General features: G+C 40.8%; 3 protein-coding genes across 7 annotated transcripts; all 3 read left to right on the top strand.

The window, feature by feature from the left end:
- Positions 1-42764: 42764 nt before the first annotated feature.
- MGAT1 (alpha-1,3-mannosyl-glycoprotein 2-beta-N-acetylglucosaminyltransferase) lies at positions 42765-60738 on the top strand. 5 transcript variants are annotated; one of them, XM_070465201.1, is made up of 2 exons: positions 42765-42852; positions 58202-60738. In XM_070465201.1, the coding sequence occupies exon 2, from the start codon at positions 58326-58328 to the stop codon at positions 59667-59669; it is 1344 nt and encodes a 447-aa protein (XP_070321302.1). In that variant the 5' UTR covers positions 42765-42852; positions 58202-58325; the 3' UTR covers positions 59670-60738. The 5 variants fall into 5 exon arrangements, with proteins under 5 accessions (XP_070321302.1, XP_070321304.1, XP_070321303.1 ...); XM_070465203.1 differs by lacking the exon at positions 42765-42852 and adding an exon at positions 44951-44975; XM_070465202.1 differs by lacking the exon at positions 42765-42852 and adding an exon at positions 47279-47408.
- LOC139034369 (olfactory receptor 7A17-like) lies at positions 42767-125718 on the top strand. Its single transcript, XM_070465209.1, has 3 exons — positions 42767-42852; positions 112727-112902; positions 124737-125718. Exon 3 carries the CDS (start codon positions 124753-124755, stop codon positions 125623-125625), a length of 873 nt encoding a protein of 290 aa, XP_070321310.1. The 5' UTR covers positions 42767-42852; positions 112727-112902; positions 124737-124752; the 3' UTR covers positions 125626-125718.
- On the top strand, positions 94196-95134 carry LOC110146149 (olfactory receptor 2Y1). The gene has a single exon (XM_020906834.2). The coding sequence runs from the start codon at positions 94196-94198 to the stop codon at positions 95132-95134; it is 939 nt and encodes a 312-aa protein (XP_020762493.1).
- Positions 125719-144179: the final 18461 nt, after the last annotated feature.

Below are 144179 nucleotides of genomic sequence, written 5' to 3'. Positions count from 1 at the left end.
TCGAAGTATTAGGGTGAAGGTTTTGGTTACTCTCATTAATATTGTGAAATCTAGAGGAATCATAAAAATAGAACATACAAATTTGATACTAATAGAAAAAATGTTTAATTAAAAATGTAAGTTAAAAAAAAAGAGGGGTGAGACCAAAAAAAAAGAAATAAAGATGGTAAATCTTAAGCCAAAAAAAACCCCCACAATATTTAGGCATAATTTAATTTCACTAAATGACAAAGATTGTCAGGTAGTGTCTTTGGGCTGCTACAGCAAAACACCACATGCTAGGTGGCTTATACATAACAAAAAATGTATTAAAATGTCTTAATTCTGGAGGCTGGAGGTCCAGAGTGATTGGAGATCAGCATAGTTGGGTGTAGGCTTTCTTCAGGGTTATAGACTTCTTATATCCTCACATGGCAGAAGGGATTAGAGAATCTTGTGGGGTGTCTTTTATAAGAGCACCAATCCTACTCATGAGGGCCCAACCCTGATGACCTAATCACCTTCAAAGGCCCCCACCTCCTAACATCATTACATTGGGTATTAGGATTCCAACCTGCAAATTCTTAGCACACAGGGCAAAAGTACAAAACCCCACTGCATTACTACTTAAAAGAGACTCAAATATAAGGACACTAAGTTTGAAAGTAAAAGAATGGAAAGAAGTTCTATGAAGCCAACATAAAACTGATGTAGCTCTACTAATATTAGATAGAGCAGGGACTTCAAGGCACAAACCATTCTTAGAGATAAAGGGAGTTGTTACATTAAAGACAAAACATTCAGGAAAGAAAAACACTGAAAAGATAGAACAGTTCTAAGTATCTACCTAAAAAGTATTCAGAACACAAAAAAACATAACATCCACAGTTATTTCTTTAACCTCTCTAATTAATTAATAGGACAAGCAGACTAAAAATTGGTAAAGATACAGATTTAAACAATAAGATTAAAAGCATTTTAATATATATGTATGGGACACTGCACCAGTGTTTCAAGGATGCATATATTTTGTCAAGAACACATGAAATATTTTCAAAAATACCTACACAATGTTATGTGTCAATTATACTTCAGTAAAGCTGGGGTGGGGGGCTTGACAAATATGCTGGACCAGAAAGTAAATCTGAACAAAATTTACATAACTGAAATTAGAAATTAATTTTAAAAATGTATAAAGCATGTCTATTCAGAAATTTGCATAAACATTTTAAAATCACAGTTCAAAGAAGAAAGTATTTTCTTTCTTTTTTTTTTTTTAAGAAAGTATTTTCAACTGAATGATAATGAAAATACTACATATCAAAACTGCAGAGATATTGCTTAGTGCTTAGAAATTTATAGCTTAAAAGATATTTCAGAAAATCAGAAAACCTGGTAATTAATCACCTAAGCAACACTTCAAAAAGAAAATCATATCCTAATGGAAGTTACAACAAGGAAGTAATAAACAGCAGAAACTAACAAAACAGAAAAACATAGAGACCAGAGCCAAATGTCTGTGTTTTGGAAGGGATTAATAAAACTGACAAACTTCTGGTGAGACTGAACAAGAAAAAAAAAGAGCCTGAATAACCAAAGTCAGGGATAAAAAGGGAGAATACAGAGAACTGTAAATTTTTCTTCTCTGAACATACACTGACCTCCTTGCTCTCTGCTATTCTGAGAGAATAGCTCACTCCTAAACTCCTGACTCAACAATTCTGAGAACAGGAATGTAACAGTCACGATGAGCCAAATCAGAAAGAAGCACAACTCATTTCTGTAAGACTGCAATAACTAAAAAAAAAAAAAAAAAAATTGCAATACCTACCAAAACTGCAGTATTCAGTGCTGCTTCTGTTTCTTTCCCCTGTAAAACCTCTCATTCCTCATGTTTGGAGAGACATTCCCTTTAAATCTTTCCCTGTTACAACAGTTTGAATAAATTCCCTTGAAGTCTCAGCAGATTTCTTAAGTTTTGTGTTACAAATGCTACAGACATTAAAAAAATAAGATATTATATCACAGTTTTGTGCCAATAAATTAGAAATTTTATTTGAACTGAGAAAATTCCTAGGGGGAAAGAAACAAGACCTACTAAAGGTCACACAGTTGGGAGGAGTATGGGAAAGATTCTGAAGTGAGTTCAGTCCTTATGGATCTCACAGGAGGAGTGAGTGGAGGGAGAAGCAATAGAGAGGGAAGGGAAAACCTTGATAAACAGTAAGTTTGAAAAAGCTTTCCATAGGAGCGCACTCTATTTCTAGTGAATCTGTCTGAAAGCAAAAGCCTGAAAAATGATTTCATCAGGGTTTATGTACAGAGACACTATGGGTAAAAAGTTCTGAATATCAGTCATGAAATGCAAGGGAACTTTTCCCTCATGAGATTAAAAAATGAGACATGGTCACCTAAGGATCAGCTAGCTGAGGACAGACAGTTGGGACCTGAAGTCTGTCTGCATCAGGACCTTAAGGTTTCCTAGGGAATTCTCTGGCCTGGGAAGTCTCTCCATGCCTCTTCCCCAACCTCAGCTGAGGGCCTTGACTGGAGGCATGCAGAAGGAAGTCAGAATATTTAACTCGATTTTTCTTTCCATTGAGTGTTCCCATTTAGACCTGGCAGTTCTTCTCAGGCTGTGAATAGTATCAGTTATGCTCAGGAAGGAGTTTGTGTGAATCCCACGCAGAGAGGCAACACAGTGTAGTAGCCAAGAGCAGTCTCCGCCATGAAGCTGGGGTTCAAGCAAGGACTCTCACTTATTCCCGGATGACTAAGCAAGTAACTAAACCTTCTGCTTTTTTTGCTCATGTGTCCTCATCTACCTCTTGTTGGGATAATAATGGTGACAACCTCAGAGGTTGTAATGAGGGTTGGGGAGGTTACTGTTATTAGAGCCCTTAGAAATGTGCTTGGAATGAGAAGCATTTGTAGAAGGGTGTGGGAAGTAAGTCTGACAGTGTGATGGCCCCTGTCCAAGGATTCATACATCTAGACGGACACTCAGGCAATGGAATACAGCCCCATCTTCAAGCCAAGAAAATCCTCCAAGGACTACCCCACACAAGGTTTGAGAAGAAATTTTTTTTTGGATATGTTTACCCTGTGGTATTTGCTTCTAAGCAAGCAATCCATTGTTTCTAAGCAAATATGCTTTTCTTTTTTTTTTTTTTTTTCTGGAAAAGGGGTCAACAAGAAGAGCCTCCAGCTCTAGTCCAGTGACCCAGAGTGTTGAGTTGATCAAGGGCTGCTTCACACTTGCTCCTCTGGCTAGGCAGCCTGCCCACTCATGCTGTACACAGTTTTCTCCCCACTCCCTCCCCATCCCTCTGTTTTCTTGGTAATAGGCATACTGGAGACTACTGAAGGAAGGATTGGTGAGAGCCAAGCTTCCACCATCTTAACCATGGCTGTTGTGGGTAAGTGTTCCTGAAGACCTCAGAGAATAAAAGGAGGCCCTGGAATGGGAGAAGTTCCTCTGGTCTGGGGTCAGTATTCTGGTGAATGTGATAATTATCTATAATTTCCCCATTTGTAAAAATGAAGGAAAAGATCCAACTCACAAGGTTGATTTGAGGATTAATGAGAAAGCACTTTGTATTTTATAAAAGTTCACATAAACATTATTGTTAAGTTGATTAATGATCTGTCTTATTTTTAAAAGTTAAAGGAGATAAAGAAGATGAGAGTAAAAAGCAATGAAACTGTAACACAACAGGATCAAAAGTCAAGGTTGGTACTTTGAAAAGAGAATTAAAATTCTCTTCTGGTAGACTTCTGGGACAATAAGAAAGAACAAAGCACAGATAATTATAACAGATACCCTAGGTTATTTGGAAGTGTATTTTTAAACTTTGAAACATACAGGAAATTCCTAGTTATAATTTTGTTATTGCATTTTGGTTAGAAATCATACTGTATATGGTTGCTATCCTTTTATGTTTGTAGAGATTTGTTTATGGCCCAGTGTGTGTTTGACCTTAATGAAGATTCCACAAGCATTGGAAAAGAACATGTGTTCTGCAGACTCTGGGTGCAGTCACCTAAAGACATTAGATCAATTTTGTAATGTATTGTTCAAATCATCTCCTTATGAATTTTTATCCACTTGTTCTATCAATTAATGAGATAATTGTTGAGTTATCCATTTCTACTTACAGTTATGTGGGTTTTGCATAATATATTTGAGGCCATGTCATTAGGTACATGCAATTACACACTCGCTACATCTTCCTTACTTAAAGAAGTAAAACTCTGTAGTAATGCCTTTGGCTTATTTTTTTTCTGGTATTAGTAACAGCAGCTTTTTTTTCATTATTGTTGTCCAGCATAACTCTTCTCATCCTTTCACTTTCAACCTTTTCTGCATCCTTGGGTATTTTCTTTGTTTTGGGGGGGGGGTTATGGCCACTCTGTGCCACTTGTGGGATGGGACTGAATCCCCGGCCGTGACAGTGAAAGGGCTGAGTCCAGTGGACTTTCACTGGACTGCCAGGGAATTCCCTCTGTATCCTTGGTTTAAATGTGCTTCTTGAAATAGCATGTAGTTGTTTTAAATCAGTTTGATAACTTTTTTATCATGGGTATTAGGTCTTTAATATATAAGTTCCAATATGTTTGGGTTAGTTTAATTCACTGCTTATTATCTTTTAAATAGTTTTATTTATTTTATTTTTGGCTGTGTTGGGTCTTTGTTGCTGTGTGGGCTTTTCTCTAGTTGCGGTGACAGAGGCTACTCTTCATTGCAGTGCACAGGCTTCTGCTTATAGTGACTTTTTGTGTTGCGGTGCATGGGCTCTAGAGTGTGTGGGCTTCAGTAGTTGCAACTTCTGGACTCTGGAGCGCAGGTTCAATAGTTGTGGCACATGGACTTAGTTGCGCCGTGGCATGTGGAATTTTTCCAAATCAGGGATCGTACCCGTCTCCTGTTTGGCAGGTGGATTCTTTACTACTGAGCCACCAGGGAAGCCCCACAATGCTTATTATTTATCCCACATGATTTAAATTGTTATCTCTTTTCTTTCTTTCAGATTAGATTAGAATTATTCTATTTCCCTCTTTTGATTTGGAAGTTTGTGCTTTTCTTTTAATGGGCAAGGAAATAAACGATCCATCCCTGACTTATGAAAACCTAGTTTTATCTTCATCCTAGATAATGAAAGGATCTTAAATACTTTAACTATTTATCTCCTGCCTTATATGCTATTTTGTGAATATTAATTATGTATATGTAAATGTATATAAATATGTCATAAAAATCATTATTATTTCTACATCAAATGTTTATTTACACTTATCCACATATTTACTATTTTACTTTCATATTGCTCTTCATTCTTCTCTCCCTCCCTCACTTTCCTTGTGAGGTCATTTTCCTTGTGTTTGAAAAACGTCATTTAAAACATTCTGTCCTGTTATTCTACCTTCATTCTTCCTTTCCCTTAAACTTTTTATTTTGTATCGGAGTATTGGGCTTCCCTAGTAGCTCAGACAGTAAAAAAAACCTGCCTGAAATAGGGGAGACCCAGGCTTGATCCTTGGGTTGGGAAGATCTCCTGAAGAAGGGAATGGCAACCCACACCCAGTATTCTTGCCTGGAGAATTCCATGGACAGGGGAGCCTGGCGGACTACAGTCCAAGGGGTCACAAGGAGTAAGACATGACTGAGCAATAAATATGTATATATAGCTGATTTATGATGTGATATTTTCAGTTTCCACCTTCATTTTTAAGAAACATTTTTTTCTAGAAATCGAATTCTAGGTTGAGCATGATATTCTGTTGTCACCCTGGAGGCACCAAACCACCAGTTTCTGACTTGGTGAGAAGTCAGCTGGTGAGCAGTCAACTGTTCATCTGTCCGTTTAATATATTCTTTTGTTAATGGCTTAAGATTTTTTTTCTCTGTCTTTGGTTTATCCCAGTTTTACTATGATATGTATAGATATGGACTTTTCTTTCTTTAATAAGTAATCCTCCTTGGGATTCTTTGGGCTGTTAAATTGGTAGATATGTATCTTCCTTTAGTTTTGGTAAATTTTCAGCCATTGTGTGCTATTATAGTGCATATTAGTACTATACCATTCTCTTTGTAATTTCCTTCTGGGACTCCAACCAAAGGTATGTTAGACCTTCTCATTGTATCACTTATGCCTCTTAATCTCTTGTTCCCATCCCTTTGTTCCTTTACTTCGTACCTGGCTTCATTCTGGATATAACACCTTCCAATTCACTGTGTAATCTGCTTTTATGTGTATATTCTATTTTTCAGTTATAGAATTTCCATCTGCCTCCTTTTTTATAACATGCCAAATTCTCAAATTTGTCTTTTATGTCCTTGAGCATTGTTATTTTAAAAGCTGTATCTGTACCAGTTTTCTCTGATGCAGATCACTGAGTATGTCACCAGTCCCTTGCATTAGATTCCCTCCATCCAAATACTTAGAGTGGATTATATGTTCCTGACTAACCTGACTGTTACACTGCAAAAGGGAAGTTGGTTCAAGACCTACAGAAGTTGTGGTCTAAAGTCAGGTAACTCATCGCATATGTTATACTATAATTTATTTAACCAGTCACCTAATGATAAACATCACCGACTCAATGGACATGAGTTTGAGTAAACTCAGGGAGTTGGTGATGGACAGGGAGGCCTGGCGTGCTGCGATTCATGGGGTCGCAAAGAGTTGGACACAACTGAGCGACTGAACTGAACTGAATGATAAACACTTCAGTTGTTTCCAGTCTTTTTCTAGTATAAATATATTACCTTATACATTTGCAATAAAATGTATTTCTTTACCCTCAGCACAATTTCTGAGACAAATTTTGCTTTTAAGTTTTTGATAGATATTATAAAATTGCCCTCCCCAAATATTACAACATATAATTCCAACAATGGTGTGTGAAACTGTTTTCCTATACCTTCGCCACATTTTTCACGCTTGCCAAGCTGATATTTGAAAAATGGTATCATGCTGGGTTTTTTTTCCCCAAAAACTTCTAAAAATCTTGAAATAGCCTCAAAGAAAAATGGAAACTAGAGTTTAAAACTTCCCCCCTTGAATCACTTGAGAATTCACAAATTCACAAGTTACTAGTGAAGTGAAGTTACAAGTGAAGCACCTCATTATATCTGCATATTTTTAGTGTATATTTCCTAAAAGCCACGACCACCTACATCACCACCCCACAACCATCAAAATCAGAAAATTAATACTGATGGATTACTACGAATTCTCTGACTCCATCCAGATTTCTTTAATTGTTCCAATAATGTCCTTTGGAACAAAAAGATCCAGCTTATAATCATGCCTTGCTAATTCATTTTTGCTTTCTAGTTTCTTTCAATCTAGAATAGTCCCTTAGTCCTAGAATAGTGGTTCTCAAACTTGAGCAAAAGTGTCTCAAACTGAACACAGCCTGCTGGGCCCCAGGGGGCTTGTTAAACACAGACTGCTAGATCCCAGATTCTGTGATTTAGTAAGGCTGAGATGGCTGAGGATTTCCATTTCTACAAGTTCTTAGGCAGATTATGTTGGTCTGGGGATCCCATTTTGAGAACTGCTGTTCTGGAACCTCTCCATGTTAATGTCCTCCAGCCCTGACTAATCCCTGAGAGTTCATAAGACAGTCAATAGGCTTCTGCAAAAAGTGGACAGTCAACACATAGTTTTGTCTTCTTAAATTTTAACATAATGCTTCATACCACTAATAAGTAATTTTTTAAAAAAGGAATTACCACATGTGGTTTGTATTAGTTTCTGTTTGCTGCAGAAATCACCATAATTTGGTGGTTTAAAACAATATAAACATATTATCTTAGAGTTCTGGAGATCAAGAATCTGAAATGAATCTCATTGGGCTAAAATCAAGGTGTCAGCAGGAGTTGCATTTTTTCTGGAGGCTTTAGAGAAGAACCACTCTTTTTTTTTCCCCTAGCTTCTACAGGGTGCCCAAATTTCTTAGTTCATGGTTCCCTTCCATCTTCAAAGTCAACAGTGGCTATGCTAGTCTTTCTATGCTGTATCCCTCTGATACTGACTGACTCTCCTGCCTCCCTTTCAAGTATAATGCCCCAGGGGAACAATGCAGAATAACTACCTCATTTCAAGATCCTAAATATCTTCAAAATCCCTTTTACCACATGAGGTAACATATTCACAGGTTCTAAAGATTAGGATGTGGACATCTTTGGGGTCCATTTTTCTGCCAAGCACAGTGGTGAAAACCACTAGCTGTCTACCAAACTCTGTTCTCTCCTGTGAGCACACAGCTAGAATAACATCTTCTAGTCCTTTTTACAGTTGGTTGACAGCACATGATCAATGTCCCTCCAAAGGGATGTGAGCAGAAATGTGTGTGTTCCTTCCATGCCAGATCTGTGACAACCTCCTTTGCATGCGCTGCATGTTCCTCCCATTTTCTCTAGACCCTAGAGAATGGCAGAGCCTGTGTCCCTAAATGATCACCAAGGAAGGGAACTGCCCCCTGATCCGAACACCAAGGGTGGGTGCAAGAAATAAATTTCTATGGCCTAGAGACTATGCTGTAGAGCCATTGCATTTTGAGTCTACCTGTTACAGTTCTTAGTCCTAACTAATACTGCCCTAACAAATGAGAATATATCTTGATTTTATTCCCAATGCCCATTTTTCATAAGACCTAACTTCCTATTTCCCTAAGAAGACTAAGGTCATCTGAAATAGCCAACCACAGTTTTTCACCTCTCTCCTCTAAATGTCTAACAGTTACAGAGGAGGTACACTACTAAAACCTGTGATGCCTGCTTTTTGTTGTTGCTACTGTCTCTTTGAGCATACTTCCCTTCCTTTCTTGTTGCCTTTTCTGAGCCAGATCCCCTTCTTCAGCTCTGCTGCCCTCCTCACCTTCTCAAGTGCTCTTGCCACTGGCTCCTCAGCTCCCCCTTTTAAACATGCTGGCTTTCACCCCAGTTTGTCAGTTTTCCTTTACTCTGTTGTACCCTGGAGCTTCCCTGGTGGCTCAGATGGTAAAGAATCTGTCTGCAGTGCAGGAGACCCAGGTTCAATCCCTGGGCCAGGAAGATCCCCTGGAGAAGGGAGTAGTTACGCACTCCAGTATTCCTCCCTGGAAAATTCCATGGACAGAGGCGTTTGGGGGGCTATAGTCTGGCTGGGGGGTCCCAAAGAGTTGGACACGAATGAGTGACTAACACTTTCACTTCACTTTTTTACCCTGAAGCTACTTCTCTTTTTGTCTGCCTTCTTTTACTTCCGTTCTAGAAATCTGGAGGTAGAAGGGAGTGGAGACTGACCTGGTTTGGAAGTTCAAAGAAAGATAAAATGAAGAGGCAGTGTTCAAGCTGACAGCTGAGGGCTGAGGCCTGAGGCTCAGTGGGCATTAGCCAAGCAAAGGAGCAGGAAGACATTTACAGGGAGACAAACAACTGGAAAAAGACTGAATTTGGAAGGCACACACATGATAACTGGGGTCAAGGACTTGTGTAAAACAGAGGAGAATGCTCTGGGGATGGGGTGCAAGGTGGGAGTTAGGAGCTAGAGGTGGGGTAGGGAGAGGAGTTGTTAGGGAGCAAGGTGAGGCGTGGAGGATGGGTGTGTGGACGGTGTCTCCAAGGTCCTAGCTCAGACCCCAGTCCTTGCCACGGCTCTGGAGTTGCCAGAAGTGTGACCTGGACCACCCTGCTCCCTGCTCTATGGCTCTAGGAAGCAGGGGGACTCAGATTTTGACTAAAGGCCTATTGTAACTTATAAAAACATGAAAGAAACCAAAAAGTTGGATGACAACTGTGGCTCCTCTTCTCCTGGCTTATTTTGCAATGGTTTTCTCACCCTGGCCACCCTGTCTCCTGCAGAGGCAAGGGCCTGTGTGTGCAGGGCTGCTAGCCAGAAAGTCCTGGATCTGATTCGTTCTCCTGTGGTCCTAAGGGCCAAGCTATCCTAGGCTGCCTCACAAAGATCCCAGATACTGGAGTGGGGTGGACTGTGAGCACTGAAGAGAGCTCTTGGCAAAAAAACAACTCCACCCATGTCCTGCATTTAGAGATGTAAACAAACACTAGCATAGTTTTTAACAGCTGAAGGCCATGTCCCCTAGGATGACTACTCCAGCCCGCTGAAGTTCCTGCCTGGGAAAACTCAAAGGAATGTTCTGTTTGTTCCAGCCAACATTTGAAGATAGGATCCGTCTCCCAGTCTCTGTAGGAGGATAGGAGCCTTGCTTCTATAAATGTCAGTGAGCAAATCCCAATGGCTCAATCACATTTTTTAATTTCTCTTTCCCCGACTCTGCTCCCATTCCTCATTTCCTCCTACCTACTCCCTCATTCTCCCTTTAAAAGGCTCAGGTTATACAAATTGAATTAGAGTTCAGTTCACACTGGACCCTCTTCCGTATTGCAAGTTATCGAATAAAATCTGTTCTAATTAAAGCAGTAGTTTTGATTAGTGTCTAGCTTTATCTTTGACAGCTGGAAAGTAGTATCCACCCACTCCCACATCACCACCAATTAGGATGATGATTGATGCTTTATGTGAGACCCTCAGCGAAGGTAGCTTAGACAAGATGAAAGTCGGCAACAGTAGCCCAAGGATGCCATGGTGGCTCTGCAATCATCAGGGACTCAGGCTCCCATTATCTTGTTACTCAGCCTTCTCTTGTGCTGCTTCCTTCCCACGGGCCAAGGAGGCTTCCCTAGATCCAGCCATCTGATCTGCGTTCCAGTCAACAGGAGCTTCTTGAAGGAGCATGATGTGACAGGCACACTTGGCTCAAGATACATACCACTGATCAGAACTTGACTTGAGGAAAGTCTGGAAACTGGGGTGGGGACAGCCATGTTTTGTCAGGTAGACCTGACAAATACCATCTTCATGCCAGACAAGGAGGCCAAATATTGGGATAACTAGCTCCCACTCCCTTCCCACCTCACCTAGTACCTTCAAGAACTCTGGGTGAAAGGAGACTTTGGTGGTGATTACTGGAGGAGAGTGAAGAGGTAGCACAATCATTGTGAAGAAATTTCGTGAGGAAATCTAGTAACTGCACTCAAAGCAAAATGGAATTTTTCAACCTTGGGATTCTTACTTTCTCCTGAGATTGAGAACTATTAGGTATGAGTGTGGAAGAGGGGCTTGGTGGGAGGAGGATGGGAAGGCAGATGAGCTTCTTACATGAGGAGGCCTGGCTCTGGACAGTACCACCGCCCCTCACCTCGGGCTCCCCTTGTACCAGAATGGCCATGGCTAGGGGTTCAGGTATGACTCCAAGGTGTAACAAGTGCTTTTGACTGAGTCACCTCACTGATTTGAGCTTCTCTTTTTAAGCAGAAAAACTTATTTCTCAGAAATCTAGATGGAAACCTCAAATAAGGTGGAAAGTGGAGCTTCTCAGGTAGAGAATGGAAAATTGGGGTGTTGCCCGCTGGATCAGACTGTCATGAGGGATTTGAATCACCTCCAAAGAACTAGCTAGGGCAGAGACTACGAGCTATTCAGAGGATCCAGTCTTGCCTTCTTCCATTTAGTAATCAGACCCCTCCCAACAGGTTTTGGCAGGGCATGTGCCCAGCTTCCCTGCGAGCAGAAGTAAAGCAGAAACTTTCAGGTGATGTCCTTAAAAAAAACACCAGCTCTTGCTCCTCTGCTTCTTCTGCCCCTCCCACCTGGCTTGGAAAGGGGACAACTGGAGTGGCAATAAAGTGACTTCTTGGATTCATGAGTGGATACCTTGTTTTGATGATGACAATGCCAACCTTCCAGCCTTGGCACCCAATGACCTGTGGAGCAGTTCAACTACTGCTCTGTACCGTCTACCTGCCCACCTCTGTGCTGTTATCTAAAAGAGAAATAGAGGCCTATTTTGTTAAAGCCAATGCATTTGGGATCTTTTTGTACAGTGACTTAAGACAGTTGCCTAACTAGAAAACCAAGTCTTAAAGAAGCACTGTTTGATAACCTCTGCATTACCTGCTTCAAGCCGTCGGCAGCATGCACTTATGGAAGACCATTTTGCTTATGACACATCCCCATATGGTTTTTGCCTGCTTTTAAAGCTTTCCCATCCCAATGGACGAATCTGTAGCCTGGCTGGCTGAGAGTATTCAGAAAAGCTGGTTTGTCCAGTCAGTCAGATGCGAATTTCTGAACTGACACAAGAACATAAAGCAAATTAGTAGAAAATATGATTTCTGTTTCTTTTCCTCCTCCCATCATTTCCTGCTAGCTTTCACCTTTTCTTTATTCTCATTACTCTTTCTCACTTCTCTTTCTCCTTGGTTTTTCTCTGGAGTGCCTAAGTAAGTTGTTCAAACATGTGCCATTCCATGGGTTATCACTGATGGCTCATGGAAAAGTAGGAAGGCAAGCATCCAAGACACAGCTGACTTCTGGCAACTCAAGCACCAGGAAATGGTGAAGCCACATGAGAACTATACACTGTAGTAGGACATTTTCTTCTTGTTGAAGGATAATGAAAAGGGTGGAGAGTCACCTGCATAAAAAGCATCAGTAAGGGACTTCCCCGGCAGCTCAGTGGTTGTGTGTGTATGTTAGTTGCTCAGTCGTGTCTGACTCTTCACGACCCCATGGACTGGAACCCTCCAGGCTCCTCTGTCCATGGGATTCTCCAGGCAACAATACTGGAGTGGGTTGCCATTTCTCCACAGTTCAGTGGTTGGTACTCCACAATCTCAATGCAGGGGGCAGGGGTTTGAACCCTGATTGAGGAACTAAGATCCCACATGCTACCTGGCATGGCCAAGAAAATAAAAAAGCATCAGTAAAAATACTGATATATAGTGTTCAGTGAACCTTTTTTTCAAGTTGAAAACTGAATAATTGCCACCATTTGTCAGGCATAAGTCTAGGTGTCTCAATATATGGTCTCTTAATTTTTACAGAATCACTCAAGATAACCATTCTTACTCCCATTTTACAAATTAGAAAACTTGAGTTCAGACTGGTGGGATTTGAACCCAGCTTTAAAGGAAATAAGTCCTGAATATTCATTAGAAGGACTGATGCTGAAGCTGAAGCTCCAATTCTTTGGCCACTTGATGTGAAGATCTGACTCATTAGAAAAGACCCTGGTGCTGGGAAAGACTGAAGGCAGGAGATGGCATCACCAACTCGATGGACAGGAGTTTGAGCAAGCTGCAGGATCTGAGGATGGACAGGGAAGCCTGGTGTGCTGCAGTCCATGGGGTCCCAAAGAGTTGGACACAACTGAACGACTGACCTGAAGGGAACTGAACTTGACTATTTTTCCTCTCGTGTCACTCTGCCTCCCACTTTAGACAAGAAATATAAAGTGTTAAAAACTGGCCTTGGAAGATGTGTTTAATTTCATGTGTCAGCTTGGTTGAGCCATGGTTCCCAGATATTTGGTTAAACGTTATTTTGGATATTTCTGTTAGTCTTTTTGGATGAGGTTTACATTTAAATGGATTGACTTTGAGTAAAGCACATTGCCCTCCATAATATGGGTGGTCTTGTCCAATCAGTTGAAGGCCTACAGAGAACAGAAAGACTGACCTCCTCTGAGCTAGAAGGAATTGTGCCAGTTATGAGCCTTTGGACTTGAACTGCAACTTTTCTCTGCAGCTCTACAGCCTGCTGGCCCACCCTGCAGATTTTGGTCTGGCCAACCTCCAAAACTGCATGAGCCAATTCCTGAAAAATCAATCTCTCTCTCCCTTTCCTTTTCTCCTCTTCCCTCCTCTTCTTCCTCCTCCCACTACCCCCCCCCCCTTCTTCTTCCCCTTACTGTTCTCCTTTCTCCTCCTTTTCTTCTTCTTCTCTCTCTCTAAGAAGATAGGTAGACACACAGACAGACACATCTTCTTTATTCTGTCTCTCTGGAGAAGCCCAACTAATATGAGGAGGAGAGAGAATTATAAAATGGAGGGAAGAAAACAGTGTTCTCAGAAATGAATGGTAGTAGATTGCAGCTGAAAAGAACCAGAGAAGAGAGTAAAGGAAGCTGATTTACTGCTGTATGCTGCTCTGAACTGCTTTCCTGCCATCTTCAGGGATTAGTCTGAGGAAGGCAACATACATTAGTCTCTTTCTTATTTTCGCTCATTGTTACTTCCTCCAAGCCTTAGCACAATGCTTGGCACAGAGAAGACACTCAGTAGATACTTGTTGAATGAACAGATAGTGTACTAAGTAACTATGGTTCTGAGATGCCTAACAGATAGGCAAAAATCCAGCAGTGTAAATGACATATGTGTAAAAGTCCAGAGGTAGGACTGGAAGGACAGCTGTGCCATCTGCCTCTGGGCTTGGTGACTGCCTGCAATCCCACCATGCCCTCCAGGTGATGGGCAGAGGGAATACAGGGCATGCCTAATCCTTACAAGGGCAAGGCCTGAAGGTTGTACACATTGCTCCCCCTCACATCCCATTGGCCAGGATTTAGTTGCAAGGATGCACCAAGCTGCAAAGAAGACTGAGGTCAATTGAATTATCTGCCTGCAGCTCTTCCTCTTCTCCCTGCCCTTGGCAAGGTTCACCAGGATGGAGAGTACTTCCCTATCCCATTGATTTGGGGCTTCAACCAGGGGCATATGTGGCAGAATTGACAGTATGTTAGCTCCAAGCCAAGGCCATGTGTTTCTGCTCATCCTGCCAACACAGCTGCCACCCTACACAGAGAAGAGCCCACCCAAGGAGCCACTGGTCCAGAGAACAGGAGACGAGTGGAGCAGACCTGACCCAGTGCACAGCCTGAAGCAGAGCTGCCTTGCCTCGCCTGAAAGGAAGATAAATAGCTTTTTTTGGAGATTTCTGGTCACTTGCTATGCAGCATTAATGCAGCAGAAACCTAATGCAATGGCTATGGACTCAGCCTTAACTGAGGGGTTCTGCTGTTCACTAGGGAAAAATGCACATTAGTATACTACAAGCATTGTGTGGGTATAAGCAGGGCCCCTCCCTGGATGGAGCAGAGATAACCCAACCTGTAGGGGACTCCTTTATGAGTCCAGAGCATTGTCGAGCCAGTTTAATTAGCATGAATATAATATAAGGGTGCATGCCTTCCTGGGACTGTCTCGCGTGGAAGCACTGAAGATCAGCTGACCTGGAGCCAGTCACCTTGATGACAGCAGAAGGGGGTATGGGAGAAACAACTGTGTTTGGAATGGAGGCATCTTGGGAATAAAGTGCAAGCTGTGGGTTAGAGGAATGATAATATAGAAAGCTATCTGAAAACCAATTAAAATAGTTACATTACAACAGCAACGAAAAGCTTGAAAAGTTTTCACCATGAGTCAAGAAGTAGTTTTAATAATAGAAGCCTGAAATTACTGTATATTACCATATTAAAAAGTTGATTAGTGTCTACCTGTTGTCAATACAGCTGTAGAGAATGAAGCCATTCCTATCTGAATCCTATACAAGATTTGCAATGCATGGGAAATATAACTAATGCCTTGACCAGATCAGTCAAAATTTACTTATAAAAAACATTTTCTCCATGGTGCCTCAGTACCTGAATACTCACAGTCTGCACACCAAAAAGATTTTCAAAGGAAGTGACTCTGTGCTACTTGCTGGTTATTTTGTCAACAAGAATTTAGGTGTACAGCAATGGTATCAAATTTTTTCTACATGGGAAATTGCTAGAGACCTGCAAGAGGTAAATAACTTTTGAAATCATAGCAATTTGGGAGTGACCACACATTTTGAAGGGCTTCCCTGATAGCTCAATTGGTAAAGAATCTGCCTTAAATGCAGGAGACCCTGGTTCGATTCCTGGATTGGGAAGATCCCTGAAGAAAGGATAGGCTACCCACTCCAGTATTCTTGGGCTTCCCTTGTGGGTCAGCTTCCCACTGTGGCTCCGCCTGCAATGTGGAGACCTGGGTTTGAATCCTGGGTTAGGAAGATCCCCTGGAGAAGGGAAAGGCTACCCACTCCAGAATTCTGGCCTGGAGAATTCCATGGACTGTATAGTTCATGGGGTTGCAAAGAGTTGGACATGACTGAGCTACTTTCACATACATTTTGAGGTAAGTGAATTAACCCCTGATAAAGTACTGACTGCCTTTTGGAGACCAATTGAGGAAAATAAAAACAGTTTAAAACATTTCTTCAAGTATGAATGTATCCTAAATTTTACCTAGATTTTTTTCTGACAATTTAAAAACACTTTAAGTTTTATTGTGAAAATTTTAAAACACTTTACGGTGAAAGAACCATGAAGGCCTTCCCTCTAAACAGAATGGTTAATATTTTACATTTGCTCTCTCTCTTCCCTGCCCCCACCACACATACACTGACATACATAAATTTTGAAACTAAGTTGTCAATATGACATCAAGATCCTTAAATATTTCAGCATGAATCTCTTAAGAATAAAGACAATTACCTATATAAACACAATGCCACTATCACACCTAAGAAAAGTAATAATCATTCTACAATCACAACTAATATCCAAGCCACATTTAAATTTTTTAATTGTCCCCTGAAGATTTCTATGCAGTTTTCCCCACAATCTAATCAAGGTTTGTGAAGTTTTTCTGTAGATTAACCTGGAAAATCTCCCCCATCTTAACTTCTGTTTGGTTTTGACTTACAACATCAACTTTTGAAGAGTCCAGGCCAGGGGATTTATACAGTTGTACATTCTCAATTTGTCTGCTTTCTTCCTGATGGTGTTCTTTTTTACTTCTAAGCCTAGAAAAGAAAGTGAAGTTGCTCAGTTGTGTCCGACTCTTTGTGACCCCATGGACTGTAGCCTACCAGGGTCCTCTGTCCATGGGATTTTCCAGGCAAGAATACTGGAGTGGGTTGCCATCTCCTTCTCCAGGGGATCATCCCAACCCAGGGATCAAACCCAGGTCTCCCACATTGCGGGCAGACTCTTTACCATCTGAGCCACCAGGGAAGCCTATGTTGCCCTTAAAATGGAAATTAGGTCTGGAAGCTTGATTAGTTTGGGGTTAAACACTGTTTGCAAGAATGCTTCAAAGCATTCTGAAGAGTTCCACCTCATAAATGTTCATCTTCATTCATCTTATGAAGAGGTCCATATGTTAGGTTTTTCCACTACTGGTGACGCTAATGGTGACTGGGTGGAGATAGTGGCTGCCATGCCTCCATGGAGAAGCACCTGCCTGGGAACAAAGACTGAGGCAAAGTTTAATGCTAGATACATGCAAAGTTACATGCTACATGCACACATAAACATACATGTTTTATGATGAGTACAATCTCATGGGAGCAAAAAAAAGCAGGGAGGGAAGAATTGAGGCAGAAAAGGAGGGAAACAAATAAAAAGTGATTTATTGCTGAGCTGGCAATGACTTCACAAGTGGCCTGCTTGTCACTTTGTCATGTGGGACATCTTTGGAGTTGCTGCATGACACCTTCACATCCTGGAAGACTCCTCCGGGGAATCAACACTCCTATGGCGTGTTGATGCATCTGTACTTCTGGACTGTTACCAGGTGCCTCTGGGCAGCTACTGGAAAAACCAGGGCTTCCATGGGTCCCACTGCTTTGGACCCAGGCATGGGAGCTGCTGCAGCTTTGACTCTGGTAGGTGTAATGACAGTCATGTCAAAGCAGGGACATCTGTTATAGGAGGTGAGGTGACAAGGTGGAGGCTGGAGCTTTACAACTGTCACTGGGCCACTCTACCCAGCAGTCTGGGCAAGTGGGTCCCCAGGGACAGGCAAGGCCAAATGCATATGTGGGGGTGGGCATACACTGCATTGGGTATCAAAGGAACAACTTTCCCTTTGAAATTAGTAATGATCTGTGGAGTGGTACTCCCCCCCTGTGTGAATAACCTATTGCCCAACTACCTTTCCTGTAGTGATTGTAGTACCATTTGATTATCCTTGCTGTGGCAGTTATTTTATTAGGAAATGCAAAATAAGGGGACTAGCTAGGCTCATTGCCACTAGAATATAATTTTTAGGATCTTTCAGGAACACAGCTATTTCATATGTATATGTATGGAGAGCAAGGAGGTAGAATATGAATTATATGAGCTTATATTGCTATTGGTATTTAATATTTAACAGTTTTTCTTAAATTCTCCTTTATTTTTCCCCTCTTACACTGGAAATTCCTGGTTCCCAATAAAATGTATGTGCAGTCAGAATAAGAGTGTTTAGTTTATCCCAAATAAGCTTCTTTTTTCATTGTTGGTTGAATGACCAATTTTATATAGAGTTGGACCATATGTTTCTTCTAAGTCCCAACTTTAGGGCATTTTCTTTTTATGATTTAATCTTATTTCTGAATATATAAACTTTATGGTTCAAAAATCAACACTGTAAAAACACATTTAGTCAGAGAAGTCTCACTCCCATGAACATTATCTCCACTCTGTTCCAATCCACCCCTTATAGGTAATCATCTTTATCCGTTTCTGGTTTCTCTTTTCCTATACTTTTTGGGGGAGGGGGCAAAAATAAGCAAATACATATGTACATCTTCATTTCCCCTTCTTTCCTACACAAAATGTGACACGGTATATACTCTGTCTTCTTTTTACTCTTAATATATATCAAAGGACTCATTCTATACTTTAAGGTTCATAGATACCTTAAATGCTAAAATTTACTGTTTTCTATCTGTATCTAAGCTTCTATATCCAAGTATCTATAGCTACCTACATTTAAGAAAAATACACTTAATATCTCAAATGCATTGGTTACAGTGTTTGCATGCCTGCTAAGTCACTTCAGTCACTTCAGTTGGAAGAGTCACTTCCGACTCTTTGTGACCCTATGGATTGTAGTTTGCCAGGCTCCTCTAGCCATGGGATTCTCCAGGCAAGAATACTGGAATGGGTGCCATGTCCTCCTCTAGGAGATCTTCCCGACCCAGGGATCAGACCCGAGTCTCTTACGTCCTTCTACATTGACATGCAGGTTCTTTACCACTAGTACCACCTGAGAAGCCCACAGGTCAGAGTTGGCTAGTCAATACTGTAGTAACAAACTTCAAAATCTTAATGGCCTTAAAGAATAAAACGTGAAAGTAAAAGAATCACTCAGTCATATCTGACTCTTTGTGACCCCATTAACTGTACAGTGTATGGAATTTGGAATTCTCTAGGCTAGAATACTGGCCTAGGTAGCTGTTCCCTTCTCCAGGGGATCTTCCCAACCCAGGGATCAAATCTAGGTCTCCCTCATTGCAGGCAGACTCTTTACCGTCTGACCACCAGGGAAGCCCGAGAATACTGGGATGGGTAGCCTACGCCTTCTCCAGGGGGTCTTCCCGACCCAGGAGTCAAACCAGGGTCTTCTGCACTGCAGGCAGATTCTTTTCCAGCTGAGCTACCAGGGAAGAAAGAATCAAAGGTTGATTTCTTGCTTACACAGTCTTAGGTGAATTGAGCAGTCTTCGTCTTTCAGCCACACGACCTAAAACATATGTGCTCTATGGGAGCCAGGTTAGGTAGCCAGGCCTAGAGATAGCCCACACCACAACCCAGTCACACAGCCCCAAACTAACTAAAGGGAGGTTGAAAATGTACTGTCAAGTTCATAAAGAGGAAACAGAAATGGACTTTGGTGAATATATAGCAGGCCAGTCTTTATTCTCTCATATAAACTCCACAGGAGCTCTTCCAGTTAGGTACTTTCCCCCTCATCTTACATTTAAGGATGTTGAGGCTCTAAAGCGTTATGTGCCTTTCAAATTCATAGTGTGGTGTGTGTCACAGTGTGCTGTGTGTCAGAATTAGTTTCATATCCTGGTGTATCTGCCTCCAAACCCTGTACATTCCATGGCCAAACAGTATCTCCCCACTGAAAAAGCATGGCAAATCCACTTCATTCACATATAAATGCAAAATTTGAAGAAAGAGGTTGGAGCAATTGGCACAAGACAATAAGTATTTAGACTTAATATTAATAAGCTATTTCCAACAAAGTGAAAGATAAAAATTAAGTCTCTAAGAACAATAAAAACTAAAACATCACAGGACAAAATGTTTCAGTAACACTGGATGATGAAATAGCTTCATTTATAATTTCTGAATCAAGAGCTATTTGTTATAGGAATTTTTTTAAAATTCAAAATACAACTGCAAACATTTCTTCTTCCTCTTTCTAAGTAAAAGCATCATATATTCTTTGCATGAGAGAAATTATGACTCTGTCAAAACCATTTAGGGTAGCTTTGGGGAATTATCCCAAGTAATCTCCATGGATTTTTCAGTGAAAAACCTTGCCTTTAGAGGAAATAAAACAAATGTTAAAAACCACTATGGTTTTCTGTAAAGCAATTATCCTTCAATAAAAAATAAATTAATTAAAAAAAAAACCCACTATGGCCATTTGGAAAATGCCTTTAGTCCCACATTATAACTTATTAATGCCTAAGACCAGGTGCAACAATGTTCAATTCCAGTGTATGCTTTTAATAAGTTATTACAGTACAGTAAACAAAATGAACAAACCTGGGAACTTTAAATGATTTAAATTAAGCATTGGCCATTTATATGCAGGGACTGAAGATTCCATGAAAAGATAAGATGGTTCTGGAGGGTGATTTTTCCAGAACAAGGCAAGGCTTACCCTAACCCATGGGTGAAACCAACTCATCCTGGCTGTTGATCCAATAGTTTTCACAATAATGCCCTGCAAGCCTCAACATCATCATTAGTGTCTTTCAAACATTTTGGACCCTGACTACAGTAAGAAATATCATTAGCCATGTGCACACACAATGACTCAGAGACACAGGATTTTTTTGAGATAAAATGCAGGCAGTAGAGAAGCAAATGGCAACCCATTCCAATATTCTTGCCAGGGAAATCCCATGGACAGAGGAGTGTGGCAGGCTATAGTCCACTGGGTCACTGAGTCAGACACGACTCAGCAACTAAATGACAAACAACTGTGTGCATGCCAGTGGTGAGTGTAAGGTAGGTAGTAATCTGATTTTACTCTTTCAGGAAAGAGGAATAGCTGTCCTTTGGCTGTTTCTTACCACACATGCTCCCAGTACGTTGTTTATAAAAAGAATTGTGCAAAAGTATAAAATCACACATAGGAAACCTTCGGTAGTCATGGATTATTACATAGAATTTACAAAGATAATGAATGTTAAATGTTCATTGAAATTCTGTGGAACTGTCTAATGAAAAAAATCAGTTTATATTTTGTATTAATACTCTGCTTCTAGAGACAGTTAAGTAATAGAATTACAGATTGAAGATTGTCTTTTCTTTGTAAAATTATCATTTTTAAAATCTAGCAAACATTTTGTTTTCTTTCTCTACTTCAGGTCGAATCTCAGCCAGTTACTGATTTCTCCCGCTTTATCTTTTTAAAAACCTGCTTACAAAAGCCTGTTTCATATAGATATGAAATCGTTCTAAGAGGGTTAGGCTTTGTGAAGGATGGAAAATAGATGTGGATGTGATGCATGAGTTTTTCTTTCCCTATTGTGTCCTGGAAGCCTTTAATGTAGTCTTTCAACCTCTATGTTCCTGAGGTACGTAAGTGAGAGAACTAAAACCCATCCCAGGCAGTGACAAGGTCTAGCTCTGGCCATGGGAAGCTATAGCTGACTGTGTGGGCTTGTGGGCATAGTCTCCCCATTGCCTATCATGGGAATTCCATGGGCCAAGTGAAGGTCAACATTGTGAACGTTTAACAGTTCCTGTGTCTGATGAGATTGAGTGTGAAAAAGGAAAGAAGGAACACACTGGCTCAGAACTGTTAGTGGATTGTGTAGAAGTGACAGAATCGTTAGTGGACTCAGCTTCCTTCATTAATGTGTGTCCTAGACTTTCTCTTGTGTCTCCATCCCTGCTTTATAAGAAAAAGTCTGCCCTCTGTTCTGTTTTGTTTTTGTTTGTTTAGTTCTTTTAACTCTAACACATTTATTCTGTATGTAATTGTCATACTTTGGGGGGAAAATCAGAAACAATCTTTACGAAGCTCAAAGAATTTTTAGTGAGTAGATGAACAGTAATGAGATATTTGAGATACCTTGCCAAAAAGGCTTGAGAATGTTGCCAGATTAATAATCATATATTTTAGAATGTAGGTTACCCAAAGGAGTAGGGTGAACATGAATAGCTTTATTACTCTTGAGAATACTTGGAGAAAGATATCCTTTGCTCATGTCAAGGTTGGTGTGGTTGAGCCGTGGGGTCACTGCGAAGCTGTGTCCCACAGGCCTGTGCTCATCAAAGGTTAAATACCTGAGAGAGAAAGTTCTATACACTTGGTTCATGGCAGACAGTGTGGGCAGGAGACACACACCTTAAGAATTCACCTCTGCTGAGGTGATGTCCTGTCATGTCTACTGTATTCTTGGGCTTCACCTGTATTAACAAGTTTTGTACTGATAAAACCTTCTAAAAGCCTCAGTCAATGAGCTTGTACCATCTTGCATATGTACAGGAAACCCATCCTTTCTCCTAATGTGATTACTCATGTACAATATCATTGTGTAAAACTGATTAAAAAGGGAGAGCAGTTGAAAAAAAAATACAGGCAGTACACTCTGATCCCCTTCCCTAATCCACCCTATCCCCTACTCAAAATGCTGGCATGACCTAGGTTCACAAGCTGCAGGAGTTGTGGCCCACAGTTTGAAACCCCTGAGTTACTGTCGGTTGCTTTGGCTGGCCCATCAAATCAGCCTGTATAGTATATTTCTTTTTTCTTGTCTCTCACAGCTCCCAGAGGGAAGAGGAGCCAAGTGCTTGGAAAGGGAACTGTCACCTGGGAGTCAGTAACCAAATCCCAGAGCCTGGAGAACTCAGCACCACTTCTGGAAGTTCCCACAACTGCCCAGACATGACAAGACCCTACTACTTTAATACCATCCTCAAAAATGTTGAGGTTCACTTAGCATGTTGTCCTGTTACTAGAAATACCAGATTTAGCAAAACAATTAAAAAAAAATCAGGACAGCCAGTAAAATTTGAATTCCAGATAAACAAGGAACAGTCTTTTTTTAGTGTTAAGTATGTCTCATGCAATAACAATTATTCCTTGTTTGTCTGAAGTTCAAATTTAATTGGGTGTCCTGTGTTTTATCTGGCAACTCAACTGGCTGTACACCCTGTCTCTTTACTTTGAAGGTCCTAAATCTGATGGATGCATGTAGGCTGGACAGGATGTGGGCATCGTTGCTGGGAAGAAGGGGGAATATCTGGCTCAGCCTCCTTCCACGCCCCTCAGTTTTCGTTGCTGGCCACACAGCCCATAGGCCCTTGATGGACCTCATCGGGAGAGCACCCTCTCAGACAGGGCAGTAGATTGGCAAGGTGGCACAAACCCTGTTCCTGCTCTGTCCCCTTGACCTCGGGGTCCTCCCGCACCTTGGCATGCCAGGCCTCCGGGATGCACGCTGCACTGCCACTCTAGCTCTGTGGCAAAGGGACAGTCACCAGCCCATCCAGCTTTTCAATGGAACCCCCGTCTCTCCTTCTTATAGTCACTCCAGTCTGTGCTAGTGATCTGCTCGGGGAGGGAGAGCCCCGCTGGGACAGAACTCACTTCCTACTTCCCTCCCCCAGAGCCTACACCCCCAACCTCCCTCTTGCATCCCCTTGCCTCCAATTCTAGATATCCCAGAGAAAAGTCTTGCCTTTCCATCAAAGCATACTCTCTGACCCATGTAGGCCAAGTCTGTTCATCCCCTCAGAATTAAGACCACTGGACTTGGTTTTTCTTCTCATTTTCCCTCTCCCACTGCCCCAGCAGGAAATCGGTAAATTTGAAATGGCTCACAAATGGATGGTTTACTGAAGTGATTTGATCCTTCCTGTGTCCTTGCTGTTTCAACAGTTCCCTTACATTTGGTTAATAGGAAGGACAAATATCACCTTCTGGTCAAAGCTTCAGGTCAAGTTCTGAGCTCTGGGGCCCAGCAGGGCCTTCTTCCATGGCCTGGGTTGTGTTGTGAGGCTGCTGACCTGTTTCTTCAATGGGCTGTGAGCAGCCTGAGAACAGGTTTTCCCAACATCTGTGGAAAAACACACGAAGAGGAGTCTGCCGTAGCTGGACAGAGGGGCAGTTGAAAAGTATGGGCCATGGTCCTTGTTATACCTTCTGTTTGCTTTCATAAAACTTTTCAGTAAACACATCTTGTTTCCTCTGACTACCAAGACCCAGCAAGATCTGCTGCCTCAGCCACATTTCCTTCTGGGGTTTTCTCTCCCTTTGTTAACACTTACTTATCCAGACCTTTCTGCCAGGGCCATCTGGGTCTCCCAAGATGGCATTAAAAAAGAAAGAAAGAAAGAAGCTGGGACTTCCCTGGTGGTCCAGTGGCTTGGCTAAGACTCCATGCTCCCAATGCAGGCACCCTGGGTTTGAGCCCTGGTCTAGGAACTAGATCCTACATGCCACAACTGAGTTCGCATGCCACAAGGAAGACTGAAGATCCTAAGTGCCACAACTAACACCTGGTGCAGCCAAATAAATAAATAACTGAAAAAGAAAGAAAGAAAGAAACTTATCATTGCTAATGTGTAAATGATTGTCATTGGGATACACTTAAATTTTGCATTTTAAAGGAACTAACAGGTATTATTAAGCTCTGATATATGTGCCTCACACTGTTAATATTGCATAAGGTTAAGATAGAACTTCCTTCATGCAAGAGTCATACTGGAACACAAGATTTAAATACATGAAGTCATTTAAAAATGACCTAAAGAGACTGGCAGATAATAAAATGCAATTCAAATGGCTTATAAAGGTCACATAATGACATTGTGTTTCATCATTTGTGAAAGATTTGATAAGGTTATTCCTAAAGTTTATTTATTCCAAACAAATCACCAAGGAGAACTTTCAAATTTTACGTGTAATAAAATAACATGGTACTCACTATGTACCAGGCACCATTGCTGGCAACTCCTCCAGTCTTTACAAGAATACCATGAGGTGGCCATTAATCATTTCCCATTTGTCAGGTGGGGGAACTTATGCGTCGAGAGGTTAAAGAATTGCCTCAGAACTTTGTGGCAGAGCTGGCAGCTGAACTCAAGGCATGAGGATCTTGAGTGTGCACATAATGATATGCCATGGCGTCTCTGAACACAGACCTAAACTTGCACTTTTCCATACTTTTCAGATTGTGCTTCCTTACTTTTTAAATGGGAAAACAATGTATTATTCTTGGAGTGCCTATTTTATTTTCCATTACCCCACACTTGGCCCTCTTGGTTCAATCTTGTAAAATCTACAATCAAGTTTCTAACATTTTCTTGGCTCTCTCTCTTCTCTAGGGATCTGTTTGAGTGGACTCTGTAAACTTCACTCAGATTTGAGCCCAAAGTTCTGCCTTATCCACTATATCATGTTTCTTTCTTCTTTTGCTCAAAATTTATCAGGTTAAATCTTCAACATTTTACATTTTTTTCTACCTTTCTTAATTTCGATTCCACAGCCTGCCTGGGTTTCCACATAGGATTTCACTGAGACTTCGATTTCCTCTGTGGCCGCTCACATCTACTGCATCCAGCAGCTGTTCATACTCCACTGGGGTCTCTCAGGATACTGCTGGGGGTGAGGTGGAACTGAGAGATGAGCAAAGGAGTAACACTAGGGACAGCCGTACAGTGAATTCCAAGGCAAAGACGAACGAACCAGTGCTGACAATGACTCAGGTTTCAAGGAGGAAGAGGCATTTGAGCTGGTAATAAAAGACTTCTGCAGACTTTGGTGGGTTGATAAGGAAGACGGGGCACCCCAAGCTGAGGGCAGGGAAGTGAATCTGGAGTCTCTGTGTTCCTCAGACCAACCATCTGTGATCTCTTCCTTGGGACAAATTGCCTCTGGTTTCCAGGTATTGACAAAGCCCAGAAAAATGCAAATCAAATGTTTTTCTTGAAACACTGGCCTCACTCTGGGTTGTAGCTGAGTAACAGGATCCATTTCATACATCAACTCAACTCTGTACAGAAATTCCAATTATTTTTCACCCACTCAAGACGGCATGTGAGAATGCAAGCTTGATATTCCCCCAGACATGACCTCAAATGGATCTGATTTATTTAGAAGCACCAATCATCTGAAAAGGTCAGTCCTTTAACAGTTACCAAGAATGAAATCAGTGCATGATACAATGCAGAGGTGATTGTCATACAGCAGTGAAATAACTGGAAGGCAGCAGGCAAAATGGATTATTAACTCCAAGAAGCTCATGGTCCCTTAAAAAATTTTGTTTTTTGCCTTGAACAGTTTCCAGGTGATACCTGATGAGTGTTTGCTGGGAGTGTAGGGTTGCCTTTAACTTCTGTTCTTCCACTATTCTAGAGGAGTCTAGTATTGGTTTGGGGGGCATGGGGGTGAGGAACATGTGTACCACACCTTTGTCACAAAATAAGGTGGAAAACAGCAACTCACATACTGAGCAAAAGATCAGAAATGATACTTTCAAACAGACTAATGTATGTGTTTCTCTTTTCATGATTAGTAAAGACTATTACTGACAATTATTTAAAATATTTCTAAAATTAGAAATAGTTGTTCTGGTTTAAAACCCATTTCAAAAGAGATAAAGGAATTATGATGAGGTTATAGTTTTGATTTGGAGGTATTAGTTTTCAATTGTTTTCCCCAAAGTACTTCTTAACTGCTCCTACATGAGGAGGAGATGCTTTAAAGGGTTTGACTGGGGTGTGTGAAACCTGGTAACGGCAATCAGGATCAGCATACAAACTGCTGGCACCGGGCCCAGTATAGATGATAAAGATTAGAAATATTCCTATTTGAGCTTGGTTCTGCTTCAAGTAGAGAAGGATATATGACCCCTAAATCAGGGGTTCCTTTCTCCTGGTTCCCTTCAAAACCTACCTTCAGGAAATACTCCATATTAATTTTACATACTTCTTGTACTTCTGCATTGTCCTCAGTGTTTTACTTGTAAATTTTTTTGTTCTTGAGAACCAGTCTCCTCTCTCCTGTGACCTGATATATCCTAAAGGCAAAAGACACTTCTATTTCAGACTGTTCTCCCTTGACTGCCCTTCTCCCTCTCCTCCCCTCTCTGCACCACTCCCCACTAGTGGAGGCCCTACAGGAAAACCTCAGCTTCCTGGCATCAGTATTTGAAGTTTCAAATATTCACTAGGTAACTGGACAACCCTTTCTGATGGAGCTGGTCTAAAGGAATATTGACCTAAGAATGCTGCTGGTTTAAATGCAAATTCACAGATTTGAAAACCAACCAATCGATCTAGTAACAATCAGAACTTCTAATATGGTTAAAGAAAGGTGTTTAAAAGCAGACTGGATTTCTGTATGACATGATCACACTCTGAGAGTCCTGAAAAAGAGAGAGGCCAGGTGGAAAATGGGAGCAGCTTCCTAAGGGAGGGGATACTCAGGGCTTTCTCTGTTCTCAGATGGAAAGGGCATTGAGGGGTCCTCCCCTGAAAGTTCAAAAAGACTAGCACCCTGGCATACTGATTGCTATCTGGAAACTTCTAAATACCACAGATATTTACATAGCTCTTTTCAGTTCTAAAAGGGTTCCCACAGCCTTGGTTTCATTTGATCCTCATGAATGCCTTGCCAAGAATGAAGGACAGATTTCACAACCTGAGCCTTGGAAAAGGAAACCAAATCTCCCAAGTCCACAGAAATCAGAGGAGCCAGAATCTGAGCTAGCAGGTAAATGTTCATTGCATTGAACAAATTCAGAAACAGATGAGTATTATGAGGTAAACAGGGTCTCTTCTTGTAAGAAGCTCATAATCTAGTTGGGGAGAAATGCTCCAAATGAATATAATTAAAATAATACTAGGATTAAATAAGGAAAGACCAGACACAAGGCAGTAAGTGCATCCTTCATTGTGAAACAAAGCAAGGCAGTGCTATGACTTTAAGTGTACTTAAACAGCTTTCATCCCATGGTTAAACTGAAATTCCCAAGTGTCCTCCATCTTTCACCCCACCTTCATCCTAAGTTTCTGCTTAATATTCTGGGTTTCACTCGAATTCCCTATGGCACACTACACAGTCTTCTACACCTCAGCTACGGAGATGTCTGGGCTAGTCACATCCTCTTTAGTCCCATATTTGCAGTGTAACTCCAGGCCCCCACACCCAATTTTTAGTTATTTATTTTTAGCCAAAAGGGACATAAAAAAGGGAGTGGGGGTTATCTGTCTTCAGTGCTCTGGAAAAGTTCACCCTCACCTCCTGGAAGTGCTAATGGGAGCAGATTTTAGAAAATGGTATAATGATTAAGAAATCACACATGAAGAGAGACTTATAGTTGGAGGGTACTTCAGGAATGTATACTAACCAGGCCAAGGACAGAGTGAGTGAGAAGACAGGAGAAAGTCAGAACATGCCCATGGTCAGGACTGTCTCCATCTGACACAGAAGATACATGGTGTGATGATTATGTGCATACCAAGAACAGGGTTAACAGATCATTTAAAATTGGGATTTCCCCAAATCTAGGGGGGCCCTGGTCCACATCCACTGTTCTCCAGAAAATACAAATTTCTCCCAAATACCTTTCTTCATCTGAGGATTCTGTAGGCTTTTATGTGGACGCTGCAGTCCAGTCTCCTTATATTCATTCCTTATATTACACTGGCAAAAACAGATACTATAGAGTGGAAACAACTTAATATCTACCAACTGATGAACGAAAACACAACATATATACAGTGAAAAGTTATTCAGCCACAAAAAGGAATGAAACGCTAATACATACTATAACAAGGATGAAATCTTAAAAACTATGCTAAGAGGCAGACACATGTCTGATGCTATTCACATGAAATGTTCAGAAAAGGCTGATGGGGATGTACAGTAAATCAATGGTTCACAGGGGCGAGGGAGGCAGGAAAGGAGAGAGACTGCTAACGGACATGTGGTTTCTTTCCAGGGTGATCAAAGTGTTTGGATAAGTGGTTATGGTTGTATAACTGTATCAAGTATACTGAAAACCACTAAATCATACATTTTGGAAGGATGAAAAAAAAAAAACAAGTATGCATTGTTAGAATTTTATTTTAAATTTAAGGAAAACATGGAGGAACTTAACTGTATTAACCTGATATTTTCCTGGGAACATCAGAAACATCAAAAATAAAATAAGTATAACGAAAAAACTAGGGGCTTCCCAGGCAGCTCGGTGGTAAGGAATCCTCTTGCCAATGCAGGAGATGCTGGTTCAAACTCTGGGTCAGGAAGATTCCCTAGAGGAAGAAATGGTAACCGACTCTAGTATTCTTGCCTGGAAAATTCCTTAGACAGAGGAGCTTGGTGGGCTACAGTCCACATGACTGCAAAGAGCTGGACACAACTGAGCAATCATGCATGCATGCACAAAAAAACTATTCAAAAAACATGAAAAATGGCAAAGAAACAAGGACCAAAAAATGAGGGAGGTGGAGGATAGTCAAATGAGTCCCAACATATACAAAACTGGTATTCCTAAGATGGGAATAGAACAAATGAAACAAACAAAAAGTACTAGACTGAAACTTTTCATAATTAATCATAAGAATAGTAACCAACATTTACTGAGCACTTACTTATATATATTGCACATAGTTTGAGCATCAACTCATGTCAGAAGGCCAAAAGGTTGAGCAAGGCCCACAAATCTTGAGCAAGTGTTCTCCAAGACTTTTTTCCTTTAAATAGAAAAGCTGAAACTATTTTCATTTGTGCTCAAGGTTTGCTACCTGACAGAAACCTTATCCTAGGTCAGTAAATTCCAGGAAGGAACTGGCTGGCCAAGCCTGAGTCCTTTGTGACCCATTCCTATGGCTAGGGTATGAGCTGTAATGACTGGCCCAGGTTGAGAAGAGATAAAGAGAAGCACAGCATGAAGTAATTGGGAGATGATGAACCTTGAGGAGTGTGTTGATTGATTAGAGGTGGAAACTTTGTGAAGGACTTGAAATTCTGGCACAAGTATTTCATGGGATGATGGAGCTACTCACTGAGAAGGGGAATGCTGGGAGAGGAGCTGGGAGGAATACTGTGAGTCAGTTTTGGACACTTGCATTAGACCTGTCTGTGAGGGGCCCCAGTTGAGATGTCCAAGCATGTAGCTGGATATACGGGCCTGGAGGATGGAGGAGAAGGGGCCTGGGGGCTTATTCGTGGAGTTGGTGATGGAAGCCAAGTGACTCATACTGGGGTTGAAAGCAGCTTCTGGCAGGAAAGAACTCTCCTGGGAGGTTCTTTTTGTCTTGACATTGATAGCTTATGGTGAACAATGTAGGATTCGGGATATCTGAAGATGATTTAGCTTTGGGACCAGGGACCAGGCTTGATCACTTAAGAGCTTCTGTGTAGCAGTTTTATTAAAGTGAAAAAGAGACAGCGAAAGCTTCTGACATAGACATCAGAAGGGGGAATGGAGAGAGTCCCCCTTGCTAGTCTTAACAAGGGAGCTATATACTTTTTCTTTTTTTTTACTTTTTCAATTGGTTATCAGTTCAGTCAGTTCAGTTCAGTTGCTCAGTAATGTCCACTCTTTGCGACCCCATGAATTGCAGCACGCCAGGCCTCCCTGTCCATCACCAACTCCCTGAGTTGATTCAAACTCATGCCCATTGAGTTGGGGATGCCATCCAGCCATCCCATCCTCTGTAGTCCCCTCCTCCTCCTGCCCCCAATCCCTCCCAGCATCAGGGTCTTTTCCAATGAGTCAACTCTTCACATGAGGTGGCCAAAGTACTGGAGTTTCAGCTTCAGCATCAGTCCTTCCAATGAACACCCAGGACTGATCTCCTTTAGGATGGACTGGTTGGATCTCCTTGCAGTCCAAGGGACTCTCAAGAGTCTTCTCCAATACCACAGTTCAAAAGCATCAATTCTTTGGCGCTCAGCTTTCTTCACAGTCCAACTCTCACATCCATACATGACCACTGGAAAAATCATAGCTTTGACTAGACGGACCTTTGTTGGCAAAGGAATGTCTCTGATTTTTAATATGCTGTCTAGGTTGGTCATAACTCTTCTTCCAATGAGTAAGCGTCTTTTAATTTCATGGCTGCAATCACCATCTACAGTGATTTTGGAGCCCAAAAAAATAAAGTCTGACACTATTTCCACTGTTTCCCCATCTATTTCCCACAAGGTGATGGGACCAGATGCCATGATCTTAGTTTTCTGAATGTTAAGTTTTAAGCCAACTTTTTCACTCTCCTCTTTCATCAAGAGGCTTTTTAGTTCCTCTTCACTCTCTGCCATAAGGGTGGTGTCATCTGCATATCTGAGGTTATTGATATTTTTTCCGGCAATCTTGATTCCAGTTTGTGCTTCTTCCAGCCCAGCGTTTGTCATGATGTACTCTGCATATAAGTTAAATAAGCAGGGTGACAATATACAGCCTTGACATAATCCTTTTCCTATCTGGAACCAGTCTGTTGTTCCATGTTTAGTTTGAACTGTTGCTTCCTGACCTGCATACAGGTTTCTCAAGAGGCAGGTCAGGTGGTCTGGTATGCCCATCTCTTTCAGAATTTTCCACAGTTTATTGTGATCCACATAGTCGAAGGCTTTGGCATAGTCAATAAAGCAGAAACAGATGTTTTTCTGGAATTCTCTTGCTTTATCGATGATCCAGCAGATATTGGCAATTTGATCTCTGGTTCCTCTGCCTTTTCTAAAACCAGCTTGAACATCTGGAAGTTCTTGGTTCACGTATTGCTGAAGCCTGGCTTGGAGAATTTTGAACACTACTTTACTAGCGTGAGAGATGAGTGCAATTGTGCGGTAGTTTGAGCATTCTTTGGGATTGCCTTTCTTTAGAGATTGGAATGAAAACTGACCTTTTCCAGTCCTGTGGCCACTGCTGAGTTCTCCAAATTTGCTGGCATATTGAGTGCAGCACTTCCACAGCATCATCTTTCAGGATTTGAAATAGCTCAACTGGGATTCCATCACATCCACTAGCTTTGTTCGTAGTGATGTTTTCCAAGGCCCACTTGACTTCACATTCCAGGATATCTGGCTCTAGGTCAGTGATCACACCATTGCGATTATCTGGGTCCTAAAGATCTTTTTTGTACAGTTCTTCTGTGTATTCTTGCCACCTCTTCTTAATATCTTTTGCTTCTGTTAGGTCCATACCATTTCTGTCCTTTATTGAGCCCATCTTTGCCTGAAATGTTCCCTTGGTATCTCTAATTTTCTTGAAGAGATCTCTACTCTTTCCCATTCTGTCGTTTTCTTCTATTTCTCTGCACTGATTGCTGAGGAAGGCTTTCTTATGTCTTCTGGCTATTCTTTGGAACTCTGCATTCAAATGGGAATATCCTTCCTTTTCTCCTTTGCTTTTTGCTTCTCTTCTTCTCACAGCTATTTGTAAGGCCGCCTCAGACAACCATTTTTGCCTTTTTGCATTTCTTTTCCATGGGGATGGTCTTGATCCCTGTCTCCTGTACAATGTCATGAACCTCTGTCCATAGTTCATCAGGCTCTCTGTCTATCAGATCTAGTCCCTTAAATCTATTTCTCACTTCCACTGTATAGTCATAAGGGATTTGATTTAGGTCATACCTGAATGGTCTAGTGGTTTTCCCTACTTTCTTCAGTGTAAGTCCGAATTTGGCAATAAGGAGTTCATGATCTGAGCCACAGTCAGCTCCTGGTCTTGTTTTTGCTGACTATATAGAGCTTCTCTATCTTTGGCTGAAAAGAATATAATCAATCTGATTTCAGTGTTGACCATCTGGTGACGTCCATGTGTAGAGTCTTCTCTTGTGTTGTTGGAAGAGGGTGTTTGCTATGACCAGTGAGTTCTCGTGGCAAAACTCTATTAGCCTTTGCCCTGCTTCATTCCGTACTCCAAGGCCAAATTTGCCTGTTACTCCAGGTGTTTCTTGACTTCCTACTTTTGCATTCCAGTCTTCTATAATGAAGAGGACATCTTTTTTGGGTGTTAGTTCTAAAAGGTCTTGTAGGTCTTCATAGAACCGTTCAACTTCAACTTCTTCAGCATTACTGGTTGGGGCATAGGCTTGGATTACCATGATATTGAATGGCTTGCCTTGGAAACGAACAGAGATCATTCTGTCGTTTTTGAGATTGCATCCAACTACTCTATTTCGGACTCTTTTGTTGACCATGATGACTACCCCATTTCTTCTAAGGGATTCCTGCCCACAGTAATAGATATAATGGTCATCTGAGTTAAATTTACCCACTACCGACCTGGGGAGTTCCTCTTTCAGTATCCTATCATTTTGCCTTTTCATACTGTTCATGGGGTTCTCAAGGCAAGAATACTGAAGTGGTTTGCCATTCCCTTCTTCAGTGGACCACATTCTGTCAGATCTCTCCACCATGACCTGATCGTCTTGGTTATCACAGTAAATCAAAAGAATGTCTCAAGGTTGTAAAGGTCTTACCAGACCCACTCCCCTAATTTACGTCTTAAGATGACAGGATTCAGTTTGGTTCAGTTCAGTCATTCAGTCGTGTCCAACTCTTTGCAACCCCATGGACTGCAGCATGCCAAGTTTTCCCGTCCATCACCAACTCCCAAAGTTTGCTCAAACCCATGTCCATTGAGTCGGTGATGCCATCCAACCATCTCATCCTCTGTCATCCCCTTCTCCTCCTGTCTTCAACCTTTCCCAGCATCAGGGTCTTTTCCAGTGAGTCAGTTCTTTGCATCAGGTGGCCAAAATATTAGCATTTCAGCTTTAGCATCAGTCTTTCCAATGAATATTCAGGACTGATTTCCTTTAGGACTGACTGGTTGGATCTTCTTGCAGTCCAAGGGACTCTCAAGAGTCTTCTCTAACACCACAGTTCAAAAGCATCAATTCTTTGGCTCTCAGCTTTCTTTATATTGGGAACTGGAACAACTTTGTGCCCCTATTTCAATGATCAACTGAGATTACTTCCTTTTTTCCCCTTTACAAACTATCATGGCCGAGCAGAATCTTCAGCGATAGCTTTGCAGGGAAACTGAATTCACTGTCTCCTCAGACTGCCGGCACTCTGATTAAAAGCAACTTTCCTTTTACAAACATTTGTCTCTTTCTCGAGTAATGATTTTTGGGCAATGAGGATCCAGATCTGAGTTTGGTAACAGCATTACATAAACAGAAAGTGTTGGGCACAGAATAAAAGGGAAGAGGAAGAAGCTGGTTAGGAAGGTTGAGGAGTGGTCAGAGAGGGAGGAGGGTACCCAGGAGAGTGTGGTGGCAAGGGAATTAAGGGGGAATAGTGCTGGGAGAAGAGGTGCACAGTCCAGTGTCTTAGAAGCTGCTAAGAGGTAAAATAAGAGCAGAAAACGAATATGGCTGTTTCCTTATGGGTCAGAGTTTTAAAATATATTCCAGAATAAAAGAACATGTCACAAATAGAAAATATACAAACTGACTTTGGTACCTATAGGACTTTGGACTAAAATCAATACAAAGAATACTTGATAAGATAAGGAGGAGTCCATTAAATTGTAAAAGAGGATCTAGTTTCTAAAATGAATCCCAAATAATTATCATCTGAAAAATATATGTTGGAAAATATTTAAGAAAACATCGAAAAACAAGGTAATGTGGAAGACTTAAGATGGTGTTGGCACAATGTGAAGAAAAGGATCCTTCTGCCTGCTGGAGTGAAAGCAGTGACACCATTTTGGTAGCTCTGCTGACAACATCATCAAAATCCTTCAACAGTGAGCACAACCTTTTAATAACTGTTCCAGGGGTTTATCCTGAGGAAATAATTAGGGATGTGCACAGAGATTCATCTACAAGTAATTCTACAAAAATGAAAAGCTGGAAACAAACCAAATGTACAAAATCAGGTAAAATAATTATGGTACATTTATACAGTGGGAGACTACACAGTCGTTAAAAATGCCACAGAAGTGTATTTTCTGATATGAAAAAATGTTTGCAATATATAAAGCAATAAAAGCTAATTAAAATATGATCTCAAATATGCATATATATGAACAGAACAAATTGATTATTTCTGGCTGCTGGCTTTACAAACGGTTTTTATTTTGCTTATTTGTGATTTATTATTTTAAGATGCTTACTCCCTGGAAGAATAGCTATAACAAACCTAGACAGTGTATTAAAAAGCAGAGAATCGCTTGGTCGACAAAAATCCGTATAGTCAAAACTATGGTTTTTCCAGGACTCATGTATGGATGTGAGAGTTGGACCATAAAGAAGGTTGAGTGCTAGAGAAGTGACACTTTCGAACTGTGGTGTTGGAGAAAACTCTTGAGAGTCCCTTGGACTGCAAGGAGATCAAACCAGTCAATCCTAAAGGAAATCAACCATGAATATTCACTGAAGGACTGATGCTGAAAACTGAAGCTCCAGTACTTTGACCACCAGATGCGAAGAGCTGACTCACTGGGGAAGACCCTGATGCTAGGAAAAACTGAGGGGAAGAGAAGGGGGCAACAGAGGAGATGGCATCACTGACTCAATGGACCTTAGTTTGAGCAAATTCAAAGAGATGGCGAAAGACAGAGAAGCCTGGTGTGCTGCAGTTCATGGGGTCTCAAAGAGTTGGACAGCTGTTGTTAGCAGCTGAACAACAACAAAATTTTTCTGTAATGAATACATATTCTTTTATAATAACTTTAAAAAACTTGGTAATTATATAAAGGTGAAAGGAGAAAAGAACAAGTTCACTAGAATTAAACCATACTATGCTGTGCTTAGTCGCTCAGTCGGGTCCGACTCTTTGCAACCCCATGGACTGTAGTCTGCTAGGCTCCTCTGTCCATGGGGATTCTCCAGGCAAGAATACTGGAGTGGGTTGCCACACCCTCCTTCAGGGGATCTTGCCAACCCAGGGATCGAACCCAGGTCTTCCACACTGCAGGCGGATTAAGCCTGAATTAAACCGTAACTGATCATTAATACATAAGCTAATCATGAAGTGTGAACATTTATCCTCAGTTAACTATACTTAATTTTTCTGCTATCAGAGGGAATGAGGCCTAAAATAGAAACCGGCCTGTGTTACAGAAAATAAAGTTACATACTTGTCTTTGAACTGTGAAATCTGTACATATTACATATTTATATACATGTACAGAGAAAATATTTCGAAAGGTATCCACTAAATTTGAAAGTGGTTCCTTTCAGCAGGGTAAGATAAATGGAGGTGGGAAATAATTAACTTTTCCTTTGAACAACTCTATTGTCTGAAAAATAATAACAAGCATGCATAAAGTTTAAGTACATTTAAAAAGAAAAAGTGGTTGTAATTTTGAAAATCTTTAGAAACATGATAGTATTTATGGTATGATGACAAAAATATCATATACAAAATATGCTTAGTATGCTTACCACTATGTTCATGTATCTGCAGGTAAGAAAGGCCTAGACAACAATACTCCATCATGAAAATAACTGTTCAAGTTCATTCATTCATTCATTTCACAAATGTTTGCTGAGCACCTACTAAGTGCCGAGCACACCCTTGTTCCAGGCACTTGGGAACCAAACAGCCAAACATGCCTCCCCTCAGGGAACTGACATTCAAGCAGGCAGGGGCAGACAGGAAGTAGTAAAGCATAATAAATGTGGAAGGGGTTGATAAGTTAAGTGCTACTGAAAAAATGGAGCAGAGTAAGGGAGAATAACTGTAGTTTTGGGAGAAGGCTCTTAAGAATCCCTTGGACTGCAAGGAGACCAAACCAGTCAATCCTAAAGGAAATCAATCCTGAATATTCATTTGGATGGACTGATGTTGAAGCAGAAGCTCCAATACTTTGGCCACCTGATTCGAAGTGCCAACTCACTGGAAAAGACCCTGATGCTGGGAAAGATTGAAGGCAGGAGAAGAGGATGACAGAGGATGAGATGGTTGGATGGCATCACTGACTCAATGGACATGAGTTTGAGCAAGCTCCGGGAGATGGTGAAGGACAGGGAAGCCTGACAGGCTGCAGTTGATGGGCTGCAAAGAGTCAGACATGACTGAGCAACTGAACAACAAAGGGATACTGGCAATGCTGTGGTAAGGGCCAGGGTTTAATTAGGTTGGTCAGGGAAGGCTTCACTGAGAAGGTGACATTTGAGGAAATATTTGAGAGTAATTAAAATATCCAGAATATGAGCTTTATAAGCGGAGAGATCAAACTGCAACATGTTGGATCATATAAAAAGCGAGAGTTCCAGAAAAACATCTACTTCTGCATTATTGACTACACCAAAGCCTTTTGTGTGGATCACAACAAACTATGGAAAATTCTTCAAGAGATGGGAATACCTGACCACCTTACCTACCTCCTGAGAAATCTGTATGCAGGTCAAGAAGCAACAGTTAGAACTGGACATGGAACAACAGACTGGTTCCAAATAAGAAAAGGAGTATGTCAAGGCTGTATACTGTCACCCTGCTTATTTAACTTCCACGCAGAGTACATCATGCAAAATTCTGGGCTGGATGAAGCACAAGCAGGAATCAAGATTGCTGGGAGAGTTATCAATAACCTCAGATATGCAAATGATACCACCTTTACGGCAGAAAGTGAAGAGGAACTGAAGAATCTCTTGATGAAAGTGAGAGGAAAGTGAAAAATCTGGGTTAAAACTCAACATTAAAAAAAAACGAACATCATGACATCCAGTTCCATCACTTCATGGCAAATAGATGGGGAAACAATGGAAAACAGTGACAGACTTTATTTTCTTGGGCTCCAAAATCACTGCAGATGGTGAGTGCAGCCATGAAATTAAAAGACACTTCCTCCTTGGAAGAAAAGCTATGTCAAACATAGACAGCATATTAAAAAGCAGAGACATTACTTTGCCAACAATGGTTTGTCTAGTCAAAGCTATGATTTTTCCAGTAGTCATGTATGGATGTGAGAATTGAACCATAAAGAAAGCTGAGCGCTGAAGAATTGATGCTTTTCAACTGTGGTGTTAGAGAAGATTCTTGCAAGTCCCTTGGACTACAAATCAAATCAGTCAATCTTAAAGGAAATCAGTCCTGAATATTCATTGGAAGGACTGATGCTGAAGCTCTAATACTTTGGCCACCTGATTCAAAGAACTGACTCACTGGAAAAGACCCTGATGTTGGGAAAATTTGAAGGAAAGAGGAGAAGCGGCTGACAGAGGATGAAATGGTTGGATGGCATCACTGACTTGATGGACATGAGTTTGAGCAAGCTCCGGGAGTTGGTGATGAACAGGGAAGCCTGGCGTGCTACAGTCCATGGGGTTGCAGAGTCAGACATGACTAAGCGACTGAACTGACTGATGAACTGATAAGCAGAGAGAACAGCTAGAGCTTTTGCACTAGAAATATTCCCCAAGGAATAGCAATGAAGGTAGAGTGGCTGAGACAGAGTGAGCAAAGCCCTTTAGGAGTAAGCAGGCCAGTTGGTACTAGGCTCTGTAGTCTACTGAAAGGACTGACTTTTTATTCCAATTGAACTGGGGATACACTGTGGGGTTGTAAGCAGAAAAATGCCAGGATCACTCTGACTGTTGCGTGAAGACTAGGCTACTGGGGGAGGAAAGTAAGGACCTGGGTTGTCCTTCATCCTGTGGGATGAAGTTGGCTGTGAGAATACCGAGGTATTGAATCTGAGACACAGTTTGAAGATAGAGCCAAGAGGATTTTCAGACAGATTGACAGGGAATGTACGAGAGGAGTATGAGGATGACTCTCAGCATTATGGCCTGAACAAATGAAGTGGCGTTACCATTAATTCCAATGAGAAAGCCAGCTGAGTGGAGTAAATATGGGGTTGTGAAAGTATCAGGAAGTTATCTGTAGAACTGTATTATGTGAGGGTGAAAGCAATATGAATTTTGTCTTAAGACTGTTTCTAATATTACGACATCTTTCCAAATGAAAAAATCATTTCAAGACTCCTGACTTAGTAACTATTACATTCCCAGTACTGTAAATATGCAACTTGATCACTGCTAATATTCTGGAGAAATTGTGTGGGTGGAAGATATTCCAGGAAACTGGAACCTAGGTTACAGTTTTCCAAAGGGTGGTGGGGTGGGGTGGGAAACAGAGGCTGTAAATCTTTCCAGAATCTTGGCAAGATTCTAGAACATGTCATTAAATGGATGACATATGATTGCCTAAAATTAGTAGTAGTTCCTATTGGATTCAGTCTGATGTTAACAGCAAGTCAGATTAATGTATGTACTAGAAAAACCCAGTCTTTTTCCCACATGTCTTCATTACTACTCATACAGAATACTTTACCTCTGACACCAAATGCATGGGCGTTTTCTCCCACCAAGCAGATCTCTGGGATACCAGCTGGTTGTCCTACAATTTAACTCAATTCTGACACAATCTGAAATAACATCAGATAACACAGGTTAGGGACCAGTACCATGAGACTGACTCTGCTTCAGATGCCAATTACAAGTAGTAAGTCCCCAAGTTACTCCCAACTTCTGTTCTACCTGGAGGTTCCTGTGACCTCGTACCCAGAGGATTCAGTAATTTGCTAGACCAACTTACAGAACTCTGGGAAACACTTACCTATGTTTATTAATCTATTAAAGGATACAGATGAATGTCAGATGATATACAGAGGTCGAGGCCTGGGGTGAGGGGTATGGGGGGGATAGGCATTGGGGGGGGCTAGGTCCCAAGCACAGGAGCTTCTGTCTTCCTGAGTTGAGGGTGTGGCACCCTCCTGGTGTGTGGATGTATTCACCAACCTGGAAGCTCTCTGAACCCCATTTTGTTGGAATTTTAAAGGATGCTTCATCACCTAAGTATGATTTATCATTAGCTCTATTTTCAACCCTTCTCTCGTCTCAATACAATGGCAAGGGTAGGGGGTGGCATGAGAGTGAAATGAAAGTTGCAAGTTGCTCAGTAGTGTCCAACTCTTTGCAACCCTACGGACTATAGTCCATGGAATTCTCCATGCCATAATACTGGAGTGGGTAGCCTTTCCCTTCTCCAGGGGATCAAATCCAGGTCTTCCGCATTGCAGGTGGATTCTTTACCAGCTGAGTCACAAGGGAAGCCTTCCCACAAGAAAAGGCGCGGGAGGGAGATGCTAAAAAATTCCAACTTTCTAATCGTAGCTTGATCTTTTCAATGACCAGCTCCCATTCAGAAGCTGTCTAGGAGCCCACACAAAGTTGCTCATTAGAAGAAATCACATTCCTATCACCGAGGAAATGCCAAGGGTTTTTGTGGCCTTGTGGCAGGAACTAAGGTCAAAGGTCAAATATTATAACAAAAGAGCCTCCTAGTACTCTTATCACATATGAATTTTAGCAGCTCAGTATCAAAGAAGATATTCCAGAAGACTGCACACTAAGTTCCAGTTTTCAATAAAAGGGTGAAAAAAACAAAGGTTGCAAAGTCATCCAAAGCCCTGGCAAAATTCTAGAACACGTCATTAAGTAGATGACATGTGAACAAAAATTAGTAGTAGCTCCTTTTGCATGCACTTTTAAGACAAGAACATGTCTGACCAATACATTTTGAAAAAAATCAACCAGGGAAATTTTGGAAACTGTAAGTCTAAAGTTTGAAGGTGTGGAAAGGTTCAAGAGGAGACTGTTTGCACACGATAGTGGCAACACAGGTTAGTGTTACCGACTGGAAGGTTCGCATTCAGCCCCTATCACTTTCTAGCCATCTAACCTCTGGAAGACTTCTGTGCTGCTCAGGTAACCATGGTACAGACTGGTGCGTGCTGATACTTGACAAGGGCTTCGCACAATGCGTGTAGAACAGAGCTGTCCTGGGGGCGGGAGGGGGAGGAGAGCTTACTGTAGTCTCTTTTCAGACCCAAGGAAGGTCCTGCCTCCGTGAGAGATGCAGCGAGAAAAGTAAGCAATAAACAAAACAGCTTTCTTCTAGTACTGCTACAGAGCTCTCAACGTAGGAATGGGTGAACACAGGCCTTGGTGCTTCCAGAACTGCTTCTCACCAGGACTCGAATCCAGAGAGTGGACCAGCTTAGGCCTTCTTCAGAACTCCAAAGACGCAGTTGTTGAGACAGTAAAACCAAGGGGACCGGGCGAGACTGCCCCTGGCTGACTCCGCCCCCACTTGCGGGCTCTAGCCCCGCCCCCTTCCCGCCCAAGTCCAGCCTGGCCAAGCAGTCCAAGAACCAAACTTCACCACCCGGGCGAGGTGTCATGCGCATGCGCTCTTCTTCCCGCGCGGCTCGACGTGACGCGAGCTCCGGCTTTCCGCCACACTCTGCCCCGCCCCTTCTTGCACAGTCGTTACTCTTGTCCCCATGTCCTTTCTCACCCGCACTCTGTCCTGCCCACACCTCGTCTCCAGTTCTGTGACTAGTAACTGCAGAACAACCTCAAGTCCTGCAGAGTCACGTTTCGTGCTCCCTTGGTGGCGGTGATGATGGGCGGGGGGAGATAAGGCGGGATGACGGGAGGTGGCAGTTGCCGCGGACCCACTTCCGGAGGACGGGCGGAAGTGGCTGCGGTGGATGGTGGGAGGGGGAAAGGAGTGCGAGGGGAGGGCCGGGCGCCGGGGGTCGAGGGGGTGGGGCCTGGGCCGGTAGTGGGGACCCGGCCTGGGGCCTGGAGTCCGACCAAGGGCGGGCTGCGGATACCTGCCGAGTTTGGGTGGGCGGGACCCAGGTAAAGAACCAGCGCAGATAGGGCGAGGGTCGTCTGGGCCGCAGAGGGGTGCGGGGGTCAGATTCTAGAGAGGGTCGCGTCGTTACCCTCTTTTCCAGTGAACCCAGAGCAAGAGGTTCTGGGGAGAAAGGTGGGAGGAGTAAGTTCTTGGCTGGGTGGGGGGGCGTTCTTGTGGATGCCACGCCCCTACAGGAAGGAAAGGCGCGTGCGTTCGTGTGTGTGTGTGTGTGTGTGTGTGTGTGTGTGTGTCTGTGTGTGTGTGTCTGTGTGTTTTAGAATAAACTTAGAAGGGAGGGGGCGGCCGGGGTGGGCCACTGGATTGAAAACATTGGAACATCACTGGGGCTATTGGTGGTAGCATTCGGGCCTCTTAACATTTCAGGAAAGTGCTCTCGGGAGTCGCCTCAGGAAGGAGTTTGACGGAGATTGGGAATTACATCTTTGGCACAATTTTGGAAGCCGGGGGAGGTATCAGTGAAGGGAAGGGGGCAAAGAATGCTTGTAGAAGATGCCAGCATCTAGGTCTGGCATGGATTTAATTCAGACTGGGAGAGTTGGCCGATTAAAACACTGCACACCCTAAGAAGCTTGGGAGATGTAGGGCGATTAATGTGTGGCACAAACGAGGAGAACAGAAGGAGAATGTTCTTTTCTGTATTTCTTAGAAGACAATCTCCATACAGCAGTGGTTTTGGTTACTTTTCTATGGTGGGATTAGGCGCTGTCTTTCCTTTATCTTGAGTCATATTTGTGGTGACTGTTTTGGGGTGGAATATGTGAGTGAGGTAGGTACTTTGAGTAACCTTGTGGAGTGTTTAAGGAAGGGTTTTTGATGATAATCTCATTTAGGTAGGAAGTATTAGGGATTCCTTTGGGTATATAATAGATTAGAGAGTGTCATGATGTTTAAATATTCTTCAGGTTAACACAGAAATCAGCTTCCTGGGCCATGCCGGTTCTAAGGCCTGTTTCCTTTCATGAGCTTCAACAGAAGACGGACTCTCCAGCACTCACAGTGGATGACTTTCCTTCCCTGAACAGGAGATGGGATAGTACCTGGGATCTGCCTATCACCAGACTCTGGGCTTAATAAACCAGCTGAATGAAGGGATGTAATAGACCTCTGGGAGGGACACTGAAGCCTGCAGGGGGGGGAGGGGCCTGGACATACTCCTTCCCCCCCCAGACTCCTCCCACTCAGAGTCCACACAGCCATGGACTTTGGACCTGGACCAGAGGAGAGAAGCTGCACTTCGGTGTTTCTGATCTGGGATTCTCAGTTTTGGAAATGGAGTACTGGATGGTGGTTTGATGATCTTCAGGGGAGCAGCTGAGAGAAGAAAGGTAAGGTTCCTGTCTCATTTCCCACTTGGTGTCTTGCTGCTCCTGTGCACATAGTGTTGAGTGGGGTGAGTCCGGGGACACTGCCATTCAGAAAATGCCCTGATGAGAACTCTTACCCTGATGGGTACACAGGAAACTTCACCTCTCTTTCCCTCTCAGGGTGCATGCAGGCTTGTTCCCAGTAGCTCCTTACCCAGATAGAGTACCTTGAAAGGAGTTGGGAGCAATGGCAGTTGTGAGGTTAGACCAAGGAGAACATAAAAAGACTTTAGGCCTCTGAAGGGAGGTTGTATTAGATTACTTGTAAGGGCTTTTTCCACACTGGGGTAATTGGATTCCAAGTCAGTTTGGGCTAAGTACAACTCTGGAATGGATTATCCAGGCTGAGGCAGGCTGCTGTGTTTTGGGGAGCTAACTAAATAGAGCTGCCTTGGGTGGGGGCAGGTAGCAGATGGTCTGGAATACCTCCTAAGTTGGCTCTCCTCCTTCCCCTTTAAGGAAATGTAGGCCGTGAAACCTCACTGTAAGAGCAGAGGAACAGAACACAGGTTTGGAAATCAGGATTTGTGTCCTAGCTCTGCCTTTCTTAGTGTACACCCCTAGATATGTCAGTTAAGCTATGCCATGTTCTCTTCACTTGCAAAATGGGGATAACTAACTTTCCAAGTCCCTCACAGGTTGTTTGCAAGGAACAAATGAAATGATAGATTTTTCAGGAGTACCTAGGGCCATGTACATGTAGCAGAGTAACATTGTTATTGCTTGATATGCTTGTATAGTTGCATAGAGAAAAACTGAATTAGGAGTTCTGTTCATTTATTGAATTAGTGTTCTGGCAAAAGTCTTTTTTGTGCTTAATTAAAAAGTCTGTCTTGAATTTGTCTCATCCTGTTGCTACTAGCCAATACCTGGCATCATGAAGTGGTGGCAAAGGTGCACGGGTTCAAAGAGAACTCAGATTAAGGGATTCTGCCAGGTACCTTGTGGCTCTCAGAGCTCTCCAGTCAGCTGGCCTCTTTGGGGTAGCAGACCAAAGAGAGGTGGAGAGAAGTGTAAGTCTCAAGGACCAAGTGTCTGTTAGGAGATGGAGCTCCATTTCTTGGAGTGAGCACTGGGCCTTTCCTTTCTATTGCCATATCCTGGTCTTCTCTCCTGCTCTTTGAAGTGACAGTGTTTTTCAGACTGCCATTGTTTAGCCTTCTATATTTTCGCAGGCTCTGTTCCCACTTAAAGCAGAAGCTGTTCATTTTACCTTCTTACCTTCTGTTCCTTCCTTGAATTCGAAGTTACCTATGCCAAGATGCCTGCTTTTCTGAGTGACAGGAACAGCAGAAAGAAGAGGTGCTGGAAATTTTGATAGACAGTAGGATACAGTGGACTGGGAAAGGGGTAGGAAGCTTGGCTTCTAGCATCTCTTTGCCTATCACTAGCTGTGTAATACCTGGGCCTCATATTCAGTGGTCATTTGCAAGCTGAAAATTGTGTATTTATGACTTGGTTTGTTTCTTTTTCCCTTCCTTCTTTTCCATAGGAGTTTGTGAGACCCCCAGTGGCCTGAGGGCTGGGCAGGCAGACCTAGGTGGACTTCCTGGCCCTAGATATTTCTTCTCTAGTCTGATGCCTAAGGTAGCTCTTGAGGTTGGGCTTCTACCATAGGGTGGATTTGTCACCTCCGCTAGCTTTGCCCAGCAAATTTCTGGCGCTGTTCTTTGCTTAGACACTGGGATCACAGTGATCCCTTAGGGACATGTGGTCCCAGGCCCTCATCCTGCCCAGGAGGCCTGTGAGTGCTTCAAAGCGCTTGAAGTACCACAGAGTCGTGCTGTATTTGTACAGTGCTTACATTATGTGAAGTGTCCAGGCTGTTGTGTTGTGTCAGTTTTTCGTCACCACATTGTTGTGAGGAGAACAGAGCAGGGATTATTCTCCCAGTTTGATGCGTGAGGGGAAGCTACAGAAGCCCTGAGCAGGCAGGGCTTGCCTAAGTGTAAAGTGGCAGATGCTGTGATCGCCTGCCCAGTTCTGTTCTGCTTCTGTAGCATCTGACCTGACAAGGGCCGTCGGGATTCTGCTGCAAACCTCCAGGGAGGAGAACTCGAGGGCCCTGTCAGACAGCCTCTCTGGTAAGATGTTTCCTTCTTAGAGTAAGCCAGAATTCCTCTCCCCTATTGTTTCTAGCAAAAGCAGTAATCCTTCCCTCAGCCTGACCCTTCAATAAGACAGTCCTCTTGACACAGCCATCGGCCTTCTCAAAGGGGCACCATGATGCCAGGGCACAGCACTCATTGGGTGTTCAGACACTTAGCCAGGACCAATAAACCACATGCTGTGTGTATGTTGTAACTGAATTTATTTGTACCCTTCTTTTATCCAAAAGGAATTGTAGGTGACTAACCAAAAGTTCCATTTAATAGACATTGCTCGGTGATTATTGTGTTAATCTTTTCTTTTTTCTTTGATTTTGGTGAGCTGAGTTTCTGTGTTGTCGAGGGGAGTAGAGATATCAGGAGGAAGTAAGAGGGGAAAAATAGATACATCATTGATTTAAAGCTTTGCATTTATTTCTACTTATGGTTTCAAGCTAAAATCTGTCTTATGTTCAGAGCATGAATTCTTTGCAAATTATACAAAAATTCAGGATATCTTGGGCATTGTTTATGGGAGGGCAGTTTCCTGGGACAATTTTCACTTCCTTCTTGTCTATCCTCTCCTTTTTTGGGAGTAGTGGCTAGGACCAGAACTTCCTATTCTTCCATTTTCACAGAATCCAATCCCAGTTTCATCCCCAGAATTCAGGCACTTGGCTCCTTGTTTCTGCCCTTCTTCCCCTATAACCCTTCTCCGTGAAACATCCATCAGGAGCCCAGGACCTCTTTTCCCAGGTCAATTTGGCACTCATCACCCTGGAATCTTGCCTCTCAGAACACATGTTTTCTTTTGCTTCCATCCAAGAATTCAGCTCATCCTGCCTCTCTAACCAGGTCCTTTGTTTTGAGACAGTCAGGGAATTTCTACTCTTAGATCTTCTGTGAGCCTTGAAATTTAAACAGAGGGTTATAGTGATGGGGCGTGAGTTTTGGTACACAGTTATCTTCTCTCTTCCCTATCGAACAGCCTTAGATAGAGGAGGATGATTGGTAGAGATGGGAATCTGACATATTCTGGGCTAATTGGTTTCCTCACCTTTCAGCATTCTACTCTGGCCTTTGTCCTGGGGCAGTGATCTTAGTTTTTGATATCTTGGATCCACAGTGTTTCCCAAGTTTTCCCAGTTTTAGGAAACTATGGTTTTCCCTCTTGCTTTGACATGGAGTATTACTATGTAATAATCCCATGCCCCCCTCATGAGGAAAAGCTTAGAGAGAGGGCGGAGATACAGAAACATTGGCTGCTGACTGGCCCATACGTGTGGACTCCCATCTCTTGCCACAGTCCACACAATTGACTAAACTGGAGACCCTGGACACACACACACACAGACTCCAGCATCACTGAGGTGTCAGCTCTTCTTTCATTCTTCTCTTTTAGGACCAGGCTCCAACTGCAGGATTTCCCTGCTGCCCCACTGTGTGCTTATCATGCTGGACACACAGCTCTCTCAAACACTCAAGGCTGCATGCGAAGAGGGAATGAGTGCCATCTTGGAAGTAGGACTGCCTGGGTCTAAAACCTAGCCATGACCCTTATTAGGTCTTGTGACCTTCAGCAAATTGGGACTTAGCTTGAGCCTCAGACTCTACATCTGTAGAGTGAGATGACAGTGTATATTCTGCAGAGCTGCTAGGGTTAAAGGAGAGGCTGGGAGTGGGGTAGGGTGTAGGTGCATGTGAAGGCCACTGCAATTTTGTTTTAGCTCCTTACCCCCATGCAGGGAATTTTAGGTCATGTCCTGCCTTTGTTTCTTTAAACCGCTGCATAATTCCTAGTTTCACTTAGAAACAAGTTAGTGAGTGATGTCAGTAACCACACACCATGAAGTTCCAGACTGCTCTGCGCTCTGAAACACGGGAGGGAAGTGGATGGGGGCAGGTGCTGGTGCCAGAACAGTGTGTCCTGATCACATGCTAGCGCTGGCTGTGGACCCAGTACTTCTCAGGAAAGTTTCTGCATGAGTAACCAGTAGTTCTTAGCTTCCCACCTTCACTTCTTAGGGTCAGATACAGATATCTAGGCTTTTCCAGGGTTCCCCGTACCCCCTTTCACAGGTCTACCCCAAAGCCTGCTTGAGGCCTTCATTTCCTCTTTGGGTCTAGTGGTTCTGTTCTCCCCTAGGGAAAGGTCTGTCTGTTTCTACTCTTTTACTCCGAACTAACAGCATTATCTACCCCGAAAGAAAAAACAAAAACAAGGGTGGGTGAGGGAAGCCAGCTTGCTCTTTCTCGATTTTGACTACAGGAGTTTCCTCCGGGCTTCCTTTTGGCACCCTGGTTCTTGTTCTAACTTCCCTGTAAGCTGCAGCCTCTTTGATGCCCTGGACTCCTCCCTCCCGGAAGCCAGCGGTTGGGGGAGCAGGCCCCCAGATTCTTGGCTTTGGGTTTGGTGAACGCACTACTGAGGTAAGCTGCTTGGCCTACCTCTGGCAGGGCTGTTCCCCTAAGCTCCACGAGATTCTGCACTCTGGCTGGGGCTGGGCAGGGAGACGCGAGAAGTCTGGACTGGAGTGGATTAAGTGTAATTGGTTTGATGGGTATTGACCCGTGGAGTTGCGATTGTGAGCAGCGAAGGGCCCAATAGTAACAGTTATCTCCACTACATCCCCCGAAGTTGGGAACCCCGGAAAACTTGGGGTGTCCAGACCTCGAGTCGTTCTGAGAGATGGGGCGTTGGAGACGACCTGGGTAGAAGGGGCCCTGGGCGAGTTGGGGCAGACAGCTCCGCCCCTCGGCCTGCCCCGCCCCGCCCCGCCCTCCCCGGGGAAGGGCCACGTTGCCCGCCCGGCTGTCCGGGCCGGCGCGCTGCAAGAAGGGCCGGCCGGGCGGAAGGCGCCGGCAGCCGCGCTAGCGCCTTGAACGCGCCGGGGCACCCGGCTCGCTCCCCACGCTTCGGGGCGGGCCAAGTTCAGGGCCGGGAAGTTGCAAGGACCTGGTAAGTGGGAGCCGGGGAACGCCGGCATCCGTCAGTTCTGGGGTTTGTTCCCGGAAGGGGATCGAGGTTTCTGACTGAAGGAGGCCCCGCCGGAGGCGAGAGGGCGCTTTGGGACTCCGGTGCCGACTTGAGAGGCTGCCGCTTTCCAATCTCTGTGTCCCCCGACAGCCTCGGTGCATGAGAGCCCCAGCAAGAGGAAATTGGCCCGGGCCACCCGGAGTCACGGCGGCGCGCCCCTCCTGAGCCGGGAAGTGGAACTCTGGCGTTCCGCTTGCGGAATCCCGGGCCTCCAGCTGTTGGAGAGAGGGCGGGCTCCGCGAGGAGGGGGGGTGGTTGTGAAACTCACCCTCCGGGCGGACTTGGATGCGGGGCTTGGAGGAGCTGGTGTTGCTGGAGAGGGTTGAGAAGAGGAATCTGAGGTGGCCTTTCCTCAGACTCCACCCCAGAGTCCTTTCCACAAGTTATTAGGGGTTCTCAACAGCTCTGAGAAAGAATTGACTCAGTGTGGAAATAAGTAAATTGTCAAGAAAATTTGCTCCTACTTGTTTGCTAATGTGTGAAGTAGGGGGCCCTGAGACATGCAGGGCCCCCATCTTATAAACTCCAGAGCAGAAGGGCTGGGGCCAGCTAGTCTGTGTCTCCGCAGGACAGTGAGCCCCGGAGTAAATGGCTCTACCTTGGTTAACCTTTGCCCCTGTGATGTATGTAATTATAGTCTCTGCTTTACGAACATCAACTGGCTAAGACTGTCCAGCTTTCTCTTCTGTCGTTTATAATACTTTTCAGACCATGTAGCCTTTTCTCTTAGATGCTTACACCCGCCGCCCCCCGACCGCGTCTACCTCGATTCCGAGACTATTGAGCTCTCTTGGATTCCCCACCCTGCCCTTTTCTTAGATTAGAAAGCAATGTAGTGTGTTTAACCTCAGTGGCGTATGTGACAGGTTAAACTCATTTCCTGTTTGGGACATTGAGGAAGTTACTACTGTTCTTTGTGTCATCAGATCCCAGGGACCTTGGAGATGATCCACATCAAGCCTCTCCCTGTACAAATGCAGGAACGAAGGCACAAGTGACTGCTCAAGGTTACTTGGTTTGCCAAGGCTTTGTGCTTTTTTGCTGCACTAGCATCATATATCCCGTTAGCCTTTTCCAGGATGAATAACCTGTATCCCTTCTCTCTAGGTCTTATTCTCTTAAGTCCTTGAATTATTTAGTGTATCTTCTCTGACTCCCTTTCAGTTCTTCCATCCTTATGAAATTGTGGAGCCTGGTATAAGATACAGGAGGATACATTATTAGAGGAGGTCTAATAATGAACAAAAAAGTAATTCAATTAAGTCTCCATTATCTCGGGTGTGTCTATACTTTCTCGGTTTTTTTAGGCAGTGCTTTTTAACATGCTAAACAAGACAAAGATGGCAGGGAAGGTCTGTCAACATTCATTTCCATGCTTTCTAAAAACTAAGTAAGACTTCTCCATTTGTGCTCATTTTTGACTATCTGGTGTTCTCTTGCTGTTTAAAAACACCTTTTTTTTTTTTTCGTGGAGAACTGGCTAGAGAATACTATAGGAATCAAGAGTGTTAGAAAGGGTTCTTATAGCTCTGAGGCAGTCCTTCAGAAGAAAAACCTGAGACTTACAGGAGTTGGTGGGACCTGCCCAGAGCCTCCTGGTTTTTGATTGAGGGTCTTACTCACTAAAAAGGCTCATTCCTCATTCCCACCACAGTGTACTTGGTCTTTGTACTTGGTGGTATGGACCAGCTGTGTCACTTCCCTGAAGGAGCAGTGAAAACTCAGGCAAAACAAAGTTTGAGTTTGAGTTTGTGCTTTGCAGGCAAATGTCATTGATAACAGAACATCAGGTACTCAGATCAAGGTTAAGGACTGTTGTATATTAGAAAAGGAAGGTGTGTCCGACTCTATTTTCCCAAATGGCCACAATCTTAAACATCACATTCTCCAGTTGTTACCGTAGGACACTGCCCTCCTGCCACCTGGCTGTGGTGGCTGTGTTTCTTTTTCCTTGAATGTAGGCAGGACTCATGATACCTCTGACCAGTGAATAAGTCAGAAGTGATGCAAGGTTGGATCATGAAACGGATGCAGTTTTACTTGACTTGCGCTCTTTCTTCAGACAGTTACTTTTTGGAGTTCAGCTTCATTCAGAGGAAGTCCATGCCATGTGGAGAGGCCACATGGAGGTGACCAGCTGACATCTCAGCCAGCGCCAGCAGCAACCTGCAGATATATGAGAGACTAAGCCTTGAGAGGAGTCTTCTAGCTGAAGCCACAGACATCATGGTGCAGAGGCAGGTCGTCTCCTTTGTGCCCCAGTGTCCAAATTCCTTACTTGTAGAAACCAAGAGAGGATAAATGATTGCTCTTGTTTTAAGCCACTAGGTACTTTTTATTATTCATCAGTAAATATCTAATAAGGGAGTATGTATAGGGGCAGGACCTCAAAATTTGGACTCTTGCGTACAGAGAGCAGAAGGAACACTTGCCCTTTGTATCAAGGCTACTTAGATTCTGTGTCACTCATCGTTTCAGATACTCATTGCTACATAACAAATCACCCTAAAACCTAGTGGCTTAAAACAACAGAATTATTTTATTCCCATCTCGGCTGTGTCATTTTGCTTCTGGTCTTTCATGTAGTTGCAGTTGGATGTGGCTGGGGCTGGAATCATCTGGAAGGCTTCCTCTCCTGTCTCCTATCTGTTGCTGACTGTCAGCTGACCTTAGCTGTGGTTGTCAGCCAGAATACTTGGAAGGTATCTAGTCCATGTGGCTGGGCTTCCTCTTACCTTGGTGGCTGGGTTCCAACAGTAGGCATCTCAGGAGCATCAAGTAGAAACTGTTGGCTTTCATGAACTAGTCTTAAGAAGTCACATAATCATCACTTCCTCTGTAGTCACAGCTCAGAGAGAGGGAACATTGACCCCACCCGCCCCGCCCCCTGCCCCAAGCTCTGGAGGGAGGTGTGTCATTGTCACTTTGTAAGGAGAGCATGTAGAATGGGATGTTTTGTAGTCAACTTTGGAAAATGTAATCCTTCACTGTTAGGCTTCTAATTTAGTCTTTCTCCCCAATTTAGTTAATAATGTCCTCCATCTAACTACTTGAACTTCATACATGTGCCAAGCACTGTTAAGAGGTTTAGAGGTCACAGAGCCTTTTTTCTAAGGAGTAAGGGAGAGTCAGGTAAGTCCAGTCGCAGATTCTGTTACAGTGTGGAGAGGAAGGCAGGGGGTATGCAGAGAGTGTGGTGGGAGTATCGCTGTGGGGAGCCCAAGTCTGGCTGGATGTTAAGGAAGTACTTACCCAGACTGGGTTCTTAGGAGGTACGATGCTTGTCGACGGGGCTTTAGATGATTTCAGCATGCAGGACCAGCCAGAGCAGAGACAGCAGTGTATAAAGGGTACTAACTGGGGGAGGTAAGTAGCCTGTTGAAGCCAGAGTATGCAGTTCATGGAGTTAGTGGTTGGAGGTGAGATTGAAAGGGATGGTTGAGTCAGTTTGTTGTGAAGGCCCTGTGTGTCATAATAATGATTTTGAATTTTATTCTGTGGGTAGTGGCAGTATGTTTTTTAAGGCAGGTGAGTGTTGTGATCAGCTGTGTACTTTAAGAAGGATGCTCTGTTGCTATTGGGAAGGTTGCTTAAAGGGAAACAAAATTAGTGATAGGTGGACTAGCTGAGAAACCCAGTCAGGTTAAAGGGTTTGAGATCTTGAAATGGGATGGTAGCAGTGAAAGAATTACTTTGTCTTCCACTTTCATAATTCTGAAATTGTTGGGGCTGGATGTGTTTCAGAATTTAGAAATTTTTGGATTAAAAAAGATGACCTAGTACATTTATGATATAGTCTAAGATCTGGAGCAGCATACCATAGTCCAGCATGTTTATTTCTGTAGCAAAATATATGAATGTGGTAAATAAAGGCTATAAGTAGCCTCACATTAGATTAGATTTCTCCAAAAGAGGTTATGCCAAACAAGTGTGGAAAACTTCTGTTTTTCAACATTTTTTGGACTTGGAAATTACAGTTAAGTGATTGTAGGTGTGTGCCATACACATGAAAGTCACTTTTTTGTTACAGGCAAATCTCCTGAATGTTGAGGATCCTAGCATAGCAGCTTGGCAGCACTGGGGAAGCTGGTCCGCCTCAAGTAACATGTAGCTGAGGGGATTTGACAGATACTGAGCACAGTGTTGTGCTGGTGCTGATGGTTGTGAAGGGGAGGTGGACCTCACATGGGCCGATGGTATCTGGGAAGGTGTCCGGCGAGATGTGAGTCAGAACCCACTCGGTGAAGGAGAGAGAGAAGAGCAGGCCAGGCATACAAGTACATGCAGAGGCCCTGAGGCAGGCCTGGATGTTTGGGCCCTGGAAGGACTCTAGTAGAGTGGTGCAGAGAGAACCACCAAGAGAGGAGACAGACAAGTGATGGGCTAGCACTTACCTTGTTCATGCCAGGCACTGTTCTAAACACTTAATGTGAATTATCTTAGCCAATCCTCAAAGCAACCCAATGAGGTATTCTACTACCATTTCCATCTTAGAGGCGAGAAAATTGAGTCTCAGCAATGTGAAAAGACTCAGGGTGATGCCCAAGCATTGCCCTGGGCTGTCTGACTTGCCCTTGTCACTGCCATGCCCTCCACACCGGGAGGACTGGGAGCGGCAGTGCTTCCTGCATGAGTGCATGGGCTCTGTTGGCCAAGAGATGGACTGTCTCATCCCATGGGCACAGCCGTCTCCTGGAGAGTGCATGCGTTTGTGTATTCACACACCACTGACTCGTAGGCAGAGAAGAGGATCGTGCCCTGGAGAATAAGGGGAGAAGTAGTAGGAAATGGCACTGGGACTGTGGGAGAGTCTGTGTGGAAAAGGGGGTGGGCCTGGGAATAGTTATGTCCTGTGCTCGGATGGCAAGAGAAGGAAGTTCTGTTTGACAATTTAGAGGAAAGGGTTGTGGAGTGGAGAACAAAGGCCTGAGCGCTAAGTTGGAGGCCTGGTGGCCTGGGGCAGCTGTTTGCTATGGGCTGTCTAGCCATTCACAAGGTTTATAGACTTGCTAAGGGTACAGTCTGCAGAGGGGCTGAGAAGATTGGTTTGATCTGCCTGGCTTAGTAGGGTGGTGGGGAGGTCTTCTAGGCCTGGGGGTAGTGGGTGTGGGATGCCTAGTTCTAATGTCTGGAGAAGAGTGAGGATGGATATGGTCCCTTGGGGTTTTGCCACCACTCTGAGAGCCTCTTGGCCTGAGGTGGCTCATTGATAAGTCTGAGACAGGCCTGCTCCTCCAGCCCTGAAGCCAACACTTGAAATGATGGAGTTCAGTTTCTCTTTTCTTTCCCCCATCCTTCTGCCTGAAGTCTTTTCCTACACAGTCACTTGGGAGGCAGGACATGGAGGGTTAGGGATTCCAACACTGACCACACCCTCAGGCAGAGGGAAGAAAAACTGGGAATCTGTGTGTGTTTCTCTTCTGGGAAACCCTGATTGGTAAATGAGCACTGATAAAATGGAAATTTAATGACACAATAAAACAGAGGCTTCTAAGAAGACTGGTGCTATGGAGTTGTGAGTGTGGATGGTTTCTGGAAGGAAGATAGGAGGAGGTGGTGCTTGTAGGGGCTGGAGGGGTCTCAGAGGAGGGAGGCAGGATCCATTCCCTGTAGAGACCCTTAAAGATCAGCCCTTTGATCCTTGGATACTGGATCGACCTGCTTGAGAGCCCAGGAGCACAGAGATGAAATCTGGGACCCGAGATTCTGGTTAGCATTAATGAACTGGGCTGTGAGGCAGAGGGTAGCTGGCAGAGCAGCTAGCACAAGAGAGTGCAGACCTGCAGCTTTTGGGTGTGAAGTGTTGAGACCAGAGGCAGGAATGCCAAGGTGAAAGTTGCATGGTCAAGAACGGCAGCTGTCCTGGCATTGAAAGGTGTGGTAGATCCTTTAAGTAATGAGGTCTGGTAGAGTGAGGGGCCTGGCAGGACCATGCCTTTTTCTTGTTGGCTCTGCGTCCCAGTCTCTTCCCAGAGCCTGGCAGAGAGCTCATGGCATCATGGCAGATTGTGGAATGGTTGAAGACTTCAGGACAAATAGATCGTCCCCAGTTCTTTTGATGTGTCTAGCTGGAGCCATATTGGACGAAGCTAGTCAGAGCTGTGGGCTATGTCTCTGTTTGATTTTATTTGAAAATAACTTCAAAATATAAAAAAGTTGCAAGAATAAAAATGGTGTAAAGATTCTCATATTCCCTTTACTCAGATCCACCTATTAACATTTTGCTCCGTTTTCTCTTCATATTTATTCTTGATATTTTTGTTCTGAAACATTTGAGAAGTTGCATCTACCATGGCTCTCTATACCTAATTACTTCATTGTGTATTATAAAAGTATTGGGATATTCTTTCATATAACCACAGTGTGGTTATCAACTAGTCATAGTTGATGTTTTGATCAACTAGATATTTTGATCTACTGTCTATATTCTAATTTTGTCATTTGATGTAATAATATCTTTTTTAAAAGTTTTATTGAGGTATAAATGATATACAGTAAACCTTATGTATTTAAAGTGTGCATTTTCATAAGTTTGTTCATATATATTCAGCCCATGAAACTATCACCCCCACAAAGTTTCCTAGTAATACCTCCCCTGATGGTCTCACTGTCTCCATTCCTAGGCAGACACTGATCTGTATGTATTCCTTCATATGTTGCAACATTATCTTGAGATTTGTCTATGTGTGTGTGTATCAGTAGTTTGTTTCATTCATTTTGTTTATTTTCTGTGCTTCATTTTAATTGCTGAGTGTTACTTCGATCCGTGGATAAGCCACAGTTATCAGTATCCAGTGCTGATGGGTGTTTGGGTTGTTTCCACTTTGGGGCTGTTATGAGGAAAGCTCCCTCAAACATTCTTCATGGGTTGTTTTTTTTTTTCTTTTTTTCTTTTTTATTAGTTGGAGGCTAATTACTTGACAGTATTGTAGTGGTTTTTGCCATACATTGACATGAATAAGCCATGGATCTACACGTATTCCCCATCCTGATCCCCCCTCCCACCTCCCTCTCCACCCGATCCCTCTGGGTCTTCCCAGTGCACCAGCCCCGAGCACTTGTCTCATGCATCCAACCTGGGCTGGTGATCTGTTTCACCCTTGATAGTATACATGTTTTGATGCTGTTCTCTCTAAACATCCCACCCTCACCTTCTCCCACAGAGTCCAAAAGTCTGTTCTGTACATCTGTGTCTCTTTTCTGTTTTGCATATAGGGTTATCATTACCATCTTTCTAAATTCCATATATATGTGTTAGTATACTGTATTGGTCTTTATCTTTCTGGCTTACTTCACTCTGTATAATGGGCTCCAGTTTCATCCATCTCATTAGAACTGATTCAAATGAATTCTTTTTAATGGCTGAGTAATATTCCATGGTGTATATGTACCACAGCTTCCTTATCCATTCGTCTGCTGATGGACATCTAGGTTGCTTCCATGTCCTGGCTATTATAAATACATGGGTTTTTGTATAGACATTTGTTTTCATTTCTCTTGGGTGTATATGTAGGAGTGGACTTGCTGGGTCATATGGTATCTCTGTTTAGCATTTTGACAAACTGCCAAACTCCTTTAAAAGGACTTCAGTTCTTTATCTCACACCATATATGAAAACTAATTCAAAATGAATCATAAATGTAAATGTAAAACTTAAAACTGTAAAACATAAAAAAGAAAACATAGGAAAAAAATCTCTGTGACTTTAACAAAGATTTCTTTTTTTTTTTTTTTTTGCAGTTATGAAGTTTATTGTGGGTAACTTACACAAAGGAAGTATCGGGCAGACAATAATCCAGAGCCATTCATAGCTACAAAAGATTTCTTAAATACAACACCAAAAACATGATTCATTAAAAAAAAAAAACAAAACTGAAAATTAGAAATCATCAAAATTAGAACTTCTATTCTTAAACTGATTCTCTTATGAGAATCGGACAAATTTTTTATTTTTACTAGTCTGATGGGTGAGAAATGTTACCTTAGTATAATTTTAATTAGAATTTTTCTTATCATAAGTGAAATTGAACACCTTTTCATACATCTATGGGCCATTTTAGTACTTTTTTGTGTGAGTTATGCTAGTGTTTTAGACAGGGAATTTTTGGCTTTTTTTCCCCTCAGTTTTTAAGAAGTTTTTTGTCTGTTAGGGTATCAGCTTTTTATTTGTGATGTGTGTTTCAAATATTCTCTTCCAGTTATTTTTCTTTTGACTTGGCTTATGGTGTTTTTGGAGAAGGAAATGGCAACCCACTCCAGTATTCTTGCCTGGAAAATTCCATGGAGAGAGGAGCCTGGTGGGCTACAGTCCATGGGGTCGAAAAGAGTCAGACACAACTTAGCAACTGAGCACGCATGGTATTTTTAGCCATGCAAAAGTATTGTATTTCTTACTACATCTGTATTTTAAGGCATACCTAGAAAGCCTTTCCCTATACTAAGCTATAGAGGAATTGACATAAATCTTTTAGCACTTGTATGTTTTTAGTTTTCTACTTAAATATCTAGTCCACTTGAAATTTGTTCTTGTATGCAGATCTTATTTTTGTCCGCAAATACCTGTATAGTTGTTATAACACTATTAATAAGACCATTCTTTTTTTTTGCCCCAGTAATTCTAATTAGCCTCTTTATCATACATTAGATTTCTACATGTATTTGGGTCTATTTCTGTAGTTGAAATTCTATTCCTTTGCATGATCTGTTTTAATTTCTTTTCCTTGAATGATCTGTTTACATATCAGCACCGCATTATGTTGTTCATTCACTCAGTTGTGTCTGACTCTTTGCAACCCCCATGAACTGCAGCACACTAGGCTTCCCTGTCCACCATCTCCCATAGATTCCTTAAACTCATGTCCATTGAATTGGTGATGCCATCCAACCATCTATCTCATCCTGTCATCTCCTTCTCCTCCTGACTTGTCTTTCCCAGCATCAGGATCTTTTCCAGTGACTTGGCTTTATGTATCAGGTGGAAAAAGTATTGGAGTTTCAGCTTTAGCCTCAGTGCTTCCAGTGACTATTCAGGGTTGATTTCCTTTAGGATTGACTGGTTTGATCTGATCAGCATCACACACTTTTAATAATAGAGGCTTTGTCATGTGTAGTATATCTGGTAGGGCTAGTCCCTCTTCACAGCTTGTTCATTTTCATCATTTTCCTAGATGTTCTGTTTGAATTTCAGTGCCAGTTTGACTAGGTCTACAAAAACTACTTTTATTGAGATTTTTGATGAAGCTGAGGTTTCCTAACCAAGAACAAGGGATATTTAAGTCGTCTTTTGTCTTTTCAGGAATTATAAGTTCCTGTAGGTTTTTGCATATTTCTTGTTTATTCCTGAATGGTGTATCATTTCGTACATTTCATATCATTTCATAGCTATTATAAATAAGGTTTTCTCATTCATTGTTTATTTAATGAGTTATTATTTGTGGATATGAAGGCTATTGATATTTGCACATTAATTTTTATCTGCTACTACCTGACTCAATTTTTTGATTGTTTGGGTTGGACTTGTCATTGTTTTTCTTAGAGTTTTCCAGGCATATTCTCATAGCATCAGCACATTTGTACTTCTGCCTGTAATTGTATTCTACAGTCGAATTGCATTGGCTGATCCCTCCAACAGAATGTTAAACAGTCATGTAGATCTGGTCCCTGACCTTCATGGGAATGCCTCTGGTGCTTCCTTATTAGGTAAGGTGCTGGCTTTAGTCCTGAGGTGTGACATTAAGAATTTTAAAATCAGTAATCTTTGGGCAGTTTGATTTGAGGAATGGGAGGCAGATGGTCTTACCCCCCACCTCTCCTAAGCTCTGGATGGAAGATGGTAAACAAAATCTGTCAGGTAGAGAAGGGGTGTGTGGGGTTCCTTTGCTTCCTCTCTTCCACCAACATCTTCTCTACATATACTGCTCCCCCACTCCCCCCCTCAAAAAAACCCACATTTCTTTTTAGAGGATTCATAAACTCATTTTGGAGTCGGGGAGCATGCTATCCTAATCCTGTTCTTCCATACAGATTGACCCTCTGAATTAGGGAATGGGTAGCTCTTTTCTAAGAGAGGTCTGGAGTTAACCTCCTGGCCTTCCTTGTCCTGACCTTTCTCATCTGTTTCTGCCCCCCTTCTACTCTGGAGCAGCCCTGCACCTTGTGATGATGGTTGTTTTTCTCCTCTCCTCAGGTTCATGGCTGCTTCCTAATCCCGGAGCCCAGAGGAAGCATCCCTAGAACCGTGGGGGTGTGAGCCAGGCAAGCTGAGGGCAGCCTTGAGCCCTACCCTTCCCGCCTCCCCTGCGGGGGCCAGGATGCTGAAGAAGCAGTCTGCAGGGCTTGTGCTGTGGGGCGCCATCCTCTTTGTGGCCTGGAACGCCCTGCTGCTCCTCTTCTTTTGGACACGCCCAGCGCCTGGCAGGCTACCCTCAGACAGTGCTCTTGATGATGACCCCGCCAGCCTCACCCGAGAGGTGATCCGCCTGGCCCAGGACGCCGAGGTGGAGTTGGAGCGGCAGCGGGGCCTGTTGCAGCAGATCAGGGAGCACCATGCTAGGTGGAGCCAGCGGTGGAGGGTACCCACCGTGGCCCCGCCTGTCCCGCCACGAGTGCCTGTGACCACTCCACCAGCTGTAATCCCCATCCTGGTCATCGCCTGTGACCGCAGCACTGTTCGGCGCTGCCTGGACAAGCTGCTGAATTACCGGCCTTCAGCTGAACGCTTTCCCATCATCGTCAGCCAGGACTGCGGTCATGAGGAGACAGCCCAGGTTATTGCCTCCTACGGCAACGCTGTCATGCACATCCGGCAGCCCGACCTGAGCACCATTGCAGTGCCACCTGACCACCGAAAGTTCCAGGGCTACTACAAGATTGCTCGGCACTACCGCTGGGCACTGGGCCAGGTCTTTCACGAGTTCAAGTTCCCGGCAGCCGTGGTGGTAGAGGATGATCTGGAGGTGGCTCCAGACTTCTTCGAGTACTTTCAGGCCACTTACCCACTGCTGAGGGCCGACCCCTCCCTCTGGTGTGTGTCTGCCTGGAACGACAATGGCAAGGAGCAGATGGTGGACTCCGGCAAGCCCGAGCTGCTCTACCGCACAGACTTTTTCCCTGGCCTGGGCTGGCTGCTGTTGGCTGAGCTCTGGGCTGAGCTGGAGCCCAAGTGGCCCAAGGCCTTTTGGGACGACTGGATGCGCCGGCCAGAGCAGCGGCAGGGCCGGGCCTGCGTGCGGCCCGAAATCTCCAGAACAATGACCTTTGGCCGCAAAGGTGTGAGCCACGGGCAGTTCTTTGACCAGCACCTCAAGTTTATCAAGCTGAACCAGCACTTCGTGCCCTTCACCCAGCTGGACCTGTCGTACCTGCGACAGGAGACCTACGACAGGGATTTCCTTGCACGTGTCTATGGTGCTCCCCTGCTGCAGGTGGAGAAAGTGAGGACCAGTGAGCGGAGCGAGCTGCAGGAGGTGCGAGTGCAGTACACGAGCAGGGACAGCTTCAAGGCCTTTGCCAAGGCCCTGGGAGTCATGGATGACCTCAAGTCTGGGGTCCCCAGGGCCGGCTACCGCGGCGTTGTCAGCTTCCTGTACCGGGGCCGCCGTGTCCACCTGGCCCCACCCCAGACCTGGGAGGGTTATGATCCTAGCTGGAATTAGCAGCTCCTGTGTGTCCGTTGTGGGCCCCCTCCTTGGCATCTCATGGCCTAAGATGGGACCGCAGTCCCTGGACTTCATCGTCCTCTCTGTGTTTCTCTCTTGGGTCCGTTTATCTTTTTGTTTTTTTTTTTCTTTTTCCGAGTGGCATTCAAGTGCACAGATGTTAAGGTGAGGGTTATTCTCTCATTCTCAAGGGGGTCAAATCAGGGGACTCTTTCTGGGATATGTTGGGAGAGTTATTAAGCAAGAAACCACTGTGTGGTAGGAGGGACTTGGGCTTGTCATGGCCACACACGTCCACATTCCAGGCATTCTAGGACATCAGCAGAGAGGTTGGCAACTTTAGTTCTCTTGATCAGGCCTCTTTTCCCTGTCCTGGCTCTTCTAGCCAGAGTATGAGCCCTCCCCCTGTACCTGTCCTCGGCCATCTCTGCTTTCTCCCAATTGGAGTAGGGGTAGGAGGCTGGATTATGTGAGAAGGGCTTGTATCTGTGCCAGAATGAGACTAACCAAAGGGGTTTCATCATCGTCAGGGTCTGCATAGAGCTGTTAGGTTGTCAGGGTTTACTGCCTCCTGCCTGTATTTCTCTTCTTCCCCTCTCCTTCATCTCTGACCTCCTCTCAGCACTTCTTTCTATGCAGCCCAGACGTTCATGATTCTAAGATGAAGTGGGGAAGGGGAAAAGCAGAACATTCCCTCAGCTCATCTGCTGTGGTGGGGAGAAAGCCTTGGATGCTGGGGCACCCCTCCCTCATTCTTCCTCTTAGAAACACTGTCCCTCCCACCTCTCCGTCCAGTCCTTTCCAAAAACCAGTCCTTTCCCTGTTGGCTCTAGGACAGTTCACGTTAGCCTGGCTTCTGGAGGCCCTCTCAGTGTGAGGTACGGCAGCCAAGACCATTCAGCCCAGCCTCCTCCTTCTCTCCCAGACATCCCCGGGCGTGCAGATCGGTAGGCGGGTGGGCTGGAGAGGAGCGTGTGTGTTTTTGTTCTTGCCTGACCTCAGTTCATGGAGGAAAGTTTAAGCTACAGAATTATTTTCAAAAATAAAGGCTGAATTGTCTGAGAAACTGTGTGTTTATGTGTCCTGGAAAGGGAGGTGGGAATGGAAAAGGGAGGTGAAGGGTGGAGGAAGAAAGGAAAAGAATGAGGACTGAAGGAAGGGGCTGCACAGAGAGGAAGTAAATCCATTGGAGGAAGAAAAGCAGATGACAGGAAGACAAGAGTGGGGGGGGGGCGGTGCATAGGAGAGCTGAGGAGGGGCCCTGGTGTGAAAGACCAGGCTTGGAGGTGGAGAGGACCCCTACTGCTAATCTCTATAGAGGTGGGCTGTGGCCCCTCCAGGCCTGAGAGAACGGGGGCCTCCCGTCCTGCAGTGGGTATGTTGTGTGGGCGCCCTCTGCTGGCCGAGGCGCCATTTCCTATTGGGCCTCCCGTCCTGCAGTGGGTATGTTGTGTGGGCGCCCTCTGCTGGCCGAGGCGCCACTTCCTACTGGGCCTCCCGTCCTGCAGTGGGTATGTTGTGTGGGCGCCCTCTGCTGGCCCAGGCGCCACTTCCTATTGGGCCTCCCGTCCTGCAGTGGGTATGTTGTGTGGGCGCCCTCTGCTGGCCCAGGCGCCATTTCCTGGGCATCCGAGCTGACAGCTGGATCAACTCTGGCAGTAGTACATGGAGCTTGAGAATGGCTTTTACACTGCCACTCAGAACACCCACACATAAATGGCAAACTTTCCCTGAAACTACTCCTGAGAGTTTCTGTTACCCACTTTTTTTTTTTTTTTAATGCTGCTTGTAACCCATCAACTTGATTTCGTTAGTGGGGCTGAAAACCCTGGGCTAGGTGACTTTGTTGACAGTAACCACCCTTGAGCGTCACACCAGGTGGATGAGCTGTGGAGAAGGGGGTGTAACCAGGTCACTGAGGGAGCAACTCTGGCCTCCCTACTGGGCTCAGGAATTTTCTTTGTGCTAAAGGATGTTGAAGCTGAAACTCCAATACTTTGGCCACCTGATGCAAAGAGCTGACTCATTTGAAAAGACCCTGATGCTGGGAAAGACTGAGGGCAGGAGGAGAAGGGGACAACAGAGGATGAGATGGTTGGATGGCATCACCGACTCAATGGACTCCGGGAGTTGGTGATGGACAGGGAAGCCTCGTATGCTGCAGTCCACGGGGTCGCAAGGAGTCAGACATGACTGAGCGACAACTGAACTGAACTCAAGAGAACCAGTGTTCAGACATTCATTTTAACCTTGTAGATTCTTGTAGAGCTAGTTTTGTCTTCCCACATCCTCTTAGATGGATTATTTAATGTTGTTCTGGGTTAGGGACATGGTCGTTGTCCATGATTTGCAAGGCGCTCTATCTCACCTGACACAACAGGGCCAGGTGTATTTTGGTCTTGGCACTAAATTAACAGTTGCTTACCAAGTGCATTGTTTTTATGCTCCACAATTAAAATTAACTCATTTAATCCTCAAAAAGATCATGGGTAGTAATTAATGCTCTGATTTTACAGACATGGAAATGGCACAGAGAGGTTCCTTTGGCCAAGGCCACACACCTAGTTGGGGTGGAATGGAGCCCATGTTTAGTGAAATTAAAAGATGCTTGTTCCTTTATGGAAAGTAATGACAGACCTTGTTCAGTTCAATTTAGTCGCTCAGTTGTGTCTGACTCTTTGTGACCCCATGGACTGCAGCGTGCCAAGCTTCCCTGTCCATCACCAACTCCCGGAGCTTACTCAAACTCATGTCCACTGAGTTGATGATGCCATCTAACCATCTCATCCTCTGTCATCCCCTTCTCCTGCCTTCAATCTTTCCTAATGTCAAGGTCTTTTCCAGTGAGTCAGGTCTTCGCATCAGGTGGCCAAATTATTGGAGATTCAGCTTCAGTATCAGTTCTTCCAATGAATACTGAGAACCGATTTCCTTTAGGATTGACTGCTTTGATCTCCTTGCAGTCCAAGGGACTCTCAAGAGTCTTTTCCAACATCACAGTTCAAAACCATTAATTCTTCAGCGCTCAACTTTCTTGATGGTTCAACTCTCACATCCATACATGACTACTGGGAAAACCATAGCTTTGACTAGATGGACCTTTGTTGGCAAGATAATGTCTCTGGTTTTTAATGTGCTATCTAGGTTGGTCATAGCTTCTTCCAAGGAGCAAGCATCTTTTAATTTCATGGCTGCAGTCACCATCTGCAGTGATTTTTTAGCCCAAGAAAATAAAGTCTCTTACCGTTTCCATTATTTCCCCATCTATTTGCCATGAAGTGATGGGACCGGATGCCATGATCTTCGTTTTTTGAATGTTTTTTCACTTTCTTCAAGAGGACAGCCCAAGACAGTATAAAAAGCTGAGACAGTTTTTTCACTTTCTTCAAGAGGACAGCCCAAAACAGAGTATAAAAAGCTGAGACATCGCTTTGCTGACAAAGGTCCACAAGTCAAAGCTATGGCTTTTCCAGTAGTCATGTATGGATGTGAGAGACCGTAAAGAAGACTGAGCACCCAAGAATTGATGCATTTGAGTTGTGGTGCTGGAAAAGACTCTTGCAAGTCCCTTGGACTCCAAGTGAAACTGTTTACCACAGATTGGGACTTGAACCCACATGACTGGGACTGGAACCCAGTCAAAACCCACGGTACCTGGTTTTAGGACCTAATGAAGCTCAGGTTCTTGATGTCTCATTGTAGAAAGAATTCAATGAGAGACAAGGTGATAGGTAAAAAGTGGTTTTATTCAGCTACAGATGAAAACACACTCCACAGAGTGTGGACCATTGCGGAGGGTGAGTGCAGCAGTGAAATGTAGCTTGGTTAGTTTTTATAAGCTGGGTAATTTCATATGCTGATGAGTAGGAGGATGATTCCAACTGTTTTGGGGAAGGGGCAGAAGTTTCCAGGATTTGGGCCACTGCCCACTCCATGGTCTTTTGACAGTGACTTGGAACTCTCATGGCACCTCTGGGTGTGTCATTTCACTTGCTGGTTTAGGATCAAGGTCTAGTCTTGTCTGCCATCTTGGTCCCATTTGATTCTAATCAATTTATGTTATATGCTTGCGTTATGTCATTCTTTCAAAAGTTGTGCCCTGTCTTTTTCTCTCATGTTACATAAGGAGATCAAACCACTCAATCCTAAAGGAAATAAACTCTGAATATTCATTGGAAAGACTGATGCTGAAATTCCAATACTTTGGCCATGTGATGTGAACAGCCAACTCTGGAAAAGACCCTGATACTGGGAAAAATTGAAGGTGGGAGGAGAAGGGGACGACAGAGGATGAGATGGTTGGATGGCATCACTGACTCTATGGACATGAGTTCGAGTAAACTCCGGGAGTTGGTGATGGACAGGGAGGCCTGGCGTGCTGCAGTCTATGGGGTCGCAAAGAGTTGGACACGACTGAGTGACTGAACTGAACTGAACTTAATCAGGACCATCCCCTTTCTATCTTTTTCTTCATTTCCTCCAAGGCCATCTCAGCCTTCCTTGTACTTCGGTCTCCTCTCCCTCAGGCCCCAGGGTGGCAGATGGGGCTGGGCTGCCAGGTCTAACAGCAGGTGGGGGTGGGGGGGCAGCTGTCCCAGAGAGATTGCAGAGGAGGAGACAGAAGACTCAGGCTGGTTTCTCCTCAAGTGAGGAGCACTCTCAGGGGTCTCTGTGTCCTGTTTGTCTTTCTTTTGATGTGCGTCCCCAGGGAGGCCAAGTGATTCGTGTGTGCCTGGCTGCTACCCCTCAAACCATGATCCTCCTGTGGATAACAAAGCAAGCAGAAGTACTGAATGGAAAAAGCATGGGTGTCATTAAACCTGCAGAGCTATGATAACCTTGAGTCCAGAGATTAAAGATAATTCAGGAGCTGACAGGAGCTAGGTACTGAGCTTACCCAGCTCAACATGGCTCCCAGGTGAGCTGGGCCTGATCTTGGGAGATAGCAGAGAGCAGCAATTTGAAGCAGAATCTTAGTTCCCTACCTAGGAATTGAATTTGGGTAGCCTGGGTAAAAAAAATCAGGAATCCTAGCTACCAGACCGCAAGTGGGTATGTAGGAGAATGTCTAGAAGCTAGAAGCAAAGTTCCCCTGGCTCTTGTTCTGTTTGAAAAATGAATTTCTCAAGGAGGCAAGAACTGTAAAAGTAGGTATGAAGTTTATCATTAGAGACACAATATAATGTGTGGGAGAGCACACAGAGAAACAGTTGATTTAAATAAGACAGAAGCAAGGCAGAAATACACACGTGGACAGAAAGGGCGTCCTGCCTAATGAGGAGAGCAGTAAAGAGGTGATTAAATCTATGTATAGGGCAGTTCTTCCAGGTCTTTATTTGGTTTTGGCCAATTATCTCATTTCTTTTCTCACTCCAGATTTGTTCTAGGTCCTTCCCCAATATGCATGTGCAAATTTTTGCCAAGAGGGATTCCAGTGCAGAGGCCTGTGGGAGTTTTAGCGTCACCTATTATGGGGTGGCACCCCCTCCTTTTTGAACCCCGAGGAGTATTCCTGTGCACGCGCAGTCAGGAGGGTTTCCTTGACCCCAGAAATTGTCATCTTGTCTCTGTACTCCAACAGGGCTCAGCTCCTGCCATTAACTTTGTCCTTGGAAAACAAAGCTTCAGTTTTACCCTGCTTGACAAAATACCCACTGTCCAGCCCTGGGACCCGCCTACGTCCTCCCTCAGGCCCTCACTGGAACCTTGGTGACTGACTGGTGTGGTGCTTTCAGGTCCCAAGTTCCTGAGGGTGGAGGGTTTGTCCGTGAGATGTTCAGGGTTCAGCTGCCTACAGGTGGCCCCCTGGGGACCTGATGTGTTTGTGGGCCCGGAAGTGGCTTGGGCCAGCCCACCCCCCCTCTGCCTCGGCTTTGGCGTTTCAGCCTCGGCCAGTGACCCATAGCCCTTCCTCCTCCACTTCCTGCCATTCTCTTCAGCCTCTGCTATTTCCGCCTTCCCTCCACTCCACAAGTTTCTCAGCCTTGGTCTTCTTATCTGGGTCATCGTGGTGGGGTCTCATTCGTGGGCCCAGTTACCCCCAGTGTACACAAATGTGTTGAGTAGAGTCTCTGACCAGGGTTCCCCTGAACCTTTGTTTGGTAACTTAGGGTTTGTTCAAAACTGGACCAAGGCTGGGGGTTGCAGCTGGGGGTGTGGTAGGCGACCAGGGATGGGCCGCAGGCGGAGGAGTTGAGGAGGGGGGTTGGGGCCGGTGGAAGCTGGTGGGGGAGAGGTGGGGACCGTTAGATGGTTAGCTACAATGACCTATAATCTGTTGTTTTTGTTTTTTCTTTACAATAACCTTTTAAAGTGAAAGGTATCATTCATTAACAATTTTTTTCATATTACCAAAGCAAAACATGTTCATTTTAGAAATCAGAAAGCAAATAATAAAGTGTTCACACTTACAATCCACCACCCCCATCTCTATTTACAGTCAGACTTCTTTCTCATATATGTAGATGAATAGATAAATCATCTATAAAGTCATAAAATTACATAAATATTTATTTAGCTTTATATAAGTTAAACATTTATATATATCCTATATATTGTTTTATAACCATGTCACATATTCACCTTCACCATAATTATGATCATTTACCTTTTTCCTTAAATATCTTTAACAAACACTCAGAGTTTCAGGCTTCCTGAAAGGATTTCCTTAGAGATAAGTGGTTTGCCTCCAGCCCAGTTGGGGCCTTGAGTTTCTGTCCATTCTCCCACACACCTCCATCTAGGGGCAAAGGTTAGGACCCTTCCTGATGTGGAAACACGCACCACATTTCCTGTCTTTTGAAAAAGGATATTTGACTACTTCTGTGTCATCTTTTTTTTCCTATTTATTAAGCATTCTGAAAAATATTTAATTTAATCATTTGTCTGGGCTTCCTTAGTGGCTTAGCAGTAAAGAATTCACCTGCAGTATCTGAATCGGGAAGATCCCCTGGAGAAGGACATGGCAACCCACTCCAGTATTCTTGCCTGGACAGTACCATGGACCGAGGAGCGTGGTAGACTACAGTCCACGGTGTCGAAAAGAGCTGGACACCACCGAACGACTGAGCACGTGTTTCTTTGGCTGCGCTGGGTCTTGGCTGCAGCACAAAGGCTCTCCCATCTTCGTTGTGGCCTGAGGGATCTTTAACTGTGGCAGGCAAACTCTTTAGTTGCAGCATTGGGACCTAGTTCCCTGACTGTTGCGGGGAGGAAGCCAATTCTGACTCCATGTTGGAACTGTTTCTTTGACTTGCTTTTCGTTGCTTTTATTATAATCACACATAATGGCCCACCTCAGAGAATCCTGCCCCTCTGCCTGACTGTTAAACTAAAGGGCCTTTGTTCAGAACCCTGTCCACCTGTGGATGTCAGGAAGGAAGAAATTAACACATCCCCTGCCTGAGACTTGCCATTCTAGGAGATGTTTGCAAAATTAATGGCCTTTTTGCTTTGCTTCCTCACCTCCCCCCATCTCTGATCTATAAAAGAATCTGGCATCCAGACCCCGTAAGTTGGTTATTTTAAGGCACTAGCCTGTCATCTTCTCCATCTGCCGGCTCCCCGATTAAAGTCTCTTCCTTGCCTCAACACCTTGTCTCTCAGATTTGTTGGCCTGTCGTGCAGTGAGCAGAGTGAGTTTGAACTCAGTAACATGACCAGAGATGAAACCTGAGCTCCCTACATTGGGAGTGTGATATCTAAGCTACTGGACTACCACGGAATTCCCCCCATCGCCTGTCTTGAGGCATGGTATCTTGCTTAACTGCTTTTCATTGTTTCTGCATTTTTTTTTGTTGTTGTTGTTGTTTAATCACTAAGTCATATCCAACTCTTTTGGAACCCCATGGATGTAGCCCACCAGGCTCCTCTGTCCATGGGATATCCCAGGCAAGAATGCTGAAGTGGGTTGCCATTTGCTTCTCCAGAGCATCTTCCCGACCCAGGGACTGAACCCCCGTCTCCTGCACTGCAGGTAGATTCTTTATCCTTGAGCCATCAGGAACCACTTCTCTGATTAAATTTACTATTTGGAACTCAGGGAAGACCTAGGAAGCTAGAGATTTCTTACAATGAGGGGTGGGGATGGGGGTGGTGGGGATCTGCTCCCAGAAAGGCCCCACAGGGTCCTACTCTGTTTCACAGGGGATCTGTGTGTCCCTTCCAGGAGATGCACTTGTATTAAAAGCAGAGGACCTTTGCCTTATAAGGTATCAGTCTGGTCACTGAAACAGAGATACCCAACACGATCTGATGTTGGGTGAAATAAGATGTTTTCTTTCTCATCCACTCAGAAGTCCAGGTGGGTGGTCTTTGAGACTGCTACAGCAGATTCACACCCATCAAGAACTCAGTGTTCCATTTCATCATTCCTACCATCTTCAACACATGGTTCCCAGATCCCAAAGATGGTACCCTGGCTCCAGTTAGAAAGGAGGAAAAGAGAAGGGGAAGGCAAGCCTTTTGCTTTTTAGAATGAAACCTAGAATTGGTACATATCTTCTTTCCTCATTCCCCACTCACCAGAACTTGGTCTAGTTCCCCTATTTGCAAGGGAGGGAAATGGAGTGGCAGCCTTGTGTTCAGTTAAACTTCTCTTACCACGTGGGACCAGACACCTTAGCCTATAGGAAGCTATGCAGTGGGTGGGAATGAGGTCTCAGGTCATGAAAGGGGACCTGGCTTCTGCTTCACTTGCTGGACCTTGAGGTCAGCTCACACTCTGAGCCTTGAGCTGTATGAAGCTGCCATGTAACAAGTCTGATGACCCCTAAACTGCTTTGCTGGAGAGGCTTCAGCCATGTGAGTCAGCCACATTGCATAACCAGTCTGGGAGCATTTAGATGTCTGCTGCCCTGCTGATACCTACCTGCAACTGCATGGGACACCCCAAGTGACAACCTCCCAGACAAACCCCTCCTGAATTTATGACCCATTGTAAGCAAAGTGGTTGTTTCGTGATGCTAAGTTTTGGGGCAGTTTGTTAAGCAACAGTAGTACCTGGTAATCTTATGTACTATATTCTGTTGCTGAAATGTTAGAAGATTTTAGGTAACCAGAAGGGAATGTTCAAACAAATATTTTGAAAATAAGAATTTTTAAACATTTACTCTTCAATCCCTAGGGGTGATGATATTGTTCTCTAGAAGTCTGGCTTTATTATTTCAGTAGAAGTTGTTTTGAATTAATAGATGTGGTCTTGTTTTCATCCCCAAACTTTTTTTCCATTTTATATTCAAAATATGCCCCAAGTTTTTATTATGAAAAATTTCAAACCCATTGAGAATTTGAATTACTAGTACCAAGAAGACACATTCCACTGAGATGGTATGACACGTAGTGTTTTGTCATATGGCAGACATATAAAACTTTCTATACCATTTGAGAGAAAGTTCTTGCAGTCAAAGCAAAGAATTTTAACCACTAGACCATCAGGGAAGTCCCACACTTTTTTTCTAACCATATAAGTTATATTTGCTCATTGTATAACTCTTTTTTTTTTTTTAATTTTATTTATTTATTTTTTATTTTTTTCCATTTATTTTTATTAGTTGGAGGCTAATTACTTTACATCATTACAGTAGTTTTTGTCATACATTGAAATGAATTAGCCATGGATTTACATGTATTCCCCATCCCGGTCCCCCCTCCCACCTCCCTCTCCACCCGATCCCTCTGGGTCTTCCCAGTGCACCAGGCCCGAGCACTTGTCTCATGCACCCAACCTGGGCTGGTAATCTGTTTCACCCTAGATAATATACATGTTTCAATGCTGTTCTCTTGAAACATTGTATAACTCTTTTAAAATACAGAAAAATAAAAAGAAAATAAGGTTCATCTTTTAACTGTCTTGAAGCAAGTTTTAAATTTGAATTGTCTTCATAGAGAAAGCGCGCCCTCTGCTGACAGTAGGGTGAATTGTCAGGTAGTGGAATTTTTATTTATTGTACACCGTCTCTTGGGGATTTTTGTTGAATTGATTCTTTAGACTTATGAATGAATCAGGAAAGCTGACTTTCTGAAATTGCAGACCTGAGCCCCAAAGCCACATACCTGGGGATTTTATCAAAGTCTTAGGCGACACCTCATCTGAAACAAGTAGTCTGACTTACCATTCCTTGCTAAATTGCTTTCTTTTATTGTCCAAAGAGATAGACTTCCATCTCCAACCATACCCCGCCAGTTCTACATCCAATTACATGGCACAGACACGTGGTTTTGAGGTGGGAGGGTTCTGGGTCCCTGGGCTGGACAGCTGGTGTTTGTCAAGTGCAGTAGATTTTAAGTTTTGTTCTCGCCCAGACACTCCAAGGACAAAGCTAGTGGTGAAAGTTGACATCTGCTGAAGTAAAGAGATAACCTCTCATTTCTTCCTGAGGTCATGGAAGACTTTCCTGTCTGCACATGAGCAAGAAAACTTCTAGGGTCAGAAAGGGGTGACCCACCCCTTAATAAGTGTGGATATGCACCCACAGGCCTCTTCAGTGGAATCCCTCTTAGCAAAAAGTTGCACACACATCTTGGGGAGGGTCCAAGGGCCAGTCAGGTGTGAAAAAAGAACCAAAATAGTTGGTCATAGGAAACAAAGACCCAGAAAGGCTGTCCTATGTAAGTGATTTCAGTCACCTCTTTCCTATTCATCTCATTCAGGACACCCACACTCCTCTCTGCCTGTATATTTCTACCTAGCTTCTGACTTACTGCTCTCCTCCTCATTAGAGAGGATGCCCATTCTCTTTCTCTCTGCATGTGTATTTCTGCCGCGCTTCTGTCTTAAATAAATGGCTTCTCTATGTGCTGTGTTTCTAATAATGAACTTTGTAACTGTTTTTACAATTTTTGTCTTCGTCAAACATTCTTGCTTTCAAAGAGGTTAAAGAGCTGGGCCACTTTGCTTCTAGAGTCTAGCCCTTGGTGTTCTAATGGCTAAGATTCCAGGTTTTTAACCCATGCTCAGTTCCTAAGGAACTAAAATATCTCTTCAGAATCACTCATTGCTGTCTCTCGGAAGTCAGTTTCAGCACTTCTCTCCCCAAACTGAACTAATGACTGTTTCTTCCTAGATTCTTTTTCTTTTTTTTATTCCTTTGATCCATCCTTCCTATCCCCTTTTCTCCACCCACATCTTGTCTTCTTTACACTTCCCACCTTCTAGGGCTTCTGGTGTAAGTTCACTGCAATTTGTTCTTTTTTTTTTCCTATCTACTTCTGCCTTACCGAAAAATAGCAAATTCATGTATTCAGCAAGGCCTCTGTAAGATTTATAAAAATAACAACCTTGGACTTCCCTAGTGGCGCAGTGGATAGGAATCTGCCTGCTAATGCAGGGGACATGGGTTCCTTCCCTGGTCCAGGAAGATTACAGATGCTGTGGAGCAGCAAAACCCAAGAGCCATGATGACTAAAGCCCATGCACTCTAGGGCCGGTGAGACACAGCTTCTGAGCCTATATGCCAATAGGCTACTGCAGTCCATGCACCCTAAGAGCCACACACTGAAACTACCGATCCTGCTTGCTGCAAGTAAGGAAGCCTTAAGGCCTAGAGCCTGTGCTTTCCAATAGGAGGAGCCACCACAGTGACCCCTCAATGAATAATAGCCACTGCTCACCGCAAGGAAAGAAAGTCCGTATGCAGCAATGAACACCCAGTGCAACCAAAAAGATCATTAATTAATTAAGAAAAGAATATTCTCTTTCTCTCCCTTTCTATTCCTGCCTCCTCTTTCCCCCCCTGCCTCCTCAGAGGAAGGCACACTTTCCCTGGGAATAGTATTATACCTGCAACCTTCAGGAGTTGCGAACAGCCGTCACAGTAGCTCCTACTCAGTTACCTCGATGTCTGTCTCCACTCCACACTAGATAGGAACTAAAGTGATTTTACAGTTACAGTGAATTAATAAATTACTCATTTTCAAGGTTGACTGACATACCCCTCTATCAGGAGATATTTGAGGAAGATAGTTGGCTTTGTGGTAAGAGTACTGCAGGGAAAGGAATGAAGCAGAGAGTGAAGCATCTGAACATTCCGAACACTGGAAGCATCAGTGTAGAGTGGACTGATGTGCAGTGAAGAGATGGGACCCTGTCGCTCTCAGCCCTTTTGGCCAACAGTCTTCTCTTGTTGCCTTATTTTGCCTGTGTCCCACAGCTCCTTCTCAATGGGCTACAGAGCCTCATGCTATGGAATGTGAAACTAAGTCCTCTGCTTGTTCGGCACATGGCGATCCATGACATGACATCTAGAGGAGACACATCTCTCTTAGTGTCCTCCATTTACGCTAACCTCAACCTGTTCTCATCTTACCTCCGCTTGCAGGTGGGGAGCCTTCTTGAAGTACCTGATCTCTGCCACTGCTCACGGTGTAAGACCCGGACCACTGCTCAGCTGCAGGCCATACAGTGTTCTTGGGCGACGAACATACGGAAATAGATAAGCTCTATCTAGACAGGTCTCAGACTGCTGTTCTTTTACAAAATACTCTTTTTCCCAGTCTCCTCCAATGTTTGGCAAAGTGACATAGACAGGGCACACTTTTTTATTTTGCAAACTGAAGTATAGCTCATTTATAGTATTATGCTGGTTTTAGGTGTACCACATAGTTATTCAATATTTATGTAGATTATACTCCATTTTGAAGTTGTTATAAAATATTGGTTATATTCCCTGTATGACACATTACATCTTTGTATCTAACTTATTTTATACCTAGTAGTTTGTACCTCTTAATCCCCTACCCCATAAAGCCCCTCCAGTTTCCTACTGATAACCACCATTCTCTGTATTTATGAGTCTGTTACTGCTCTATTGGAAGTACTACTGTTACATTCATTTGTTTGTTTCATTTTTTAGATTCCCCAAACAAGTGAAAGCGTATAGAAAATATACGTTTATACCTTAAAGATAATATATGTCTTTCTCTGACACACTTCACTTGGCATAAAACTCTCCAGATCCATCCTTATTGTTGCAAACGGCAAAATGTCATTCTTTTTATGGCTAAGTAAAATTCCACTTTATATCTATCTTAACCTATATCTATAATTAGATATATAATTATATACACCTAGTTGTATCTCTCTCTCTTTACATGTATACATATTTTACATCTTTATTGATCAACCTCTAATGGACACTTAGGTCGCTTCTAAATATTGGAATTATAAATAATGCTGCTATGGACATTGAGTTATGGTTTTTATTTTCTTCAGATATATACCCTTCATGGAATAACCGCATTTTAAGCTTCTTGGGTAACCTCCACACTGTTTCCCACAGTAGCTGTATTTTTTAAAATTTATTTTTGGTTGAAGAATAATTGCTTTGCAGTATTCTGTTGGCTTCTGCTTACAGCCATGTGAATCAGCTGAAAGTGTACGTACATCCCCTCCCTCATGAACTTCCCCTCCCAGCACACCCCACCCCGCCCTTCCTGCGGTTGTCACGGACTATCGAGCTGAGCTCCCTGTGTTTCACAGCAACTACCCACTGGCTGTCTATTTTGCAAATGGTAATGTATGTGTTTCAGTGCTTTTCTCTCAGTTGCCCCACCCTCTTCCTCCTCTGCTGTGTCCACAAGTCTGTTCTCAATGTCTGCATCTCTATTTCTGCCCTGCAAATAGATTCATCAGTACCATTTTTCCAGATTCTATATATATGTGTTAATATATGATATTTTTTCACTTTCTGACTTACTTCACTCTGTTTAACAGGCTCTAGGTTCATCCACCTCACTAGACCTGACTGAAATCTATTTCTTTTTAATGGCCGAGTAACATTCCATTGTTTATATATACCGCAACTTCTTTATCCATTCATCTAGTCGATGGACGTCTAGGTTGCTTCCAAAATATTGGAGCTCTAGCTTCAAAATCTGTCCTTCCAAAGAATATTCAGGACTAATTTCCTTTAGGATTGACTGGTTTGATCTCCTTGCAGTCCAAGGGACTCTCAAGAGTCTTCTCCAACACCTAAGTTTAAAGTCATCAATTCTTCAATGCTCAGCCTTCTTTATGGCCCAGCTTTCACATCCATACATGACTACTGGAAAAACCGAAGCTTTGACTAGATGGAATTTTGTCGGCAAAGTGATGTCTCTGTTTTTTAATATATTCTCTAGGCTTGTCAGCTTTTCTTTCAAGGAGCAAGTGTCTTTTAATTTCACGGCTGCGGTCACCATCTGCAGTGAATTTGGAGCCCAAGAAAATAAAGTCTGTCACTGTTTCCATTGTTTCCACATCTATTTGTTGTCATGAATTAATGGGACCGGATGCCATGGTCATTTTTTGAGTGTTGAGCTTTAGTCAGCTTTTTCATTCTCTTCTTTCATCTTCCTCAAGGGGCTTCTTTAAATCCTCTTTGCATTCTGGATATCTGAGGTTGCTGATATTTCTCCTAGCAATCTGGATTCCAGCTTGTGATTCATCCAGCCCAGCATTTCACATGATGTACTCTCCATAAAAGTTAAATAAGCAGGGTGACAATATACAGCCTTGACAAATTCCTTTCCCAATTTTGAACCAGTCCATTGTTCCATGCCTCGTTCTAACTTCTCGACCTGCATACAGATTTCCAAGGAGGAAGGTAAGGTGGTCTGGTATTCTCATCTTTTGAAGGATTTTCCACAGTTTGTTGTGATCCACACAGTCAAAGGCTTTAGCGTAGGCAATGAAGCAGAAGTAGATGTTTTTCCAGAATTCTCTTGCTTTTTAGATGATCCAGCAGAGGTTGGCAATTTGACCTCTGGTTCCTCTGCCTTTTTTAAAGTCCATCTTGAACATCTGGAAGTTCTCAGTTCGTGTATTGTTGAAGCCTAACTTGGAGAATTTTGAGCATTACTTTGCCAGCATGTGAAATGAGTGCAATAATGTGGTAGTTTGAACATTCTTTGGCATTGCCTTTCTCTCAGATTGGAATGAAAACTGACTATTTCCAGTCCTGTGGCTACTGCTGAGTTTTCCAAATTTGCTGGCATATTGAGTGCAGCACTTTCACAGCATCATCTTTTAGGATTTGAAATAGCTCAACTGGAATTCCATTACCTCCACTAGCTTTGTTTGTAGTGATGCTTTCTAAGGCCCACTTGACCTCACACTCCAAGATGTCTGGCTCTAGATGAGTGATCAAACCATCATGGTTATCCAGGTCATTGAGATCTTTTTGGTACAGTTCTTCTGTGTATTCTTTCCTCCTCTTCTTAATCTCTTCTGCTTCTGTTCAGTTCAGTTCAGTCGCTCAGTCATGATCGACTCTTTGTGACTCCATGGACTGAAACATGTCAAGCCTCCCTGTCCATCACCATCTCCCAGAGTCCACCCAAACCATGTCCATTGAGTCTGTGATGCCATCCAGCCATTTCATCCTCTGTCATCCCCTTCTCTTCCTTCCCTCAATCTTTCGCAGCAACAGGGTCTTTTCAAATGAGTCAGCTCTTCACATCAGGTGGCCAAACTACTGGAGTTTCAATTTCAGCATCAGTCCTTCCAATGAATATTCAGGACTGATTCCCTTTAGGATGGACTGGTTGGATCTCCTTGCAGTCCAAGGGACTCTCAAGAGTCTTTCTCCAACACCACAGTTCAAAAGCATCAGTTCTTCGGTGCTCAGTTTTCTTTATAGTCCAATTCTCACATCCATACATGATCACTGGAAAAACCATAGCCTTTACTAGACAGACCTTTGTTGACAAAGTAATGTCTCTGCTTTTTAATATGCTGTCTAGGTTGGTCATAACTTTCCTTCCAAGGAGTAAGTGTCTTTTAATTTCATGGCTGCAATCACCATCTGCAGTGATTTTGGAGCCCAGAAAAATAAAGTCAGCCACTGTTTCCACTGTTTCCCCATCTATTTGCCATGAAGTGATGGGACCAGATGCCATGATCTTAGTTTTCTGAATGTTAAGCTTTTAAGCCAACTTTTTCACTCTCCTCTTTCACTTTTATCATGAGGCTGTTTAGTTCCTCTTCACTTTCTGCCATAAGGGTGGTGTCATCTGCATATCTGAGGTTATTGATATTTCTCCCAGCAATCTTGATTCCAGCTTATGCTTCTTCCAGCCCAGCGTTTCTCATGATGTACCCTGCATAGAAGTTAAATAAGCAGGGTGACAATATACAGCCTTGACGTACTCCTTTTCCTATTTGGAACCAGTCTGTTGTTCCATGTCCAGTTCTAACTGTTGCTTCGTGACCTGAATACAGGTTTCTCAAGAGGCAGGTCAGGTGGTCTGGTAGTCCCATCTCTTTCAGAATTTTCCACAGTTTATCGTGATCCACACAGTCGAAGACTTTGGCATAGTGAATAAAGCAGAAATAGATGTTTTTCTGGAACTCTCTTGCTTTTTCGATGGTCTATCATTTGTTGGCAATTTGATCTCTGGTTCCTCTGCCTTTTCTAAAACCAGCTTGAACATCTGGAAGTTCACGGTTCATGTATTGCTGAAGCCTGGCTTGGAGAATTTTAAGCGTTACTTTACTAGCATGTGAGATGAGTGCAATTGTGTGGTAGTTTGAGCATTCTTTGGCATTGCCTTTCTTAAGGACTGGAATGAAAACTGACCTTTTCCAGTCCTGTGGCCACTGCTGAGTTTTTCAAATTTGCTGGCATATTGAGTACTGCACTTTCACAGCCATCATCTTTTAGGATTTGAAATAGCTCAACTGGGATTCCATCACCTCCACTAGCTTTGTTTGTAGTGATGCTTCCTAAGGCCCAATTGAGTTCACATTCTAGGATGTCTGGCTCTAGGTGAGTGATCACACCACCATGTTTATCTGGGTTGTGAAGATCTTTTTTGTACAGTTCTTCTGTGTATTCTTGCCACTTCTTAATCTCTTCTGCTTCTGTTAGGTCCCTACCATTTCTGTCCTTTATCGAGCCCATCTTTGCATGAAATGTTCCCTTGGTATCTCTAATTTTCTTGAAGAGATCTCTAGTCTTTCTCATTTGATTGTTTTCCTCTATTTCTTTGCACTGATCACTGAGGAAGGCTTTCTTATCTCTCCTTGCTATTCTTTGGAACTCTGCATTCAAATGGGTGTATCTTTCCTTTTCTCCCTTGAGTTTTGCTTCCCTTCTTTTCACAGCTATTTGTAAGGCCTTCTCAGACAGCCATTTTGCTTTTATGTATTTCTTTTTCTTGGGGATGGCCTTGATTCCTGTGTCCTGTACAATATCATGAACCACCGTCCATAGTTCATCAGGCCCTCTGTCTGTCAGATCTATCTGCTTCTGTTAGGGCCATACAATTTCTGTCCTTTATTGTGCCTATCTTCACATGAAATATTCCCTTGGTATCTCTAATCTTTTTGAAGAGAGCTCTAGTCTTTCCCATTATTGTTTTCCTCTGTTTCTTAGCATTGATCACTTAGGAAGGTTTTCTTATCTCTCCTTGCTATTCTTTGGAACTCTGCATTCAGATGTATGTATCTTTTTTCTCCTTTGCCTTTTGCTTCTCTTCTTTTCTCAGCTATTTGTAAGGCCTCCTCAGACAGCCATTTTGCCTTTTTGAGTTTTTTTTTCCCTTGGGAATGGTTTTGATCACCACCTCCTGTACAATGTTATGAACTGCCATCCATAGGTCTTCAAGCATTCTGTCTATCAGATCTAATCCCTTGACTCTATGTGTCCCTTCCACTGTATAATCATAAGGGATTTGATTTAGGTCATACCTGAATGGTCTAGTGGTTTTCCCTATTTTCTTCCACTTAAGTCTGAATTTTGCAATGAGGAGTTCATGATTTGAGCCACAGTCATCTCCTGGTCTTGTTTTTGTTGATTGTTTAGAGCTTCTCCATCTTTGGCTGCAAAGAATATAATCAATCTGATTTTGGTATTGACCATCTGGTGATGTCCATGTGTAGAGTCATCTCTTGTGTTGGAAGAGGGTGTTTTCTATGACCAGTACATCATCTTGGCAAAACTCTGTCAGCCTTTGCCCTGCTTCATTTTGTACACCAAGGCCAAACTTGCCTATTATTCCAGGTATCTCTTGAATTCCTACTTTTGCTTTCCAGTCCTCTGTGATGAAAAGAACATCTTTTTTTTTTTTTTTTGGTGTGTTAGTTCTAGAAGGTCTTGCAGTTCTTCATAGCACCATTCAGTTTCAGCCCCTTCAGCATTAGTGGTTGGGGCATAGACTTGGATTACTGTGATATTGAAAGGTTTGCTTTGGAAACAAACACAGGTCATTTTGTTGTTTTTGAGACAACATGTTTTGAGCAGCCATGTACTGCGTTTTGGACCCTTTGTTGACTATGAGGGCTACTCCATTTCTTCCAAGGGATTCTTGCCCACAATAGTAGATATAATGATCATCAGAATTAAATTCTTCCGTTCCAGTCATTTTGGTTCACTGAGTCCTAAAATGTGATGTGCACTCTTGCTATCTCCTGTTTGACCACTTCCAATTTGGCCACCTGATGTGAAGAGCTGACTCATTGGAAAAGACCCTGCTGCTGGGAACGATTGAGGGCAGGAAGAGAAGGGGACGACAGAGAATGAGATGATTGGATGGCATCACCAACTCAATGGACATAGGTTTGGATGGACTCCGGGAGTTGGTGATGGACAGGGAAGCCTGGCGTGCTGCGGTTCATGGGGTCACAGAGTCGGACACAACTGAGAGACTGAACTGAACTGAACTGAATTTACTTTGATTCACAGACCTAATATTCCAGGTTTCTATGCAATATTGTTCTTTACAGCACTCGACTTTACTTCCACCACCAGACACATCCACAACTGGGCATTGTTTTTGCTTTGGCTCAGCCTCTTCACTCCTTCTGAAGCTGTTCTCTGCTCTTATCCAGTAGAATACTGGGCACCTACCGACCTGGGAAGTTCATCCTTCAGTGTCACATCTTTTTGCCTTTTCATACTGTTCATCAGGTTTTGAAAGCAAGAACACTGAAGTGGTCTGCCATTCCCTTCTCTAGCAGGCCACATTTTGTCAGAACACTCCACCATGACACATCTGTCTTGGGTAGCCCTACATGGCACAAAGCAGTGTCTGTATGACTTTCCCAAAGTCTCTAACTATCCTTCCCCCTGAAAATCATGAGTTCATTTTCTAAGTCACCGAGTCGCTTTCTGTTTTGTAAGTAAGTTTATTTGTATAATTTATTTTTATATTCCACAAATAAAGGATGGCATACAGTATTTCTCCTTCTCAGTATGACTTACTTTATTCAGTATGACTTACTTTATTCAGTATGACACTCTCTAGGTCCATCCATGTTGCTGCAAATGGCATTGTTTCATTCTTTTTGATAGCTGACTAATATTACACTAAATGATCACATGGACCACAGCCTTGTATAACTCAGTGAAACTATGAACCATGGCATGCAGGGCCACCCAAAATGGATGGGTCACTGTGGAGAGCTCTGACAAAATGTGGTCCACTCATGAAATGAATGGCAAAATGCTGCAGTATTCTTGCCTTGGGAATCCTAAGAACAGTATGAAAAGGCAAAAAGATGACACTGGAAGATGAGCCCCCCAGGTCGATAGGTGTCCAATATGCTACTGGGGAAGAGTGGGGAAATAACTCCAAAAAGAATGAAGAGGCTGAGCCAGAGCGGAAATGACACCTGGTTGTGGATGTGTCTGGTGGTGAAAGTAAAGTCCAATTCTGTAAAGAACAAAATGGCATAGGAACATGGAATGTTAGGTTCATGAATCAACATAAATTAGACGTGGTCAAGCAGTAGATGGCAAGAGTAATCATTGACATTTTAGGAATCAGTGAACTAAAATGGACAGGAATGGGCAAATTTAATTCGGATGACCAATTTATCTACTACTGTGGGCAAGAATCCCTTACAAAAAATGGAGTAGCCCTCATAGTCAACAAAAGATTTGGAAATGCAGTACTTAGGTGCATTCTCAAAAATGACAGAACTATCTCTTTCATGAGCAGATAATTGGATTAAAGCTTTACTGAGCAAGGCCCTGCTCACCAGAGCAAGATCCAGTTTTTCCCACCACCAGTCCCTCCAATCAAGAAGCTTACACAAGCTTCTTTGCCTCATCCATCAGAAGGCAGACAGAAGAAGAAAGAAGCAGCACAGTCCCACAGCACCTAAAACAAAAACCTTATTACAAAAGGTTAATTGTGTAAAAAGCAGAAAGTTATGTCCCAGATGAAAGGACAAGATAAAATCCCAGAAAAACAATGAAATGAAGTGAAGATAGGCAACCTTCCAGAAAAATAATTCAGAATAATGATAGTGAAGATGATTCAGGATCTTGGGAAGATAATGGAGGCAAAGATTGGAAAATACAAGAACTGGCTACCAAAAATCTACAAGAACTAAGGAACAAACAAACAGACATGAATAATACACTAGAAGAGATCAATAGCAGAATAACTGAGGGAGAAGAACAGGTACATGGCCTGGAGGACAGAATGGTGGAAATCACTGCCACAGAACAGAATATAAACAAAAGAATGAAAAGAAATGAAGACAGCCCAAGAGACCTGTGGGGCAATATTAAACACACCAACATTTGCCTTATAGGGGTCCCAGAAGGAGAGGAGAGAAAGGACCCAGTAAAATATTTGAAGAGATAATAGCTGAAAACTTCCCTAATGTGGGAAAAGAAATAACCAAATCCAAGAAGCACAGAGTCCCAGGTAAGATAACTCCAAGGAGGAGCACACCAAGACACATAGCAATCATACTGACAAAAATTAGAGACAAAGATAAAATATTAAAAGCAAAAAGGGAAAAATGACAAATAACATACAAGGAACTCCCATCAGGCATCAGCTGATTTATCAACAGAAATGCTCAAACCAGAAAGGAATGGCACAATATATTTTAAATGATGAAAGGGAAGAACCTACAACCAAGAATACTCTACCCAGCAAGACTCTCATTCAGATTTGATGGAGGAATCAAAAACTTTCCAGACAAGAAAAATTAAGAGAATTCAGCACCACCAAACCAGCTTTACAACAAATGTTAAAGGAACTTCTCTAGGCAGGAAATACAAGACAAGGAAAAGACGTACAGAAAATAAAGCCAAAACAATTAAATGATAATAAGACCATACATATCAATAATTACCTTAAATGTATATGGATTGAATGCCTCAACCAAAAGACATAGACCAGGTGGGGGGATGAAAACATGCGCATGCATGCACTTTCCCTTACTGCATCACTCTGCTTGACCACCCCCCCAATCATATTTAATTATTTTTATTGTTAAGTTAATTATGTTCCCATTATGGCTTGTAATTATAATTATCTTTTACATTTTTTCTGGCTATTGATTGCAAAAACTGATAAAAATCTTTCACTATTGTGATTATGTAACTATTACTCACTTAATACCATCGTATCATGATTGGTCAACAGAAAAATAATAGAACTCTATATCATCAAAACTACAGTTTAATAGAAAAACGTGTAATCACTTTTTAAAATCCAGATGCATATCAGAATTGTCTTAAAATATTTTGAAAAATACAAATTTTTGCCCCCAGGTATTGCTTTTTCTCTCCAGAACTCCAGATATGTTTCTAATGAGTAACCGTGTTTAAAAACAGCTGGACTATATGATGATCTTTTACTTTTACCTAGTTTATTTCACTTTTTCTATTTCATATTCAGTGCTCCCATTTAATTTAGTTTATGTTTTCCAATTTCTTCATCTCTTTTTTTAATGTTCTTTCTCTAGCCTTTATCAAGTGAGGTAGAAAAGCTTTTGTATACTTATGTAAATAATATATACAATATATATTTTAGAAAACTTATAAATTTTTGCTTAACTAAAAAATTTATGACATTTTTATTCCACTTATTTGACTTAGTATGAGTAGAATGCTAGATTTCTAATTTAAAAAGTAGGTATGCAGCAAGCAACAAAGACTTACTGTACAGCACAGGAAACTATAGTCAATATCTTGTAATAACCTATGATGGAAAATAATTTCAAAAATAGTATACATGTGTATGTATAACTGAATCACCTTGCTGTGTGCCTGAAATATTGTAAGTCAATTATGCTTCAATAAAATATACATATTAAGACAAAAAAGAATTGGTATTAAAGGCATATGTACTTGAATATGTGTGCACATGTGCCTCATAAATAAAGTGAGAAATCAAAATAGAGATTAGGAGACTTTTGTAATGTACATAACTAACATAAAATTATTATGGAAAATATAAAATGCATCCTGTGATTTTTTTCAGACAAGTTCCAATATCCTAATAAAATGGGGAATATATATTTGCAGATAAATCCTGAAGCAAATTGAACAGACAATGACATGCAAGAAGATGCTCAACTTTAATAATAATCAATAAAGTGTAAATTAAAATGACAATGAAATGCAATTTTATATCCATCTGATGAGGAAACATTTAAAGGTTTTTATAAAGATGGAAATAAAATAAACTCCTTAAAAATGCAATTTGGGAATACCTTTTGATGTTGATGATCATCATCTCCTATGACTCGGAATTTTATGCTGTGATAAGTATCTAGAGAAATTTCTGCAGCCAGGCACAAGAGTTATGAACATATATGCTCTCTGCCTCACTGTTTGATGTAGCAAAATATTTGACACAATAGTTCATTCTTCGAAATTAGTGATTAAACGGTGTTGTTTATACCATGAAATTCTATATAGCAATTAAAATGAATAAACTCCACATACCCTTCCCCTTAGCAGAGAATCATCTCCAGAGACCTGTTTTTGCTCACTCATTTATATTTATCTTCATTGCTACATATATTTAGTAGATTGTGTGGCATATCTATACAGTCAGTGGAAAGTTATTCAGCCCTAAAAAAAGAATAAAGTGCTGATATATGCCATGTACAAACCTTGAATGCATGATACTAAGGGAAAGAAGCTAGACAGAGAAAAGATTACATATTTTAGGATTCCATCTATATGAAATTTTCAGAAAAGGCAAATCTGTATATAAAGAAATATATCAGTGCTTGCCTGGGGCAGAAGATAATAACAGGGAGTGATAACAAATGGGCATGAATTTTCTTTTTGGACTAATGAAAATGTTCTAAAATGTTGGATGCACAACATTTTATGTGTGAAATGTGTGAAAAGCCACTGAATTATACACTTTAATTGGTTGGATTGTATGATATGTAAATTATAGCTGATTCATTTGAGAAGACCCTGATGCTGGGAAAGATTGAGGGCAGGAGGAGAAGGGGATGACAGATGATGAGATGGTTGGATGGCATCACCGATTCAATGGACACGGGTCTGGGTGAACTCTGGGAGTTGGTGATGGACAGGGAGGCCTGGCGTGCTGCAGTTCATGGGGTCGCAAAGAGTCGGACACGACTAAGAGACTGAACTGAACTGAACTGAAAGATTTTAAAGGACTTCCCTGGTGTCTCAGCGGTAAAGAATCCACATGCAATGCAGGAGGCTTAAGAGATGCGACTTTGATCCCTGGGTTGGGAAGATTCTTGCCTGGAGAATCCCATGGACAGAGAGGAGTCTGGTGGGCTATGATCCATAGGGTTTCAGGTCTGACACAGCTGAAGTGACTGAGCAGGCACAAAGATGTTAAAAGTAATATATGCTAACTGAAGCAAATAAAATTCTGTTGTCTAAAGAAGAAAAATCTATCAGTATTCCTCTACTTTGATTATCATATGCAACATCCTTCTACTAAGCAGCATAATCACGATCAGTTTGGGATGAATCTTTTCACATTTTTCTTCACATTTGCATAACCTTACAAACATGGTGTTGGACACTTTTGAAAGTCTCTTGTACTGCAAGAAGAGCAAACCTGTCAATTCTAAAGAAACTAAAAATCATGAATATTCATTGGAAGGAATGGTGCTGAAGTTGAAGCTCCAATTCTTTGTATACCTGCTAGGAAAGATTAAAGGCCAGAGGAGAAGGGGTCAACAGAGGATGAGATGGTTGAATGGCATCACCAACTCAATGGACATGAGTTTGAGAAGGCTCTGGGAGATGCTGAAGGACAGGGAAGCCTTGCGTGCTGCAGTCCATGGGGTTGCAAAGAGTTGGACACAACTGAGCGACTAAACAATGACAACTAATATGGACATATGTAGATATCTCTTTCTCTCTTTCCCCCCTCACCCAACCCCTGCTCTTTACAGGAGAACACTATGTATATTGGGGCTTCCCTGGTATCTCAGATGGCAAAGAATCTGCCAGCAATTCAGGAGGCCTGGGTTTGATACCTTGATCAGGAAGATCCTATGGAGAAGGGAATGGCTATCCATTCCAGTATTCTTTTCCTGGAGAGTTCCATGGACTGAGGAGCCTGGCAGGTTACAGTCCATGGGATGGCAAAGAGATGGACGTGACTGAGTGACAAACACTTTCATTTTTTTCACTATTTTTATCACCAGATACCTGCTTTCCTCATTTACACCTAGATTTATATTCTCCCACTGCCATGGGATGGCTGTATAACTTGAACCCTCTGTGCCACAGCATCTTCTGCAGAATAACAGTGAGAGTGGTAACTACCATGCAAGGTTACTGGGAAGACTAATTGGGTTAATACGTGGAGTGCTTAGAATAGTGTTTGGCAAATAGTAAAGCTGTATATGTTTTAGCTGTTTTTTTTTTTTCTTTCATGGATAGTTATCTAAGAAGACTTTCCCCATCTACTCAGAAAGTAATCTCTTCCATAATTATACATAGTATATTTTGTACATTTGTACAATTGTATGTAATTGTACAGCTGACTCATTAGAAAAGTCCCTGAAACTGAAAAAGATTGAGGGCAGATGGAGAAGAGGGCTTCAGAGGAGGAGATGGCTGGATGACATCACCAATGCAATGGACATGAACTTGGGCAAACTTCAGGAGATGGTGAGGGACAGAGAGGCCTGGTGTGCTGCAGTCCATGGGGTCACAAAGAGTCGGACACAACTGGGTAGCTGAACAACAACAACAACAGCAACAACATAGTTTTTTTGACACTAATACCTATTAACTAATAGTAAAATGATGCTCAGTAAAGTAATAGTGTTTAAATATTTTAATGTTTCCCTAAATGATGTTAAGCTCTCTGAGTGAAGGGAGAGAGTATTGCACTTATAACTCAGATTGCAATTATTTTATGTGATACTAAAATTATTTTATGTGGTACAGTCTACTGTCTTGTGTTAGACAGTAGACTCAAGTACAGTCGTCTTCTGCTTTTGTTTCAGACAAAGAGAAGGCACAGAACAAGTGTTTGTATTACAGTAATGTTTCGCAGGTGGCACTAATAGTGAGGAATCCTCCTGCTAATGCAGGAGATGCAAAAGACACAAGTTTGATCCTTGGGTCGGGCAGCTGCCCTTGAGTAGGAAATGGTAACCTGCTCCAGTACTCTTGCCTGGAAAATTTCATGGACAGAGGAGCCTGTGAGCTACAGTCCATGGGGCCACAGAGAATGGGACACGACTGGGTGATTGAGCACGTACCGTTGAATGAATGTCTACCATAGGCTGGCACTGTGTTTACAATGTATCACTAATCCACAAATGGTGCTACAGGATAGGTCATATTAATAACACCAACAGCTTTTATTTTCTGAGACTCCAAAATCAATGGAGACTCTGACTGTAGCCATGAAATTAAAAGAAACTTGCTCCTTGGAAGGGAAGTTATGACAAGCCTAGACAGCATATTAAAAAGCACAGACATCACTTTTCTGACAAAGGTCTGTATAGTCAAGGCTATGGGTTTTTCAGTAGTCATGTACGGTTGTGAGAGTTGGTCCGTAAAGAAGACTGAACACCAAAGAACTGATGCTTTTGAATTTTGGTGCAGGAAAAGACTCTTGAGAATCCCTGGGACTGCAAGAAGATCAAACCAGTCAATCCTAAAAGACTTCAGCCTTGAATATTCATTAGGACTGATGCTGAAGCTGAAGCTCCAATAATTTGGCCACCTGATGCAAAGAGCTGACTCACTGGAAGAGACCCTAATGCTGAGAAAGAGTAAAGGCAAAAGGAGAAGGGGGCAGCAGAGGATGAGATGGTTGGATAACATCACTGACTCAATGGACCAATATTTGAGCAAACTCTGGGAGATAGTGAAGGATGGGAAACCTGTCATTTTACAGTCCATGGGGTCTCAGAGTCAGACACAATTTAGCAACTGAACAACAACTCACGGGGAAACTGAGGCTTAAGTGCATCAAGAAATCTTTTAAAAATTGTTTTCCAGTATATCTCAAAAACTATATCTCAGTTTTATTGAGATATAGTTGGCATAGAACATTGTGTAAGTTTAAGGTGTACAACATGATAATTCGATATACGTATATGTTGTGGAATGATTACAACAATAAGGTTAGTTAACACATCTATCACCATATGTAGTTACCATTTTATGTGGGTAGTGAGAATTGTTAACATCCATTCTCTTAGCAACTTTCAAGTATGTAATATAGTATTGTTAACTATAGTCAACATACTGCACACTAGGTTCCCACAAATTATTCATCTTATACTGAGAAATTTGTACTCTTTGACAACATTTATCCATTTCTGCCCACCCCCACCTGGCAATGACCATGCTACTTTCTATAAGAAAGCTTTTCAAGATCCCAAAGCTAGTCATGGCAGAGAAATTTTCTCTACATTATGTTATGATGCCTTAAATAAACACAAATAATTTTCATTGCTGAATTTCTTATTTACCACAGTATCTAGAACACGGTTAATTGCTTATTTGAATGAATTAATAATGAATACATTTTATTTTAAAATTTGTGTATTAAAGCTGAATATAAGAAGCTAAATACTAATACTTTAAATATTATGTATGAGAGAGAAATGTAAAACAATAAATTTGTCATTAAGGAAATATATATTTAATTGGATGGATGATGTGCATAAATGAGAATATGTGAGCATTCTTTGAGGAGTCCAAGGGAGGAAAAGATCTGGGGTATGCGGTGAACACAGTAAACTTCAAGTGAGACGTGGAACTTAGTCTGAGTGGTAAGGGGCAGGTAGCATTTGGGTCAAAATAGGAGAAGTCTGGAGAATCCAAGTATCATGAGCCAAGTGAGAAGGTACACTCTGAGGACACTATGTAGATCAGTTTGGTTGGGGCAGCGTAAGGGGGATAGAGAGAATTGAGAATTTCAAGGCAAATCATGAAGCACCAGTGAGTTGATCATAATTGCCACATTGGGGCCCAAAGTTCTCCAAGGTCTCACCTGGTAACAGTTCTCTCTTCATTGCTCTCAGGAGAACTTGGCAGTGCCCATGGGGCAGAATTGGTGCACTCAGCCTTGCAGTCAGGAGAAAGTCTGATCATACACCAGCTCCCTCCTGATCTGAGTCGGTGAGGGTAAGCAAGTGGGATACAGTGGGAGGGTATTCCCAGCTCCTGGCATATGTGCCCTGCTCAGGGAGGAAACATATGCAATCATCAGTTCTCTACCAAAGGGACTCTGACCTCACCCCTCCATCTCACAGACTAAGTTAAGATCAAAGTGGAACGCATCTTCTTCAGACATCTCTAGATGCCACCAGTCTTTTTTTTTTTTTTTTTTTTTTTATTAGTTGGAGGCTAATTACTTTACATCATTACAGTAGTTTTTGTCATACATTGAAATGAATTAGCCATGGATTTACATGTATTCCCCATCCCGGTCCCCCCTCCCACCTCCCCCTCCACCCGATCCCTCTGGGTCTTCCCAGTGCACCAGGCCCGTGCACTTGTCTCATGCACCCAACCTGGGCTGGTGATCTCTAGATGCCACCAGTCTTAAATGTGTCTCACATCACCTTAGAATCCAAAGAACTGAGAGAAGTAAATGCAGTAGTTGTCTTCCCAAGATCTCTGGGTGAGTACTGAACTCCTTTGGCTTTACAATTAAAATTCATATAACTCTGGAAATATTCCATTAGGCAATTAGTATTGAGTTCCATTGTGTTGGGTCCTAGGTTTCAGGATATAGAGGTACTAAATTCATTTTAAAACTTATTTTATCACTGATAGAATCTTTACCTCTTTACCTTCTCACCCACTACACACAGCAGGTAAAATAGTCTCACCTGCATCTCTTATAACTGCATAAACTTAGGGAAATCATTGAACATTGATAAGGCTTTCAGTTTCTTTATATAAAGTATAAGGTTTGGCTTAAAATAATTTTAAAGTCCCTTCTAATACTCAAATCCTATAATATCAATGGCTATAATACATAAAGTAAACTGTGTACATCAGAGGCGGAGACAAAGTATAGAGGCATGGTCAGAGTTGTTGAAGAGAAATCAAGGAAGTCTTCTTGGAGTAGACAACAAGACAGAATCCCACCTATTTGGAGACAGTGTTCTGTGTAGGGAAACAGAATTGAAAAAAGCAATTTGTTAATTCAACCTTTGAGTGTGAATTAAACAGACTGGACTCTAACTATGGTTTTCTGACCTTATAAGAGAAAATGTTGGTGGGCTATTATTGAGTATTTAATAAAAGAGTCTTGAAGATCACTGCACAGACTTGTGGGATGAGATGGGATTTGTGTGTGAGAGTAGTGAGGTCAGGATAAGAGAATGGCCAAGTAATACTATGGGACGGAGCATGCGTAGAAAGATGTTTTAGTATCTAATAAGGTTTGATAATTTAATCTTCCAAAAATGAACAAGAGAGCTATTATGCAGGTATACTAGGAGGAAATGAAATTAGATTAGGTTCATATTTAAGGATGGATATTCTAACAATGAAGGTTAGGAAGGAATTTGTGGGATCTCTTTCTCTTTTTTTTTTTTTGTCTAGAATAGAAGATTAAATTTTCTGGTTTGAATCTGGCTCCACTGTAGCATTGTTAAATTAGTGTATTGGCATTAAGGATGTATTACTGCATGCTGCTGAATAAAAACTATAAACATGATTTCTGTTCTCATTAATAACTAATATTCTCATAATTAATAATAATTCTGTTCTCATTAATTAATAATAACTATCATTATTTATAGTGATAATGCACATACACAGATGCATGTACACTCAGACACAAACACAAAGATAAGAACAAAATTTGATATATGTACTGTAGAAAATCAACAGTCTCATATGCAGATATCAAAATGCTTTGTGTGTGCCCAGGAAATTAAGAATAAGAGTAAAAAAATTTTCAACATAATTTAAGATTAGAAAAATATAAATCAGAACTGGGTTAGATCGTCTGGGTCAGATCGTCTAACTCAATCTTCCAGTTAGTGCAGGAACATTTTTACAACATTCTGAAATGTCAACTTTCAGCCGCTGAATGAGGAAGCTCTCAAGTGACAAGGAAATCACTACATTTCCAGGCAGTGTATTTTTAGACCGCTTCATTTTCTTCCCCCAAGCTTTTCTTTCTATTGAGCCACAGTGTCAGGAAGTCACAGCCACAGGGTAAGTTCCACCAGTTGGTTATACTTCTGCCTTTGGACGAGTACAAAGCAAATTCAATACCTTTTCCATAAGATAGATCTTTGAACATGTATACATGCTATCATGCTTGTCTTTAAGTGAACTCTTTTCTAATCTGAAAAGCACAATAAAACCTCTTTTTCTCATGCAGGATATTTTCAGTGCCTTACTAATTTTACTGCCCTTAGGTTCTATGGATTTTTTCAAGGTTTTAATCCCTTGAGCTTGCAAAATACTCAAAATTCTATCTGGCCAGGGCAGAGTATTGGGTATTGCACTTTTATTTAAATGCGAAGTTGCACAAGGGTAATTTGTTAAAACCTAGATATGGATGGGATGAAAATACATGTTTTTAGGAACTAGTTAAATCAGCCTAATATCATTTTCTTCTTTTACTGGAATGATAGATTTGGGAAGTATGAAAGGAAATGGATATTTGGAAGCTATCACCTTCACTTAAGGAACATAGAATCCAGAAAAGTGTGCATATCATGATTATTTCTTCAATATTTGGAGGATTGTCAGTTGGAAGAAGGTTTGTATTTGCTCTGTGTGCTCCCTTAATGAGACTTTCCCTATCCTCAGTTGTACACACTGGGACTTTTCGCATGAAGGCTCTGTGATGCCGAATCCATGAGTCAGTTTGAACAGAACAGGGCTTGCATTATGGTCAAGCCCACCTGGGTTTTGAGATGTAAGACTAGGAGTAATGTGTGGGATCTACCAGGGTCCCAACCTTAGGTCAATGTGAGGAATAACTTGTTACTGTTATTGAAAGATGGAAAAGACTCCCAGGAGTTTGTGAGTAAGTATAGTTTTTCTTTTCATAAGTACCAACCAGATTTGAGCATGAAACAGATCCCAGCCACTGAGGCCAGAGAGAGTGGAGAAGTGAAGCTCCGTGAGGGATGGGAATGTTGAACTGGTTCCTGAGTGGTGAATATGTGACCAATGTGTGATGAGTTGTGCTGAATAAAGGGGGTCACTGGCATTAGCCTAGTGAAAGGTTTAATGTGATACTTGAGATGACACGTATGCTGTAGTTCTGGGAAACCAGCTCATTCCCAGTAGGGCTCTAAGGGTTAGGAAGCAGGAAATATCCCCTTAGGAAGGCAGCTCACAAGAGGTCAGGCAGGTGCCAAGGCCACGGTTGGTCAGAGGAAGGTTAACAGGATGAAGTAAGGATATAAAAACTTTGATTTGGAGGCTATGTAAACATTGATTCTTTCTCTCGTCACATCAGATTTCAGATAAAATGTACCGGATCCCAAGAGAACAGAACTACTGCATCTCACTTTTTAAGTAAGGCTGAAACTGCAGTAAGACTTCAGGTCTTTCTAAGTACTTGTTAAATATGGTGCAAGTGAATGCCTGCAGGCATCAGGAATTTAATTATTGCGGACTTATGTACTCATCACTGCTCAAGGCATTAAAAGTGTAATTGTGATCAGGATAGATAGAGCTCTGACCTCTGTAAGCTCTAATGTGATCTGATAGAGGAATGATTAAATCAGAAACTGAAGTGGAATGTGCTAAATTGTATATGAGAAGGTACAACACTTTACAGGGTCTTGTGTATGTGTGTGTGTGTGTGTGTGTGTGTGTGTGTGTGTGTTGATGACCTGTGCATCGTAGGACATTTAGCCGCATCTTTGGTCTCAATCAACTAGATGCCAATTGTATCAACTAAAAATGTCCCCTGAGGGGTAAAACTGACCTGGTTGAGAACTGCTGTCTTAGAAGAAGTGAAATCTAAGCTGTAATCTGAATCCAACATGAGGGTATAGAGACTGACAACTAGTCTTCTAGTTTGGCAAGCTATGTAGCTTGGTAGTGCCCATTCCTGAGATGGAACACACAGGATAAGAACCAGTTTTATTCTTATGATGAGTTCAGTATTAGACATTGTTGAGTTTCAAGTGCTTAGGGGACATCCAAGGGAAGATTCACAGCATGAATATGGCTAAACTAAACTAAAGCAGTTTGAAGTTCAGAACAGAGATCAGGGGATGGAGAGATATACTTGGGTGTTATTACCATTGATTCAAGCCTGGGTGGATGGCATTTTCCGGGAACCATCAGCAAAGTGGTTAAAAAAAAGAAGAAGAAGACCCAGGGTGGGACCTTGAGGAGGAATGCCAACATGTAAGAAATGCACAGAAAAATAGGATTATACCTAAGAGATTAAGGCATGGGCAGAGAAGTAGAAAGACATCCAGGAAAGCAAAGGCAGAATTTTCATATAGAAGGAGACAGTAGTCAACACATAAAACGCTGAGACAAAGATAAGAACTGACAATGTCCCTGAATTTTCTCATAAAGACTTGTGAGGATAAAACCTCTAACTATTGCAGTGGGTTGAAGGATAAATGGAAGGAAGTAGTTGAAACATTGAACATAGACGACTCTTTTAATAAACTAATCTATGAAGGAGGAGAAAAGAGGGCAGTAACTAGAAGGGGACACAGGGTGAAAAGAGGCTTTTTAAATTAGAGAGGCTTGATCAGATGTCATTTCTGTTGGAGAAGAGACAGTAGAGAGAGGGACGTTAATGGTGCATTAGAAAGGCTGCAAATTTTTAGTAGCATTGAGATGGGCATTTGAATTATTCTTTTTAGCAGGATTTATTAGCCTGAGTTTAGTCTATAGAGAATTGCATTCTTCCAAAACTGGGTGCATGGGTCAAAGAGATAATAAATTAAGAATATTAGTAAGAAAATAGTTGACATGACATATCAAGAAATCCAAGACACATAGAGATAGGAGTAAGGAACTGACAGGAGGGAATAAAAAAGCAAAAGGCCATAAGTGATGCCATAAATGAGGCAGGAGCTTCGTTAAAAAAAAGTTCTGGGTCTGAGATACCATGGCAGTCATGCATCAAATGGTGCAAGGACATTTGTGGAAATGACTTTTAGGTTTCCTTCCAAGCTAGAAAGGCCAAAGTCTAGACTGGATCTTTATCTAGTCTGAGCTCAAATTTGGTAAAATTCAGCAATCAAGTGGGCACTGTTGGCTTGCATTGTTTTTGGTCGGGATACTCCTACATCATCTTTGTTTTCTACCTTTTTAGTGAACAGCTATCACATTTAATCTCCTCCATTTAACATTTGTTTCAGGTTTTGAAGCCAAGGTCAATACTATCTTATTATCTTATCTATTCGTTTAGAGCTCCTTGTTTCATCATTGTGAGATCCCTTTGAATTATGGTTTTATCATACATCATGTTACTTGTGTTTTACAACTTTTACTCAATTGCAAATATAATTATCTCTCTGCCATCATAGAAATCCTTGACAAAATACAGAGCAGAAGTCGTTAAAAACCTCTGCACTACATGACGACAAAGCAGGAATTGTTAAACCTTTGCCACGTTGCAGATAAATTAATTCTTTTGTGTTGCCCAGGAAACGTATATTTCTGGAACATTTATGTTCACTAAGTATGACACAAACTTTGGAAATGCATTTGTTGATTCATTCAACAACAGTTGTTGAAAACCTTTTGTTCACCAGGAACCTCACTGAAAGATAGAGGCAAAATGGTGAATAAAATCAGACCTAGTTTCATACAACTTAAAAATTAGTGGTTGAGAACAACAAGTGTTAAAAATGTGAATGGAATAGTCTTTGCAGCTCACAGACTGTATCATACCTTTTAATACCAATCAAAATCCTATGAAATAAGTTATTTTCTCTATTTTAAAGCTAAGTAGGTTGAGACTCACAGAAGTAAAATTTCCAGAACAGGTAGCATAGGCACAGTGGGTTGGTGATAGAGCTGATCTGTAGGAACCTGACTACGGACTTTCAAGTCTATTGCACTATATTATGGTGACCATTTGAAAAACATAGTTGATCAGAAAGAATTACATAGAGTATTCTAAGGCATTTGGGTAGTCTCCTGATACTAAAGAGCAGCATGATTCAAGAATTCTGAGCTGTGAAGAGACAACGATCTTATTTACAATTTAAGAAAGTCATTCTGACGATAGTGTTAGGAGTTGATTCATAAATAGTCTCTAAATGAGATATTTTGGAACACTATGGAAATATTGAGCCATCAATCAAGTCATTGAAAAAATAAGATGAAAAGGAAAAAGAAGTAAAATATATTTAGGCTATAGATTCAATAGGACATATTGAACAATCAATTTTAGGATGGGGTGAGGAGAGATCTGAGATAACCGCAAAATTTTTTTAGGGGGAAGAGGCTATCACTTACCAAGTAAGGGAATGCAACAAAAGCATATTTGGAGGGAAGATATGAGACTTGAACATGCTAAACTTGACATGCCTATGGATTATCTGAGTAGCAATGTCCAGAAAGAAGAGATATACTTGATTTTGAAGTTCTGAAGAGGAATCTTGGCTGCAAACCAATACTTGGAGGTCATTATTGGCAACTGAAGCCATGAGTGAGATCACCAGAAAAAGTGTATAGGGTGAGGCAAGAGCCAGGTAAAGTTTCCAGGGAATGACAATATTTAAGACCTTATTGAAAGAAGAGACATCATCAATGGAGAATACATTGAGTTGACAAGGAGGAGAATGTGTATTTATGGAAGCCAGTGGAGAAGAAGTTTCCAAAAGGAAATATGATCAACAGTAAATAGGAAGATGGGAGAAGTCTGTACCTTACGATCATTGTCATTTTTTGACCAATTAAAATTTTATTTATATTTATGCTATGGGGATTTGATGGATATATTTATCAGTTGGAGAAGGGGGAAATTATTCTAGGCATCATAACTCATCACAAGAAGCATACTTGTTGCTAATTTTTCTTTTCCCCAAAGGATGGATCTACACTTTTCTTGATTCTTTTTGACAAATTGTCTCTGCTTTCAGACAAGGAAACATCAGGTCCAAAGGATTGAGTGGCCTGGCTGAAATCATATAGCAAGCACATGACAGGACTGGAGTTCAAATGAAGGCCACATCATTCTTAGTCTAGTAGTCTTCACTCTCAAAGTAGAAGACTGGACAGAATGGAGCTGAATAGCAAAACAGATGATACAATGAATGAGTTAGGATTATCTAGGGAAAATTGTGAAATAATTTTTAAATCCTTCATAAGAGTCATTACATTGTCTTCTGCTATTTGAACAGGCAAAAAGCCATGGGAAGTTTCAACACCAGTTTTAGAGATGGCTTCATTTTAATGGGCTTCTCAGATTGGTCTCAACTGGAGCCCATCCTTTTTGTCTTTATTTCAATTTTCTACTCCTTAACTATCTTTGGCAACACCACCATCATCACTCTTTCCCTCCTAGAACCTCAATTGCACACGCCCATGTACTTCTTTCTTAGACATCTTTCCTTCCTGGACCTCTGCTATACCACCAGCACTGTGCCCCAGCTTCTGATCAACCTTCATGGACTTGACCGGACCATCAGCTATGAAGGGTGTGTGGTCCAGCTCTTCAGCTCCCTTGCCCTAGGCTCCACTGAATGTGTGCTCCTAGTGGTGATGGCCTTTGACCGCTATGCTGCTGTCTGTCATCCACTCCACTACACAGCCATGATGCACCCCCACCTCTGCCAGACCCTGGCTATTGCCTCCTGGGTAGGCGGCTTCGTGAACTCTCTGGTTCAGACAGGCCTCATGATGGCTATGCCTCTCTGTGGTCTCCATCTCCTGAATCACTTCTTCTGTGAGATGACTGTTCTCCTGAAGCTGGCTTGTGAGGACACAGAAGGGACAGAGACCAAGATGTTTGTGGCTCGAGCCATAATCTTGGTTGTTCCTGCAGTACTTATTCTAGGCTCCTATGTATACATTGTTCAGACAGTGCTGAAAGTCAGGTCAGTGGCTGGGAGAAGAAAGGCTTTTGGGACTTGTGGGTCCCATCTCTTGGTGGTTTCCCTTTTTTATGGCTCAGCCATCTATACATACCTCCAACCCATGCACAGTTATTCTGCGAGTGAGGGAAAGTTTGTAGCCCTTTTTTATACCATAGTTACCCCTATGCTTAATCCTCTAATTTATACCCTAAGGAACAAGGATGTGAAGGGGGCTGTGAGGAAGGTACTAGGGAGGGGCAGATACTCAGTGTAGGAGAGAAAAGGAGAAATAATACAGTCATCTGTTGTAGCTCTCACACCTTGGAGCCCATCTGATTCCTGGAGGGGAGTTCAGTTCAGTTCAGTCACTCAGTCATGTCTGACTCTTTGGGACCTCATGAACCGCAGCATGCCAGGCCTCCCTGTCCATCATCAAGTCCCAGAGTCCACCCAAACCTATGTCCATTGAGTTGGTGATGCCATCCAACCATCTCATCATCTGTCATCCCCTTCTCCTCCTGCCCTCAATCTCTCCCAGCATCAGGGTCTTTTCCAATGAGTCAGGAGGGGAGGGAGGTGGGAGGGGGGACCGGGATGGGGAATACATGTAAACCCATGGCTAATTCATTTCAATGTATGACAAAAACCACTGCAGTGTTGTAAAGTAATTAGCCTCCAACTAATAAAAATAAATGGAAAAAAAATAAATCCAAAAAAAAACCCAAAATAAGTTAAAAAAAAATAATGAAAAGGCAGTGAAATACTACACAAATGAAGGAACAAACTAGAAAGACAGAAGTCCAAATAAATGAAGAGGAAATAGGCAAATTACCTGAAAAAGAATTCAGAATAATGAGAGTGAAGATGATCAAAAATCTTGAAAACAAAATGGATAAAATGCAAGAATCAATTAATAGAGACCTGGAAGAATTAAAGAATAAACATACAGAGACAAGCAACACAATTACTGAAATTAAAAAAATGCTCTAAAGAAATTAATAGTAGAATATCTGAAGCAGAAGAACAAATCAGTGAGCTGGAAGATAAAATGGTGAAAATAGCTTCAGAAGAGCAGAATAAAGTAAACAGAATGAAAAGAACTGAGGATAGACTTAGAGACCTCAGGGACAATATCAAATGCACCAACATTCAAATTATAGGGGTCCTAGAAGAAGAGAAAAAGTAAGGGTATAAGAAAAATTTTGAAGAGATAGTAGAAAATTTCATCAACATGGAAAAGGATAGTCAGTCAAGTCCAGGAGGCACAAAGAGTCCCATACAGGATAAACCCAAGGAGAAGCACACCAAGACACATACTAATGAAACTAACAAAGACTAAGCACAAAGAAAGATATTAAAAGCAGCAAGGGAGAAGCAACAAGTAACTCACATGGGAAACCCCATATGCTTAACAGCTGATCTTTCAGCAGAAATTCTGCAGGCCAGAAAAGAATGGCAGGATATATTTAAAGTACTGAAAGGGGAAAATCTACAATGAAAATTACTATTCCCGGCTAGGATCTCATTCAAAATTGATGGAGAAATAAAAAGCTTTTCAGACGAGCAAAAGTTAAGAGAATTCAGCACCACCAAACCAGCTTTACAACAAATGTTAAAGGGGCATATATAGTCAAGAAATACAAAAGAAGGAAAAAGATCTACCAAATCAACCCCAAACAATTAAGAAAATGGCAATAGGAACATATATATCAATAATTACTTTAAATGATAGTGGGTTAAATGCTCCAACCAAAAGACACAGACTGGCTGAATGGATACAAAAACAAGACCCATATATATGCTGTCTACAAGAAACCCACTTCAGACCTCAAGACATGTATAGACTGAAAGTGAGAGGATGGGAAAATATATTCCCATGCAAATGGAAAGCAAAAGAAAGCTGTAGTGGCAATCCTCATATCAGACAAAATAGACCTTAAAATAAGGAAGATTACAGGAGAAGAGCACTACATAATGATCAAGGGGTCAATTCAAGAGGAAGATGTAACAATTGTAAATATCTATGCACTCAACATAGGAGCACCTCAATACATAAGACAAACACTAACAGACAAAAAAGGAGATATTGACATCAACACAATAATAGTAGGTGACTTTAACCCCCCACTCACACCAATGGACAGATCATCAAAGCAGAAAATTAACAAGGAAACACAAGTCTTAAATGATATACTAGATGAGAAGGATCTTATTGATATCTTCAGGATATTCCAACCAAATGAAGAAGAATACACCTTCTTCTCAAGTGCACATGAAACATTCTCCAGGATAGACCATTTCTTGGGTCACAAATCAAACCTCAGTAAACTTAAGAGAATTGAAATAATATCAAGCATCTTCTCCAACCACAATGCTATGACACTAGGTATAAATTACATGGAAAAAAAACTGTAAGAAACACAAACACATGGAGATTAAACAACACATTTCTAAATAACCCGTGGGTTACTGAAGAAATCAAAAGGGAAATAAAAAACATTTCTAGAAACAAATGAAAATGAAACCATGACAACTCAAAATATTTGGTATGCAGCAAAAGAGGGAAGTTTAAAGCAATATCATCCTATCTGAAGAAAAAAGAAAAACATTGAATAGAAAACCTAACTTTACATCTAAAACAACTGGAAAAAGAAAAACAAAAAAAAAAAAACAAACCCAAAATTAGTAGAGGGAAAGAAATCATAAAGATCCAAGCAGAAATAAATGAAAAAGAAATTTAAAAAATAGTAAAAATTAATAAAACTAAAAGCTTGTTTTTTGAGCAGATAAAAAAATTTGACAAACTTAGCCAGACTCATCAGGGAAAAAAGAGAGAAGAATCAAATGAACAAAATTAGAAATGAAAAAGGAGATGTTACAACAATGCAGAAATATAAAGGATTATAAGGGACTATTATGAACAACTATATGGCAATAAAATGGATAACCTGGAAGAAATGGACAGATTCTTAGAAAAGTTCAATCTTCCAAGAATGAATCAGGAACAAATAGAAATTATGAACAACCCAATTATAGCACTGAAACTGAAGCTGTGATCAAAAATCTCCCAAAAACCAAAAACCCAGGACCAACTGTCTTCACAAGAGAATTCTATCAAACTTTTAGAGAAGAGCTAATGCCTATCCTTCTAAAACTCTTTCAAAAAATTTCAGAGGAAGGAACACTTCCAAACTCATTCTACGAGGCCACCATCACCATGATACCAAAACCAGACAAAGAAAGCACAAAAAAAGAAAGCTACAGGCCAATACCACTGATGAACATAGAAGCAAAAATCCTCAACAAAATTTTAGCAAACAGAATTCAGCAACACATCAAAAAGCTCATATACCATAATCAAGTTGGGTTTACTCCAGGAATGCAAGGATTCTTTAATATATATGCAAAAATCAATGTGATACACCATATTAACAAGTTGAAAGATAAAAATCATATGATCATCTCAATAAATGCTGAAAAAGCCTTTGACAAAATTCAGCACCGATTTATGATGAACACTCTTCCACAAATGGAAATGGAAGGAACCTACCTCAACATAGTAAAGGCCATATATGATAAGCCTACAGCAAATATTATTCTCAATGGTGAAAAACTGAAAGCATTCCCCCTAAGATCAGGAACAAGACAAGGGTGTCCACTTTCATCTCTGTTGTTCAACATAGTTCTGGAAGTCCCAGCTTCAGCAATCAGAGAAGAAAAAGAAAGAAAAGGAATCCAGATCAGAAAAGAAGTAAAGGCTCTCACTGTTTGCAGATGTCATGATACTGTATATAGAAAACCCTAAAGGTAGTATCAGAAAATTACTAGAGCTAATCAGTGAATTTAGCAAAGCTGCAGGATACAAAATCAATACACAGAAATCACTTGCATGCTAACAATGAAAAATCAGAAAGAGAAATTAAGGGATAAATCTCATTCACCACTGCAACAAAAATAATTAAAAAGAATTAAATATCTAGGAATAAATTTACGTAAGGATGAGGGAGACAAAAGAACTGTACCCAGAAACTTATAAGACACTAATGAAAGAAATCAAAGATGACATAAACAGATGGAGAGATATTCCATGTTCCTGGGTAGGAAGAATCAATATTGTGAAAATGACTATACTGCCAAACATAATCTACAGATTCAATGAGATCCCGATCAAATTACCAATGGCATTTTTCACAGAACTAGAATCAAAAATTTCACAATTCATATGGAAACACAAAAGACTCCGGATAGCCAAAGCAGTCTTGAGAAAGAAGAATGGAGCTGCAGGAATCAACCTTTCTGACTTCAGATTATACTACAAAGCTATAGTCATCAAGACAATATGGTACTGGCACAAAAACAGAACTATAGACCAATGGAACAAGACAGAAAGCCCAGAAATAAACCCATGCACCTATGGGTAACTTATTTTTGACAAAGGGGGCAAGAATATAAAATGGGGCAAAGATAGCCTCTTCAATAAATGGTGCTGGGAAACTGGACAGCTACATGTAAAAGAATGAAATTAGAATACTTCCTAACACCATACACAAAGATAAACTGAAAATGGATTAAAGACCTAAATGTAAGAGCAGAAACTATAAAACTCTTAGACGAAAACATAGGCAGAACATTCAATGACATAAATAAAAGCAAGATCCTCTATGACCACCTCCTAGAGTAATGGAAATTTTAAACAAAGTACACAAGTGGGACCTGCAGGTCAGGAAGCAACAGTTAGAACTGGACATGGAACAACAGACTGGTTCCAAATAGGAAAAGGAGTACGTCAAGGCTGTATATTGTCACCCTTCTTATTTAACTTCTATGCAGAGTACATCATGAGAAAAGCTGGGCTGGAGGAAGCACAAGCTGGAGTCAAGATTGCCAGGAGAAATATCAATAACCTCAGATATGCAGATGACACCACCCTTATGGCAGAAAGTGAAGAAGAACTAAAGAGCCTCTTGATGAAAGTGAAAGAGGAGAGTGAAAAAGTTGGCTTAAAACTCAACATTCAGAAAACTAAGATCACGGCATATGATCCCATCACTTCATGGCAAATAGATGGGGAAACAGTGGAAACAGTAGCTGACTTTATTTTTCTGGGCTCCAAAATCACTACAGATGGTGATTGCAGCCATGAAATTAAAAGACACTTACTCCTTGGAAGGGAAGTTATGACCAACCTAGACAGCATATTGAAAAGCAGAGACATTACTTTGCCAACAAACAGAGGTCCGTCTGATCAAGGCTATGGTTTTTCCAGTGATCATGTATGGATGTAAGAGTTGGACTATAAAAAGAGCTGAGCACCGAAGAATTGATGCTTTTGAACTGTGGTGTTGGAGAAGACTCTTGAGAGTCCCTTGGACTACAAGGAGATCCAACCAGTCCATCCTAAAGGAGATCAGTCCTGGGTGTTCATTGGAAGGACTGATACTGAAGCTGAAACTCCAACACTTTGGCCATCTGATGAGATGAGCTGACTCACTGGAAAAGACCCTGATGCTGGGAGGGATTGGGGGCAGGAGGAGCAGGGGCCGACAGAGGATGAGATGGTTGGATGGCATCACCGACTCGGTGGACATGGGTTTGGGTGAACTCCGAGAGTTGGTGATGGACAGGGAGGCCTGACATGCTGCGGTCATGGGGTCACAAACTGTCGGACATGACTGAGAGACTGAACTCAACTGAACACAAGTGGGACGTGATTAAATTTATACACTTTTGCACAGTAAAGGAAAAGACAACCCTCATAATGGAAGAAAATAATAGCAAGTGAAACAACTAACAAAGGATTAGTTTCCAAACCATACAGGCAGCTCATACAACTCAATACCAGATAAATAAACAACCCAATCAAAATATGGGAAAAAGACCTAAGCAGACATTTCTCCAAAGAAGATGTGCAGACAGCTAATGAACACCTGAAAAGATGCTCAACATCACTCATTATTAGAGAAATGCAAATCAAAACCACAATGAGGTATCACCTCACACCAGTCAGAATGGCCATCATCAAAAAGTCTACAAACAGTAAATGCTGGAGGAGGTGTGGAGAAAAGGGAATGGTCTTGCACTATTGGTGGGAATGTAAATTGATAGAGCCATTATGGAAGATGGTATGAAGATTCCTTAACTAGGAATAAACCACCATATGACCCAGTAATCCCACTCCTAGGCATATACCGTGAGGAAATCAAAATTGAAAAAGACACAAGTATCCCATTGTTCATTGCAGCACTATTTGCAATATCTAGAACATGGAAGCAACCCAGATGTCCTTCGACAGATGAGTAGATAAAGAAGTTTTGGTACATAAACACAATGGAATATTACTCAGCCATAAAAAGGAACACATTTGAGTCAGTTCTGATGAGGTGGATGAACCTAGAACCTATTATATAGAGTGAAGTGAGTCAGAAAGAGAAAGATAAATATCATATTCTAACACATATATACAGAATCTAGAATAGTACTGAAGAACTTATTTACAGGGCAGCAATGGAGAAACAAACATAGAGAATAGACTCATGGACCTGGGGAGAGGGTGAGATGTAGGGAAAGAGTAACGTGGAAACTTACATTGCCATATGTAAAATAGATAGCCAACAGGAATTTGCTGTGAGGCTCAGGAAACTCAAACAAGGGCTCTGTATCAACCTAGAGGAGTGGGATGGGGAGGGAGATGGAAGGGAGGTTCAAAAAGGAGGGGATATATGTATACCTATGGCTGATTCATGTTGAAGTTTGACAGAAAACAACAAAATCCTGTAAAGCAATTATCCTTCAATTTAAAAAAACAAATTAAAAAGAAAAAAACAGAAAAAATGCATCTTTTACAGGTAGCATATAGTTGAATATGACTTTTATATGTAGTCTGACATTCTTTGCTGTTTAGTTGAAATAAATATTTCATTTACATTTTTAAAAAAAGAAAATAAAGAAAAATGATGTCAATGTACTGAGAATATCTATGAAGAAACAAAAAACAAAAAGAAACAGAGTGTCACTTCTTCCTCCCACCTCCAGCCTTAAGCAATCACTAATCCACTTTCTGTCTCTACAGATTTGCTCTATTTAACATTTCATATAAATGCAATCATATAATATTGGATTATTTTTGACTAGCTTCTTTCACTTAGCCTAATGTCTTCAAGGTTCAACCATACTTCAGTGTTTGTCCCTTTATGTCTTTTCTGAGTGAACAATATACAATGTATGGATATATCACATTTTGTTTATCCATCATTTAAGCTGCTGTAGTCCATGTTTTGCTGGTTCCACTTTCACCTTCTCTGGACCAAGATCAATGTCTCCTGTTCTGTCTTATTCACTGCCATCCAGTCCTCTTAGATCTGCTTAAAATGCCAACTCTTCTCAGTAGGATCCTTGACAAAACACCTACTAGGGGCCTTTGAAGCTGGCGTCTGCTTTCACCTAGACGGCAACTCCCTGTGGTCATCTAGCTGACTGTTGAGTCGAACATGCTTTGTGGCATCAACAACTATAAAATAAAATATTAGAGTAGAAGGGCTTCCCTGGTGGCTCAGAGTGTAAAACATCTGCCTGCAATACAGGAGACCTGAATTCAATCCTTGAGTTGGGAGATCCCCTGGAGGAGGGCATGGCAACCCATTCCAGTGTTCTTGCCTGGAGAATCCCCACGGACAGAGGAGCCTGGTAGGCTACAGTCCATGGGTTCACAAAGAGTCAGACACAACTGAGCGACTAAGCACAGCACATTCGAGTGGAAATCCCAGGGCAGATGGCACGCATGGTCTCCAGTGCTTCCTCTTTGTATAAGTTAAAGTATGCAGGGCTCTCTAGAACCTATCATCCACCTTTCAGTTTCTCAGCTCCTGAATCTCTATCTTATGTTTTAGGAGTTTCCCCACTTAATGGTCTTCGGAAGAAATAACACAATCTTCCCTGAAAATAACAGATGCTTCCATTTGCAGCCTCCCCACTGCACTTCTGCAATCAGATGTACTCATACAGACTCTGAATCTGGACATAGAAACAAGAAACTTGAAACAAAGCAACAGCTAATAGAATCTACCTCAGTGGGGCTCTGAGCCCAATTTCCTGTCCTCCTAAATGCTACAGGAGAGATTTAACAACAACAACAACAACAACAACCCTCTATTACACACAGCTAAGAACCTGAAATGATAGAGCCTTGTGTTGGTGTTGGAAGGCGCAAATGACCCTGTGTAGGCATCCAGTTTGCATTCATTTCTTGGTTTTAGATGATGGAGGAATTTTCCCAGACTCCCACATCATTGGTCACTGTCACTCTCAATGGCCTTCTGCACGTATTGAATCCCACAAGCTTAGTGCAAGTCGGATGCTACATCCGCTCCCTAACCCCACGTGGTTCAGTCCCTGCTGGTGGACATCAGTGTGGACACAACAAGGTGTTCAAACCTGGATGGTCCAGGCTTTCTCTGTCTGGTCAGGTGCTTGTATGTGAGCAGAGGTTGTTCAAATTCACTTCCTTTCATTGCTGTATCAGAATATACATTGCCAACATTGTGGCTATTACATTAAACTTTAAAAAAGTTTCCAGTATGATACACGAAAAAGGAATCTCTATGTTTTACTTCATATTTTTCTTCTCAGAAATGGATTTGGAAATTCTCTTATATTAAGAAAAGTATTTCTTTCCTATGAACCTTTTGTCCTTGGCATTTGCCCATTTTGTCAATGGTTTGTTGTTCTTTTCCTTCAGCTGGTAAAAGTTCTTTATTGCTAATAAATTAGGCTTTGTGATGTTGCCAACATTTTCCTCATTTATGTGAATGTGTGTGTTTTCTTTGTAGCTCTTGTTGCCATGAAGACTTTTATAAATAAAATCAAATGTATTGGTTTTTGTTTCTTCTTGCTTTATGCTATGCTTTGAAAAGTCCACCTTTTCTCTGAGATTATATATAAAATGTGTGTCCCTTGGGTGCCTCAAGAACATTTACATTTAAAAATGTAAGTTGTTTCAGTAGACCAGCTACATGGCTTCATTTTATGTAACACTTTATTTTTCTTTTCTAATTTAGCATACTATCTACACTCACTTTCTTATGAAAATTTCTCAAGCATTGATATAATATGAAATAGTTTTACAGTAAACATTCATGTTATAGATTTTACTGTGTGTCCCCACACCCCTCCCCAACACACATTATCTTTTGAAGACAAAATCCCTAAAACCTCATAATCTAACTATAAAGTTGGAGCTGTGCCTTTAAAGGGGTAGAGAAGGTAAAAAGAAGCCATTAGAGCGGGCCCTAATCCAACCTGATTTGTCTCCTTGTTACAGGAGATTAGTACATACATGTCGAGAGACACCAGGGCCATGCAGTCACAGAGGGATGACCATGTGATAAGGCAGCCAGAGGGAGGTCATCTGCAAGACAAAGAGAGAGGACTCAGGAGAAAACAACCTTGCTGGTACCTTCCTCTAGCCTCCAGAGGTTTGAGAAAATTAATTACTGCTGTTTAAGCTACTCAGTCTCTGGTTCTTTGTTGTGGCAGCCCTAATGAAGTTATGCAGTTGGCTACCTGGATTCCATTGGTAACGTTTTATTATACTGGCTTTTCCATCATTCTATCATCCACCGTGTCTTCTTTTTTAATGTATTTTAACTAGATTGCAGACAGCATTAGATTTAATCTCTAAATCTTTTAGCACATGTATTAGAGTTCAATTGACTGAGAATGGAAGATCTTCCAAGGTGGCATTTTGGAAATAGCTAATAATTTGGTGCTGACAAGCTGGTTGCTGTCCAAATGGACCTCTCTACAGGGCTGGTTGAATATCCTCAAGTTATAGTAGATTAATTCCTTTAGAGAAGGGTCAGTCTAAAAGACCAGTGAGGAAGCTTCAGGATGCTGTATGATGTAGCCTCATACGTCACACAGTCATTTCTGCAGCATTGTATTGATCACGTGTGTCACATCCAATGCATTATGGGAGAAGACCACAAATGGCATGAATGCCAGGTGTCAAGGATCATTAATGACCATCCTGGAGGCTAGCAAACACACCCTTTTCTCCAGGCCGCATCTCCACATCAGTAAAAAATTTCTTCTATTCTTTTCCAGCTTGCTCCTGCAAGACTGGTGTGGTTGTAGCTGTTTAGGGCATCCAGAATTCATGGCTAGGATTGCCACAACTTAGAAGGTCTCCTTTCCCCCTTTATTTTGCTCATCTCCTCTCTCTACCCTTCTCCACCTTGTTTCTGGCTGCAACCTTCCTTTTCCACAAATGCCTATTTGAGCAGAAGATGTTCTTAGGGATATCTGAAAATGCAGCAGATCAGAAGGGTTTGCTGAGGCAGGAAATGCTGGGGGAGGGTTCATTTCCTGAGCTCCAGTGACTTCCTGGGGAATGGGAGCTTGAAGCATCTTCTGACTTGTCAAGACTGCTGTTGTCTTCCTTATTCTGAGCCTGGGGTCCTCAACATTTTACAGGGCAGGGAACACTTGGCTTGATGGGGCTTTATCTACTCACTTAAATTGAGGACAGACATATCCATATTGCAAGAGAAGGTTGAAGAGTCACCAGCTGGGGTTTAGCAGCTTTTTTGATAAATGAGTTACCAAAGGGTCAGGCATCTCTTCTGTAGAGAAGGGCTCGATACACTTGCATCCTGGGCCTCATCCTCATTTATCTTGAAAGTTCTGCTTGCTGTTGCTTCTGTTAACTCTTATTTTGTAAAAATGAGAAAGGAGGAGGTTTTCTGGGCATCTGTTTGACTCTTATGTTGGAGAACCTGGTGGGTTGCCTGTTGAGACTCTTGTGGGAGACTAGGAATATTCTTTCTCAGGACACTCTAATATGTAGTCTTTGGAAGCCAAGGGAGGAAGCTGCAGTTTGTGTTAGGTGAGAATGGTGTGGCATTTGTGGGATGTCCTTTCTTCCTTACTGTGCAGGGGTTTTTAAGTTGATCTTTGGTATTTCCATCTTGTCTATTCTTGGAGGCCTATAGGCAATTGTTTACTGACTGTTCCAACATCTGATGGGACCAATAGTCTGGAATTCCTATTTCCCTGGCACTGGACAATTCATTTCTGCCTGTTTCCCCCATTTTTCAAGTGTTTTATAACTTTATATATGAAAAAGCTTATTGTAATGATAGGATTAGAATGGAATACAGAGGGAAAAAAGAATACTAAATCTTAAGGTCAAAATACTGCAATCTACTACAAAAAGATTATGTAACTGCATAATTGTATTTGATTGAATTTATTTGAAAAAAATCCCCAAAAAGTTGTTTTCTGAATTTGAATAATTAAAAAAAAATATATTCATACACCTTCTCAAGGCTAAGCCATAAGTGAATATTTATTAGCATATAGCATTAGAGTTCACATTTGTCTTTCTTCATTGAATATTCAATTTAGTGAGAAAATAATATAAACTAAATTGATAGTAATACACACACAACTTGTTTGAGACTCTCTTCCTTTCCTACTTCAGACTGGGAAGTTTTCAGACAAGCATGCCAGGCTTCCTTGTCCTTCACTTTCTCCCAGGGTATGCTCAAATTCTTTTCCGTTGAGTTGATGATGTTATCTAATCATCTCAATCTCTGCCACCCCTTTATCATTTTGCCTTCAGTCTTTCCCAGTATCAGGGTCTTTTCCAGGGAGTTGACTCTTCACTTCAGGTAGTCAAAGTATTGGAGCTTCAGCTTCAGCATCAGTCTTTCCAATGGATATTTACAGCTGATTTCCTTTAGGATTGACTGGTTTGATCTCCTTGCAGTCCAAGGGACTCTCAAGAGTATTCTCCAGCACCACAATTCAAAAGCATCAGTTCTTCAGTGCTCAACCTTCTTTATGGTACAACTCTCATATCCTTACACGACTACTGGAAAAATCATAGCTTTGACTATATGGACCTTTGTCAGAAAAAGGATGTCCCTGAAAAATGCTTAATATGCTTTATAGGTTCATCATAACTTTTCCTCCAAGGAGCAAGAGTCTTAATTTTGTGGCTGCAGTCACCATCTACAGTGACTTTAGAGCCCCACAAAATAAAATCTATCACTGTTTCCACTTTTCCCCACAAATTTTCCATGAAGTGATGGAGCCAGATGTCATGATCTTAGTTTTTTGAATGTTGAATTTTAAGCCAGTTTTTTTTTTTTTTACTCATATCTTCTTTCACCTTCATCAATACATTCTTTATTCCTCCTTGCTTTCTGCCATTGGAGTGGTACCATCTACATATCTGAGGTTTTGATATTTCTCCCAGCAATCTTGATTCCATCTTGTGAGTTACCCAGCCTGACATTTTGCAGGATGTACCCTTCATATCAGGTTAAAGAGCAGGTAGACAATATACAGCCTTGCCATACTCCTTACCCAATTTGGAACCAGTTCACTGTTTCACATCCATTTCTAACTATTGCTTCTCGACTTGCATACGAGGTTTCTCAGGAGATGAGAAAGATGCTCTGGTATTCCCATCTCCTTAAGAATTTTCCACAATTTGTTGTGTTCCACACAGTCAAAGATTTTAGCTTAGTTAATGAAGCAGAAGTAGATATATTTTTATCTTTCTCTTGCTTATTCTACTATCCAACAGATGTTGGCAATTTGATCCTTGGTTCCTCTGCCTTTTCTAAATCCAGCTTGTACATCTGGAAGTTTTCAGTTCATGTGCTGTGAAAACCTAGCTTGAAAGAATTTGAGCATTGCTTTGCTAGGATGTGAAATGAGCACAGTCGTATGGTAGTTTGAACATTCTTTGGCATTGCCTTTCTTTGGACCTTTTTTGTATAGTTCTTCTGTGTATGCTTGCCACCACTTCTTAATCTCTTCTGTTTCTGTTAGGTCCTTACTGTTTCTGTCCTTTATGGTGCCCATCTTTGTGTGAAAGTTCCCTTGGTATCTCTAATTTTCTAAAAGAGATCTTTAGTCTTTCCCCTTTTATTGTTCTCCTTTACTTCTTTGCATTGTTTACTTAAGAAGACTTTCTTATCTTTCCTTGTTATTCTCTAGAACTCTATACCCATTGGGGTACATCTTTCCCTTTCTCCTTTGCCTTTTGCTTCTCTTCTTTTCTCAGCTATTTGTAAGGCCTCCTCAGACAACCAGTTTGCCTTCTTATATTTATTTTTCTTGGGGATGGTTTTGGTCACCGCCTCCCATACAGTGTTATGAACCTCCATCCATAGTTCTTCAGGCACTCTATCAGATTTAATCCCTTGAATCGATTTGTCTCCTTCACTGTATAGTCATAAGAGATTTGGTTTAGGTCATACCTGAATGGCCTAGTGGTTTTCCCTACTTTCTTCCATTTAAGCCTGAATTTTGCAACAAGGATCTCATGATCTGAGCCAGAGTCAGCTCCAGATCTTGTTTATGCTGACTGTATAGCACTTCGTCTTCTGCTGCAAAGAGTAGAATCAATGTGATTTCGGTATTGACCATCTGGAGATGACCGTGTGTAGAATCGTCTCTAGTGTTGTTGGAAAATGGTGTTTGCTATGACCAGTGTGTTCTCTCAACAAAACTCTGATAACCATTCCCCTGCTTCATTTTGTACTCCAAGCCAAACTTGCCTGATGCTCCAGATATCTCTTGACTTCCTACTTTTGCATTCCAATCTCCTATGATGAAAATGATGTCTTTTTTTTATTTGGTGTTAGTTCTAAAAGGTCTTGCAGGTCTTCATAGAACCATTCAACTTCAGTTTATTCTGGATTAATGGTTGGAACATAGGCTTGGATTAATGTGATTTGGAATGGTTTGCCTTGGAAATGAACTGAGATCACGATGACATTTTTGAAGCTGTACCCAAGTAGCACATTTCAGACTCTTCTGTTGTCTATGAGGGCTACTCCATTTCTTCTAAGGGATTCTTGCCCACAGTAGTAGATATAATGACATCTGAATTAAATTTGCCCTTTCCCATACATTTTAGTTCACTGATTCCTAAAATATATTAATATTTACTTTTGCTGTCTCTTGCTTGACCAAGTCCAATTTACCTTGATACATGGACCTAACATTCTAGGTTCCTATGCAATATTGTTCTTTACAACATTGAACTTTACTTTACCACTAGACACATCCACGACTGAGTGTTTTTTTTCTACTCTGACCCAGGATCTTTATCTTTTCTGGAGCAATTCTCTGCCCCTCCCCAGTACCATATTGGATACCTACTGATTTGGGTGGCTAATCTTCCAGTGTCATATTGTTTTGCTTTTTTCATTCTATTCATGGTGTTCTTGGGGCAGCACTGAAGTGATTTTCCATTCCCTCCTGTAGTGGGCCACTTTTTGTCAGAACTCTCCACCATGACCCATCTGTCTTGGGTCACCCTGCATGGAATGGTTCATAGCTTCATTGAGTTACACAAGGCTGTGATCCATGTGATCATTTTGGTTAATTTTCTGTGATTGTGGTTTTTGTTTTGGAGGCTGTGGAATTATAGGACTTGCTTCTTCTGTCTGCCCTCTGATGGATGAGGATAAGAGGCTTGTGCAAGCTTCCTGATAGGAAGGATTGGTTGTGGGAAAAACTGGGTCTTGCTCTGGTGGGCAGGGCCATGCTCAGTAAATCTTTTATCCAATTATCTGCTGACTGATGGGACTGTGCTTCTTTCCTGTTAGTTGTTTGTCCTGAGGCAATCTAATCCTGGAGTCTACAGGCTCTATGGTAGGGCTACTGGCGACCTCCAAAAGGACTTATGCCAACAGTCATCTCCCAGGGCTGCTGCTGGCAATGCCCCTGTCCCTGAGGCAGGCCAATGCCATCCCATGCTTCTGTAGGAGACCCTGAAACACTCACAGGTAGGTCTTGCTCAGTCTCCTGTGGGGTAACTACTCCTTTCCCCTGGGTCCTGGTACACACAAGGTTTTGTTTGCACCTTCTAAGAGTCTATGTTTCCCCCAGTACTGTGGAAGTTCTATTATCAAATCCCACTGTCCAGCAAAGCTACCATGTGATCCAGCAATACCTCTCCTGGGCACATACCCTGACAAAATTCGAAAAGACACATGTACCACACTTTTCGTTTCAGCACTATTTACAATAACCAGGTCCTGGAAGAAACCTAGGTATCCATATCCATTGACAGATGAATATAAAGAAGTTGTAATATATATATGGATACATATGTGTATATATATATATACACATGTATGTATACACACAATAGAATATTACTCAGCCATATAAAGGAACACATTTGAGTCAGTTATAATGAGGTGGGTGAGCCTAGATACTGTTATACAGGGTGAAGTGAGTCTGTGGGTAGCCTTTTGCTGATGATTGGTTGCGTGTTCTTGTTTTACTTGCTGTTTGAGGCATCCAGTGCTGGGTGTTTCAGGCAGTTGGCTGGTGCTAGAACTTGGATTCAGGCTGAGGACTTCATGGGATTTGTCACTGATTAATACTCCCTAGTATCAGAAGTCCTAGGTGATCTAATATCCTGGGCTCATCACTCCCACCCCAGAGGCTCATGTCTGACTTCGAGTCAGGGAACCAAGATCCCACAAGCTGTTTTTTATGGCAATAAAGGGGGTTGAAACAAAAAACACTCCCCCCCCACCCCACAAAAGAAACAAACAACAACAACAAAAATAAGAAATAAGAAATGAACCTAGACAAATGGTAAAAGCAAAATCAGAGAAATAGAAACAAAAACAAAGGAATATACACATACACAAACACAAATGAAACCAAAACAGACCAAAGTAAACCAAGTCCAAGAGAGTGACCTGGCAAGAAAAGGAAACTAGAAAATTAATTAACCAATTAAAAGAAAAATAAAAAGAAAATAAGACTAAAGTAGAATTCCATATAAGGAATAAATCAAAGAAAACAAAACAAATAAACACCCAAAATCTCCACACCCTGTGCATGACACAACAGTAGCACCCTGCCTCCAAAGCTGCTTGGCTTTCCTCCAAAGGCACTCACTGCCATGGACTTCCTCCCTCCCATTCCCTTGGGCTATCTCCTCACAGTCAGCAGTAGTTCTAGCCCTATGTTCGCATTCCAATCACCAAGCTCCAGCTACCAGCCACCATCCTTTCTGATGGACTCACATCCCTGTCCAGGGTACACAGTTTCAGTTTTTAACATTGAGTATAATGTTGGCTATGGTTTTATCATATATGGCTTTCATTATATGAGGTGCTTTATACCTACTTTGTTGAGCATTTTCATTATAAATGTTTAGTTTTTCAAAAGTTTTTCTGCATCTATTCAGATGATCCTATGATTTTTATTCTCCCCTTTGTTAACTAGAAGTATCAGATTTTTCATTCCTTGGATATTTAACCATCCTTGTATCTCTGGGGGTAAATCTCAGTTGTTCATGATGTACAATTCTTTTAACATGTTGTTGAATTTGTTTCACTAGTATTTTGTTGAGGATTTTTGCTTTTATTTTCATTGGTACAATTGATCTGTCATTTCCTTTTTTGTGGTATCCTTGTCTGGTTGAATAATGAAATTATAAAATTCTTAGAAATGAATGAATTAAAAATGATATGCAAACCTGAATTTTCACTCAGAAGATCTAAAACTACCTACACCTGACTTGCACAGGTCCACAGCCTGGCTACTCAAAAAGGGGTCCACAGGTTAAGACCTGTATCATTAACATCACCCAGAAGATTCTTTTGGTATTCAGAATAAGCAGGCCTTCCAGGTCCTAATGATTCAGAACCTGCATTACAACTACAACCATGGGTGTTACCTATGCATGTTGAAATTGAACAAAGTCTGGTTTTCTCACCTTCTCATGTTGACAGTTGGGACTAGATAGTTATTTGTATTAGATATTGTTGGGGTTCAACAGCATTCCTTCAAACACTGACGAATATCACCAGGGGCAATATAATCTCTGATTGAGAACATTGGCCTGCAGTTTGGGCTTCCCAGGTGATGCTTGTGGTAAAGAACCTGCCTGCCAATGCAGGAGACAAAAGAGACGTGGGTTCAATCCCTGAGTCAGGAAGATCCCCTGGAGAAGGGCATGGCAACTCACTCCAATAGTCTTGCTTGAAGAATCCTAGGGATAGAGGAGCCTGGGGGCTTAAGTCCTTAGGGTCACAAAGAGTTGGACACAACTGATGCAACTTAGCACGTACACACGGCCTACAGCTTGAAAAATGGAAGTATCCAGACAGAATTCCAATTAAGGCCGTTTCCTTACTCAGTTTGAACCTTTAGATGGATCATTCAATTCCCTTAAACACATTATTGCAATGTGGGACATACAGGATAAACTTTTCTAAAAGTTATGTCAGGCAATGCCTGTAAGACACAACTCTCAGGTTAAATAGCATTAAAAGGTCTGCATATATTTTTATAATTAAGGAATATCTTATAGTGAGTGACTAAATGATGGCTCTTAACTTGTGATTTGGTATGAAATTCCTAGTTTTTTGAACAAATGTGTTAGGAAGCCATTGAATGTGATGCCAAGATTAAATATCAGATGAACACAGTTCTCCCTCTTGTTGAAAAGGGAAGAATAATTTTCTGAAGGTAAAAAGGCTGTGTACCAACCACTAATTAGTCTTTAACGGATCTAAGAGACTTAGTCCTGATAGATTCCTTAGTCTCATTCTTTGGAAAAAATATTACTTAAGGGTTGAGATAAGGTGTTCATGGTTAGATCTGAAAAACAAAGACAAGCAGTAATAAAAACTGGATTCACTTGACCTCTAACCTGACCTCTTGGGATCAGAGAATCATTTGGGAAAAGTTGCCTTTTGGTTTTTTATAGAGGCCCAGAGGGAAAACAGGTACTTAGAAATTGTAGTAACTGGAAGAAAATGTGCTTAATGAGCAGGCATAGAGAGTTATTAATGTCTCCTTTGTTGCATTCCCTTAGTGTTTGCATCCCTAAGCTGGAGAAGACATGATATTTGTTTCCTAAGTCTGGATCAGGATTCGGTGCTTTAATACTCTGCAGTCTTGTCTGGTGACAGAGCTTCAGTCTTCATCATCAACAATCCAAGAATTAATTCAACTTTCACAAGCAATCTGCCTCTCAGAAACCCCATCTAGGTAAGTCTGAGAACACAGGAAGTGCTCCATAAAAGATTCAGAGAAAAGGAAACTTGAGAACTTTTATCTAAAGTCAAATGAGAGCCTAATCAGCCTAGCCCAGAGATGAGATATTACTGTTTTTGTATTCATGATTAACTAATCATATGTAATTGATTTATTTAATTTGTTAATAAGGATGTGTCTGTTTGACTCTACAATGCAAGCTGACAAGTGATGGGAACAGAGGTCCAATTCGATGACATTGTAAATAAGTGAGATAAAATAGTTCCAGTAAAATTAAAACATATATGAACATACTGTTCAGAGAAGGAGGAAAGTGTAATATATGTAGAAAACTATGCAGAAAATTATGACTATCATTTTTTAGTTTCTAAGTTGGGGTATATTTAAGCATTTTCTGTATTCACTTAAAAGATCCAGACCAAAAGAGGTAGATATTACTGCAATAGCAGTTTATAAGAACCTATTTCAGAGTATCTTCTCTCATGCTGTGTATTCATATGAAAAGACATATTTAATAAGTCCGAGGAGGAATATTAAATACTTTTACTTTGAAGTAATTTCATTACTAGCAAGTCTGCATTTTGGAGAAGGGGTTGTTACTACATATTTACATCCTCTATTGCAAATGGAATATGAAAGGCATTTGCCCAGTTTATATACAAGGGTCTGAGTTTTTAAATACTGTGTTTTACTCCGCATCTAAAGAAAAAAAATATTTTCCACTAACTTTGCTGTTTGACATCAATTCTTATATATATATATATATATATATATATACACATGTGTATTGGGGGTAATGTGTGAAAATATATATAATTTGTTTAATTAGCTCTATTAGTCAATCATGTCATATTCTCCCTTATTACATTCCATACAGGGAAACTTTTTCTATATCCTCTGTGGTAATAACAACCTCTATACATGTTACATTCTTATTTCACATCAGTTTTTCCATATTAGTAGCTTTTTGACTTTTGTGATTAGATGTTTTCACGATAGCAATCATCTTCTCCCCTCTTGTGGAAGACATTCTTTTGCATTCAGATAACTACTGCTTTTTTTTTCATAAGCATATTGGAATTGCTTATCTTTTCACTGATAGGAAGTATAACTTTAGATACTGTTTCTTCTGCTTTTCAAAAATTGTACCTTTATATATATTTTTCTTATTTGCAGGTCTTTGCCATTATAGTCTTTAATTAGAGACCCATATGATGTGATTAAAATTTTATTTTATACATCTTATTCCATAAGTCAGTCTTAAGATTTTTATTAAATATCACTTAATACAATTGTGTGAAACCACTAGTCTTTTCCTGGTTGTATTTCCCTTGCAATTGTTTTTATTTTATGGATTTTTATTTCTTTAATATTTTTTATGTATAAATGCACACACTTTGAAAACACAAAATGGAACAAAATATGAAGTCCCTGTTCCTTTGGATCTTAAATCATAATGGAAAAGTCCTATTACAATAATCTAAATGAATGAATGTGATAGACTTTCCTCAGAGATAAATCATGTTTAAAAAGATAGCTTTTCATGGTCTGTGTAGGAGGTGCATGATATAGAGGCCTCTGTATTTTGGACAAGGAATAGAACCAGATCTAGAGTTTACCCATCAGAAATAACAAGAGATCAAAGCCAAAGTTCAGTAATAACACAGAAAATAATGTCACAAGGAAAAATGAAAGAAGGGCCAGCACATCTGTTATTGCACAATACTTTTAAAAATCTGTGGTCAAATAAGCATGGGTAGATATAGGAATCACAGTTAGATCAGGAGAATGAGGCAGATCCCATGGTGAGGCAACTGAAGCAATAAAAGTTCAGACTGTTTTTCTTGAGAGTGAGGTGATTTCAGCACCCACACCGCTACCTGTTCTTTCTGCAACCAGGCTCCTCCATCAGGCTTTTCATTCATGCTGCTTCCTCCTCATTAGCAGGACTTCCCTTTTAAGCTATTCTTGGCTTTACTGCAGTGGGTTCTAGATGTTTTTGACTATGTATCAAATCCATGCCTTTATATTGTGATCTGGAATGCGTGTGTGCTAAGTCACTTCAGTCGTGTCCAACTCTTTGCGACCTATGGACCATAGCCCACCAGGCTCCTCTGTCCATGGGATTCTCCAGGCAAGAATACTGGAGTGAGTTGCCATTTCCTTCTCCAGGGAATCTTCTCAACCCAAGGATCAAACCAGTGTCTCTTACATCTCCTGTATTGGAAGGCAGGTTCTTTACCACTGGGCTTCCCAAGTGAGCACTACCTGGAAAGCCCATGATCCAGGATGCACATTCACAAAAACATTGAAGAATAAAACACAAGCACATACATGTACACTCACACACAACTGAACAACGCACCATGAAACAATTTTGCATGGAGCTTTACTATGTCTTCCCTGATAGCTCAGTTGGTAAAGAGTCTGCCTGCAATGCAGGAAACCAGGTTGAATCCCGGGGAAGGGAAGATCCCCTGGAAAAGGAAATGGCAACTGACTCCAGTATTCTTGCCTGGAGAATTCCACGGACAGAGGAGCCTAGTGGGCTGCAGTTCAAGGGGTTACAAAAAGTTGGACACAGCTGAGTAACTAACACTTTCACTTACTATGTATAATGTTCACTGAGTTTTTTACTCCATTCTATTGAATTCTTAGAAACCAGAGTCTGGAACCCTAATGGGTCTCAATGTTAGAATGTGGAAAACATTCCTCTGATGTATTCTGTACTCCTATGTTAGTACATTTGGCTCTCTGTATCTTTGGGTTCTACATCTGTGGATTCATCCAACTACAGATTAGAAATAGCCCAAAAACATCCAGAGAGTTCCAAAAAGAAAATATGAATTTGATATGCACCACTATGATAAACTTTGCTGTTCATTACATCCCAGTGGACTATTTTATACAGCTGGAAGTTTGCACTTTTTAACTCCCTTACTCATTTTGCTCCTCAATCTTCTCTGGAGACCACCAATATTTTTTCTGTTTCTATCATTATGTTTTCTGTTTGTTTGGTCTGGGATTTTGTTGTTATTTTAAGATTCCACATGTAAATGATATTATGCAGTGTCTGTCTTTCTCTGTCTGATCTTTTCAATTAATTAACATAAAACAGTCAAGGTCCATCCATGCTATCACAAAAAGCAATATTTCATTACTTTTTATGGCCAAATTAAAAAGGCATAGCTTCTTTATTCATTCATCCATTGATGAGAATTGTATTAAATCAGAAGGTTGTTTTGTGGTAACAAACATTTTAATAATATTCATTATTTCAATTATAAGCAGGGCATGTCTTTCCATTTATTTGTGTCTTCTTCAATTTCTTTCATCACTCTTATACTTTTCAGAGTACAGGTCTTATGGCTCCCCAGTTAAATTTATTCTTAGGTGTTTTATTTTTTTGATGCAACTGTAAAAGGGATTATTTCTTAATTTCTCTTTTGATAGTTTGTGATCAATGTATAGAAATGCAGCAAGTTTGCAACTGATTTTCTCTTCTGCATTTTGTTGAACTCATTTATGTTTAATGGCTTTTGGTGGCACCTAGAATTTTATAGACATAAAGTTATTTCTTCTATAAATGGTTACAATTTTATGTCTTCTTTCCAATTTAAAGGCATTTTATCTATTCCTTGCACTATTTCTTTGGTTGGAACTTCAAATACTATTTTGAATAAAAACAGCAAAAGAAAAGACAATATATAGATTTGAAAAAGTATAAAACAAATATAAGGGGTTAGTATAAAAATGTGTAAAGAATTCATATAACCCAATAGATAAAAAATAATAACTCGGGCTTCCAGTTCAAGATGGTGGAGTAGAAGGACATGTGCTCATCTCCTCCTTCAAGAACATCAAAATCACAACTAGCTCTTGAACAACCATCAACAGGATGCTGGGACCTACCAAAAAAGATATCCCACATCCAAAGACAAAGAAGAAACCATAGTGAGATGGTAGGAGGGGCACAATCATGATAAAATCAAATTCCATACCCACCAGGTATACTGGAGAACGATAGTATCAAAGAAGTTCTCCCACTGTTGTGAAGGTTCTGAACCCCATGTCAAGCTTCCAGCCTGGGGATCCAACAAAGGGACTGGGACTTCCCAGGGAATCTGACCTTGAAGGCCAGTGGGACTTGATTACATGACTTCCACAGGACTGGGGGAAACAGAGACTCCAGTCTTGGAGGGCACAAATAAAACCTTGCATGCAGCAACACTTAGAGGAAAGGAGCAGTGACTCCACAGGAGACTGAACCAAAACTATCTGCTGGGGTTGGAGGGTCTCCTGTGGAGGTGTGGCTCAGCATGGGCTCACCACAAGGATGCAGGCATGGGCAGCAGAAGTCTGGGAAGGTCCCCCTTGGTGTAAACCATAGAGCCCACAGACCTGAGGACTGGGTAACCTCAGGTCAAAACAGTACCAGGGAGGGTGTACAACCCCACCCATCAGCAGATGATTGGATGAAAGTTTTACTGAACAAGGCCCTGCCCACCAGAGCAAGACCCAGTTTTTCCCACCACCAGTCCCTCCCATCAGGAAACTTACACAAGCTTCTTAACCTCCTCCATCAGAGGGCAGACAGAAGAAGCAAGAAGAAGCACAGTCCCACAGCAATTAAAACAAAAACCACATTGCAGAAAGTTATGTCCCAGATGAAGGGAAAAGATAAAACCCCAGAAAAACAACTAAATGGAGTGGAGATAGGCAACCTTTCAGTAAAAGAATTCAGAATAATGATAATGAAGATGATTCAAGATATCAGAAAAAGAATGGAGGAAAATATTGAGAAGATGCAAGAAATGTTTACCAAAGACCTAGAAATACTAAAGAACAAACAAACAGAGATGAATAATACACTAGAAGGAATCAACAGCAGAATAACTGAGTTAGAAAAATGGATCAATGACATGGAGTACAGAATGGTGGAAACAGAATATAGAAAAAAGAATGAAAAGAAATAAAGACAGCTAAGAGATTTTTGAGACAACATTAAATGCACCAACATTCACATTATCAGTTTCCCAGAGGAGATGACAGAAAGAAAGGACCTAAGAAAATATTTGAAGAGATAATAGCTGAAAACTTCCTGAACTTGGGAAATGAAACAGTCTACCAAGTCCAGGAAGCACAGAGAGTCCCAGGAAGGATAAGCCCAAGGAGGAGCAAACTGAGACACATTATAATCAAACTGAAAAAAATTAAAGACAGAGATAAAACATTAAAAGCAGAAGGGAAAAATGACAACATACAAGGGAATGTCCATCAGGCTATTAGAGCATTTCTCAACAGAAACTCTACAAACCAGAAGGGGATGGCATGATATATTTAAAGTGATGAAAGGGAAGAACCTACAACCAAGAATACTCTACACAGCAAGACTCTTCTTCAGATTTCATGGAGAAATCAAAAAGTTTGCAGAACAAAAGCTAAGAGAATTCTGTACCAGCAAACCAACTTTACAACAAATACTAAAAGAACTTCTCTGGGCAGGAAACAAGAGGAGGAAAAGACATACCTACAGAAATAAACCAAAACAATTAAGAAAATGGTAATAGGATCATACATATTGATAATTACCTTAAATGGTAATTGGGTCAAATGCACCAACCAAAAGATATAGACTGGCTGAGCAGATGAAAACGTTCATTTATGCACTTCCGCTTACCTCATCACTCTGCTTGACTCCCCAAATTGTATGTAATTATTTTATATTGTTTTATGTTGTTAGGTTAATCATGTTCCTATTATGGCTTGCAATTGTAATTATCTTTTATTTTTTGTGAGGCTATTGATTGTGAAAACTGAGGAGCATCTTTCTTTATTATGATTGTGTAACTATTATTCATTTAATATCATTGTATCATGATTGGTCAACAGAAAAATAACAGAATTCTTTATCACCAAAGCTACCATTTAACAGAAAAACCTGTAATCACTTTTTAAAATCCATATGTATATCAGAATTATCTTGGAAGTTTTTGAAAAATACAAATTCCTAGGGTATTGCTTTTTTTCTCCATATCTCCATATATATTTCTAATGAGCAGTCATGTTTAAAAATAGCTGGACTATATGAGGATCTTTTACTTTTATCTAGTTTGTTTCCTTTTTTCTATTTCATATTCAGTGCTCCCATTTAATTTATGTTTTCCAATTTCCCCATCTCTTTGTTTTTATTTGTTTAGGTTCTTTCTCAAGGCTTTAGCAAGCATAATAGAAAAGGTTTTGTATACATATATATAATATACATTTTTTAGAAAACATATGAATTTTTGCCTAACTAAAATATTTATGACATTTTGATTCCACTTGTTTGACTTAGTATGAATAGAATGCTAGATTTCTAATTTAAAAAAATATACAATAAACAACAAAGGTTTACTGTATAGCACAGGGAACTATAGTCCATATCTTGTAGTACCCTATAATGGAAAACAATTTCAAAAATAATATATGTGTATATGTATAACCAAGTCACACACACACACACACACAAAAAAACCCTCTACTTTTTGAAATTAAGTAACATTTGTCTTTTTGCCAGTTTTTCTAAATGTCCTGTGGGCATCTAATAACAATGTATGAGACACAAAATTTTAAAAATATTTGTATAGGATACAAGATAAATAGAAATAAAAATCTATTGTATTTAAATTATTAATGATATCATTCAAGATGCTCCTGTTCTTATTTTTTCTGTACTTGATAAAATATTCTCAGAGAAATGTGAATATGTCTCACTATGATTATATATTTTTTTCTTTTCCCTTGCATTTCTTCTAATTTTTGCTTTATTTATCTTTGTTTCTTTGTTGTTAGGTGTCTAATGGTTTATGATGTCTATCTTCTTTGTGAATTTTACCTTTTATCACTAAAAATATTCATCTTTGTTTCATTTTAAAATGAATAAATAAATTTAATTTTTAAACATTATGAGGAATGAAATTACATTTTTGATGGAAAAATAGGACAAAATTTTGTCATGAAGTAAAACTTGTTATTTGAGAATGGGAAAATGGAAAACCAGGGCAAAATTATAGAGGAATTTGGAAAGGAAATCTTGGGGGAAAGTGTATGCTTTTTCAAATTGACTAAGATTAAAGTATACTTAGTTTTAAAATGTTGATAATCATAAGGTTTAATATCAAAAGTAAACTGATGCAATATTAGAATTTGGTTTCCTCTGTTGGAAGAGCAAGTTTCATTGGATTTTTTAATCTGTTCTTAATAAGAAACTGTAAACAAAAGTACTTTTTCTTTGTTTTTTGCCTTTTAAATGATGTCAAAAAACAAAAAATTCTGTGTTTTAACAAAACAAAACTCAATTTTAAAATGGGCAAAGAACTTGATTAGACATTTTTCCAAAGATGACATATGAAACTCCAACAAGTACATGAAAAAATGTTCAACATCACTAGTCATTAGGGAAATTAAAACTCAGAGATAGCACCTCACATTTTTTTGAATGGTCACCTTCAAAAAAGTATAGTTTAAAAATGTTAGCTTGGGCGTGGATTAAAAGGAACCCTTGTGCACCTTTAGTGAGACTGTAAATTACAACAAGCACAATACTGTGGGAAACAGTATGGAGGACCCTCTAAATATTAAAAGTAGAAATAATATATGATCCAGTAGCTCTAATCCTGGGAAAATATCTGAGGAAACAAAAACACTCTCTTAAAATAAATCTGCACCCTTATGTTCATGGCAACATTGTTCACAATAGCCAAGACATGGAAAACAACCTGAGTGTCTATGGAGGGATGAATGGATAAAGAGTTTGAGATGCATGTATACAGTGGAATACCACTTAGTCATAAAAAACTAAGAAATTTGATGATTTACGGCAGCATGAATGGACCATAAAGTTATTATACTAAGTGAAAGAATTCAAACAGAGAAGACAAATACTGTATGATATTACTCATACATGGAAATGTAAAAAATTGAAAAAAACATAGAAAAAGAAAATAGACTTTTGGATATCAGAAGTAGATGGTTGAGGCTGGGGTAACTGAAAAGGTTGTGTATAGAACAGACTTTTGGACTCTGTGGGAGAAGGCGAGGGTGGGATGTTTCAAGAGAACAGCATCGAAACATGTATATTATCTAGGGTGAAACAGATCACCAGCCCAGGTTGGATGCATGAGACAAGTGCTCGGGGCTGGTGCACTGGGAAGACCCAGAGGGATCGGGTGGAGAGGGAGGTGGGAGGGGTGATCAGGATGGGGAACACATGTAACTCCATGGCTGATTCATGTCAATGTATGACAGAAACCACTACAATATTGTCAAGCAATTAGCCTCCAACTAATAAAAATAAATGAAAAAAAAAACGACACAAACTTCCAGATAGGAGAAGTTATTGACAGGTGGATTTTTTATCACTGAACGACAAGGGAAATCCCAGTTCACAATACATGTAAACTAGATCTTCATGTTGTGCACCTTTAACTTATTCAGTGATGCATGTCAATTATTTTTCAATGAAACTAGAAAAAATGAACAGTTCTTACCCTGAATTTTTTAAATGGTGAGAGTAGACACCCTTGCTTTTCTTGTTCTTGATCATCATAAAAGAAAAGCTTTCTGTTTTTCTTCATTGAATATGGCATTAGCTGTGGGATTATGATATATGGCCTGTATTATGTTGAGGTTTGTTCTTTCTTTACCAAATTTGTTAAGAGTTTTTATAATAAAGGATTTTGAATTTTGTCAAATGCTCTTTCTGCATCAATTGATATGAACATAATGATTTTTAATCTTCACTTTATTAATATAGTTTATCACATTGATTGAGTCTCAGATATTGAAACATGCTTGCATCCTTGGAATAAGTCCCATTTGATTATGATATATGGTCCTTTTTATGTGTTCTTGAATTAAGTTTGATAATATTATATTGAGTTTTTTTGCATCTATCTTGATCAGGGATATTGGTCTGTAATTTTCTTTTCTTGTGGATCTCTTGTCTGGTTTTGGTATTAGGAAAAGTTGGCTTCATCAAGTAAGTTTAGAAGAGTTTTTTCCTCACCTATTTTTGAATACTTTGTGAAGATCCATATTAATTCTTTTTAATATGTGATAGAATTCACCAGTAAAGCCATCTTTTCCTGAGAAAATTTTTTGTTGGGAGATTATTTCTCACTGATTCAATCTCCTTATTAGTAATTGATCTATTTCTCACTGATTCAATCTCCTTAGGAGTAACTGATCTCTTCAGATTTTTTCCTTTCATAATGATTTCATTTTGGTAAATTATATTTTTCTAAAAATTTATCTGCTTTTCTCTAGATTGTCCAGTTCGTTCACATATAATTGTTCATAAAGGTCTTTTATAATTCTTTGTATTTCTCTGGTATCAGTTATAATAACTCTTATTTCTGATTTTATTTATTTGAGTCCTGGGCATTCCCTCTGCCAAGCACACACACATACACACACACATAAATTTTCATCTCCCTCCCTCCCTTACTTGAAGTCACTTTTCAAATATCATCTTGTTTTCAGGTCTTGCATAAATACCCATAAAAATTAACTGTACTATTCACTCACTCATGTTCACCTGCTTTCCCTTTCTTCATAACACCTATCCCATCTGAAACGGTTTATACTTTTCTTATTTTCTTACCACTACCAGATGGCTCAGGCTTCCCAGGTAGCTCAAATGGTAAAGAATCTGCCTGCAATGTAGGAGACCTGGGTTCGATTCCTGAGTTGGGAAAATCCCTTGAAGAAAGGCATGGCAACGCACTCCAGTATTCTTGCCTGGAGAATTCCAAGGACAGAGGAGCCTAGTGGGCTACAGTCCACGTGGTCGCAAAGAGTCAGACAGAACTGAGCACACACACAACTTTATCATTTGTTTAAAAACTTTTTGTCCATTTTTCTCCATCATTGAAATGTAGGGATTTTTGCCTTTCAGCACACTAAGCTATTGCCTAGACAATAAGTTAAACATGGTCAGACCTTAGTTTACATCCCTGAAATGCATGAAGAATTTCTCACTAAAACTACAGAATACATGACCTCTTAGGGGTGAAATGGAGGAACAAAAAGTCAATGTCCAAGGTGGCAGAGAAAATGCGATAAAAAAAAGCAGATCCATATGCAAAATATTAAAACAATTTTCGTGACTACAAAGCAACTGTAGCATTTTAATTGTGTATGAAATACTGTCAGTCAGTCAGTTCAGTTGCTCAGTTGTGTCTGACACTTACTGACCCCATAGGCTGCAGCACGCCAGGCCTCCCTGTCCATCACCAACTCCCAGAGCTTACTCAAACTCATGTCCATTGAGTTGGTGATGCCATCCAACCGTCTCATCCTCTGTCAGCCCCTTCTCCTCTGGCCTTCAATCTTTCCCAACATCAGAGTCTTTTCTAATGAGTCAGCTCTTCGCATGATGTGGCCAAAGTATCAGAGTTTCAGCTTCAGCATCAGTTCTTCCAATTCAGGACTGATCTCCTTTAGGATGGGCTGGTTGGATCTCCTTGCAGTCCAAGGGACTCTCAAGAGTCTTCTCCAACACCACAGTTCAAAAGCATCAATTCTTTGGTGCTCAGCTTTCTTCATAGTCCAATTCTCAAATCCATACATGACTACTGAAAGAATCATAGCTTTGACTAGATGGACCTTTGTTGGCAAAGTAATGTCTCTGCTTTTTAATATGACGTCTAGGTTGGCCATAACTTTTCTTTCAGGGAGCAAGTGTCTTTTAATTTCATGGCTTCAATCACCATCTGCAGTGATTTTGGAGCCCCCAAAAATAAAGTTTGTCACTGTTTCCATTGTTCCCCCACCTATTTGCCATGAAGTGATGGGACTGATGCTATGATCTTAGTTTTGAACATTGGGTTTTAGACCAACTTTTCCCCCTCTCTTTCACTTTCATCAAGAGGCTCTTTAGTTCCTCTTCACTTTCTGCCATGAGGGTGGTGTCATCTGCATATCTGAGGTTATTGATATTTCTCCCAGCAATCTTGATTCTAGCTTGTGCCTCTTCCAGCCTGGCATTTCACATGATGTACTCTGCATAGAATTTAAATAAGCAGGGTGACAATATACAGCCTTGACATACTCCTTTCCCAATTTGGAACCAGTCTGTTGTTCCATGTCCAGTTCTAACTGTTGCTTCTTGACCTGCATACAGATTTCTCAGGAGGCAGGTCAGGTGGTCTGGTATTCCCATCTCTTTCAGAATTTTCCAGTTTGCTGTGATCCACAGTCAAAGGCTTTGGTATAGTCAATAAAGCAGAAATAGATGTTTTTCTGTAATTCTGTTACTTTTTCAATGATCCAACGGATGTTGGCAACTTGATCTCTGGTTCCTCTGCCCTTTCCAAATCCAGCTTGAACATCTGGAAGTTCATGGTTCACGTACTATTGAAGCCTGGCTTGAGAATTTTGAGCATTACTTTACTAGCATGTGAGATGAGTGCAATTTTGTGGTAGTTTGAACATTCTTTGGCATTTCATTTCTTTGGGATTGGAATGAAAACTGACCTTTTCCAATCCTGTGGCCACTGCTGAGTTTTCCAAGTTTGCTAGCATATTGAGTGCAGCACTTTCACAGCATTATCTTTTAGGATTTGAAATAGCTCAACTAAAATTCCATCACCTCCACTAGCTTTATTTGTAGTGATGCTTCCTAAAGCCCACTTGACTTTGCATTCCAGAATGTCTGGCTCTAGGTGAGTGATCACACCATCGTGGTTATCTGGTTCATGAAGATCTTTTTTTGTATAGATACACGTAATTTATGTAATACAAGTTTGTGTGAATATTAGTAATATTGTTTCCTTCTTTCCTAGAAGTTGCTTCAACCACATGGAACCACGCAATGATACAGAAATTTCAGAATTTCTCCTTCTGGGATTTTCAGAGGAACCAGAACTGCAACCCCTCATATTTGGGCTTTTCCTCTCCATGTACCTGATCACTGTGTTTGGAAACCTGCTCATCATCCTGCTTGTCAGCTCAGACTCCCACCTCCACACCCCCATGTACTTCTTCCTCTCCAATCTGTCTTTTGTAGACATCTGCTTCACCTCCACCACCATCCCAAAGATGCTGTGGAACATCAAAACTCAGAGCAAAGTTATAACCTATGAAGGTTGCATCACACAGATTTATTTTTTCATACTCTCTGCAGTATTGGACATCTTTCTCTTGACTGTAATGGCCTATGACCGGTTTGTGGCCATCTGCCACCCCCTGTATTACACAGTCATTATGAACCCCCGGCTCTGTGTACTGCTGGTTGTGGTGTCCTGGATAGTGTGTATATTGAATTCCTTGTTACAAAGTTTAATGTTGTTGAAGCTTTCCTTTTGCACAGATGTGAAAGTCCCCCACTTTTTTTGTGACCTCAGTCAAATGATCCAACTTGCCTGTTCTGACACATTTCTTAATAACATGGTGATGTATTTTGCCAGTGTCCTGTGGGGTGGGGGTCCCCTGGCTGGTATCATTTACTCTTACTCTAAGATAGTTTCCTCTATACATAGAATCTCATCATCTCAAGGGAAGTATAAAGCATTTACTACATGTGCATCTCACCTCTTAGTCGTCTCCTTATTTTTTTGTACAAGCCTAGGCGTGTACCTTAGCTCCGCTGCTACCCACGGCTCACAGTCAGGTGCAGCAGCCTCCGTGATGTACACTGCAGGTCACACCCATGCTGAACCCCTTCATCTATAGTCTGAGGAACAAAGACATAAAGGGGGCTATGGAGAGATTCTTTGTGATGGAAAGTCTTAAAAGGCCAATTATTCTGGGTTTGGAGAGGTGTCCATGGCTTAAGGTATCAAAGCTTCAGTCAGTAGTTGTGATTCTTTAACCAGATTGTGAAAATAGAACTTCCTTTTATTAATTTTCTGGAATTTTCATTTTTTCAGCTATTCTATGTAATTTAATTACTCATTTTATTAAGCTATCTTCTCTCTCAGTTATTCAACAGCTTTCCCCTCTTTTTTTTCTAAAATATTCCCAAACTTTGATATTAAAAATTGGACATTCCCAAATTCTCATTTACTCATGCAACTACTTGGATTTACTAAGAACAGCATCTTATCAAATGACTAATATCACCCCATGTAATGTGTCTTTAGTTTTACTAAAAAAGGAATCATCAGATATCACTGCAAAGGAAAAACATGACAGACATGGAAGCTAAGCCATCTTTGTAAGATTATAGGAGAGGAAAATCTGAGATCATAGCTTTTCACTTCTGTGTCCAACATTCCTTGTATATCAGATCCTTAACTGGTATTCCTGATATTGTAGACTTTAAAATACAACTGTGTTTTACAACAGGTCATTGGACTTATTTTCCTAATTGGGAGTTTGTTTTCTTATCAGCCTCTATATCCACATTACCTACCATAGTCACTGGCAAAGCTGATTATTGCATACACATCTGCCAGTGTAGTCTACACAGAAACACAAATTGCAACACAAATTGACTTAAACACAAATTTACTTAATATCACCTTTGAGTCAGAAATGATCTTGGATATAATAAAGTAACTTTTAAAATATACTTTGTATTATTATTTATGACATATTTTTTCAAGCTGTGCATCTACTCATTGCAGTCTGGAATACTAGTGTCAATGTATAAGGGGACCTACTCACTGAAATGAAGGATTGATTAATCTGCTTTATGTTTTATTATTGAATTATCTTACTCTTCCTACTTGAAAACTCAAGGTGAGCCTATAACTATGACTTTTTCCATTGGTCTTAATGAAACATCTCATCAATTCTAAATGTTGTCATAAACAAAAAGAGCAGTGAATGGACAACATCATCCACTATATATCTCCCATATACAAGTGAATTTCTTCAATTTGCAAGATCAATACTGATTCATAAGAACATGACTTCCTGCTTAGACCTAAGATTCAGGTTCGGCAATTTGTGTACACAAACACATATGTCCTTGCAAACTTTCCTGAATATTAGGAAAGGAACATCAATGAAGTCACTTTTTACTATACTTGTGTGGGAAAAAACAACTTGGATAACAGAGTAATCAGAAATGCTTTCTTCAAATCTCAGAACATGTGTGAAAAAAAACATGGTGAAAAATAAGAAGCAGTAGATTATTAGCTTTGCCCTCAGTATCATTCACTTTGATTATTACATTTGCTAGCAAGCTTCATAACAAGTTAACCTACAATAAAATGGTAAAATATAATGCATTTATTATCAAATGAGATGGTATGTTTTGGAGTTGTTTCAAGTTCTACTAGGTTTCTCATGAGTCTGTAATTAGCTGTCAGTCTCTCTATATGTTTCTAAGGCTCATCCATGATCCAGTAGTTGGCTGTAGTGCTTTTGTAGTTTAAACTAAATTGTAAACTGTTCATTCATTCCTCATTTCAGTTCAGTCATTCAGTCATGTCTGACTCTTTCAACCCCATGAACTGCAGAACGCTAGGCTTCCCTGTCCATTACAAACTCCTAGAAGTAAAAGTGAAGTGAAGGTGAAAGTTGTTCAGTCGTGTCTGACTCTTTGCAACCCATGGACTTTGAAGTCATGGAATTCTCCAGACCAGAATATTGGAGTGGGTAGCCTTTCCCTTCTCTGGGGGATCTTCCCAACCCAGGCATCAAAGTCTGGTCTCCCTCATTGCAGGCGGATTCTTTACCAGCTAAGCCAGCAGGGAAGCCCAAGAATACTCGTGTGGGAATCTAACCTGAGTCTCCTGCATTGCAAGCAGATTCTTTACCAACTGAGCTATCAGGGAAGCCCACAAACTCCTGGAGCTTGCTCAAACTCATGTCCATTCAGTCAGTGATACCATCCAACCATCTCATCCTCTGTCATCCCCTTCTCCTGCTTTCAATCTTTCCCAGCATCAGGGTCTTTTCTATATCTAGGCTAATATAGTTTACAGAAGAAAATGAGTTTATCAAATGTAAATTGCCTTAATTTATTCCACTGCTCCTATAGTCATTATAATGCTTTCCTTTCTTTCCTTTCTTCCCAATTAGAAGACATATCACCCACATTTATTCAGGGTGACTCAGCTACCTGTACTCTAGGTCTGACCCTGAGTCATGCATCATTAGAGATTTTCTTTTTTTAACTATTTTATTGGGACTATAACAGGTAATAAATTGAATATATTAAAAATGCACAAGCAATAGAGGAAGTAGAGGGATTAATAAGATGGCAGTATGGAAATTTCCATGTCTGTCCCCTCTAAGAAACATCAAATAAGAAGAACTATCCACCAAAATACCTTCACAGGAGCAAGGGATTCCAAGTGAGACATTACAGCACTTTGATGAAGCAAATAATTTTTAAAAGATGCATTGAATAAGGTAGGAAGGACAATGTCACGTTACTGCTGTCACACATACCTCAAGTCTAGGCATCTCAGTATGGAGAGAGAAACCTCCAAGTGGGAAAAGAAGAGTGAAGTGAGCACCTGAATTCACCTCAGACTCATTTCAGGCACAGCCTAGTGCCAGGTTAACTCCCCAAAGTCTAGATCTCAGACAAATCACTGCACTCACAAGCTCCTGGCTCACCCCAACACCCAGCTGGAGCACATGGTCTCAGTATCCACACAGGCTCCTGCAGACACAGTCCATGCAGGCTCCTGAAGACACAGGCTTGTGGCCCAACCAAGTAGCCTTGCCCCTGAGATCTAACTTTCAGACTTGGCATGGCACCAACACAGCATATAGCTCCCTAGCCTTAGGCAAACTCCCTTGAACTAAAGGGCTTGCCTTCACCAGGACAAGGCCAGCCTCTCCCTACTGAGATGTCAAACCCTTCACATGAGTCCCTGGCACCTGGATGACACAACCTGTACCAAGAATCCATGCCCAGCCACACAGAACTACATGGTATGTTCATCACCACAGACTCAGCTGCCAAGACCACCTCAGTGATTCCAAGATCCAGACCCTGCTCCTTGTGGTTCAGACACTGTACCAGATCCCAGGGAACCAAGAACCAGGCCAACCACTTATTCAAGCTCCAAGCCTGCCCTCTCGAGGACTCCAGAAGCACCTTCACCTTTGGACACCACCAGAGAGCTCACACAGTATCTTAGGCAGGTTTGCTGTAGAAGTGCTTTGTGTGCAGACTAAATTGTGAAGAAATGAAATATCTGAACCAACAAATAAAGAGTAAGGAAAATGAATCAGTGACCTAAACTTCTCAACAACAACAAAAAAATAAGGACCCAATGACTTCACTGGTGAATTCTATGAAAAATTTAAAGAACAATTAACACCAATTCTCAAATTCTACTAAATGATTTAAGTGGAGGAAACACTCCCAAATTTATTTTACAAGGCCAGCATTACCCTTATACCAAAGCCAGATAAAGATACTACAGGAAAACAAAATGACAAGCTAATATCCCTAATTAATAAAGATACATACATTATCAAAAAAAGATACACTACATTGAAACAACTAAGAGACAAAATAAAAGCTAAAAGATAAAACAAACATGATAAGCTTAATAGATGCAGAAAAAAAAAAACTGGCAAATTTAGCTTCCTGTCATGATACAAAGTCTCAATAAATTCTATATAGACGGATTATACCTCAAAATAACAAAGACCATATATGAAAAGTCATAGTTAACATCATACTCAACAGCAAAATGTTCAAAATTCTCTCTCTAAGATGAAGAATAAAACAAGGTTACCACTCCCACCACTCCACTTCAGCATAGCACTACAAGTCCTAGCTAGGCCAACTGGACGAGAAAAAGAATTAAAAACTATCTGAAACCAAAAGGAAGGAATAAAGTTATCTCTGATTGAAGATGATATCATCTTATATATAGATACCTAAATACTCCACCAAAAAGAACTGTTAGAAATAGTAAACAAATTAAGTTTTGTACACAAAGTCAACCTACAAAATCAGCTGCATTATGCACAGCAAAAGAAACAATCAACTAAATGAGGAGTCAACTGATAATAGAAGAAAATGTTTTTAAACCTTATATCTGATAATGAATTAATACTCAAAATATATCAGGAAATACTGCAACTCAATAGAAAAATGCAATCTAGTTAGAAAAGATCTGAATAAACATATTCCAAAAAATGACATACATGTGACAATAGGAACATGAAAAGATCTCAACTTTGCCAACTGTTAGATAAAAAAAAAATCAAAATCACTATGAGATATCACTTTACATCTTTTAGAATGGCTCTTATGAAAAAGAGGAGATAAATATTGTTGGTGATGATGTGGAGGAAAGTGAAGCCTTGTGCACTACTGATGGGAAGCAAAAGTGGTACAGTCACTATGAGAGTGAGTATGGTGTTCCACAAAATGTGAAAAAATAGTACTGCTATGTGATCCTGCATAATGCTTTTGGGTATATATCCAAAGAAGATGTGATGACTACTGGGAGTTAGACCTATAAATGGATGGAGAGTTCACAGAGAAGGAGTAACAAAAACTGAATTGACTTTACATCTGAACTGGTCTCTTGGGAACAGAAAATCAATAAGCAAAATTTCCTTGCCATCCATACCACTGTCACTCAAGGAAAGCATGTACTTGTACATTGGAGTAACAAGAGACAATTTGCCAAACAGACAGATATAAGGAGATAAATTCTCCTCTGTTGAGATTGGACTGAATGAGACACTGTTGTTTCTTTTGGGGTTCTAAGCCTGACTCAAGGACCAGTTGAGTCAAAACTCCTTCCTTCTTTTCAGGGAAAGATTTCAACCTCCACTATCAACTATTCAGGGAGGAATTTGTGTTTTCTCCTGGAGGTTGTATTCTTAGAGGTCACAACCAGGTGGGTCTGAGAACCCATGAACACTATAGGAGTAGGTCTGAGTGAAATCCAGGAATGTTTCCCTGAGGTCACTTGAGAGTCAATTCCTGATTAAACTGGAGCCTGAGAATTACTCTGGTTGTTTGCTTGCTTGCCTCACATATTAACTGATGTATTTATCTATGATGTCCAAAGAGAACTGAATATTTTACTCAGCATTGCAGAGTCAGTGTTGAAAATTAAATGGAAGCTAGATTAGAAGAGATAATGGGGGTGAAGTGATTCCAGTAAAAGTAGAACATAAATTCAAGGACATTTGCAATTAACTGGAATAAAGAAATATCCTTATTAGCTAAGGAGAGATACACAGTGAAGTGATAAGATTTTTCAGTTTTAAGGTGGTATATATTTGACTGGTGCATACTTACATATTAATAAGGAAACCCAGAACAAGGAATGCTTGAAAATATACTCTTGCAACAGCATTTCTTGAGACACACCTCTCAAGACATACATCTCAGTGTGGGTGTTCACATCAAAGAAATTATGTAGTATATGAAAACATTCAAGGTAACAATGTCTACTTTCCAGTTATTTTGTTATCTGTGAAGCCGAATGTATTTATGGGTTTGTCAGATACATACTTTCTCCATTGTAAATTGTATATAGGAGTACTTTCCTTTTATATAGTAAGATCATAGTGTTTTTATTCCCAAATTTTCCATTTATTAAAAAGATAAGGATTTTTTCTGTGTTGTTTAAACCAACTGGCTGTTTTGCATTTGGTTAATTTATGTATGCATGGGTTTCTTGTTGAGGAGAGGAATGCTAATTTTCTAGAGGTATTGGGAGATATTCCTGTCACAAGTCAGTATTTTGGAAGTCCATGGGACCTAGTAAATACAGGTAATCAGTGTCAGATTTGGAAGAAACATTAACTCAAGGTTTGGATAAGATGTAAGGAGGTGAGACCTGTGGAAGTCAAGAGGAGGCGTGGAGAAGGAAGAATAAAGACTGGGTTCACCTGACTTCTAATCTGCTCTTCTGGGAACAGAGAATCAACAGGAATCATTTTCTTTGTGTTCAGGCCAGTGTTCCCACAGGGATTTGTGTGCTCAGAGGTGGGAATAACAAGGGCGACAGCGCCTAATGAGCAGCCTAGGGAGCTATAACTACCTCCACTGCAGCCCACAGTGTGTGAATCCCCGCTCCCGGTACTGGAAAGACGGTTGCTGCATTTGGAGTCCTTATTGTGGCTCACAAACCAATATTTTATTCCTTCATACTGGCTTGTTTGGGAACAGAACTTCAGTCTCCATCATCAAACACCCAGAGAGAATTTCAGACGTCCATACAGAGATTCTTCTGTTAGAGACAGTATCCAGGTATATCTGAGAACTCAGTAGATACGTGAAGAAAGGTGCAGAGAGAAACGAACCTGAAAACTTTAACCTAAGGTCACCTGAGAGCCAAACAACCCTAGCCCTGAGATGAGAGACTGTGTCTTTTGCTAGGTAGGCTAATTAATCTATAATTAATGTATTTAATATGCCAAAAAGAGAAGTGTCTTTGAACTCAGAAATACAAGCATCACTATTCTACTATAAATACAAGGATCACTGGGTTTTCCTGGTGGTTCAGATGGTAAACAATCGGCCTGCAATGCAGGAGACCTGGGTTTGATCCCTGGGTTGGGAAGATCCCCTGGAGGAGGGCATGGCAACCCACTCCAGTATTCTTGCCTGGAGAATCCGCTTGACAGAGGAGCCTGCTGGGCTGCACTCCATAGGGTCACAAAGAGTCAAACATGACTGAGCGACTAAGTACAGTACATCACAGCACAAGGACCACTGTTATAACTAATTGTGGGGAATGAAGTTTAGTTAATGAGAATGAAGAAGGAATGGAAGCGTAAACTGGTTCCAGTAAAATTAAAACATATCTGAGGAAGTTTGCAGTTAAGGGGAGTGGCAAACAAGAGTTTTAAGTTTGGAGACTTGTGCATTGAACCGAAGGCATTTTTTAAATGTTTAAGATAGGATGAATTTGAGTCATATTTTTGTGTTTATTGGAAAGACTCAGACTAAGGGAGATGGGTATTAGTTTGCAACATCTGTTCCCAAGACAAAGAATTCATGGTTGTCTCACATGTTTGTTATTCATATGGGGAAAAAATGTGCTTAATATGAGAAAGTGTTATGCTAACAAGCTTTACAATTATTTCACTATTTAGAGGTGGGGAAGCAATGGTGACATTTGAAGGGTAGAAGAAAAAAATCAGGCACATCTCAGCAACAGTAATAACCTTTCATTTAATACCAGAAAGGAACTTTTCTGAGATTTTTATATAACATTGAATAAATCTGTCAAGCGCCTCCAGACAATGGATACTACTTTGCTTACTATTTAAAGGAAATTAGTCTACAGCAATACCATCCAAAATGCACCTGATCTCTTCTAATCTCAGAAGCTAAGCGGGGTCCGGACTGGTTAGTACTTGGATGATGGGAGACCACTTGGGAATACTGATTTCTATAGGCTTAAAAATGAATAAATAAAAGAGAATATTAGCACTTACAGTGGTTCAGTTGGCTCCCTATGAACAAAGCAACTAGTATATGGTAGATTCAAAATTCAAAACTCAGTTTTCTGATGCCCAAAATTTTACACATAATACCATTTAAAATCTTTCACATTTTCATCTTTAAAAAATGTTCATTGGTTGCTATATTTTATATATTTTCTGTTGTGAATTGAGAGTTTATTTTCTAATAGCATTTATCTAATGGAAAGTTTAATCAGTAAAATATCATAAAATTCTAAAATATTATTTGTTTCTCTAAATAATAAATTGTGAGTTTTTCCCCCCTTCTTTTATTAGGTATTCTGGACATTAAGGGGATACGGTTTGGTAATGGTTCCAAACTGAGTTTGGAATGCTGCCAGAACCAGAAAAGAGTCTATCTCATCATAATCTCACAAAATTATCTTAGTATTCTAGATTATTTTATCCCTGATGTATAGATCTCTCCTCTTACTCTCCATTTAAATTTTTTTTATGTTTCCTTAGATACTAGACATAAAATGAGCATATAAATACGGATCTTCATGTTTATATGTCCTTGAGAGAATTATCATTTGGTCAGTTCAGTTCAGTTCAGTCACTCAGTTATGTCTGACTCTTCGCGACTCCATGGACTGCAGCATGCCAGGCTTCCCTGTCCATGACCAACTCCCAAAACTTGCTCAAACTCATGTCCATTGAGTCAATGATGCCATCCAACCATCTCATCCTCTGTTGTCCCCTTCTCCTCCTGCCTTCAATCTTCAATCAGTTGGTATTGCTTGCTGTTTCCATGTAATTTTTTAATTGAAATGATATTGATTTATCACATTATGAAGTATTCATGTACAATATTTTATTTTGAGTTCTACAGTATATTTACCACCAAAATGTTAGTTTCCAACCATAACCACATAGTTGTCCCTGTTTATCAAATTTACATCCCCTCTCCTCCTCTAACTATTCTATTTCTCTATATCTGTTTCTTTTAATGTGAATTTTGTTTGTTTATTTATTTAATGTTTTTTCTTTTTTATATACCGCACATGACTAAAATCATAGGGTGTTTGTCTTTTTGCATCTGACTTATTTCCTTCCATCATAACCTTGAGGTCCAGATGAACATTTGTCAAAAATGTTAAGATTTCTTCTTTTATTTTAGCCATGCCATATTCCATTGTAGATACATGCCACATTCTTTTTTCCTGTCTTATTTATTTAGTTTAAATTGAAGGATAATTGCTTTATAGCATTGTGTTGGTTTCTGCCAAATGTCAACATGAACCAGCCATAGGTATATCTATGCCCCCTCCTTTTGAACCTCCCTCCCTGCTCCCCATCCCACCCATCTAGGTTATTACAGAGCCCCAGTTTGAGTTTCCTGTGTCTTACAGCAAATTCTCATTGGTTATCTATTTTATGTATGGTAATGTATGTTTCCATGTTAATCTCTTCATATGTCCAACCCTATCTCTCCTTCCCCACCATGTCCATAAAACTGTTCTCTATACCTGTGTCTCTACTGCCCCCCTACAAATAATTTCATCAGTACCGTTACTGGTTCCATATATATGGATTAGTATATGATACTTGTTTTTCCCTTTCTGACTTACTTCACTCTGTATAAAAGGCTCTAGGTTCATTCACCTCATTAGAACTGACTCAAATACATTCTTTTTTATAGCTGAGTAATATTCCATCGTGTATATGTACCACAGCTTCTTTATCCGTTCATCTGTCAGTGGACATCTAGGTTGCTTCCATGTCCTTGCTATTGTAAATAGTGCTGCAATGAACATGTGGGTACATGTGTTTTTTTTGTTTTGTTTAGTTTTTTCAATTTTGGTTTCCTCAGGGTATATGTTTCAGGGATTGTTGGGCCACAGGGTAGTTTTATTCCAAGTTTTTAAAGGAATCTTCATACTATCTTCTGTATTGGCTGCATCAATTTACATTCCCACCAACAGTATTAGAGGGTTCCCTTTTCTCCACACCCTCTCGAGTATTTATTGTTTGTATCTTTTTTGAGGATGGCCATTCTGAACATGTGCGAGGTGATATCTTGTTTTGATTTTCATTTCTCTAATAATAAGCCTGATATTGAGCATCTTTTCATATGTTTATTAGCCATCTGTATGTCTTTGGAGAAATGTCTGTCTAGGTCCTTCTCCCAATTTTAATTGGATTGTTTGTTTTTCTGGTATTGATTTGTATGAGCTGCTTGTATATTTTGGAAATTAATCCTTTGTCAGTTGTTTCATTTGCTATTATTTTCTCTAACTCTGGGGGTTGTCTTTTCATCTTGTTTATAATTTTCTTTGCTGTGCAAAGCTTTTAAGTTTATTTTTGTTTTTATTTCCATTACTTTAGGAGGTGGGTCATAGAGAATCTTGCTTTATTTTATGTTATTGAGTGTTCTGCATATGTTTTCCTCTAAGAATTTTATAGTTTCTGTTCTTATATGTAGGTCTTTAATCCATTTTTAGTTTATCTTTGTGTGTGGTGTTAAGAAGTGTTCTAATTTCATTCTTTTACATGCAACCGTCCAGTTTTCCCAGCAGCACTTACTGAAGAGACTATCTTTGTCCCATTGTATATTCTTTGCTCCTTTGTAAAAAATATGATACCCACAGGTGTGGGAGTTTATCTCTGGAATTTCTATCTTGTTCCACTGGTCTGTATCTTTGTTTTTGTGCCAGCACCATACTGTCTTGGATGACTGTAACTTTGTAGCATAGTCTGAAATCTGGATGGTTGATTCTTCAAGTTCCACTCTTCTTTCTCAAGATTGTTTTGGCTATTCTGGGTCTTTTGTGTTTTCATATGTACTGTGAGGCTTTTTGTTCTGGTTCTGTGAAAAATGCCATCGGTAATTTGAAAGGGACAACACTGAATCTGAAGATTGCATTTGGTAGTCATTTCACAATGTAGATTCTTCCAACCCAGGAGTACGGCATATCTCTCCATTTACTGATGTCTTCTTCGATTTCTTTAATCAGTGTGTTATAGTTTTCTGTACAAAGCTTTTTTGTCTCCTCAGGTTTATTCCTAGATATTTTACTCTTTTTATTGCAATGGTGAATGAGATTGATTCCTTAATTTCTCTTTCTTATTTTTCATTGTTAGTGTACAGGAATGCAAGTGATTTCTGTGTGCTGATTTGTATTCTCCAAATTTGCTAAATTCACTGATTAGCTCTAGTAATTTTCTGATAGTATCTTTAGGGTTTTCTATGTATAGTATCCTGTCATCTGCAAAGAGTGAGAGTTTTACTTCTTTTCCATTCTTAATTCCTTTTATTCCTTTTTCTTCTCTGATTTCCTTGCTAAGATTTCCAAAGCTATGTTGAACAATAGTGGTGAGAATGGGCACTCTTGTCTTGTTCCTGATCTTAGAGGAAATGCTTTCAGCTTTTCACCATTGAGAAAAATGTTTGCTGTGGATTTGTCCTATATGGCCTTTTTATTATGTTGAGGTAGGTTCCTTCTATGCCCATTCTGAAGAGTTGTTTTTATCATAAACTACCATACAATTGCACTCATCTCACATGCTAGTAAAGTAATGCTCAAAATTCTCCAAGCCAGGCTTCAGCAATACATGAACCATAAACTTCCAGATGTTCAAGTTGGTTTTAGAAAAGGCAGAGGAACCAGAGATCAAATTTTACAGAAGGCTTTTTCTACACCTATTGATAAGATTATCGTATGGCTTTTATCTTTCACATTGATTTGCATATATTGAAAAATCATTGCATCCTTGGGGTAAATCTGACTTGATCATGGTGTATGATCTTAATGTATTGTTGAATTCTGTTTGCTAGAAATTTGTTGAGGATTTTTGCATCTATGTTCATCAGTGATATTGGCCTGTAATTTTTTTCTTCTGTGTTATCTTTGTCAGTTTTGAATTACAGTGTGGTGTCCTCATATAATGAGTTTGGAAGTGTTCCTTCCTCTGCAGTTTCTTAAGAGTTTTACAAGGACAGGCATTAGCTCTTCTCTAAATGTTTGATAGAATTCATCTGTGAAGCCATCTGGCCCTGGGCTTTTGTTTTTTTAGGAGATTTTTTTAATCACAGTTTTTATTTCACTGCTTGTAATTGGCTTGTTCATAATTTCTATTTCTTCCTGGTTCAGTCTTGGAAGATTAAACTTTTCTAAAAATCTGTCCATTTCTTCCAGGTTGTTCATTTTATTGGCATATAGTTGTTCGTAATAATCTTTTATGATCCTTTGTATTTCTATGTTGTCTGTTGTAGCCTCGCCTTTTTTATTTCTAACTTTATTGATTTGATTCTTCTCTTTTTTTCTTGATGAGTCTGGCTAAAGGTTTGTCAATTTTCTTTATCTCCTCAAAGAACCAGCTTTTAGTTTTATTAATCATTACTATTGTTTCCTCGTTTCTTTTTCTTTTATTTCTCCTCTAATCTTTATGATTTCTTTCCACCTGCTAACTTTGGGATTTTTTTGTTCCTCTTTTTCTAGTTGTTTTAGATGTAAAGTTAGGTTATACATTCAATGTTTTTCTTGTTTCTTGACAGGATTGTATTGCTATAAATGTCCCTCTTAGAACTGACTTTGCTGCATCCCATAGGATTTGAGTTGTATTTTCATTGTTATTTTATTTCTGGGATTTTTTTTAACTTCCCTTTTGACTTTTTTAGTAACCTGTTCATTATTTGGAAACATATTGTTTAATCTCCATGTGTTTGTGTTTTTTACAGTTGTTTTCCCCTGTAATTGATACCTAGTCTCATAGTGTTGTGGTCAGAAAAGATGTTTGATACAATTTCAGTTTTCTTAAATTTACTGAGGTTCGATTTATGACCCAAGATGTGGTATATCATGGAGAATGTTCCATGTGCACTTGAAAAGAAAGTGTATTCTTCTGCAATTGGGTGATATGTCCAGAAGATAGCAATTAGATTCATCTGGTCTAATGTGTCATTTAAGGCTTGTGTTTCCTTACTTTCTGTTTTGATGATCTATTCATTGATGTAAGTGAGGCGTTAAAGTCCCCTACTATTATTGTGTTACTTTCAATTTCTCCTTTTATGTCTGTTAGTGTTTGTCCTGTGTATTGAGGTACTCCTGTATTGGATGCACAAATATTTATAATTTCTATGTCTTCCTCTTGGACTGATAGCTTGATCATTATGCTGTGTCCTTCCTTATCTCTTGTAATATTTACTTTAAGGTCAGTTTTGTCTGATATGAAGATTGCTATGCCAGCTTTCTTTTGATTTCCATTTGCATGTAATATCTTCTTTCATCCTCTCACATTCAGTCTGTATGTGTCTCTAGGTCTGAAGTGGGTCTCTTGTAGACAGCATATGTCATATATTCTTGTGTTTGTATCCATTCAGCCAGTCTTTGTCTTTTGGTTGGGCCATTTAATTCATTTACATTTAAAATAATGGTTGATAAATATGTTATTATTGTCATTTTCTTAATTGTTTGGGGTTTATCTTTGTAGGTCTTTCCTTCTCTTGTGAATCCTGTCTATATAAGTCCCTTTAACAGTTGTTGTAAAGCTGGTTTGGTGGTACTAAATTCTCTTAACTTTTTCTTGTCTGTAAAGTTTTTTTATTTCTTTATCAGTTATGAATGAGGTCCTTGCCAGGTACAGTAATCTTGGTTGTAGTTTTTTCCCTTTCAGTACTTTAAGTATATTTTTTCATTCTCTTTTGGCCAGCCAGCAGAATTTCTGCTGAAAGATTTACCATTAATCATATGGGGTTTCCCTTGTATGTTACGTGTTACTTTTTCCTTGCGGCTTTTAATATTCTTTCTTTGTGTTTAGTCTTTGTTAGTTTGATTAGTATGTGTCTTGGCATGTTTCTCCTTGGGTTTATCTTTATGGGACTCTCTATGCTTCTTGGACTTGATTGACTATTTCCTGTCCCATATTTGGGATATTTTTTACTATAATCACTTCAAAAATTTTCTCAGACCCTTTATTTTCCTCTTCTTCTTCTGAACTCCTATAATTCAAATGTTGGTGCATTTAATATAGTCCCAGAGGTCCCTGAGACTATCCACAGTTCTCTTCATACTTTTTCCTTTATTCTGCTCTTTGGCAGTTATTTCCACCATTCTATCTTCCAGCTCATTTATCTGTCCTTCTGCCTCAGATATTCTGCTATTTATCTTTTCCAGAGTACTTTCAATTTCAGTAACTGTGTTTTCTGTCTGTCTGTTTATTTCTTCTAGGTCTTTGTTAAATGTGTTAATTGATCCTTGCATTTTCTCGATTCTATTTTTGAGGTTTTGGATCATCCTTACTATCATTACTCTGAATTATTTTTCAGGTAGCCTCCCTCTTTCCTCTTTGTTTATTTGGTCTTGTGGGTTTCTAGCCTTTTCCTTCATTTGCACAATATTTCTCTGCCTGTTTTTTTTTAAACATTGTGTTTGAGGTCTCCTTATCCCAGGATTTGAGGCTGAATCCCTTCTGCCTTTTGATTTCTGCCCTTGGGGGATAAGGGTGGTCCCTTGGTTTGTGTCGGCTTTGTGTTGGGTGTGACTTGTGCTTCTGTTCTGGAGGGAGGAGGTGAGTTGTTGTTGTGTTCTGTTTTGTTTTGTTTTCCCCATCTGAGGGGCAGGGCTGTGTGAGGTGGTCGTCTGCTGATGATTGGGTTTCTGTTTTTATTTTGTTTGTTGTTTGGGTGAGGCATCCTGCAGAGAGTCCTGGTGGACGTTGGATAATGCTGGTTCTTGTATACAGGTGGAGGCCTTTGTGGGAATTCTCACTAATTAATACTCCCTGGGATAGGTAGTTCTCTGGCAGTCTAGGGTCTTGGAGTCAGTCCTCTCACTCCAAAAACTCAGGGCCTGACTTCTGGCCATGGAATGGAGATTCAACAGGTGATTTGTTATGGCATTAAAGGAGATTAAAACAAACACACCAAAACAAAAACAAGAAACAAAAGATGAACCCCAGACAAATGGCAAATACTAAACCAGGCAAATAATAATAAAAATAATGGAATATACACACAAAAATAAAACCAGTTAAAAAAATAATAAGTACAACAGATTGACTTGGCAAGCAAAGGAAACCAAAATTGATATCAACCAGTTAAAAACGAAACTAACTAAAGGACAAACTGGAAAACAAAACCAAAGCAGGTGCCAACTGGGGAATAAAGCAATGAAAACAAAAACTAACCAACATAGTGTGAAAAAGAAAGAAAAGGGAAAAAAGAAAGACTAGAAAAGCAAAATTAAATAGAGGTAGATAAAGAAAATGTGTATATATTAAGGAATAACTACAATGGGAAAATAACAATAATAAAAGCAAACAAAAGAATAAATATAAAATAATAATAATAATAGATTTTAAATATTTAACAATTTTAAAATAAAAACCCCATAGAGCTGCAAAAGGCCAAGATAGAGGCAGAAGTATACAAAAGAAATAAAAAGTGTGATTAAAAAAGTTCTCAAAAGCTTAAATAGCTTTAATAGTACTAATAAAATAAACTACAGCAACAGTGAGAAAAAAATGAAAAAGGAAAGAAAACACCAGTAGCAACTACAGAACAAGTCAAAATATAATAACAGACTTTTTTTTCATTTATTTTTCCATTACAATATTGTAAAGTAATTAGCCTCCAACTAATAAAAATAATAGATGTTTTTCTTGAATCTCTGTTGTCAGCATCCTTTCCCTTGCTGTGAATCACAGTCCACCTCATCTCCCTCAATTGCCCTCCAATACTGGACTGGTCTCTGGACCAGTGTGGGGGCAGCTCAGACTCTAATCTGTTTTTACTCCTGTGTGTTCTTGCCCCCAATATTCACAGCGGCCAGGGCCAGTGAATTTTCTTTTGTGGAAACTGTCATTGTCCTTGTATGTATTCCATAGACAGAGTCTGCTTAGTTGATTGTGTGGATTCAATCTGCAGCTGTACAGCTGGTGGGAAGATTTGGGGTCATCTTGCTCAGCCACACTCCCCCTGGGTTTCAACTGTCATTTTATCTTCACCTCTGCAGGTGAGTTTTCCACAGGGTTTGCTTCTGAGGCTGCCCTGCTGGACCCCTGCCCCCTGTGAAGACCAGGCATGGAGGTGGCACAGCTGCTTGGACTGCAGGAGCGCTGGCAGCACCAGGCACTCCGAGGAGCCAGCAGCTAGGGCAGCAGGAATTACAGTGCTCTCAGGGTTTTTCTTGCCTCTGGCATTTCTGTCCCGGTAGAGATCAAGCATAGAGGTGGTACGGTTGTTTGGATCATCAATGCCAGGTGAGCAAAGGCACAGGTGGCTTTGTCAAGGCACATTGTCAAGCAGATATGGCACTATTAGGGTGTTTGTGTGTGTGTGTGTTTGTGTGTGTGTGTGTGTTTGTTCCCCCGCTAGCCTCTGGCAGCTCTGCCCCGAGAGTGGAGGTGTTGCAGCTGCTTGGATAACGGGGACTCTGGCAGCGCTAAGCGTGCAGGGACACCAACTGCCTCAGCCACAGGAGCTATGGCCCTATCAGAGGATTTTTCTAGCCTCTGTCAGCTGGAAATCAGAGGGCCTCTTTGGCTGATCCTTCTTCGTCGCTAGGCCCATTCAGGGACTTAAAGTGTCCTTCTCTGGCTGGGGTCCTTCTCAGCTGTTTGGCACATCAGGCACTTAAATCCCCTCCTCCTGGGGGCCTTGTCTTTTGCTCTGGGGTCTCTATTGTTCAGCTGCTGGTGCTGGCCCAATGGGGAGAAAGAGGCTACAGTGAGGGCTCCACCCCCTACACATGACTCACCAGAATCGCTTGGCCTTCATGGCTGCTGGATTTTCCTCCACAGGCACTTCCCACTGTGATCTCCCTCACATCCCGTTGGGCCATCCACCCTGCAGTCAATAGCAGACCTCGCCCTGGGACTGCTCTCGGATCTGTACTCTCCAGCTCCCAACCGCTGTGCTTTCTAAGGGACTTGCATCCCTGTTTGAGGTAAGTATGGCTGCAACGAGGATGGTCTGTGTGATTCTCATTCCATTCAGACTGTCACAGAACAGCCGCTTCACTCCCCACCAGCCTCAAATGTTTCTCCTCCTTCCCAAACAGTTGCCGCGATGTGGGGATCTGACGCCCTGCTTCAGTTCCCCCAACCCCCAGGTGCAAGTGCGGTTCTGCTCACTCTCCTCTTTTCCTCCCATTTCCTTCATCCTACCGAATTTTGTGTGGTGCTATGTATTCTTTTCTGGTGGTCAAGTATTCGTGCCCATTCTCAGCTGGTGTTCTGCAAGATCTTCTGTGTTTGAAGGTATATTCCTGATGTAACTGTGAAGAGAGATGTTCTCTGCCTCCTCCTTCTCTGCCTTCTTGTTCTCTCATGACACATCTTCTTTACCCATTCATCTATCAATACACACTTAGGCTGCTTCCATATCTTGGCTACTGTAATAATGCTATAACTAACATTGACATGCATGTATCTTTTCAAATTAGTGTTTGAGGGTTTTTTTGAGGGACGGGGGAGGCATAAATACCCAGAAATAGAATTGCTAAATGATATGGTAGTTTATTTTTAAAACTTGAGAAACCTCCATACTATTTTTTATTGTGACACCACCGATTTACATTCCTGCCAGTAGTGCATAAGGTTTATCTTTTCTTCCCATTCTCTTCAGTACTTGTTATGTCTTGTCTTCTTGATAACAGCCATTCTCATGGGCCTGGGGTGATAGCCTGTGTTTCCTTCTAGAAGTTTTATGGTTTCTCAGGTCTAATTATAAAAATTTAATCCACTCTGAGTTGAATTTTTATACTTTTTGGTGCAATTTTAAATAGGATGATATTCTTAATTTATTTTCCTTTTAGTTCACAGTTACTGTATAGAAACACAATTTTATATATTGATTTTATATCCTCTAACTCCATTGTATTTATTTCTAATGGTTTTAGGGTTTTCTACACATAAAATCATGTTATCTGCAAATAGTGATGATTTTACATTTTCCTTTCTAATTCAAATGTCTTTTATTTATTTTATTGCCCGAGTGCTCTGGTCAGGATTCCAATACTATCCTGGATAAAAATAGGGAGAGTGGGTGTGTTTGTTATGTTCCTGACCTAAGATAGCTAGCATTCAGTATTTCAACACTGATTCAGATGTTAGCAGTGGGTTTGTCATAGATGACTTTTATTATGTTGAGGTACATTCCTTCTATATTCACTTTATTGAGAGCTTTTATCATAAAAGGTTATTGAAATTTTAACACTCTTTCAACATCTGCATCTTTTCTACATCAATATGGAGTATATATGGTATTTATTCTTCATTAGTTTATCATGGATTTTCACGTTAACTTCTTTTCAGATGTTAGACCATCCTTGCATCCCAGGAACAAATCTCAATTAATAATGGTGTGTGGTCCTTTTAAGGTATGTTTTTATTCAGTTGCTAGTATTTTGTTGAGACTTTTTGCTCTACATTTATCAGAAATAATGGACTATAATTTTCTTGTTTTCCTTGTTGTCGTAGTCTCATTTTGGTATCAGGATAAAGTTGGCCTCACAAAATTCATAAGAATGGTCTTCTCTCTTTTAATTTTTTGGAAGAATTGGGGGAGGATAGGTATTAAATCTTCTTTGAATGTTCTGTAGAATTCATGCCTAAAGCTGTCTCATCCTGGATCTTTCATTTGGGGGAATTTTTTGATTACTGCTTTAATAACTATACTAATAATTGGTCTATTCAAATTATCTCTACCTTCAGTCTATAGTTGTGTGATTCTAAAGATTTTGTTTATTTTTTTCTAGGTTGCCTGATTTGTTGGCTTATAGTTGTTCATAATATTCTCATAAACCTTTGTATTTCTACTGTATTTATTGCTATTTCTGCTCTTTTATTGCTGATTTTTTAAAAATATGGATCATTTTTGAAGTCTTTATTGAATTTTTTACAATATTGATTCTGTTTTTATGTTTTGG

This window comes from Odocoileus virginianus, chromosome 3, assembly GCF_023699985.2.
Source record: "Odocoileus virginianus isolate 20LAN1187 ecotype Illinois chromosome 3, Ovbor_1.2, whole genome shotgun sequence".
NCBI classification, from domain to species: domain Eukaryota; kingdom Metazoa; phylum Chordata; class Mammalia; order Artiodactyla; family Cervidae; genus Odocoileus; species Odocoileus virginianus.
The sequence above is the reverse complement of the archived record's forward strand: the minus strand, read 5'-3'. Positions and strand labels throughout refer to the sequence as shown.

Excerpts from the sequence above, each read along its gene's own strand:
- MGAT1 (XM_070465201.1), top strand. The coding sequence starts at position 58,326 with ATGCTGAAGAAGCAGTCTGCAGGGCTTGTGCTGTGGGGCGCCATCCTC.
- LOC110146149 (XM_020906834.2), top strand. The coding sequence starts at position 94,196 with ATGGGAAGTTTCAACACCAGTTTTAGAGATGGCTTCATTTTAATGGGC.
- LOC139034369 (XM_070465209.1), top strand. The coding sequence starts at position 124,753 with ATGGAACCACGCAATGATACAGAAATTTCAGAATTTCTCCTTCTGGGA.